Here is a 120,108-nt window from a genome sequence, read left to right as displayed (position 1 = left end):
CCCTGGAAGTGCCCAAGGCCAGGTAGTTCCACCTGGGACAGTGGAAGGTGTCCCTGCCCATGGCAGGGGTGGAATGAGATGGGTTTTACATCCTTTTCAACCCAAATCATTCCATTATTCCATTGTTATAATCCCCCCCAAAGGCAAAATCTCTGCATGAAGAGAGTTCAGACGTCGCTCTTGGCTGGAGCTGAAACCACAGGGCAGTTAATACGGAGTAAATCAGTGTTTTGATCTAATATTCTGCTGATAGTTCTCAAGGCCACCTGTTTATGTTGAATTGTGCTTCACTTTCAGCGGCTCTGACAGCCACTCCTGGCTAAGAGAGAGGCTTTCAGCGCAAGCACAGGTATCTCACTCATGAAATTTAATCACAGATTTCCCTCCAAGACATTTCGGTACGAACAGCCCCGGAGCAGCAAACCACTCCAACACACGAGCAATAACTTGCTCCCTGACGGCTCATTAAAAATGAAGCAGTGCTTAGTTTTATTTCTGCAATAACACATTTTAGCAGACCTCTTATAAAATATACATACAGGTCCAAGCCATGCAAAACCTGGATGGGAGGAGCAGCTGGGGAAGCCAAGCACCACACCACCAGCAAACAAAAACCTCATTTTTGCCCATTAAAGCTTCGTGTGGCCTCTCGGTGCTGGCACATCCGAGCACGGGGCTTGAGTGACAAGGTCTGTGCCACCAGCCCGGCCCCACGCTGTGCCAGCTGAGCAGGTAATTCCACGCTCAGGCTCCCCAGGAGTGGGTGCCTGCGCTGCTCAGAGCCTGCTCTGAATACTAAACTCTTCATTTCCTTGTGATTTTCCCTCTGCCGCTTGTAAATACACAGCAGGAGTGTTCTACAAATACCCGGGAACGTCTCTCCGGTCCCTGTGAAAGCAGAGGTCGCGATCCCTACTTTGCGCAAAGAATTGTGATGCAGAGGGATGAATGAAAACACAAATACCCGCAGATCTGAGGCGCTGACTTCGCAAAAGCTGCTTTTGTGCATCTCAGAGTACAAAGCCCTTCCCTGCTGCTCCTTGACCGCTGCTCACAAGCCGAGGGATATCCCCTCTCCCAGCACAGCCCCGCTTCTCCTGCGTTGCTGCTTCAATGCTGAAGTCATAATGCTCCGCGCTCTTTTTTCCCTTACAGACCCGTAGAATCCTTGAGGCTGGAAAAGACCTCCAAGACCATCAAACCCGACCGTGGCTGCAGTGAAATCCTTCAGCGGTGCCAGGTACCCAGAGCACAGTGGGAGAGCCCTGGAGCCAAAGGCGCAGTGGCCAGGTGAGGCAGCCAGGTGAGGCAGCCAGGCTGCGCTGGCTCCGCGGGCACGCTCACGGCGGAGAGGGGCTTTAACAACCGAGCCCGAGGGGCTGCGACACCTCACAGCCTTGTTCATCACCAGCCCCGCAGGAGAACCCGGACGCCCCACTGTGGGCAGGGAGAGCCACCCATTCCAGCACATCAGAGTGGCCCAGGGCCCTTGTGTGCAGAGCAAAAGCATTTCACGCCCTTCCCGAGTTTTATTTGTGAAGGCAAAAGCATTTCACGCCCGATGCTGCCACCGGTGCATCCTGCTGGTCCCTTTGTGTCCCCCTCACACTCTATTTTGCCTCCAAGGGAGCCAGGGGCTGGCCAGCTGCCAGGATCTCATCCCTCCTGGGTGCAATTCTGCCCAGCTCTGGCCAGCTGTAAACGTTGTGTATCTCATTTGTACAGCCGAGCTCGGGCTGTCTGGCTGATGGCAGGGACAGAGCTGAAAACAAACATTCTTTGTTTTCCTATTTGATAAAAGAAAACATTACCTCTCCGAGATTTACACAGTAGATCAAGCATAAACCTGAATTATCTCCCTCCTCTCTTTCTCCAGGGAGCAGATAATAGGTGGATGTATCCATCCCTCTGCTCTGTTCCGCGTCGCCCAGCTTGGCAGCGTTTCAGTTGCTATTAAACCACGCTCACCCCCTGACATTTAAAGGGCTGTTGTTTGATTGCTGTCACGGTCCTGTACGTGGATCCTTCAACCGGTTCCCTCCTCCTCTTCCCACCAGTGATGGATTTTCTCGTTGATTCCAGAGTAATTTGGTTTCCTCATGCTGCACTCCAGCAGAATGCTTTCGCTGTCAGACGTGGGGTTTGGTGCTTGCCCACGGTGCCACATCGTACCTGAGCAGCTCCAGCCAAATTGGAGCTGCCCTGGCTTTCAGCAGCGTTAGGAAAACTGAGCAGCACATGGATCTGGGAGCCTGGTGCTGCCGGGGTGGGATCCTCCTGCCTTCGGGGTCACTGCTGCGCTGTGGGATGTGTCAGACTCCCAGTGGGGGCATCGGCTTCCACAGCTGATCCATTGCCCCCACGTGGAATATCCCATGGGATGGGCGGACACTGGCTCCATGGTGAGGAGCACCTGGTGCCTGAGGGCAGGGAGTGGAGCCTTTCTGCCTCTTTGGGAGCAAATCGTGGGATGCACCATCAGCTCGAGGGTTTGCAGCTCCTCCATCGGGGGAGAACGCACAGAGCAGAGTGTTTGCTGCCGCCAGAGCTTTCCCAGATGATCTGCAAAGGATCATCTGATGCATTTCAGTGCATCAAGTGCTTAAAATCCCTTTGGGCCTCTCTGAGCCCTCCTCTTGGCAAGATCAGAAAGGTGAGGGTGGCACCCAGCTCTGCCAGTTGTGCCAGAAATTCTTGTGGAGTTCAACAGGTAAAACCAGGCAAATTTACCAGAGAGATTGAAACCAAGCTGAGCCCTTGGCCCGTGTATGTTTGTACTCTGGGTACCTCTGATGTGAAAAGCTGCCTCTGTACATGCTCCTGGCCTGCTCCCATCACACAAATTCCTGCTTCTCCCAGGGTTGCTCACACTGAGGGTCTTCAGAGAATCATGGAATTGTTAAGCTTGGAAGAGACCTCTAAGATCACTGAGTCCAACTATTAACCCAACACCTCTATGTTCGCCCCTGAAACATGTCCTCAAGTGCCACACCCACGCACCTTTTAATCCCTCCAGGGATGGTGACTCCCCTCCATCCTGGGCAGTTTGTTCCAGGACTTGACAACCCTTTCAGTGAAGAAATTTTTTGTAACAGCCAATCTAAACCTCCCCTGGTGCAGCTTGAGGCCATTTCCTCTCCTCCTGTCCCTGTTCCCTGCGAGCAGAGCCCGACCCTCCCGGCTGCCCCCTCCTGTCAGGGACTTGTGCAGAGCCACAAGGTCCCCCCTGAGCCTCCTTTGCTCCAGGCTGAGCCTCCCCAGCTCCCTCTCATAAGACTCGTGGTTGCAGACCCTTCCCCAGCTCCATTGGCCCTCTCTGGACACACTCCAGCCCCTCAATGTCCTTTCTGTAGGGATCATCTTGTGGTGTCCCTGGTTCCTAGCAACCATCGATGTGCTCCAGTTCCTGCTGCCTTGGAAATGGGCTGTGAGCTACCCTGGCCCTTCTCACACGTGGAAAAGGCCTCCAGCAGAGACCAAAAGGCAGGCATCCCCCTTGGGGAAAGAGTGCCATGGCTGGTCACGTCACCTGGACACCTGAGCCCAAGGCACTCGGACAGGACACGTCCCTCCCGCCACGGTGACGAGCTGAAAGCTCAGGGATCTCTGCCTTCGCCTGAAAAACAAAGTGAAAATTCCCTGCTCCACAGAGCTGTTGTATCTGGAATTACTCCCATCAGCATCTCCTCTATCCCCAGTTCCCTGCTGCAGAGAAGGTTGAAGAGGTTTGTGTACGTACTCATTTTGTTATTCAAACACGCTTGTGGACCAAACCCAGCTGTGCTGGGGAAAGATGTTTTCTCTCTCAGGCACTTGTCACAGTCCCCAGCTGGAGGTTCCTCTTCCATCAGCCTGCCAGCTGGGCAGTTTGTGTGCATGAACCAGTGGAGCCAGCTGGGCTGGTGTCCTCCACTCTGAAGATGACAAATCTGAGAGCTGGTGACCTGCTGAGGAGCGCTGCAGTGGCCAGGCGTGTGCTGATTGCAGCACGGCCACACTGCTGCCTCCCACCTACCAGGGGCTTTTTTTTTTGAAGAATAACTCCTTGTGGCAACATTTCTTCCAGATCCAGTTCTGTATGGCTGTGCTCCCCTCACATTAGCTGTGCCAGCTGTGATTTGTCCTCTCCACAAGCCAGCAGCAGGCACGGTGTCATGGAGCTGGACGAACTTCTGAGGCACAGACCAGCTGTGCCCACCCTGAGCTCCTCTCTGCTGCCAGGCACATGAATTCACACCTGCCTAGCAGCATCCTCAGGCCTCTCCACAGAGCTGGAATACACCAATACACCCTGGAGCAGGCTGGGGAGTCCTCCCCAAACCAGCAAACCTGCAAGGGCAGCACCATCCGTGCCACAGCAGGATCTCTGAGGAGACATCTCCCGGCCTCTCAGCACCAGCAGCCACTCAGCTGCTCCTCCCATGACACCTGTGGGATGGGGACAGCTCTGGGCTGGCAGTGAGGTGTTCAGTGTGTCTGCACTTCGGGGTAAATATCCATTTCCAACCACAGCAGACCCCGAGCAGGAGGAAGGCTGGACAGGGCAGAGGTGGCTCAGTAAAGGACCACGGCAGTCTCTTCTATTCTGTGCTCAGGTAGCCACACTCTGAAACACTCCAAAGCACTTGGGAGCTCCCTGTACCCTTCAGAGTGAGGCCAGGGCACAGCCAGAGCTGAAATTATCCCAAGGAAATGCCTCTGTGTTTATCCTGGGGATCAGCACTGAGGTGGTTTGCTCTGACACCCTCTTGTTCCACCAAAGCCACATCCCTAAAGGTCCTGCAGCCCCAGCCAGGCATTGACACCACTCACAGAGCCCCCACACCCCGGCTGCCTCCCCACCACCCCAAAATCTGCTTAACAGGGCCACAGATGCACAGGAGATGCTTCCAACACAGACGTCAGGGATGAGTTGGTGCCCTTAGCAATCTCCTCCTGCTGCATTCCTATAGAGTGCAGCCAATTTGCATAATAAACATGAGCTATAAATGTCAAAATCGGCCACATCCATATCTTATTTTCACTTCAGACTCTGAGTGCATCTTTTTGACTCTAACTTGCCTTTGCAAATAGTTGCAGCCTGGCACTCTGTGGCTGCTGCCTTCCTAGATCCGTGGGGCTGGGCTCCCAGAGCCCAGCATCCAACTTCCTTAGGCCAGCCCAGAGCTCCTGCCTTCCCTGCAGATGCAATTTTAGTGACTCTGACAAAAATGTTGAGCCAGGAGACAGAGCTGTACAGCAGCCTGGGGAGGTGGATGGCCTCTTCTGCATGCCAGGAGGGAAACTGAGGCAGAACCAGCCGGGGATCTGGCTCTCCACGGCAGATCCACGATGCAGATCTGGGTCCCCAGTGCCACCCTTGTGCCACCTTGCTTTGCACCATTTCTTGCCAAGTGTCACTAGCATGGAAACACATGGATGGCGTTCTCACAGGTGCAGGGTGAAGAGAGACGGCTTCAAATCCTGGCACCTTCCAGACTTGCCCGTGCACTCCATTCCTCCTCCTGCTGAGCTGTGGGTAAATGTGGACGCTAAAAGGCAGGAGCAGAGGAATTTTCCAGCTGCTGAAGCATTTTGTGAAGTTCTTCTTTCTCATGCTTTAGCTGAGAAACAGTGAAAGACGGTTTTGTAAACTAATTCTCCATCTCTGCACCTGGGTTTGTTTTCCAGCCTTGTTTTGGTACTCTGGAAAAAAATAGTTTGAATGGGTGTTAGAGAACCTCAGCCAATCCCTCCAGGGGGTGGCTGGTCAAGCGACCAATCATACCATGCTCTCTCACGTACAAAGATATATAACCTAGCTTGTAAATAATAGAACAATTCCTTTTCTCCTTGGATTTGGATTGTGTCGTTTCTCGCCAGCTCTCGGTAGAACAACGACAGGTAAACCCCATACAAATCCTGTATAAACCCACCTGCTGCTCTCTGGGACGGCCTCACTGCCTGCATCCCACGGCTCCTGCGGGACACACCGGAGCCTTGTACCTAAATGTTCCCAGCTCCCTCCAGCGCCGCTCTTCATTCCACTCTTCAAATGCAAATGAGGATTTGCAGGAAACCATTTGATTCACGGGTTCATCCTTTATTTTGGCAGATAGCATCAGTTAAACGCCTGCTTATTTCTGCTTTCTGAGAACAATATAAACCACTTAAGTACACATGCAAGATAGACCGAGCCCTAAGTGCTTATGAGCTGTCTGATTTACCGAGGTGTCTTTATCTTTGCCGAGTATCTCGCGAAGTCATTTATTATTTAGCAGTAAATTAAAGTAGAGGGTCTGTGATTTTCAACAACAGAAATTAATATCCCAGCGCTCCTTTGTACCATATATATCTATAATTTACAGCACTGGAACCGGCCAGGCAGCGCTGCAAGACCTCCCTTGTTACCTGCTGATCACTGCTGAGTGGCAGGAATAAGAAATGGACTGGCAGGAGAGACACTCCAACAGGAAAGGGTAGTTTTAAATTAAAAGTCCAGTTTTTGTGGCTCTCAAGAGGCCCCCTTTGCTTCCCACTGACCTCCTGCACACATCACTTATGGATAATGTAGTGAACAGGCAGGATTCTCACCTTGAGACAGCTGAGTTTTAACCTCACTGGTTCTGTGCTTGGAGAATAAGAATAATAATAATGGTGATAGTAGAAGTAGCAATAAATAATGATAATGATAACAATAATAATGATAATAATGCAGTACCTGCAAGCCTCAGTAACACATGCTGTGGTGTGATTTTCCCACCTGTTTGCAGTGGAGGGGTGGTACAGAACCAGAATTCCAGAATATCAATTCCTGAATAGGCAGGGTTGGAAGGACCCTCTGGAAATCAGCCAGCCCAGCCCTGCTGCCAAGGCAGGGTCCCCTGGAGCAGGGGACATGGAAGCACATCCAGGTGTGGGTTTGGAATGTCCCCAGCGTGTGAGACTCCACGCCCTCCCTGGGCAGCTGTTCCAGGGCTCTCCTACCCTCCATGGAGAGCAGTTCTTCCTCATGTTGTGGTGGCACTTCTTGTGTTTCAGTTCATGGCCTTTGCTCCTCATCCTGTCACTGGGCACCACTGAATAGAATCTCGCACCATCCTCTGCACCATCCCTGGCAGAGCTGGAGCAAGAATGGCTATCCAGAAACACAAGTGACAGCAAGGACAGAGCTCTTCCTTCCGGGCTCCATGGACTCATAAAGCCCGTGGGTGACTTTAGGAACAAGGCTGGGGGTGTCACATAGGAGAACAACACATCCCTGGAGCTCCCACCCCTTCCTCTGGGTCTGTGCCAGCTCGACACCAGCAGCCTGGTGCCAGGTTCAAGAGCAATAACATGGCCAGAAGGTTTTATGGGCTGTGTCGGGCTCTGGCTGACACAAAGCAGCCAATAATTTATAGCAGTCTCATGTACTACGAAGGCAAAACATGTCCCTCTTGGATGGAGCTCTGCGAGGCGGAGGGTTAAATCAGCTCCAGCAGGGAGCAAAGATGAGAAAAGCAGCAAAAAGACCCAAAATGTTCTACTTGGATTCTCGAGAAGGAGGAGAGAGAAGGGGCCCTGCAAATGCCCTCCTGGTGGGGGTTGTGTGGGCTGGCCTGAGCAGGCTCTGGGGCTGTGCTGGGGTTTCTGAGCCCTGCCAGGACAGCCACCGCCAACATCTCCTTCAGCACCTTTTGTCCGTGCCCACATGAGCCCCCCGTCCTCCTGGAGCCCACCTGGGCTGCAGAACAAGGAGGTTTTGTCCACCAGAGCTGTGCCCCAGGAGCCCTGGGTGGTGGTGATGCCTTTTCCTGGTCTTAAAATCAAGAGTCATACACGGTTAGAAGGGGAAAAGGGATTTTACCTCGGTATTTATTTTCAGGATCCTTAGGTGCACACGTCCAGGTCATATGCACCCCAATGCACCCCGCCGAGTCTGTGTGTGTCCCCCCCCAGCATCGGGTATAACATTATAGGTGTTACTAATTAGCAGATCTATCAAAAGTTCCCTAATGAGAGGCTCAAGTGAGCCCCCCTCCCCAAGGAGCCTTCCCCTGGATGGTTCTATCTTGGTTTACAGAATGTGTTCTGGAGAGGACCTTGGGCTCTGGGGCACACTGATCCCTAACTACGAAGCTTCTAAAATGTTGAGTCTCTCAGCTTGACAAACAAGTCCAAGAATGTAGGCAAAAAGCACTAGGAATACAGAAGTTGTAAAAAGGTATAACGGGTATAAAAGAAAAGGCAAAAATCTTCATGGCATCAGTGGCAGGGGTGCAGTCACCAGGCACTCCTGATTCCTGCCTGGAAAGGAGGCACTGCCACAGCGCAGTCCTCAGGTCTGGCACAGGGTTTGTGCTTTTGGCCAGCAAATCCATCTTCTGGCATAATCCCAGGAAACTCTGCGCTACCTTAGATGCTGCCAGCAGGAACAGCACCCGTGGGCCCTGTGGATGCTCCCTCCAAGCACCACCCCAACCCACACAGAGCAGCACAACCCAACCCCCCCAGCACCTACAGAGGTGTTTCACTGGACCAGTGACCGACGTTTCCTCACACCAGGACCAGGGCCACTCTTGCCATGATGCTCTGTGGTGTTCTGCCCCAAGGACCGGGCTCCCTGGCCTGCTGATCCCTCATTTCCACCACGGTCCCCCAGGCTGGATCACTCCCATATTATATATGTGCCCTTCAATTTCCCAGCTAAATTAAGAGAGTCGTTTGTCTCGCAGCCAACCAAATAAAAACATGGAAATGCATCAGGAAACTCAGCCTGTAACAAGCCACGCTTTCCCTCTCTCTTCTTCTCAATGTGGAGAAATTTCCAAGGAGAAACCATGGCAGCGTTATTTGTCTTTGTTTCTGGGAAGAAAAGCAAGCTGATTAAAAGCAAACATAAAGCAAGGGCTGTGGAGTCCCAGAGGTTTCCTTGCAGGAGTTCAAAGGAAAATAAACGAATAAAAAACTGGAAGCATTAGAGCAAGACACTTAAGCTTTGAAGGCCATATCAGTTATGGATGAATTAAAACACACAATAATTAGCACTGAAAGCTACAATACCTGAGGAGATGGGGAAAAATTGGTTTCTTCACGCTTATCCAGCCCTTCCAGGGATGCTCCTGCCAGGATGGGTTTATGGGCCAGGCTCTGTGTTGTCACTGGCAGTGTCTGCACGTGGAGGCTGAGCTGCTCCAGCTGGGAGAAGGGTTATCACCGGGAAACACGCTGCTGCCTGCGTGCCTTGGGATTGCAGCCCGCCCTGGGAGCCCTGCCCGGAGCAGGGATGGGACAGCAGCCTCTGTGCTTCCCCCAGGAACCCTGCCAATCCCCGGGATGATGGGACCTGGAGGTGGAGATAAGGATGGAGGATAAAACTCCTCCAGGAGCCTTGGGAGGCCCCTGAAGTTTATCTGCTCGGTGTCTGCCAGCTGGAGATTACAGGCTTTTATTTTCCTCTTTCCAGTGGCAAGAGAAAAAAACAGTAAACAGGAAAAAAGCCCATCCTGCATGCAAAGCATGATGCTCAAATAAATACCACGGCTGTGTTATCCCATTAAAAAAGCATTTAGCTTGGAGCTTTGAACACCTTGAGCCGCAGGATGCCGGGTTCTGGCTGGGGTGGGCAAGAGGGATCGGCGCTTGCCAGCTGCTCTTGGCTCCTCCTTCCTTGGCAAACCATTTCCTCCTGGGGCAGAACTTATTTAACAGAGCCACTCTGGGCGGCCACAGACCTGCCCAGGAGTTAATTCGCTTGAAAATCAACAAAATAGATTAGGTACCCCTGTGGATCAGGGGTCCTGAGCTGGGAATTCTCCAAGAGTTCCACCTTTCCCTTTGCAGTCGGGTCAGGCTCCCCTTGCTGTTCCCCTCCACCACGGAGCTGGGAACGGAGCTTTTGAGCTGCTAATTCCCCCGTCCTGCTCCTGCAGAAAAGGGATGGCTGGACCATTGTGCCCTGATGGTCCTCCGAGGGCAGCGAATCGACGCAATCTCCAGCAGATGAATGGGGAGGAAGCGCTTCCCTGTGCACACACACAACACCGGGGCAGCGATAAGGAAAAAAAACCCAGGGAGATCCCTATCAAATAATGTGTTCCTGTACGAGCGATTGTGAGGCTGTGCCGGGCTCCGTGGCACTTCGGGAGGGAAATTCAGAACAGTGGAGATTACAAGGAGCATAAAATTCTCTTTGCGCTGCAACAAAGTTAATCACGTTGCATTTTTTTTTTTGGAGGAGGAGGTAAAATGAGGCAGCGAGGGCCAGCTCCAGCCCTTCCGCCCGTGTGGCTGCTGAGGGTGGGTTGCACTGGTGGCTGCACCAGCTCAGGTTTTACACACTGGGTTTGCAGGTGCATCCCGTGTCCTTGGTGGGGTGACAAGACCAGGGGACGTGTCACCCACCTCCATCGAGAGAAACCCCCCTCTGTGGAGCCCCTCCACCCTCAGCATCCCCAGCTCTTCACAGGCCCCTCTCCTGCTACTTCTTCTTCTTCTTCTTTATTTCCCCCTCCCCCATTTTACATCTTTTATCTCAGTTCGAGCAGATCAAAGCTGACCCACCCTGCCAAAATTTTCATTCCTTTAGATGGCAATGATGTGAGAAACCCTCGTGACTGATGCCTCCAGCAGCACGTTCCAAACCCTCCCTTGCTCGGCCGTGCTCCCACTGCTGAGGAGCTGGGAAAAGGGCAGCACAGCAGGCAAACTGCAGCCAGCAAGGATCTGCTGTGACATTAAAAAAGCTCTGGACCAACTGTTTTCGTCCTGGACCATGCATTTAAAAAGCTTTTTCACCCTGGAATATTGAAGCCGCCTGCTGAGCTCCTCGGATTAGCAGACATCCTTCGCACGAGGGAGGTCGTGGCTTCTCCTCCCATCCTTTCCTCCTCATCTTAGGAGCATGGGAGCCCGCAGGAAAGGCTGATCCCTCCTCGTGGCCTCAGCTCTGAGCGCCCTCGCTGCCACTAGATGTCAGCGGAGACTGGAGCCGGCTTGGGAAGGGCTGATCCTGGAGTCTGTGCTGGGAAGGAAAGGAGGGTCCTTGGATATGGGCATCGCGCTGTACCCCTCCCTGCAGCGCTCGGGGACACCTCGTGTGACCCGCCACCTCCGGGCACTGCTTCGGAGGTCTCCCCCACAGGGCCAGAGAAGGGTTCAGGAGTCCCGACTCTCCATCCCTGGCACTGAGCAGGGAGCATCCTTCATCCGAGCAGGCGACTGCTCCTGGTTAGGCGATAAACGGGGTGTGAGAGCAGCAAGGGAAAGAAATCGTGCCCTTTCTTTGAAGGGTGTGCTACACGCACCTTGTTGGTGTGCAAGGGGACCATCCTGTGGCGTGGAGAGTGCTGTGGGGTCAGCTGTGCCCCGAGCCTGAGCTCTGCACTGTCCCCAAAATCCTGTCACCAGCAAGAATGCATTGGCCATTTAACCTCCCCCTAAAACCACCCACCCCTTCCCACACCAACTCTTTAACATCCCCCTAAAATCCTCACAGCCTGCCAGATCCTTTGCTTTCCTTTGCTTTCCTTTGCTTTCCTTTGCTTTCCTTCGCTTTCCTTTGCTTTCCTTTGCACCAGGTTTTGCCCCACACATGAAGGATTATTTTGGCTTTTTCCCATGGGATGAGACACGTCACAGCACCGAGCCAGGCTGGGATGCTCCAGGGCACAGGGCAGCCCCCATCCCGACCCCTCCAAGCTGAACCTGCATCCTCCTTCTCCACCAGGACCTTTGCTGCTGCCCCCAGCTGCAGCATCCACACAGGACCAGCTCCCCTCTCCAGCAGGCTGGGCTCGCTCACAGCACTGTCATGGAACAAATAAACTGCAAACGCCTTATTTTCATGGAAAATGAGGAATGGGGATGTTACCAAGCGGAGCGATTTGATTTTGTGCTCGCTGAATTAGGACACATCAGTGGCAATCTCCCGATGAGAAGCAGTTTCCCACCACCAGTGGACGAATATTTAGGCAGAGTTTGAAGTAATTCCCCAGCTTCCCCCAGCAAAAACACTTCAAGATCACCTTTTCCCAGCAAATATCCCCTGCAATTTCCATTTTCTAGTAAAAAAAAAAAAGTGCTTTGCATCAAATTCTCAAGTATTTCTAGTTGTGGGCTGAAGGTTCACAGATACTAAATGGTACGGGAGGGTAAAACTCCCATTCTCCTCCCAAAGGGGCTCCCTTTGTCCTCCCTGTTTCCAGTTCTGACACCCATCCCTCAAATACAAAAAGTTCCATTTCCATTTCCGTTTCTGTTCTTCCAAATCTGTTCCAAGACTCAGAGGGCTACGGAAGAGCAGCCACTGTTGTGCAGGGCCCACACCCTGAAATCCCCCTGAAAGCCCACACTGATTAGAAGATTTCCATTTCTTTGAGGTTATTTTTCGATTCTGGTCCAGTTTGAGTTTTATTTTTCAGTTTGATTTTCATTTTTTTATGGTTTATTGGCTGAAGAGGTTCTTACAGATAAAGGTTGCCTTGCACCCACTGGGGGTGGATGGAGAGAGGTTTGCTGGGCTGGAAGGACCTGTTGCCAACCGAGGGCAGAGTGAGGTGGGATTTCTGCTGTATTTCCCAGGATTTTAGGCAGCATGTGCATGGATGGGGGTGCTGGTGGCTCTACACTCTGGGCTGCCACGGAAAAACCAGCCCAGAGCAGCTGTGCCATGGAAAAACCAGCCCAGAGCAGCTCTGCCACATCCACACCCAGGCCTGGAGATGCTCACAGAGATGCTCACAGAGATGCTGTAAATCCTGAGTGGGGTTTGAGGTGTATTAACCCCTCCCAAGATGCTTTTGGAGCCACAGGGGCAGGAGGAGGCTTTGAGAGACACATTTGGCCATTTGGCTGACACATTTCAGGGTGGCCCCGTGGCAGAGGGGACAGAGCGAGGCCACCCCTGAGCCCCCTGCCAGAGCCACCAGAGCAGCCCTGCCGTGGCTGCCTGAAGAATGCAAAAAGCACCAGGAATAACAGCTCCATCCTCAGCAGCTCCTGCAGCCCTGCTCCAGGCTCCAATCCCACCCATGACTGGGAAGGACTGATAAAAACCCAGCCACCATCCCAGAATCCGGAGCCTGGGAGGGCCGGGGGCTGCCTCGGAGTTCCCAGCCAGCAGGAAAACAGCTATTAGGCTTTTTGAAGCCTTCTGAAGAGAATTAAAAGGGAATTAAGTTGCTCACTTCAGCTTAGTCAGTACAAATAAACCTTCAGCTGTTGGATTAGCAATGCCAGAGCAGGAGCAGTCGCTGCTGGAATTTCTTTCTTTCCATTTTTTCCCTTTTTTTTATTCCTTTTTGATTTCATTCTTGTCATTTAGGGCAACAGAGTGTCAAACCAGGCTGGATTTTCTGCAAGCAGGAGCTGCCTTTGCAGCCACGGTGCTATTGCTGTCATCCCTCATGGAAATAAAGGAAGAAGCAAAACCAACCAAACTAAAACCTTAATCCCAATTCACACCTGTGCATTTCACCCCCACAAGAATGCAATGCAGATCTCATTTTTCATCTCATGTTGGACAGTACCTGGGAAATAAATGAGCAGTTTGCTCTGCACAGCTGAAATCCAGAGCAGGGCTGGCACAAAGGCAGCCAGGGTGGTCCAACCCTTCCCTGGATAACTGAATAAATGTGAGGAACACTGATTTCTTCAGGTACATGACAGGCCTCAGTTTCCCTTACTGCAAAATCCCACTGCTGTTTTCTTCAGTGCATGGGTGCACAGAATCATTTAGGTTGGAAAAGACTTTTAAAATCAAGTGCAACCATTAACCCAGCACTGCATGACTGGATATCAGCTTGTAAATCTGCTTCTTTATATAAATACAGATATATAGCTATAGATATATAGAAATATAGAAGTATAGATATATAGAAATACAGATATATATATAAATATGTATAGATAGATATATATAGATATATAGATATATAGATATAAATACAGATATTTAATCATGGAAGCAGAGAATCATTTTGGTTGGGAAGGACCTTTAAGATCATTGAGTGCAACTGTTAACCCAGCACTGCAGGATTGGTATCAGCCTGCAAATCTGCCTATTTTATTTATATAAGAATGTATATAATTATGGAAGCACAGAAATGTTAAGGTTGGGAAGGACCTTTAAGATGATCATCGAGTCCAACTGCTAATCCAGCACTGCAGGATTGGGTACCAGCCTGCAGAGCTGTCTCTGTGTCTATGTCTGCACACACACACATAAATGCTATTTATAGTGGCAAAGATGGGAATTTCTGGCTGAGGTGCAGGACAGACCCACTCAGCAGGGGTCACAGCATTGCAGCCTGGAGCTGCACGTCCTGAGTTAAACCCAAGCAGGAGGCAGGACAAACAGCCAGGAAAGTGTCTGGTTTGAGGCTGAAGTGGGTGCTGGATCCGAGTGGGATCCGGTGAGTCCCAGGGTTTTCCATCACTCCACCCAGACTGGGTGCAGATGCTTCATTTGGGCTCTCTCCATGCGCAGTCAGCAAAGTGCTGGACACCAGCTGGGGCCACTTAAGCTGGGCTTTTGTGGTTTCCCTGAGCAGGATTTTAAGCAGAGCCCCGAGCCCCACCAGCCCGTGGTGCTGGTCAGGTTTATCCACCTCCAGTCGTCTCCCAGCAGGATCCAGCTTCACCATGGAGCCAAAACCCACACCCAAAACAGAACTGCTGACACTCAGCTCCCACTCCCTGCTGCTGGATGGGGACCTGGGCCTAAACTCAGTCTGTGTGGGGTGAAGAGATGGGTTGTTGGGACAGGGAAATATCCACATGTCCGAATATCCTGGCTGAGCAATGCCCTGCAAGACAGATCCTCCCAAGGGTGGAGACGGAGCTCAGGGAGCTTGTACACACCAGGGTGGGCTTTTGGGTGGTCTCAGGAAGACCCCTGGCTGCTATTCCAGAGCAGAGGGAGCTCACCAGGGAGTGCCAGCCCTGGTGGGGTTTGCAGGGAGGGAGCTGCAGGTTCCATACCTGGTGAGAGTGAGGAGCCCACACACCAGAGACCCTCCCTGCCTCAGAATCAGCAAGAATACCGGGCACAGCTGAGCAAATACCATCCCCACATGCAGTTATAAATTGGGTAAACTCCATCTTTTGCTGTTTGCAGAGCTCTTTCAGGGCAGGCTCAGCAGCTGGGAGGTTATTCCTCCTCACCCAGCTGCTCTGGGAGCACCCTGCTTGTGGGTGCTGCAAGATGTGTGGGGACCTTGCTGCACCAGGAGCCCAAGGAATGAAGGATTCCCTTGACCCTGAAGCTGCATCCTGCTGCCCCCAGCATCCCAGCTCCCCCAGTCCTTTTCCCATTCCCTTTCCCTATTCCAGACACTTCCAGTGCTGCTCCCTGCTAATGTCCCTGTTTGCTCAGGATGTTTTCCCAAGCACCAGCTCAAAGGAGAGGTTCAAAGGCAGCTGGAGCAAACACATTTCAAAGGTTCAGGGAAACATTTACAGCCCTGAGCATTTGCTCTGGGTGCAGCACCCAGTACAGGCCCTGCCTGTGCTCTGAGGCACCCTCCTGCTCTTCTCTGTGCCCCCAAAAAGATGAACAGTAGGCTGAGAGCTGGATGGACCAGAGAAAAAAACCCTACAAAAGGTTCCTGAGGCAGGTTAAAACCCTCTGGCACAGGTTAGACTGGACACTGGCACTGCCTGAAAGCCCCACAGCACCTCAGAACTTGTAGGGGAAGGTTTTCCTGACTGTGAGGGGACGCTGGACAGTGGGAGAGTCAAGAGCAATGCTCAGATGAAGCAGGAAAGGAGGGAGATGCTGAGATTCGCTCTCCAGAAAGGTCCCACACACGGCACAATGAGGCACAGAAAATGATGGGCACAGATCAGTGCTCCCAGCCTGATCCTGGGCCCTGAAATCATTTCACAGAATTGTTTGGGCTTCAAAAGAGCTCCAAGATCATTGAGCCCAACCTTTGCCTGATCTACACGCTGTCAGCCAGACCACACCACTATGTGCCTTGTCCAGTTGTTTCTTGAACACCTCCAGGGATGGTGAATGCATCACCTCCCTGGGCAGCCCTTTCCAATGCCTGACCACGTTTTCCATGAAAAAACTCTTCCTGACAATCAACCTGAACCATTGTCCCCATGGTAAACAAAACCATTTGCTGTTAGCACTGAGCTGCTTGAGCTGAGGCCTGAGCTATCAAACCATGCTCCTCTTGCAGAGCCTGGAGAGGAGGAGAAGGATCAGGAATTTCAACCCCAGCTTGCCCAGGGAGAGGGCTGGGAGTGGGTGAGGGTGGCAGAGCAAAGGGGAGAGACAGATCCCACTTGGAACATCTTTGCTGCACCAAAAAGTGCTGGGATTGCTGCGAGTAACACCCAGGGAAGTGTTAAAATGGGGTTAAAAATTTCCCCCACTGGCGCCTGGGGCTGGCATCACTCTGGATCGAGGCAGGGACTCACTGGCTGCAGCAGGAGTGTCACCCCAGGGCTTTAGCAGAGGGATTCCCACCAGGGAGAAGAGCATTCACCCAGTGCTGACCTCTTACCAAGTCTTTACACATCCCTTATTTTCCAAACTTTTGCTTTCTCGAGCGTGGACAACGCTCAGCCCCTCCACGCCGCTACCGCAGGGGGAGGATGTGTCACACACCTGGGGACAAACCCCGGAGCTGCCACTTTCTGCAACCCAAGAAGGAGCTGGCCTTGCCTCACTCCTGCACCCCAGGGTAAAACACCATCCAACACTCCCCAAAACCAGTGGGAACTGAGCTGCCAAAACAGGAGTGAAGGAGCAGCAGCTCCTTCAAGGAAAGGCTTTGCTGCTGCTTCCGAGCTGCCAAGCCCCGGTGCCTCTCCCTCTGATGCTATTCAGCCTGACAATGTCTTTTCCATTAAATTCCCTGACTTTCCAGGCCCTGCACTGCCTGGCATGTAATACTCAGGCTGTTAACGGGATGTTTCATCCCTGCCTTCCCCTCCTGCCCCTCTGGGCAATAGTGAGGTCTACGTGTGCTCCTTCCCTGTCTGGATCCTCCAGCCAGCCAGAGTCAGGATGGGAGCAGCAGGGCCCTCATGGGGGCTCAGAAGTACCTTGGGTTTCTTTGAGGGTGGCCAGAGACCAAAACTGCTTTGTACGAGCCCTCTGGGATGGGTGGTGCAGGAAAAAGGGCAAAACATGTCTGGGGAAGGTCCTGTCCGTGTGGGTTCAGCTGCCCCAGGGACACCCCCTGAGTGGGTTCTGTCTTTGCCTTGGCTTTGTGTGCAGGGAAAGCAAAGCACAAGCTGGCTGTGCCTTCAGACACATTTCCATTGCTGCTGGGGCCAAGGGGAGCATGCAAATCCTGTGGGATATCTGGGCACGAGCCTTGTCCCTGCAGAGCCCAGAGCATTCCCCACTCTCCTCCCAGGCTGGAGAAATCCAGCTCAGTAACTCCTGCGACAGCACCCACAGGCTCTGGCTCAGGGGTTTGTCTAGACAAGATGTGCTGGGACACAAAGTGGACAAAGGGACAGTGGCAGATGGGGCAGGGAACACGTCAGGCAGTGTGGGGCCAGCTTGTTCCTCACAGGAACCCGCTCGGTTTGGGAGCCTCCCCTCCGTGTTCCCAGCGAATGCACAGGCACAGCTGCAGAGCTGCCTGACAAGTGATGAATTTGGCCCTGGCCTAAAAATGTCAGTTGATGTTCTCCTTCCCCATGACAAACGTGCTGGGGTTTGATGGTAATCAAACTGGGGGCAGCAGCTCCAAACACAGGCACAGCAACCAAACTGTCCAACAAAATGTTAACCCTTGATCATCCTCTCTTTCAATAGATCATTTATGCTTTTTCAAGACAGAGGAAATAGAAATTCCTTCATTTCAAGCAGCAACCGTGTGGCCCAGGCCTGTGATGAGGCAGAGGCAGCTCAGAAGCACTGGGGAGGGGGGGCAGGGCTGGAAAACCTGGAGCAAGAAGTACCCAAGCCCTCTGGAGCACCAACCTGCTGCCCCAGCCCGGAGCTGGTGCACAGAATCACTGGGGTGAGCCTCGTCCTGCTAATGAAATAATTGAACATGATTGCCTGCCCTACTCGGATCACGGCCAATATCCATCGCAGAAACCTCATCCACCAGGAGATTTATTTGTTAACGAGGGAGGGAAAATAAGAGCTCGGATCTGCTGCCAAAAATGGCCCTGGAGCTCGTGGGGGTGTGCATGGAGTGAGCCAGGAGCAGAGGGCACTGGGACCAGTCCTGGGAGGCTCAGGCTCCTGCTGGACTGGGGCTGATGGTTTGTTCTGGGCTGATGCAGCACTGAGGGTTTAAAAGAGGCTGTATGGGCAATTCTCCAGCTCTGATTAATGGGGTTTGCTCCCTGCACCCTCATTACCTGACCAGGGGGAACAGCTCAGCCACTCCTAAGGAAAAACAATGAGCAAGCAGAAGAGAAAAATGCCTGTAATAGACCTTTGCTAATAAAATCCATGACAAGGATAATAAATGAACCTTTCCTCGGCTGTCCCAGAAACCATCCCTTGCTCTAAAGCACCAGTGAATTTTTTCTCTTTTCCAACACTGAGAAGGTTCAGTGGCCTGGCACAGCAGGATTTCTTCCCAGCTCGGAGCAAAGCATCTGAATCTGATCTCAGGGACCAGATCCTCATGAAGGGTGGAAATCCGTGAGCAGCTGCCACTCCTCACTGGGACATCCAGGCTGAAAATAAACTGGTTTGAGGGATTTAGAGTGTGTTTTCGTGTTGCATCCTCTGGACCCCAGATATTTTAGGTTTTGATATTGTGTATTAATTCTTCCTGGATGTTATCAAGGTAACCAGTGAGCTGAGATCCAGAAGGCCATCCCACATCCCTGGGCTGCAGGGGGAAAATCCCTGTTCATACACAAACAAAATGAAAACCACGAGTTTTGTTTGTATATGAGCAAAATCTTAAGTTTCAGTCCCTGAACATTGGGCAAAACCTGGATTTGCTGGAGGTATGGGCCAGCATCCCAGAGATGTCATTCTTGGGGCTCCTGGAATGGGCCACAAACCCCCCCAGACAGCAAACCCCCTGAGTCTGCCATGCATTAATCAAGATATACAGGATATTTCCATGGAAGTCAACCAGCTCATCAACAATCTGCAGAGGGAGCAAGGGCCAAACACCCTCAATAACCACAGCAAACTCCTCTCACCAGCTCTGGTTCCTCCACATCCCCTGTTCCACAAGCACCCCAGGCTTTGTCCCTGTCACCCCTCCTCCAGCCCCAGCATGGTCTAGGCCACAGCACAGAGATCACTAAACAGGTTTGAAAAATCAAACCAGACCTTTCCCTTTCTCAGAGCACAGGCAGCTCCACAGGAGAATCCATCCGGACCCTGCAGCCGTGTGTGCCCAGCTCTCCTCCTCCCCCGTCACTGGTAAAGCTGAGACCAAAGGCAAAACCTGCCCAGGACCATTTTCCCCCTCTTATTTTCCACTTCCACATTTTTGCCCAGCCCTTCTCTCTGGCAATGTGCTCCCACCCAACCGAAGTTGGAGGATCAGAGCATTTAAACCCATTTTCATAGCATACATTTAACTGGACAGGTTTTGCTTTAAACTCAAGTACCCTCCTGGGGATCCATCACCAAAATCCATCCACTTGCCATTTGTTGCTAATGGGAGGGAAGATGAGTTTTGAATAATTAAAAAGTGGCTCCTCTCTGCCTGCTGCTGGACAGAGCACAGGATGTGCTGCTGCTCTGCCCCTGCTCCAGGATCCCAGCACCTCTGGTAACCCTGCAAGCCTCCTAAACTATTTACCAATCCTGCAACCTCCTTGAATATTTACTGAGGCTCCTCTAAACTCTTTAGGAACCCTGCAAAACCCCAAACTATTTCTAGAAACACAAAATGTGCCAGGGTTTCACCGCCCTCATCATAAATAAATTTCTTCCTTGCATCTAGTCTGAATCAACCCTCTTTTAGTTTAAAACCATCATCCCTGTTCCATCACTATATGCATCACACTGAGCACCAGATGAAACCAGAAGTAAACCAAAAAAATCACGTTAAGAAAGGAGCCTGGAAACGGATGTTTTCCAGCTTGAAGCTCTTCCACTCCCTAGTCTGGAGCTGCTCCACCTCCGGAGGGCTGGGCTGCCCAGGCATGTTGGATGGCACTCGCTTTCCTCACAAGGGCAGGGGGAAAAGTGATGACAAATTCCTCCAGTTAATTAAAAAGCCCCACTTCAACAACACAGCAGAGCTTTTGAACTAATTTAGGAGCGTTTATTCATTTTGTCCCGGCACAATCTCTGTGGAAATGTAAAATTCAGCTCCTGTATGATTTTCTCTTTGCATTGACTGGAAGGAGAAAGAACGAATAGATTCTGCTAAATTAATTATCAGCATTGATTTCTTGTCCTTTTTATATTTTTATCCCAAGACAGAGCTCTCAGTAACTTTGAAGAATCTCTAGCATTCGGGCTTGGAAAATTGATCTAGCAGTTTCTGTGAAGCAGCATTTCCAAGCTCCCCTTCCTCAAAATACACTCTAAATGTTAATTTGCATGCTCGAAAGGAACCAGGTGATTTGTCATTATATTTGCCTCCTCTCCCAGACGTAGCTACTCGTTCCCTTCTTAATTGATTTTCATATTTAGATTCAGTTCTAGGGAAAGTAATTCGGGGACTGAATCGGGGAGAGAATTAATAGCTGACAACAAATGGGAACTTGGATGGGACTTCATTAGGGCCATCCGAGCGCCCAGACTGGGCCTCTCTTCCTCCAGCACTTTCATTTTCGTCATCTGTTATAAATCATTACGGTGAAAAATAGCTACAGAATAGAGGCTCCTCACTGCTGCTGCAAAGCTGAGGCGAGAGCTGCCAGATAAGGGGGAAGAATTTGCAAACATTTGTTGGAATAAAAGGCCTGGAGGGTCCTTCCTGGCTCCATCCGCTGTTTCTGGTGGCAGGTCAGGTGTGCAGGACCAGGGGATCCCTGCAGCCAGACCCAAAGCCCATGGGGATCATCCCACGTGTGATGTGTGTCCCCAGCCAGGCATCACCCTGGCATGTGTCCTTATCTCCAGCTGCACCAGGAGCTGATAGGGAGGGGAGAGGAGGCCAGGGAGCTGCCAGGACTTTCACAGAAGAGATCCCATGGCCCAGAGGCACCCGGGGGAGTGCAGCCACAAGAAGCAGCATGGAAATCTCCTGGGATAATGGCATCCCAGCCCTTTTACAGCCGGCACCCACAGCCTGCAGCTCCCTTTGCCCACAGAGGACGCACAGCAGTGCTCGTGTCCCCTCCCTTCCTGGGGACCTCGAAGCCAATGGGATGCTCGTGGTGGCCAAATTCCTGTGAATTTTGGCTGGGAAAAGCCTGAAGCCCAAGAGCCCCTGGTGCAGCCGAGCCCTTGGGACTGCTCTGAGTATCCCAGGGCAGCTCCACAGGGGTGCCACAGCCCAGGAAAGGCTTTGGCAGCCTCACCCATTGCAGAGCTCTCCTTAGCATTACTTGATAGCCAGGAGGGTACCAGGCAGGGCAGCAGAGCTCCAGCTGATAGGAATCAGCAAAGCAGCAGAAGTTCCCTGGCTCGATCAGCTCAGGGAGCTGCATCTCCACTCCACTTACACTTTTAGCACCTGAACTTTTAAAAAACAAAAAACATCCCCAAACCAACCCATCTTTTAAGGAAGAGCTGTTTTTCTCTACCAGTGAATTTCATTTTAGGGCTGGTCCAACCCTGGCTGACTGGAGAAAGTTTCATCCTCTCTTCTAAACACAGTTAGTTCTTTTATAAATTAACTTACACACTGTCACAGTACATTACCTCACCTTGGAATATTTTTATTCTGAACTTGCCATGGCTGGTGAATGGAACAACACTTGGATTTTCTCTGGGGGTGTTTTACCCATAATGTAACCTATTAAAATACAGCTGACTGCAGAAGAAACAGCATTTCTTCAACAGGGCCCGGGTCACCCAGAGAAACCCAGATAATGAAGAATGTCTTATGGCAAAACTGTTAAATCAGCAGCTCTTGTATGGACCGGCTCTGGCTCTGGGATTTCCTGTAATCACTGGAAATTGCCAGGCAAGGTGCCATGGACCACCAGCTGGCTGGAAAGCAGGGGGCCCCAGGAGGGGAATGGCACGAAGCCACCTCGAGGGGTGACAACTCGGCTGAGCCCTGACAGTGACGATGTCCCTGCCCACCTGCTGCAGCCAGGGAGCTGTACCTGCTCTGGTGGCTGCTGTGATTTATTCCAGCATTTTATCCCTGGCTGGGAAATGCTGTTTGTTTACAGCAGGGGCCACGAGGCAGAGCAGGACGGGTTCACTTCTGTGCGTGTTTGCTTTGCCCTGTATGCCTGAGCCATGAGCACGGCCCTCGGGTCTTCCCATGTTTCCAGAGACGCATTCCCCCGTTCCCAGAGGCAGAAGTGTGCCAGGGACAGCAGTGGCTCCAGCTGAAGGCACCGGGATGCCTCCAGCAGCACCAGACTCCTCGGGAATGTGAGGCTGGGGAAAACCCTGGATGGGGTGGGGGGGAGGAGAGCCCTTCACCCTGCACTGCTCAGGAGCAGCACCTGCCTTTGGTCTCCTCCCTCCCTCAAAACAGAAAGGAGATGAAAACCCCTTCTTTTACCCTTTCCCTCCCTTTTACAGCTCTCAGAGGCAGGGAGGGGCCATTAACCCTTCCCACCCAGAGACCCTCCCCTGTAGCCCGGTTACCCTCCAGGCTGGTGCTTCCATGTCGCTCCCACCCCATTTCTTCCCTTTCCAGCCCCCCATCGCTTCCCAGGGTGTTGTTTGGCTGCTGCGGGCAGTGACGAGGACAAGCAGGTGGCAAATAGAGTCATTTTCTGGAGCAAGGTTACCCGTGGAATGAGCATCAGAGGAAAAAACGGAGCTGTGCGAAGGACCAGGGAGTTGTGAGGGATGTGATGGGCAGGGAGGGAAGGACCAACATCCCTCGGGTGGAAGAGAAGCAGCCCGGGGTCACCCCATCCCGCCAGCAGGATGCCACCCAGCAGGCAAACTGCCCTGTGTCCGGGGTCTGGGCTGACACCCTGGTGACACCCAGGGATGCTGCTGGCACGGCTGGGTCACGCCAAGGTGCCACTTGAGTGCCGTGCCTCAGTTTCCCAGCTCGTCCCCCCGCGGCTGCTCCGCGCTGTCACAGCCTCGGCGGTGACTTGTCACACGCCCAAAGCACAGCGAGAATCTCTGCTGAGGGATGTAAATCCAAGCCAAACTCTTCCTCGCCGTGTCTCCTGGGGAGAGCAGACGGGGATGAGCTCCGGCAGCAGAGTCCCGGCCGCAGGGAGGGCAGAGCCGGCTCCCGGTCCGGAGCATCCCGATTTCCCCCGTGGCCCGGCTGGGAGGGTCCAGGGGGCCGCAGGCACGGGCTGTGCTCGCTCTTTAGCCAGCCTGAAAAATTCCTCCTCCGGTGCTTTCCTGCACCGCCCGCAGCCGAGCTGGGGTGGGAGGCGGCCGGAGGGGTGGTCGGAGGTGCCAGGCTGGGGGGAGGAAAGAGGGCAGCTGCCCCAAGGATTTCATGGAATTTTCCCCTGCGTTCGTCCCGCTCATGCCAGAGCCAGCACGGCCCCTGAAGCTTCTTCCCCCCTGCCCTGGCAAGGCTTGGCTTGAACCACTCCAGACCCCATCCAAAACTTTGCCTGGTACTGATCGTCTCTGCCGACAGCTCCCTGGGACCATTCCTCCCATCTTTAATAAACACTTCCTTTTCCTCCAGTGGCAAACCTGCCCGGAATCCCCAGAGCCCGGAGGCAGGAGCTCCCGGGACAGGGCAGTGCCAGGGAGTGGGGCAGCAGCCTCTGCTTCCCAAATCCCTTCTTAATTATGAACGATGAACACTCGAAAATCTGACCCGAGGTGGCTGTTGTTGAGTCATCCTCTCTTTAATTGCTTGCAAATATTGCACTGTCTCACAGTGTGGGCTGTAAATTACCAGCAAATAAAGTGTGGAAGCTGTTTTACAGCTAATATATTGTTTCTTGGGAAAGTTTGGGATTAAATGGATCTTCCTGCTGAGCTAACAGCCCCTTTCCCTGGGAGTTCGGCTGTGTGAGTGCTGGGATGGGGATTGCTGACCTCCTGCTGGACCTTGCCTGCCCCTTGCAGGTAGGAAGAGCCATAGGGGGTGGGAAAACAAAACCTGGAGGCATCCAGTCCATCTGGTGTGACAGTGCTGGTGCCGCTCGCTGAGCGCCTCAGGGGTGCCAAACACTATTTATCAATATTTGCCAATACCCCCTAAGGTGAGTCTTTCTGAAGATTTCGACATGAGGGTTCATTAAGTGACTTCAAGTGAAAAAAGAAAAAAAAAATAATAAAAGCTGCTGCTCAGCAGTGCAGATTTCCCCAGAGGCTTCTGTTATTATCGTCTTCCCAGTTATGAGTGATTTATTCTTAACATTCCTGGCTTGGCATACACTGCAAATCACTGCTCCCGTTGTGAATCCATTCCAACTCTCCTGGGATGAGGGGACACAGCCACAACAGGTGCCAGCATCCCTCTGCCTTCCTGGCAGTCCCCAGGGCTTGGGCTGTCCCTCTGCTCCCCACAAGCCCAGGGCATCACCCCTTGCTGTTGTCTATTAAGCCCAAGTCCTGGGGGATTAAAAATTATGGCAGGAATTTTTGAGATGTTGATGGAATTTGGAGGTTTCTGCTTTGGGGTGGGGAAGCCTTTGGGGCAGCTTGGCTGGTGCCATGTGGATCATCACGTCCACAGCTGCTGGTGACCCAAGTCAGGCAGGATTCCTGCCAGCAGCCAGCCCTGCCAGGAAAATCTCCAGGAAAAGACTGTTGGAATTGCCCCCAGATTTAACCTCATTTATTAATTCCCATCTCTGCACTCTGAGGGCATCTGTCCATCACCAAAATGCATCTGACCGTCACCAAAATATATCTTAAATATATTCCCACCTCTGGACTCCAAGGACATCTGTCCATCACTGAAATGTTCCTGCCCCAGGGGAAGGTGGTGGGAATTGTTTGGGAATCTGAGGAAAGGGGATGAAAAGCAGAAAACTGCAACCACCTCTCTGGAGAGGAGCAGGGCACCTTCCAAAAGAGATGGTGGCCAAGCAAAGGAAGGAAAAGGTGCCTCCCTTCCATGCCTTGAGCTGCTGGTTTCTTTTCCAGGCACAGGATCAGATGAATTACAGAGGGGCTCAAGGCTGAGCAGCTGAAGCAGGAAAGTCCCAGCAAGGATTTGGCCCTGGCACAGGAGGTGACAGCTCAGAGCTGCAGCAGGATCTCCAGTCACATTAAAATGACAAATTTCTGAGCACAAAGCGATGACTTGGATGTGCCTTGTGTATGACTAACAGAAAATTGGATTTCCCGTTGTTTCTAGATCATTCTCATAGTCGCCCTGGAAGGAAATGGAAGGAATTCCTTGAAGCAAAGTGTCCCTTCCCAAGAAATCAAGCTTATTTCAGGGGTTTATAACTTCCTGTTGGCCATCAGAAAACAGGAGGCAAAACCCACAGCAGCCTCTATCGAACACCCCCCAAGCCACTGCGTCCCTCTGGATATCTGAGAAAGGCAAATTAAGAGTTAAGGATCACTACATCTTTTTTCCCAACCTTCCTCCATAACTCCACAATGAAGGGTAATTAATCAGTGAAGGCTCTTGCTCTGCGAACTAAAATTAGCTTTTTTCCTCTCTTTCAGTGTGTGCAACCTGCAAATTCTCAGCGATCCCAGGGGGCTGCTGCTGGGAATGGATCCTGGGTGGGTGTTGGGCAGGGGTCAGTCCTCCAGGCCCTTCCACAGCAGCTCGTGGCACAAAGGAGGGTTTTTCAGGATCAGCCAGTGAGTTTTGCTACATTTCAGCTCCAAGTGCTCCACAACTCCTTGAAAGGAGGTCGTGGATGAGTGAAGTCAGTCTCTTCTCCCATGTAACAAGCACTAGGACAAGAGGAAATGGCTCCAAGTTGCACCAGGGAAGGTTTATTTCGATATTAGGAACAATTTCTTCATGGAAAGGGTTGTCAGGCATTGGAACAGGCTGCCCAGGGCTGTGGTGGGATCACCATCCCTGCAAGAGCTCAAAAAATGTACAGTTGTGATGCTGAGGGACCTGGGTTAGCGGTGAGCTGGCAGTGCTGGGTTAATGGTTGGCCTCAATGGGTTTAGAGGTCTTTTCCAACCTTATCAATTCAGTGATTCCACCCTGAGCACCACCCTGAGGCAGAAGGGAGGAGAAGTGTCCATGGTCTGTCAGTCAGTCCTGCATCGCTGATGCCTTTGAAAAGTCCTGCACATTCCCCCTCCTCCCCATTGGCTTCAGACACCTCCACCCGGGACTGCAAAGGGAAACCACAGCTCCTGAGACACACAGAGGGATAAATTGGGGGTGTGTTCATATCAAGGATGCTGGATGCAGAGGCTGTGGTTGTTTTCTGGGGGTGCCCAGTCGGGCTGTTCCTCACCCAGCATCTCCTGCAGAGCAGTTCCCTCACCGGGCACCCACACCAGTGCTTGGAAAACATGACCCATCCCTCAGGAAAAGCCTGGTGCAGTCAGCAAGCCATTTCCTCCAGCAGAAATACCTGGAAGAGAGTAAAAGAAGTGGAGAGGAAGGAAGCTGTAAAGCAGAGGAAGCTGTGAGGCATTCCCAACCTCGGCACGGCGACGCTCAGGAGCTGGAAAGGCATAAAAGAGTATCTGGTCTTTGTTCGCTCCTGGAGCCACAGTGCTGGCAAAGAGGAGCAAGAACAATAAAAATTCCACCCATCCTAGGTTTTCCTGGATGAGTGTTGAGGCATTTTTCTGTAAGAACGCTGGAAATAATAACAGAAAACATTTTTGTTGTCTCCAGGGAGGACGATGAACATAAAGTGGGTTTTCCTGGCTGGCTTGTGCTGGCAGCTGGCAGCACAAGGAGCTGCCACCCTAATTCCAAGAGCCACCTTGAAGAAAAACTGGAAGGAAATGTGTCCTTCCCTCCTTCACTCTCTCCTTCAGCTGATTTTTTGTTTCTCTTTCTGGCTGTGCTGCAGAGTAATGAACGTGGGTGATTTGCCATCAGATAAATTGCATGCCATTAGCTGCCTGTTTAGAGACCATATTTCCTCTTTGTGATGAGAGCTCAGTATCTTCCCAATGAGTTATTACTTGGAGATCTTCTAGACCTGGACTGTAAGTACCAAGCAATTACAGCGCCGTAATTCCAGGGCGTAATTCCAGGGCTGCTCGCCTCCCTGCTACACAGAGTCTCTTAAGCCTCCTCGGGTGGACTGGAGGAAGCTTTTCCAGGTTTAAAAGAATGGCTTAATGGCAGCTGTTTTCAGCAGCTCCCTTTTCCCTTCTCCTTTCCCATCCCCTGCCCAGCGATGCTCAGTGAGCTCCAGGGTTGCACTTTGCAATAGGAGTGTGTTGGAAATCACGAGAAAGTGGCCAAAATTTTGTGCCTACACACAAACTAAACTCTGGTGCTGCTGTCCCACCCTGCCCAAGCTCCCCTGGAGGGCTGGCACAGCCAAATATCGCAGCCCAGGATCTCCACGGATGCAGCCCTTCACTGCCCTGCTCCCAGCAGTGCTGGCTGCCAGCTCCAAAGCCTTGGGCAGACACCTTCCTGCTCAGGGCCGCCTTCCCTGTTTGCACAGCAGAAAGAAAGCCCTTTCTTCCCTTTAGGAAAAGCTCTTTGCCCTGGGACATGAGTCCAGAGCCACATTTGCATCTTTAATAGAAGCCATTATCGAGCTCCAAGCTCCCAGTCCAGGCAAGAGCTTGGGGTGGTGGAACCTTCCCAAACCCTGCTGGGAGCAGAGTCAGGAGCAGGGCCTGGCTGTGGCAGCAGCCCTGAGCACCAGCTCCCAGCAAACAGCCTCACTGGTGGATGATGGATAATATTAATTAAGGAAGAACATTCCTGATGAGCAATGAAACACCAGAGTAACGTCAGAGGGATGAATGGACAGATGGGTGGAGAGCACCACAAACCCCTGATTCACCACAGCTTCCCTTTCAGTAAAAATTGTAAAAATGAGCTAAGCAGGAAACTTCCTGATTTTCTCTCTTTTTTAATTTTTAACAGCTCTTCTCACTCCTGACATCACTGCACCATCAGGCCTTGGAAACTCTCCCGACACACTCCCAAAGGCATCATGTCCCTGACAGGCTTGGTGGGGTAACCCCAGCTCTTCTTGGCTGGGGATCTGCTTGTTTCAATCAAAATTGTTCTTTTATTTCCTATACTTTAACCCCAGGTAAAGGACCCCATCCTTACAGATAAACCAGGTCCAGATTTGTCTATTTCCCTTCTCCAGAAAGAAAAAAAAAAAAAAGAGAGGATTATTCTTTGCAACGAATTCTTTTTTTGAATGATCAAGCAACAGCACAAACCTACAGGAGATATTTCAGCCTCCCAAACTGCTGACGTTGAAATGTATCCAGGAGACCATACTGTGAGTATTTTAAATACATCAAATAATCCTCGCTTTGCAAAGCCAGATTTTTCTGTCCCAGGCCCCAGGCAGGTGGAGTTCAAGTGAGTTTCGATGGAGCATTAATAGTGTGTTAATGAAGCCTCCCCACCGCTGGAAATCTTCAAAGGCACTCTTGTTTTTGAACTGTAATTGTCCACTGAGAAATGACAAAACAAACAGCAATTACACTGGAAAAGGGTTTTTTAAAAAATTATGCCAGTAGGACTGGGGCTCATAAAGCAGCATTAGTGATATATACACACGAAACTGCTGCCAGTTGCTGGAGAACTGGAAGCACAGAAGTGCCTTGTTTTCCTGTTTTCCTCCTCTTGCCTTTTCTCATTATGAAATTTTTGCAGCGGGAGCGATGCCCAGGGATGGAGGCAGATGGTGCCTCTGCAGCCAGCCCCACGAGGAGCTCCCAAAACATCCCCAGCTTGCGATGGGGAGCCGGGCTGGTCCTCTGGCACGGCAGGAATTGCATCCCTGGAAGTGCCAAATAATTCCTCGCCCCCCGGAGTGCCCAACGGGGCCATGGCAGCATCAGCCACCACAGGATGTGCCCTGAAACAGCCTCTCCAAGAAGGAGAGATCTCCCCCGCCCTGGGGGCGTTTTTATTGGCACGATGCACATAATGCGTCACCTTTGTTAGGATGGCCCTGGCCCTGTTTATGTGCAATCCGTGGAATTCTTTTCCTTGAGATAACAACCCCCGCCCCCCCTGCCCCGGGTCTGCTGGGCACAAAACTGCTGATAACAGCACAGGGCCATTTATTTTGTGTGGGATTGTTGCAGTGAGAAGCCCGAGCAGGCAGTAGTGGGCAATTACTGTCGGCTCTGACCTGTAAATGGGGAAAAATTCCCCTTCCTGGCAAGGAGAACGAGAAGTTATGGACTGGACTCGGTGCTGTGGCGAGGCAAATAATAATAATTCTCTGTGCCTGGAAAGATTGGGGGCTGAAGTGCTCCCTGCCTGCTCTGCCACAGCTTTTCACCTTCATTTTTGGAGTGTTCCCTGTTTCAGAGTGGTTTCTCTTTACCTGAAATACACTTTTTTTAAAATTAAAAATTGAGGTTATTGTTGAGATGTACCCTCCTGTAATTCAAGCAGCTTGTATAAAACCACCAGGCAGCACACGGGTGCTGTCAGCTCTGTAAAGAAGCTCTAAAACCAAGGAAGTTTTAGTGGCTGAAGGGGTGGATCCAGCACCTCCCAGGATCCCTACCCTCCGAAACTGCAATCAAAATAAATTCCTTCTGCATTAACATTTCCCAGTAATTTAGTCATTGCAAACCCCAGGAATCTGGGATGAGGAAAAGTGGAAAAGCTCCTTTGCTTTTTCCTGCCTGCGAATAAATCCTAAGTATTATAATAATTTTAAACCCATAAAGAATATGAAAAGTAGAAACAAAGCACTCAGCTCCCTCCTGGTGGATAGTGCTCATCTCGCCTAGGAAATCAGCTTTAAATGCATGCTCAGATAAGCTAATTTTTTCATCTGTGGCTAGCACATTTTAAATAGTTTTATTTAACTAACAAAAACCTTTTTTGATACTGTTTTTTGGGCATCTTAAATTGTAAACCAATTTCCATCCAAATAGACCACAGCACACGGTGTGAGTCCAAAATTAATAATCATCTCATAAAGAAGAAATGCACCATTCCCTATATTATAACACAACAAAATGCAGACACAAAGAATTGCTGTAAATATACATTAAGCTACATAATTGCTCAAGTAACCTCCCACATTCAAAGTGTTTTCTTCTGTTTAGCAAAACAGAGGAGTTTTAGAAGAATCAAACCTGCAGGTTGTTGGTTACCAATAAAGAATCAAGTTATGGGAATAAATAAAACACACAAATGAGAAACAAGATTAAAAGCTGGTAATTTAAAGCAAGCTTTCTGCTTTGCTCATTCAAATCAGCATTAAAATAGGTGGCTGAAGTAAATCATCTCTGAATTTACAGCTTTAAACTCCTTCCACCCCAGGGAAAGCTTGGGAAGGGGGAGAAGCAGCCCTGGCACGCTGAGGGATGCAGCTGCAAGTGGTGGGACAGTGGCAGGGGACCTCAGGATGGTGCTGAACTCTCGTGGATTAAGAAACCTAAATAATAAGAGCCTAGAATGGATTAAAAAATCCAAATGACAAGAGCCCAAAGCTGCCTGGGGTCACTCAATCCTCCCCAGCCCCAGCTCCATCCAACACCACATGCTTGGAGAGGCCCTTGTCCCACAGTTGCTCTTGACTGCCAGGGTCAAGGAGAGAAAGCTGGGATTTGGGGAGAGCCAGGGGTGCAGAAAAGCAGCAGACTCATGGCTGGTGCTCCATTTTGCTGCACATCCCGTCATGTTCAGGCACTGATGGGTGGCCCAGGGCCCTGGAGTGGGGAGACGGGAGCCTGGCCTCCTGCAGTCACCGAATCCATCCCTTCCCGAGTTTTCTATGGGTAGGACATGCAAGTTTTGTAGGAAAATGTTAACAGGGATCCTCCCGAGGACCACCACAGCATCCCACAAGCAGGATGAGGCAAGAAGGGGCAGCAGTTGCGTGCCAGCTGCACGGCAGTGTCCCAGCTGGAAATGCATCCCTCCTGGATGGGAGATGGATCCACCTTCCTGCTGCCATCGCTGGTAGGATGCTGTGGGGAGGCCAGGGATGCACTGGGATCACAAAGCCCCATGGAATCACCCATGCCAGGACCCCCCAACACCTGGATTTGCCACTTCCTGTGGGTCTCCCACAGGATCCCTCCATGCCAGGCTCCCATGGTCCTCCCCACCACTCTTGAGGAAGAGGAGTCCCTTTGGAGTGGAGGGAGAGAAATCTGAAGAGAGGATTGGGGATTCCAGCAGGACCTGGGGCAGCACAGAGGTCGTGCAGGGTCGTGGTGGGGCACCTCCCCACTGGCTATGGCAACAGCCTGGGAAGACACTCAGGAAAAAATACAATTCCTTCCTGGCATCTCTGGCTTTGACTCACTTCCAGAGCACAGCCCCGCTCCCCAGCAAGCCAGAGCATCTTTCTTTCCTATGAAACAGAGAAGCTCAGCAAAATGTAGCAATAATGTGTTGTTTTCTATTCCACTGCTCAGCGAGGAGCCTCTGGGGATGGCAGGGAAGGAAAGGGACCTCAAAATAGCGGCAGACGCTCTGTGCAGTTGGAGAAGCTCTCTGGAGCACAGAAATCCCGAAATAGAGCAAACATTCCCCTTCCCTATTCCTGTTCCAAGAAAAGGGCTCGGGTGAGAGCAGTGTGAGGTGCCCTATGTTTTTGTTTGTTTGGGAACAGCTCCGAGCACCTGCTGGGAAGAGGCAGAGGGCTTGGGAGGGACATCTCCCACCGTCAGCCAGCGGAGAGACCCCAGGGCCTCCCTGATCACTTGGGAAATGGGGACTCTTCAGCTGCCCCTCCCACATGTGGCACAGCCTCCTGTCTTGGCATGGATTGCTGCATCCAAGCAGGGCTTTGGCAGATGCTGAGTGTGGGGGAGAAACAATCTCTGAGCAAGTCACCCGGGCTGGAGAGAGAAATCCTAACAACACCACTATGTCCTCTGGGAGAGACACCCACATTCCCATAGCCAGGCTGGCTCTGGGAGCTGAGCATCTGCTGGGTTAACGCTGGGACACGAGGATCTCAGAGGTCTTTTTCAACCTCAGTGATTCCATGGCTGGCACAGGACTGCTCCAGCCCCTCCCTGCTTGGGGACAGCCAAGGGACAGGCCCACCCATCCCCACAGGGGTCACGGTGTGCCCCAGGCTCTGTGCTGACCCCAGGGCACAGGGGAGGCAGGGCCGGTCTCCAGGCCCCATTTGAAGCCTGGTGCCTGCAGTGGGACCACACAGATCTGTGCCTGCCCTGTCCCCTCCATCTGTCCCCTGCCACGGTTCCAAAAGGAGACCTTGAGCTTCATCCCTTCTCCTCATCATCCTCCTGGCCAAGGAAAGAGAGGAGATGCCTCCAGCCAGCACAGGGAAAGGTGCCCTGTAGCTGGGGCTGTGAGTGGGACAACAGAAGGACAAGGAGACTCTAATTCCTTCTGCTGGAGCATCCAAGCAGAGATTTGGTGTCTGGGAGGGGTCAGAGGCCCCTTTGCACCTCCCCAGGAGGGAGCAGAGCCCACAGCCGGGTCCCTGCCCGAGGAGCCAGCAGCGGGGAGGAGCCACTGCAGCTTTTGGTGCCTGCCTGAATTGGACTCTGGCCACGTCCCAGCTCAGTCATTTCCAAGTTCTTCCCATCGCCTTCTTAAACCAAACTGGGCAGCAGCTGAACGCGGCAGCACCGGCACCAGCTGCCCCAGGTCCCAGATGAGCCTTGTTTGCTGTATGAGGCACCAGCTCAAGGCTTTCTTTGTCTTGCCAAGAACAAGTGCTGAGGCAAAGCACGGGCCTTGTGCTGCCAAGAGGTACAAATTGGCACCTTTCAGCCACCCTCAAAATAACCCAAACTTGTGTGGCGTAACAAGGTGATTAAATCAGCACGAGGAATTCTGCTGCTCGAGGCCAACAGAACACAGTGACGAGTTCCAAATCTCAGCTCAATTAGGGGAAGGACAGAAAGGGTTTTGGGGAGAGGGACATCTACATGTGCTTCCCAGAGCTCACTGTGCCATGCCAGCAGTGCCAGGCTGGGGCAAGCAGGGGGTCTGCATTTACCCACAGCTCCAAGGACTGGGAAAACACAAAGATTGCCTAATATGCCTGATTCCACCCAATTTCACCCCCCCCAACTCTTTAGGGGGTGTGAGGACATTGCTGCCATGGGTCAGTGACCTGCCACCCCCTCCCACACCGACTTGCCCACATGTTCTCCTGCTGCCACACTCCTGCAGTAGAAACTGGGTGTGTTAAAGCTGCTGTTAACACAGACAGGATGGGCTCTGTGAGCAAAGAACGTTTTGGCTGAGAGTTTTTGCTTCTGCTTCACCAGGCAGGGGAAAAAAAGCCAGGAAGATGCTGCACAGCACATGGGTCTGGCATGAAAGGGAGGGAATTTGCCAGGATGGTGGGAAGCACCCACACAGCATCCCAGGCTGGAGCAGGAGAGCAGCTCCACACCACAGTGCAGGAGAAGACCAGCCAAGTGTGAACATGTGGGTGAGAGCTCCAGAATCCAACCTGCTCCCAACACCAGCTGAGATCCCAGGGGATGTCCCAGACTCCCCAGCCCTGCACTGCTTGGAGAGACCTTCAGGACCTGCAGGGCTCTCCCTCAGACCATCTGCCTCCATCCCCCTGTGCAGACACGTCCAGCAGGTTCTCGATGACCTTCACGGGGTTGTCTGTGCTTGGCCAGCTCTTGTTTCTGATGATTTGGTGCCTCTCTGGTTCCTGCCATGCAAATGGAGGGATGGTAAATCTTTGGCCAGCAGTAATTCACAGCCAGACAGCGCCGGGACTGAATATAACAAAGGGGTTTGAAATCCAATAGTCCCTAAACACTTTCAGGTGCTGCCTTTGCCTTTCTATCTTCAGGCTTCAGGGACAAATAATTCCTTACAATCTGTGTTCCCGGCTCCTCTCGCCTGAAGTGCGGAGAAGGATTTCACTCAGGTCTAGCACAACGCACGGCCATTCGTCATAAAATTATTTTCATTCATTTATCTCCATTCTGCCTTTTCAAGTCCTTTCCTCGCATGCTACTTCGGCCAAATTCCCAATTCCCTGAATTTATTATCACTATAAAATGGTTGCCTGCTCCACAGCATGACCTAGACACGCACCCCACTGCGATGCTTTAAAGGCCTTCGTCTGTTCCTATGGCAACTGGAAAGGGAGGCAAGCACTGCAGCCAGCACTGGGATGGATCCTGCATGGATGCTGCCATCCCTTCCCGGCTGCCAGGAGGCCACAACAACACGGGGGGATAGGCAGTGCTGGAGCAAACAGGGCAGGAGCACGTTCTCCTGGTGTTTTCTCTCCCCTGCTCACCTCGTAGCAGCTCTGCTGTGTCCACACACGGCCAGGAGGATGTGGCAGTGCTGGAGGGAGCTCAGCTTGTCCAGAAGGGCACAGGTTGAAGCTGGGATGGGATGGAGATCCAGGCACAGGGACCTGGCAGCCCATGGTGACATCCAGCTGTGGCCCTGTTGGGCTGGTCACTCTGATGTCCACTCTGTTTGTCCTCTAAGTGAAACACCTCCCACAAACCCACTCCCTCCAAACCAGGCAGCTCTGCCCCAGAAAGCTGCAAATCCTACTGCCTTCAACCTGTTGATAGGCACTGAGGCCTTTCCTTTCATTTACTGATGTTATTCTCTTTTAATTCTTTATTAATCAATTCCCACATCAGCCACTCCACCAGTTTGCCCGGCATCGAAATGGAGCTGACAGGCCTGTAATTATCCAGGTCGTCTCATTTATCCTTTTTAAACATTGGCAGAGATCTCACCTGGGAAATCAGCGGAGCAGATTCAGTTCTTGCTTTTGACACAGACACGATTTTGTTTTTCCTCCTGTGATGGGTCCCAGCCCTCAAGCTGGGGATCCTGTGGGAGCTGCCAAACCAGCACTTTGCATACTGCCATAGGCACCATCTCTGTCTTCTGCAGCATCCCAGCTTTCATTTAAAACTGGGAAAACAGCAGGGAAAGGCTCCCCATCCTCTCTGCAGCACACGGACTGGTCCCTGCTACTCACAGAGCACGAGCTGAGCTCCAGGGAAGGCAGCTCCCAGCTGTCACCACATTACACAGAGTATTTCCTGAGCATCCCCTGCTCTGGGAAAGCTCAGGATGCTTTCCCACATTTCCCACTTCGAAAAAAGCTATTAAAAGATAAATCAAACTTTTTAAAGTGGGGCAAATTGGGTTATTTCTTTCTGGAAATAAGCCAAGGGGGGCTACATTTTTCCTTACCCTGGGTGGTCCTGACCTGATGTCCCCACATGTGGCTCAGGGTGACAGCACACAGGAGCATCCCCACTGCTGGCCATGGCTGCGGGCTCAGCCCCAAGGGGAAGGTGATGGGCAGGACCCCCCTGTGCCCCCTTCCCTCTGAGGGCAGTGACATTGGGACCAGGAGCCATCCCACAAGGGTTCACAGCTGCTGAGATTTCCCTGGTCAATCCTGCCCAGGTCCATCAAAATCCTGTGAAGCTGCAACAGCCTCTGAGAAAATGAGTAAAAGAGCATTTGCAGGCAGCAAACATCCATGCTAGGCTCCTGCAGCAGGTAACTTACAGCACCTATAAATCCATGTGCTGCATCTTCTGAGGCCAGGCTGCTTTTAACACCCATCAAAAGACACTGGAAAAATCAGAAGGAGATGGAGAAAAGAGGTAATCCTCTGGAGACGAGCCCTGGCTGCGTGCAGGGGAGGCAGCATGTTCACACACCCCCGTTGCCTCTGATCCGGCTCCTCTTTGCTTCCAATTTTACACTTCGGAAGGATGCTGCTTATTCAGGCAGAGCCTTCAGCAACTGGCCCAGCCCCTGGGCTCCTGCTGCAGATGGTGCAAAGCACTGGAGAGAAGGTTGGGAAAAGCTTCCCCTGTGTTGGCAGCCGTGCGGTCGTGACACGCTGGCAGCAGAGAGGGGCAGAAAAGCCTCTGCTCGCTGCCATCTGGCAGCCAGAGCTTGGGGAGCCAGGCTGGAGGTGAAGGGGAAAAGAGTTTCTCTGTTTACTCACTTGTAGGGAGGAGGAGGAGGTTAAACTGGGAGCAAGAGCCCATTTGCCAGCCTGGCAGAGAGCACTGAGCCACACTGGTGACCTCTGCTCAGCCCTGCCAGAGCTGCTGCCTGAGGGCAGGGGAAAATGCAGGGTTCTTTGGTGCTGGGATGCACTGGGAGCGAGAGCAGGCGTCACCAGACTCCAGCCAATGTTTGTCAAACCCCCTCTGGGAAGCAGCTTTATACCGAAGGATTTGTGTGGGATTGCTGCTCAGCAGCGGAAGGGTTTGTTCTGAGCAGGGAGATACCAGGGGATGAGGAAACACGGCATTTTAAAGCCCAGGGCTGCCCGGGGCTCCCTGGCATTTCCCTCTTGCTGCTGCTTTGTAATCCTGGTTTGTGCTTCCCAGCCGCCCAGCAGGTCCCAAAAGCACGGAGCCAAAGGGCAGCCGGGTGTGTGGAGGAGGTGATCCCTCTGCGAGGATGCTCTGCAGGGACTGCTCAGCACTGCTGCAAGGAGGGAGGGAGGCAGCAGCAAACCCCACAGCATTGTTTTCCAGCCAGGAAAGCTTGGAAAAGGCAACAGGCTCCAAGGAAGCGTCTGTGTGCAAGGGCTGCTGCGCGACCCTCGCACAGGAAGCTCAGCGCTGCTCCAAGGAGGCTGGAATTTGGGTCAAGGAGGGGATTGAGCCAACTGCCTGCCTTCCCCCACCTGAAGGCAGGTTTGGAGGGTCCTTGGGCACGGGGTGGGATCCTTGTTCCAGGGGAGCTTGGGGGACATCACGGGGATGGTCCCACACGGGTGTGCAGAGCCCACAGCGAGCTGGCAGGTGAGTGGCACCACTGCACAGTGACAAGTCCCACCAAGATTTCTGAACGTGACATTCCTGCCCACGTTCAGGCTGCTTCATTTTTCACCTCTCCTGGCTCTGAGCTGCTTTCCAAATGATCTTGGGGTCTCCTCTCCCTGTTTACTGCCTTCCCTGTCCCTTCACCACGGCGATGGGGTGCTCTCTCTCCAGCAGCACGGGGAGATGGCTGGAGGCAGCACGGACACCAGAGGTGAAGGAAGCCCACCAGGATCCTCCTCAGCAGAGCCCTTGGCAGGGGAGGGAGTGCAGGAGCACAGCCCAGCCAGAGCAGCTCCACCAGTGCCACAATCCAAGCTCCCACTGCAGTTTGGAGGACACCCCGGACACAGCGAGGACAAACACCAAACGCTCTGAGCGTGGCAGCCAGCACCTCCACAGGCCCCTAACCCCAGCACAACAAACCCCATCACACCACACAGAGGGAGCCCACTGCTGCATGAAAGGCCCTTAAAAAGCTTTGTTCAATACCTGTGTGGTAGTTTAAAAGCCTGGCATCGATTCTCTTTGCACATCCCTCCCCGACCTCCCAAACCCCCCCGCGCCGGGATCCCTTTGTGTGGCAGCAGTTTATGTAACACACTCAGTGCATCCAAACTGTGCACAGGCACTTCCAGAAAGCCCTTCTGAGCACACCTAAAGCTGCTTGCTCACCAGATGGGAGATACGGGGCACAAACCACTCACAGGGGTATTACAGCTGCGCGTGCTCTTTGCTCGCAGGCCTTGGCACTACCCAGAAAAGTTCCCAGGGATTCAGGAGTGCCGAGGATTTAATAGCTGCAGGGATGGAGCTGTGAAAAATAAATGGGCTTTGTTTGGTAGCTTCCTGCCACTTGTGGGAAACAAAAGTGGTTTCAAACACCACGGCTTTTAAAGCTGGGTATTTTTAAAAGGAAGAAGTGAAGGAGATTTCCAGCTGACATTAGAGCGGCAAGATAAGCTTGGGAAGTGCTGGGAAAGGAGATGGAGGCTTTGGAAATGCCTTCTTCCCTCCCACAGCAGCAGTGGGACAGACTGAAAGAGCCTTCAGCCTCACAGGGTTTGCATCACACAGCTCTGTGCCGGCCTTGGGTGGGATGTGACCCCCATTAATGTCACCTCTCCGAGGTGCCAGGGGTTTGTGCAGGAGCACAAAAGATTTTGGGAAGGAGCAGAGGTGTGTGTGTGTGGGGTGAGAATCACCCTGCTCACCTCACACTGAGGTTTGGGGTGGGATGAAGGGCCTCAACCCCCAGCAGGCAGCTGCTCACCTGTGGAAATACAGCCCAGCAGCTGGAGGAGGCATTTCCCCTATTTACAGCAACTTCCTGGGACCCCAGGTCAGAACTGAAAGTGGTTGCTTTTTGAGAAGCTATTTAGACCTCTACAGAGGAATACACAGCACCTCCATAAATTCCAGCAATGTCGAGGGCAGCAAGATCAGAGAATATGTCCTGACCACGAATCCATCAATCTCTTCAGGAAAGAGTCAATTTTTATGTGCTCGTGGCTGTGGGGATTACTGTTGACCTTGTGCGATCATAAATAGAAGGCACTTTTGGCACAGTCCCTGCTTTCATCTGGCTCCTCTTTCTCTTCCTCTCTCTCTCCACCTCCCCATTTTTGGAAGGTAACTGCCTACTTTGCACCTGCCTACAGCAACCTCCTTTGGAAACGTCCATGCATCTTCATCTGCTAAAGGCAGGATCACATTAGAGAATCACAGAGTGGTTTGGGTTGGAAGGGAGCCTAAAGCTCATCTCATTCCACCCCCTGCCATGGGCAGGGACACCTCCCACTATGCCAGGTTGCTCCAAGCCCTGTCCAACCTGGCCTTGGACACTTCCAGGGATCCAGGGGCAGCCCCAGCTTCTCTGGGCAACCTGTGCCAGGGCCTCCCCACCCTCACAGGGAAGAATTCCTTCCCAATATCGCATCTAACCCTGCCCTGTGGCAGTGAAGCCATTCCCCTTGTCCTGTCACTCCATGTCACTGTCAAAAATCCCCTTGATGCTCCTGGGCTCCATCTCCATCAGGGAACACAGTGCTTGGATTCACACGAGCAGGACACGGCCGAGGTGGGTGAGTGGGGCACAGAGCAGCCTGGACATGCCCCCAAACCATCACCGTGCTCATTTACACCTTCCCACAGATGCACAGCCCCGGGCCAAGCTGGGCTGTTCAGCTGGGAGCTGTCGGAATCGTTTCCACAGCTCTCCCCTCCTCCCTCCAGCCCCCACAGCTGCAGGAGCCCGGGATGATCAGCCACATCCATTCACAATCATCATTAACTCATGGAAATTGGGTGAGCCAAGGCAGTGGGCAGCACAGGTCCCTCAGCCCGTGGCTGGGGGCACAGAGCCAGCCAGCTCTGCTTGTTCTCTGGAGACTCAGCCCAGGGCTGCCTTTTCCTTCTTCTCCAGCACCCAACCAATTAACTGAATAAACGAGGAAGCAGCAATTAATCCGGCCTCTCCATCGGCCTGCTAACCAGCTTCTCCCAAATGGAAGCTCACAGCCCTCCCTGCTACTCCAGGCAGCTCCAGAGAACAAGACCACCAATAACTTTTCATCCTCTGCTCATCTCCACTCACACCCCACATCAGCCTGAGCTTCCCAAAAACCAAGGACAGGCTCTTCCACAGGCAGCTGGCGCAGGGCATTGGTGCCAGAGGCAGCTGTGACCTGGGGTTTTCCGTTCTTGCCACACATGAGGGCACTCTGCAGCTTGTCCCCAGAGCATTTCACCTCGTTCCTGGAAGCATTCCACCAGCTTTCAGCTCCGGGATGAGCCATGAGGCTGGATCCTGTTTCCCACAAAGCATCACACACTTACGGATCCCGCAGGAATGAGGTGAGGCACAGGTTCTGTGAAACTACTGAGGGGAAAAAAATAAAAAAATATATATTTTACAGACCCATCTCCTGCACAGGCAGGCAGGTCTTTGAAAGCTGGAGTGCCTTGTAAAATCTGGGTCAGTTTTGTGAGATTATTTTGAAGGAGTGGAAAATCATTCTGACAACATCAAACTACCCCATTTTGGCTTTTTTTTTTTTTTCCCTCTGAATAAAGTGCCTTGGAATGACTTTTAGTTCTTTATAATCTAGTGAAGTTAAATCAAAGTTAGACCCGAATAAAATGTCCCAAATGATTGGTGACAGAGCTGTGAACTCTCTCTGTGGAGCTGGCGGGGAGCAGCTGGGTCTCTCACCCAGGCCAGCACTGCCACAACTCATTAAGTGAGACAGTTAAATCACCCCTTCCCTCACCCCTGCTCCTCCTTTAAGCCCAATTCCCTTCTCTTTCCAGGCCAGCAGACACCACCCCGAGAAACAGAGACCAGGGAGTTCTGTTCCCATCTGGGAACCACTGATGCCCTGGTTATGGGATGGGAACGAGAAAATATTTGCATTATGGAAGAGCAGCACCCTCAGCACGGGGAGGACGCTGCTTACACCCTGTCCTTAGCAGGAAGCGCTGCCCTGTGCCCCGAGGGATGATCCTGCTGCCCCACCACAGGCAGAAGCCCCCCACATTCCCAGCACATGCCAAAGCCACCATCCCACGTGCTGAGACCCGCTTGGGGACATGAATCTGTGTGACAGCAGCATCGCAGCGTGAGCACCCTGGGCATCACCAAGGATTCTCTGCTTCAGTGGAGATCCCACCTGGACCAGCACCATCTCCTCCCCTTACCCACCACCCCTCCTCCAGGAGAGCCTGACCCCGTTCACTGCTGTGACCTCCCCTAAACGCAGCCTGAGCAGAGCAAGGTGAGGCTCTGAGCAGAGCGGTGGCAAGGGGGATAACAAGGCCACCCCATGGGCACGGGATCACCCCAGATTCCTCGGGGTGGGCAGGGGACCACCACAGATCCTTCAGCATGGGTAGGGGATCACCCCAGATTCCTCGGGGTGGGCACGGGATCACCCCAGGCCCCTCGGCATGGGCAGGGGATCACCCCAGGCCCCTCGGGGTGGGCAGGGGATCACCCCAGGCCCCTCGGGGTGGGCAGGGGATCACCCCAGGCCCCTCATGGTGGGCAGGGGATCACCCCAGACCCCTCGGGGTGGGCAGGGGACCACCCCAGGCCCCTCGGTGTGGGCAGGGGATCACCACAAGCCCCTCAGGGGCTGCAGCTGCCCCATCTCTGTGAGGCCCTGCTCCTGCAGAGAGGGTCCCCACCCCACGGTGCTGCCAGGGCCACCCCCTCCAGCCCCCTCCCCGCACAGCACATCAGGCTCTGCGCTGTGAGGACAGCAAACAGAGCAGGTGATAGTTTCATTTCCCTTGCAAATGAGCCCCCGTTCCTTCCCCATCCCCAGCACCTCATCAGCAGAGCCATCATCCCCACCCCACTCCCTTCAACTCATCCCCAGCCCTGACAGAGCCATTTCCATCTCACGAGGAGCTCTCGCTGTCTTCTCCCCATCTCATTGCAGGCAGGTTTGCTTCCCAGAGAAGTTATTACTGTTAACCATTAATATTTACAACCTGCTTTTCCAGCAGACATGATTCCCTGAGTCATCATCCAACGCCAGCTCCTGAAGTCCATCACATGGCTTAGGATGGGACAATGCAAAAGGTGCCTTATATGGCAAAGGGGCTTTGTGGATGTGGGGAAAGGGCTGAGGTCTGAGATGTGGGTGCGAGGAACTGGAAAACCTCACCAGGTGCCATCCCAGCACAAGGGCCCCCCAAATCCCCACCACTCCTCACAGGGAGTATTTTATCCCTATTTCCCCATCCCTTGCCTTCCTGCTATCCCAGGCAGGGTGGGGGTCCAAAATCAGCCAGCCCGAACCCACAAGCTGTGCCAGGCTCCAGCTGTTTTGCTGCATTTCAGCAGCGCTGGGAGCTTTCCTGGTCTCCACAGACCATTCCCCAGCACAGCTGCTCTGAACTACACCGTGCTGGAGCAGAGTAATTAAAAGTAAGCCTGAAACCTTCCCAGGGGACTCAGAGCAAAACCCAGGCTGCAGAAAACAAGGACTGGGAGCTCCTGAGTCCCCTCCTGGTCAGGAGATGGGTGCAGGCACTGGATGGGGGTCACAAGGGGCAACCACAGAGCGATGCCACCTTCTGAGGTGTCACTTGCCCCGGGATCCCCACTGTGGTTAATGCACAGACCCAGTGGCATCAATTCAGATCCCAGCAGCCACTGACCTCCCAGAGAGCCGGGATCCTGCACTGCCTTGGCTGGAAATCCTGCAGGGAAGAGAGAAGGAGACATTTAGGGGAAAATTCCTTCTGCCCCCCAGAGCTCTCCTTACCCTGGCCCAGTCCAGCCAAGCCCACTAGTGCCCCCCCACACCTCTGCCCTGGATTTTTAAGGCACTGGGGAGCCCTGGCACAGCAGAGATGGGCTCCATCCTGCCCCCAGCCCTCCTCCCTGCAAAGCAGATGGGGAACAGGAAAAGCCAAGACAGCCAGCAGGATCCAGCCCCACTTTCTTTAATTTCTGTTGAATAATTAAACCCTGGGAAGTTAATACTTTCTGCTTAAAAAACACCAATTTCAGTGTTTGTAATTACTGTTTTATTGAAGCATTAAAAATTAAAGGGCATCCTGAGGTTACAGTGAACATGAGAGCTGTGTTCAGCCCCAGCAAGGGCAAGCTGAGCTCTTAGGTACCAGCCCAGCACTGGGGGGGCACAGCTCTTCAATGTTCCCCTCAAACTGGGGGTCTGAGCCACAAGCCCTGCCCAGCCCAGGCTGCCTCCCTGAGGAGGGGACCCCTGAGAGCCCCCAAACCATCACCCCTGTTGCTGTGAACACCACTCGACCCTCCCCACAGAGCACAGGGGTGGGGATATCAACTCACAGAGGAGCCTCAGGCCCCCCAACACCCCTGCAGCCAGGGACACCCCAGAGCTCCCCACCTGCAGCAGCACAGCCCAAATCTCACCTCCAAAAACACTTTATAGGCTCCAGGTGCTCCCACCCTCCCTGCACCACGGAATGGGCTCCCTGGAGCCAGGCTGGCCCCAGAATACTGTGTCCAGACCCCCGGGAATAGGGAACAAGGACAGAAAGGTGCTTTCAGTACCCAGCTGTGAGGAAACCTCCTCTCCTCCCCTAAGTCTCATGAGCTCCCATCCCTTTGCCATCAATTCATCCCATCCCACGTGGAGATATTCTTGGGATTTGCAGCCAGAGCATCTGCTGGCCCTGCAGGGCATTTCTGGGGTGGGAGGATGCCCTGATGGGCAGCAGTTCCCCCACCCCAGAGCAGGGGGACACGGCCAGAGCTGTGTCTGATGAGGCAGGGGCACAGCAGAAAATAAAGGGCTGGAAATGCCAGTGAGTGTTTCCATGCCCATGGAACAGGGGAGTGGGCAGGCTGGAGAATCACCAGCCCTGGGGAGGTGCTCAACACCTGCACGTGGAGGGTCCCTCTGCCAGCTGCTGGCAGGGAGGTGCTGCTGGATGTGGGGAAAAGTGGGGAGGGGACACAGAGCTGCTTCTCCTGTGCTGGGGGTGTTGGGCAGGTGACCCTCAGACCCCACCACCCCACGTGTGCCAGCCAGGGCTGTGCCAGGAGCAGAGCTGGAAGGGCCAGAGGCATCCTGGAGTGTTGGAAAGTGCGTGGCACAGGGAGCATGGCCTGTGGGAAGGGTGACAAAAGCCACCTCGGTCCCTGCTGAGGACACCTCCCTCTTGAAAAGGAGAGGCTGAGGCCGGGGGTGACGTGGCCTCTCCTGTTTTCGCAAAGTCCTATTTCAGGAAACAAAACAAACACAGAACCCAAACAGGAGATGCTTCACTGGTTCTGGGTGGGGAGGAAGAGCAGTTCAGTGCTGCTCCCATCACCTCAGTGCTGCCAAGCCAAGAGGATCCCCCATCCCTCCTGCCTCTCCTGCCGACCCTCATCCCAGTCCTGCTCTTCGTGTAACTCCTCTTGGGAGATGCCTCGTGCTGCAATTCCACCCTCGGCTGCCTCAGTGCTCCTGTGCAGTTCACAGGTCCGGCTGAGAGCCCAGAAATATCCAGCAGCTCTTTCCCTACCACTTTACTCCAGTTTGGGCTGCTCTGTTCCCCAGTTTGGGGACTTGTTACTCCAGTTTGGCCCCTGTTAACCCGTGTGGGGAATGCAGTGGGGCTCAGCCCTGCTCTGGAGCACCCAACTGTCTCAGCCATCCCATGCCACATGGATCACCATCCCCACCACCCAGGGACTGGCAGGATGCCCCCATGAACTCCCAAACTGGTTTCCATGGCAGTCAGTTTCCAACTCTCTCATCAGTCTCCACGGCAATAACTCTTCTCGCTCCCCACCCAGGGTGGTGGGGCACTGCCAGGGGTTCCCCCAGCAGCTCCCCCAGTTTCCCCCAGCACCTCAGCCCTGAAAGCAAACCAGTACAACCAGTGCTGCTCACTCCACCTGCACAGAGCCTGTCGAGCAGTCGGATGAGGCACAACCTTCCTGCAAACTCCATGAGAATCCCATTTCCCTCCCTCTGCCCACCCCTCACCCCCATCCCTGCTGGTTTCCCACTGCTGTCTGCTGTGCTGGGGCTGCCTGGCAGGTACTTGGCGCTCTCCCAAGCTGAGGGCTGCAAACCATCCCCGTGGTAGCAGAAGGAGACAAGCTTTGTAAAAGTGACGCACGGCAGATGCAGATTAATTTTATTTTACAGTCCTGCTGAGGCTTTTGAGTGAGTCACCGATACGGGACTAAAAATACCACCAGGGGCCTCGAGTTTTTATTTTTCCTGTTCAACAACACTTACAACAAAAACACACAGCCAAAATAGCAGCTACAAAACCGGCTGAGCCCCTGGTGGGCGATGAAGGAGCTGGGGGTGGGCAGGTGAGAAGGCTCTGCCTGTACCAGGGTGGCTGGAGGAGGAGGAGGAGGAAGAGGAGAAGGAGGAGAATCACCCTTCCTCTGCAGCAGAACAGCCTTCCTAGGAAGATAACCCCGGGATCTGTGGTGCACAGGTTCCCTGCAGCTTTGAATAAAGCTGAGCCGAATGTAAGGAGCATAATCGTGCATTTTTCTGTGCTGCTGAATATTGGCAGTGTGATTTTGTCAGTGAATTTGTCCTTTCTGGGATATTTAATGGAGCTTTGTCTGACTGCTTTGATGCATCCAGGACACCGGGCATCCAAGATTCCCATCTGGGAAGCCAGCCTTTGGGGAGAAGCCTCTGCAGGAGTTTACCTTTCAGCCTCCTGGCCAGTTTTCAATAGGGCACTGGCAGCATCTTTCCCAGTGCCCAGGGAGGATCCAGGCAGGTGTGGGAATTACATATCCCAGGGCCCTGGAAGGAAATTCCCCAAGGTAACAGCCAAGGTGTGCTGGGATGCTCCTGCAGGAGCTTCATGAGCAGGAGAGGGGTGCAGGGAATAGGTTTAGGGGTTTTGCTGGCTGGGCTTTAAGAGAGCAGGAGTGGAGCAAGGAGGGTTTGGAGCCAATCCTCAGCTGCCCCTGGGATCCAAGGGGTCCAGAGTTGTGATCCAGAGCGAAGCAGGAGGAAAGGGCTGCTCCATATCCCTGCTGAGGCCCACCTGGAACTGCTTGGTTAAGGTGCCCAGAAAAAGAAGGACAAGCAGATGTTTTCAGTCAGGCTCTTTGCAGCATAAAGCAGCAGTGGGGAAGTCCAGGAAATGTCCCTGCACTTTGGTTTGCTGGTAGGAACCTGCTCAAACAGGAGCACGAGCAGCCGAATTCGCAGAGTCCTTGGGAAAGTGGTGACGATGCAATTCAGTCAGGGGGGTCACTGAGTCACCGTGGTGTCCCCTCACCTGTGCCCCAGCCTGGGGAGCAGCAGGTCGAGGGGCCCAGACCCAACCCCATCTCCCCAGGGGATGCCCGGGTGGCAGCTTGTCCTGGGTTGCAGTGTATTCCATTACCATCCTCATGAGCTGTTGAAATCAGGAGGGGCAGTGTTTCCTTGCCTCCTCCCCCCAGACTATCTTGCTGTTAATGGCCCATCATTGTCCTGCCCCATGACTCACAGATAACTCCCTCCGGACCATCTTCTGTTAATGAGCCCAATCAACACTTGGCCTCATGACTCATTACCCCATTGTGAGATGCTCCACCCAGAGGGAGGAACCAAGCATCCCATCCTGGATATAATCTGAGATTCTGAACACCAGAGAGAACCCTTTCCACTGGATTTCCAGAGGACAGGAGCTACACAGCCACCAATGGGCCCTCTGAGGAAGAGCAGACCCTTTTTCTACAGGATCACCGCTTCAGAGGACTGCTACCACCACCCTGCCTAACAAGGACTCAGGTTGTATCTCGACTCTGTCAGTTTGAACCAGTGTTTTCTTTTAGTTTTTTCCCTTTTCTTTAATTTCCCCATTAAATTGTTGTTCTGACTTGGTGCCTCCCACTGGTTTGTTTTCAAACTAGTACACAGCTCTGGTGTCACAGACATGTCACTGCACATCCTCCCCTTTAAAATGCAGTTAAGACAGACAGCACAGTTGTGGCTTGGGGAGAAAGATGATTAACCATTGCGACCCCAATTACAGCTCCTAATTGGGATTAGTCTGGTGAGTTAATTAAGTGTGGAAATCTGTTGCCTCCCACTTTTCTTTTATGAACTTCTTGGTCCTAAGGCCAGTGCCAGCCTGGCCACACCCGGGCACAGCTGGAAGGGCAGGGGACAGGCACTGCTGTGTGGTGACACAGAGACTGTGGTGCCACTGCTGGTGACAGCCAGACGGGCTCCACTTTAGCACCCAGCCACTGCCACCGTCTGACCCAATGCAGAGATGGCAAAGGGTGGGGACAGGGAGCTCAAAGCCAAACGTGAGTGAGCCTTTGCAGAGGGACAGGAATGTCACAAGAGCCTGGGGACAGCAGCAGCCAAGGCACATCCTTCTTGCTGATGCACCGAGGGTCTGGTGGCTGAGGTACCTTGCAGGTAAACCTGGTGGAACATCCTCCTTTGTTTCCAAGGCAAACCATGCAAGGAGATCCTGGCGTGCCAGTCTTGGTGAGAGCGAAGGACGTGGGGCAAACCACACCCAGGGGCTCAGTGGGCAGCAAAAGGATAGGATTGGGAGTGCCAGGAAAGGGAGAAGCAGCAGTGCCAGTGCCCAGGCTCTGTGCAGCAGCCGGGGGTGCCTTTCCCTGAGGAAAGGGTTACTGGAAGGGTACAGACAGGATCTCCCCACCCACAGCTTCTGCAGGAGAAGGACATGGGTGGTTCCAGTGGGTCCAGAGGAGGCCACGGAGATGCTCCAAGGGCTGGAGCCCCTCTGCTCTGGAACCAGGCTGGGAGAGCTGGGGGTGTTCACCTGGAGAGGAGAAGGCTCCAGGGAGAGCTCAGAGCCCCTTGCAGTGCCTGAAGGGAGCTGATAAGAAAGATGGGGACAGACTTTTTAGCAGGGGCTGTTGTGGTAAGACAAGGGGTGATGGTTTTAAACTAAACCAGGGTCATTTCAGACTGGATATAAGGAAGAAATTATTTATGGTGAGGGTGGTGAGGCCCTGGCACAGGTTGCCCAGAGAAGCTGTGGCTGCCCCATCCCTGAAAGTGCCCAAGGCCAGGCTGGATGGGGCTTGGAGCAACCTGGGACAGTGGAAGGTGTCCCTGCCCATGGCAGGGGGCTGGAATGAGATGAGCTTTAAAGGTCCCTTCCAACCCAAGCCATTCCATGATTCCCATCTCTCCCAGCACCGTCCAGGCCCACTGTGCTCCCCATTCCATGTAGGGATCATGCCCCGCTCCCACTGCTGCGCACAGCCAGGCAGCTGGAGAGCTGCTGGAGCTCCCTGTTATTTTCCTCATCACTCTCCTGAAAATTAATTAATTCAATTAATTCATTAAATAAACACTCCTCCACGCTCGGTGGCGCTGAGCCAGCTGTGCACGGTGTCAAACTGCAAGAACACCACCCATTCCCAGGCTGACTTTCCAGGTCCCAGTCCCTGTGACAGCAAACTGGGGGAATTTGGGAAAGAATCGGGGCTGGAGAGTGAGGGGTTGCAATGCACCGTTTGGCAAAAAGCTGCACACAAAGCTCTGGAGTGGCTGCATTTCCATGCAGGTTGCGAAGTCTTCCCTTATTTCTTAGTGATGCTGTCAGATGCTTTGAATCCTCAGATGAAAGGCACTAAATTAGGACAGATCATTATTTCCTGTTTTCTGGTTTATATTTAGAGAGAAGCTGATACCTCTGGCAGCTCGCTCTAACACTAAAAGAAACTTCTCTCCTGTTTCTAACTGGTCTCTACTGGGACCTGCGTTCCAGAGGGTGAAAGGTGGTGGGAGCCCTCTGAGAGACAGAGAGGAGATGGGCTGAGCACCCACCAGCCCCTTTCCTCTGGCATTCCAAAGCCAGCAGCAGTTGGGAATGGGCACTTCATTCATCTGGTTTTGTCCTCCTGATGCCCTTTGCAGGCAGCCGTGGCAGCTGTGCCAAGGGGCCCTGGCTGGAGGCCAAACCCCACAGAGTCACCAAATCCCTCCAAAACATTCCCCTCTCTCCCCATCGTCCCCAATTTTACTTTTCCCCCCTTTCCAGAGCAATGCTGAGGGTGGGTCCTGGCTCAGCTCCCACACCCCCTGGGCTGGGGGATGTCCCATCCTGTGCCCTCCTCAGGCGATGGCAGGAGAAGCTGCTCCCTCAGCACTTCTGCTCTGGTCTGGGGATGGCTCTTGGTATTTCTCTGCTTGCCTCGGGGAATGATATTGAACGGGCCTTATCTCTCCCGAGAAAATATCGATCCCGAGTTTTAATGGCTTTCCACTAACGAGCCGCAATGAGTGTCACTGGGCACCACTGCTGGAGCTGATAAAGACAGCAGTGCTCAGCCCCACAGCTCTGAAAAGGGGTTTCGCCCCCAATCCAAATCCCTTCTGCGAAATAAAATAAAATAAAGAATGAAAAAAGAAAGAAAAAAAGGCAGAAGATTTTGCTGCTCTTTTCACCCGGTAAGTCTGAGGACAGATTTTCAGTTTGTTCACTTTCTTTGCAGCTCTGGATTTGCCACAGGGAGGGAGAGATGAGGGAAGGGGACGGGAGATTAAATGCACTCGTTTATTTTGGGACAGTCATCCTAAAGGGGGAAAAATAATATTAAAAAAGAAGGAAAAAAGTAGGAAAAAAACCTGGCATCAGGGAGACAGGACTCAATTAAAGCAAGCCCTTGAAATACATGAGGCAGCAGTGCCGAGCACAGGTCCATCAGCCATCCCTGTCAGGCGGCCCCGGCTCCCGGCGGCTGTGTGGCAGCAAGATCCATCACCTGGGGAAATAACCGCGGTGCTTACATCTTCAGCAGCTCCTTGATCTACTGATAAACCCGTTAGGGGAAATAAATGGGTTTCTCCTGCCCGGACTGTCCACATCAGGGATGCGATTTGCCATTTTATCCAGCCGCTGATAAGCGGAGGATCAGGAGGGAAAAGCTATTTTCACGGTTTGCTAATAAAGCCCCAGATAAGAGCAGAGCAAGCACCACGAGCTCCCCGGGCTGGGATTTACAGCCCTGATCGCTGCTCTGGGCTGGCTCCGCAGGACAGGGAGCTGCTGCAGGGAGAGGCGATGGGATGCTGTGAGGGGACACCGGGGCAGGGACCGCCCACCCTCTCTCCACAGCCCCCCACTGCACCAGCAGGGGAAGGGTTTGATGCCATCAACATTAAAAACGGGGAGAAAAAAAAAGCCCCAACCAACTCCAGGAAGAAAGTTCCGAGTGGAATTACTTAGAAGAAAAGTGAGGCGCAGAAACATAAATCGCCCCTGGCTTCATTTCTAGGTAAGGAAAATGGATTTCCAGAACAATATCATTCTTTTAACACGCCTGTCCTGGTTTCACAGCTGCCAGAAAACAGGTTAGGAAAAACATCCAAGGCATTCCAGGAGGCTCTGCTGGCTGCACACCACCAGAGATGCCATCAAAAGGAGCGACCCCCACCCCGAGGGGACCCCAGGGGCTCCCCAGCACCCACTGTGGCCGTTAAACAAACTGTCCCAGCAGCAGCACCGGGAGCTGCAGCTGACAGCTCCTCATTTCATTTTTGTTTCGGTTTGTCCCTAGTTTTGACACCTTTTCCCCCTCCCAGCTGGGGATTTATTCTTTGCAATTAGCTGTGGGAATTAGCTATGGCAGTGGCTCTGCTTCCCTTCAAATCTCTTCCACGCTCCTGCTCAATAAACTGTGATTTTGATGTTCATATCCTCAGATCTCCCTTCCAAATGGAAATGTGTCCTGGCCAGGGAGACCAGGCTGGAGACCTGCTCGGGAAAGAGCTTGGGAAGGCAGTGGGATGCTCCAGTGATCATCAGGCACAGCCAAGGCAGAGAGAAGCATTTCCAGGTGACAAAGCCCCTTCTCTTCTACACCAGCTCCTCCAGGAGCTGCTGCCGACCCAGCAGCTCCCTTCCTTGGTGCCACCTCCACATCAGGATGCCACTATGCCCCTGGCACACACACCCCCCACATAACAAACATTTTGGTGCCAACTCTGCACCCAAATCTGATGTCAACACCCAGCACTGGCATTCCCAAAACACCCCAGCCCCCCAGCTCACCCCAACATGGGGTTTTACAGACCAAGGCACCCCAGCACCCACACTCTGGTCCCTGTTACATCCAGCATCCAGGGGAGATGCTCCACCACCAACAGGCCGAAGGAGAAGCTCTTCCCCAGGCAGCCCCTGAGCAGGACTCAGTGCCCGCTGATGGGGCAGAGACATGACAGGCAATAGCTGAGCCTCACTCAGCCCCATCACCCAAATTTACAGGCTGACTCGAGATCCAGCAAGGTTCCAGACAGATCATTATTTCCCATGACAGCGGCGAAGGTGAGCCAGCCACCTTTTATTTCAGCCTGGAGGAAAACGCTTCTGCCCCGGGCTAATTGGGGCTCTCTGCGGTGGGAGGCAGCGCTGGGCTGCTGAAAGGTGAAGGCTATTTTAAAAGCAGCTGAGCAGAAACGGTGGAAAAAGCTGCCCAGGGAGCTGATGTGTAGCAAGTGCTGCCTCACGAGGCATCCTGAGCCTCTTGGTCTTTAAAACTTGCTTAGACCTCCTATAAAATCCAGTTTTATTTGGTCTTTACAACCCTGGGAAGCGAATTGCTGGTGGTTCCTGCTGGCAGACCCCCTGTGCCTCTCCCAGGCCGACTCCTGCCCACCCAGCACTGGCAGGAGTCTGTGCCAGGGGATGCTTTGAGGCTGAGATGAAAGGTGTTGTGGAGAGGTGTTGCTGCTCAGCTCTGCAAAAGAGAGGCTTGTGCTGCTTTTATTTAGACACACGCTGGCTGCAAGACACAAAAATTACTTAATCAATCCTTCCCCTCGGCTGGCGTCACAGGCAGGATGGAGGCTGCCCACGCAGTTTGGAGCTGAAGATGATAAATTGCTCTGGGATAACGGCAGCATCTCCGGCTCATCCAGGGCAGGATGTGGCCAGGCCCACATGGGGGGGTGCCCAGAGGACACAGCACCCTGTGGTGTCCCAGGGACACAGCAGGGATGTGGTGAGGGCAGCTGGGCTCTGCCTGATGCTGCAGCACATCTGAAGGAATGGGATTTTCTCCCAAAACCTGGCACAGGGAGGACAGGCTGGAGGTGCCAGGGGGTGTGGCAGAGCTCCAGTGACCTCATGCACTCATCCTGTGAGGGCAGCTGGGCTCTGCCTGATGCTGCAGCACATCTGAAGGAATGGGATTTTCTCCCAAAACCTGGCACAGGGAGGACAGGCTGGAGGTGCCAGGGGGTGTGGCAGAGCTCCAGTGACCTCATGCACTCATCCTGCTACTGCTCTCCATCAGTCACCGTGAGTCAGAGCGACAATTCCGCCAGGGATCCCGCAGTGACAGCGCCAGGCCAGGCTGCCACCCCACCAGCCTCCCTCGCCATCCAGGCCAGGAGCAATTCCATGCAGGAAAGGGCTGAGAAGGAGTTTCCAGCCCCTGACTTTCCAGCCACATGTTTTATGGCATGCAGGAATCTCCCTATTCCTCTTTCCGAACAGCAGGAGGGCTGAACACCAACCTTACAGCAACACCTTGTCCTGGTGAGCAACCCTACAAAAACGAACCAGGTCACTCCAGCCAGCACCAACCCAGCCAGGGGATGTGCCAGGAGGGGAAACACCAGCAGTGGGGGGAAAACACCCCCAAAACAAGAGGAACAGCACTAAGGAAAGTTGAAGAAGCGAAGTTCTATGGAAGATGATTGCTTGGAGCTCTCCTCTTGCTGGGCTGGCAACATCTGGGGCACACCGAGTCAGGATGTGGCTCTTCAGCTGCTCTGCCCTCGGTCAGCGCTCGCCAGGAATTCCTTTTGGGTGCTGCAGCCCATCCTCCCCTCTGCCCACTCACCTGCATCCCGAGCAGCCCCTGTGCCCTCACCACCGCCTCCAACCATCCCTGGGGAGATGTTCAGCTCCGTGCATGGCCCAGCAGGGTGAAGAGCAGCCTGAAGGCTGGGGGGATCACTTTGGGCACCTCTGCCCTGCCCAGGGACCAGCAGCCTTCCCAGGAGCCCGCCCCAGCCCCTTCTCAGGCTGTTCAGCCCACACTGGCTCTTCCTGGGGGTACCAGGGGTGCAGTCCCCAGTGTGTCCATCTAACCCAGCCACTCTCCTCGTGCTTTGTTCTCCCCCGGCTCACCCAGGACAGGCACCAGCATCACCCCTGTCCCCTCCAGTGCATTTCCACCCAAGAACTCCCACAGAAGGGCTGGGTGTGGGTTCCCCTTTAATTTACCACTTGTCAGGGGGAGAGTTAAAAAAAAAAACTCAATAAATAAAACAACTTAGGATGCTTGAAGAAGATGAAAACCCTGAAACTGCAGTCTGCTGGTGGCTTGTCCCATTGCCAGAGGAGGGGAAGGGTGTCCCCAGCCCCCCTCTCCCCACCACCCCATCCCAGTGCCACCAGGTCCAGGTGGGTTCGGATGCGGTCGGACGATGCTCCTCGGGAAGAAAATGACTCCAAAGTTCAGGACACGGTCATTCACGGCTGGCTGGTGGATGAAACAACCCCCAGAGTCTGACAGCCCCGGCTCACCCACCGGGAGGGACCTGTCCCAGCTCCTCGGCTGCCGCAGAGTTCTGAGGAGAAGCCGCTCGGTGCCCGTGTCACAAACGCGGTGGGGACTCCCCTGTCACAAGCAGTCCCTGCACAGAGCCACCTGTCCGTGGCGGAAGTCGCGGCAGGGGCAGAGGCGCCGGTACTTGGTGTTGTAGCCGGCGCAGCTGAAGAGCAGCGGCTCCTTCTGGAGGTAGCACTCGTGGACGTTCTCGGCCACCGCGGGGTACAGATGGTTCATCTCATACTCGGTGCTGTCGCAGGCGATGCTGAGCCTGGGAGCCAAGGAAAAGCTGCGTCAGGTCAGGTGAGAGGGATGCCAGGGGGGTCACTGAAGGGTTTTTGTCCTTTTTGGGGAGGTTCTTTTGCTAAAAGTGGGGACAGATCTTTGGTGATCTACGTTTGCCACCCCTTGGCTACACGTGGGTGCTCAGCCCAACACACCGTGCAGGAAGCGGCGACCCTGGCAACTCAACCCCACAGCCCAGAGATTGCCCAAACCCACAGATGGCTCAGCATCACCCACAAAACCCCACCCAAATTTTAGGAGTTGGACTCATTGATCCTTGGGGGTCCCTTCCAACTCAGGATGTTCAATGGCTCTTTTACAGCCCCGTGCTGACCAGAAGCTCTGACCACTCTCCATGGGCACCTCCCACTGCAGACAACATTCCCTGGAAGGGACAGGGGATCAGTGAATGCCCACATGCTCCCTGTTAGCTGGGATTAGCCAGAAAACTGGGGTGGGCATCAGCAAAAGCCCCGAGGAGCAGCAGAAATGCCCAGTGTGGGTTTTAACATCCCTCTCCTCCCAGCCGGAATAGCAGCCCTGGCATCGCCCTCCCACCAACCCTTCTCAAGTGACGAGTCCCTGAGCCAGCTCGCTTTAAGGTCTGGAGGAGGACAGGCAGGGGGAAAGAGTGAAATCCAAGCCCCAGCTCTAATTTATCATATAAAAATGTCAGCGGGACGCGCGGCGCCTGCCTGACCAGCGCGACAGCACCGGCAACGCTCGCATTTTAATTGCCCACAGAGCAGCACGGAGCCCGGTGGCAGATTTATACTCTATTAAAACTTCACCAGTGTGTGCTCAAAATGCCGTTTTATAGAGAGAGACATTAAAAAGGACAGACAGGGAGAGAGTGTGCGGGAGGTGGAGAGGAATGGGATGGGAGAGAGGCAGAACCGTGCCTGGAAACGCTGCTGTTGCCTGCTGAAGTGCCCACTGCCATGGGCATGCAGGGTCATCAGTGGGATTTTGGCAGGGGGGACAGGAGGAAAATGGGTGCTGGGGATGGGGGGAGCAAAGGGAACATCATCTGGCTGGTGGCCCCCCATAACCTCACTGAGAAGGCCCCAACTCACTGGAGAAACACCTCCTCCTTGTTGAGGAACCTGAAGAAGGTGGGCTCGCAGACCAGCCCGTGCCGCCGGCACGTCTCCGTGCACGTGTGCTGGGGCTCCGACACCCACACCTGCAGCGACGCCACCGGGGGCCACGCCTGGGGCACCCGCCCGGCGCTGGGAGACCACACCAGGTGGGTGGCATTGGGGGACAGGGCCAGCAGGCTTGGAGGGCTTTGCATAGCAGGACTCTTGGTCTTGGGAGATGGAAGAAGAGATGACGTGGTGCAGAAATCCTGGTGGGAGAGGAGATAACGGGTCAGTGCCCTGAGATGTTAACAGTGGGGAAGGGAGGTTGCTGGTGAGACACTTGGGATGATGAGTTTGCTCATCAGGTTGAGGTCACCTGCATGCATAGATGGCATCTCCTGCTGTGGGGGATGAACCTCTTCTTCCCTCACCTCTTCTTCTCCCAGTGCTGCCTTATTCTCTGCAGCAGAAAGGCCTTGACCCAGCCCCAGCACCCCCAGGTGTCCTCCACCAACCCCCAGCACCTCTGGTCCACGACAAACCTCCCCCAGCCCCATCTCCTGGTGCTCCCTGTGATCAGGGCACTGGCTGCACAATGCCCATGGGAGAGCAGGGAGGTTCCCCAGGGAGAGGAAGGAAAGTTGGCCACGAGGACAGAGATGGTTCCCCAGGGAGGACAGGGATTCTCCCCAACCTGGTGCTGAATGTAGGCGTGGATCCGCTCCAGCATCCCCTCGCAGGTGTACTCGTAAGGCAGGTAAGGGTCCACCTGTGGAGGGCAAGAGCAGAGCACAGGCAGCAGGTGGGAACAGCTTTGCCCTGCCCCTGAGGCAGCAGCACCTTGGGCATGGCTCTCCCACCCACCAAAGCCCATGGCCCACTAAAGCAAGCAGGGAAGAAAAAAAAACCTCGCAGGCCATGAAGTGATAGAAGAAGAGAGAGGAGTACTTTGGGTTTGACCTGTTGGTGAAAATGAAGCCACACTGTCCCACTTTAGTCCCCCTTTCCTCCACTTTCAGTAAGTTATAAAATCAAATCAGTTTTCATCCAATAGGTCACTTCAAATTAAGGCATGAACTGTTCCAGCCTGAGAAACTCTCCGCAGCTGTGGGCAAGGGAGGAGCAACCTTAAAGTACAGGGGAGGAGGTAGAACTGGAAAAGATGCCAAGCTAAACCAGAGCAAGAGCATCTTAGTGCTGCCCCAGGCCTGGTCTGGCATCCTCTGTTGCCCAGACCTCAGCACAGCTCTGCCCACTCGGAGAGGAAGGTCCAGGCTCCGACCCACACAACTGGCCAGTGGAAAGGGCAGGGCTGGGGCTGGCTGTGCACAATAGAGGGGAAAATATCTCCGTTTTCCCACTGCCATGCCGAGGGTTTGCTGCCCAGCACAGGTGGCTTGGATGGGGTGGAAGCCATCGTCTCTGCCAGCCCCAAGGGCTGGGGCAGGGAGGCAGGAGCTGGGTGGGCACTGGGACGGAGCAAACACTGGTGATGGATGTCAGCGCTGTCACTGCACCTCCATGTCCAGAACTGCTCTCTACAGAGTCGGCAGTGCTCAAACCATGGGATATTTTCAGCGTGGGTTACAAAATGCTCCTGGTCTCCAGGAGGCTCTGCTTGCCCTCACTTCCCGACACCTCCCAGTTCTGGGAGTCACCTCAGGTCCTGGCATGGCAAACCTCCTCCTCTGCACTGTGGCTCAGCAGTGTCCCCACATGAGCTGGCACATGTGGTGGCACAGGTTTCAGGGCAGGCAGGAGAAGGCAGCCAGGCTCTCTGCCCTCAGCAGGACCAGTGCCTGACCATTGCCCCCAGGTCTGCAGTGATTTTCCCCGTGGGAAGAGCACTGCCACAAGGGCTGTGCCTGATGTCCCCCTTCCCTCTGGAACAAATTAATTTTTAAGGAACTTTCTGCCCTGGGAAGACATACTTTTCCACAGCCCCTTATTTTTCCAGAGAGATGTTCCATGAGGTGCAGGAGGTGGGTGCATGGAAGGGGCCAGTCCTGGGACCCCCTTTTACCCTGTGTATCTCTGCAGAGCTTTATTCAGAAAGATTTTAAGCAAAACCACCCAAAGATAATTAATCCAGAAAACACTGCTGCTTCTATTTTCTGAGCTCTGCACTTCCAAAATAGCCATTTCCTTTTGAAGTACCTGTCAAAACCAAGCTCAAAGGCTCAGTCTGCTGAGAACCCTCTAAGCATCTCCCTGCCATAAATATCCCACCTGAGATCTCAGGCAGGCTGGAAATCACAGCTGCTCCATTTAATTACAGATGTGCACGCTAATCAGGGCTGACACAGTGACAGGCACCGATCCTGCCTCTGAATTCCTGATGGGCTCTCAGCTAACTGGGGCAGAGTCCTCACAAAGCAAAATTGCCCATCTCAGTTGTGCAGAGCCAGGTTGGGTGCTGGGGCTGCCTGGCACCAGTTTGGGGGAGACAAACCACCCCTTGCTCAGCATCACCAGTGCTCAGTCTCATCTCACCACTGCTTTCACGGGGGGCTTTTCCCAGCACCCCCTTTCGCCAGACATAGTGCAGTCATAATTCCAGAAACAACCTCATCCCCCAAAACGCTGCAGCACATCACACAAAACCTCCTTGTGCCTGCACCTGTGTCCAGAGGTGATGCTCCAGGTGCAATCCCACCTCTCCACAGGCTCCCAGGGGCCTTGTGGGACCCATGGGCATCAGGAGTGGGCTGGAGCCCACTGCAGCCCCTGCTCCTGCAGTTCCTCTCTCTCAGGGGGTCCCCCAAAGACTCTCACTATCCGCTGCTCCCCTCTCCAGAGAATCGTTAGGATTCAGCTCGTGCACTCAGGACTGAGAAAATGCCAATTTCGAGAAGATAATTGTTTAATTAAAATCTGACAGGCTCGGCCTCTTCTCCACAGCTTCGTCCTTAATGGCACTCCTCACGTCGGGAGCTCAGGATGTCCCCAGAGCTCTGGGAGGGAGGAGGAAAAGGAGGAGGGGGGTTCTGAGGTGGGGATCACTGCATCCCACTGCAGAATGATGCATGGGATGGCATGGGAGGGAATGGAGGGGTTGGTAAGATGGACTTTGCCATCCTTTCCCCAGGTGGGGAACACAGAGCCAGAGCCTGGCAGCCCCAGTGCTCTCTCCATCAGCCCAACAGGGAGTTACTGGTGTCCCACGGGGCTGTCACCACGAGAGCTCTGGGTTTAGAGTCTCCAGCTGGAAGGGAGTCCTAAGTCTCCTTCATTCAAAAGGAAAAGAAATCGGGGAGAAAAAAACCTGAACGTCATCAGACAAATAAGTAGAAAAATAATGCAATTCTGTGCTGGCACATAACAGCAGGCTGGAACATTTTAACCAGCTATTTTCACTGTGATGTTTAATGTGCCGCTCTTTCAGGCATAGTCTGAAATGTATAATTTTCCATTATAGTCCCATATGTTTGACTTTAATATAATGAAGCCTTCTCCCTTCACTACGCCAGAATATTGGGTCTATTAAATTGCTTCTGTGAGGACTGGTTTTGACAATGGGAAAAGCTGAAGGCCCAGAAAATGGTGGTGCTTGCAAGCCTCTCTCCTTCTCTGGTCTCTAACCCCTGGATAACAGATGGAATCCATCACTGGGACAAAGCCTCCAGCATCACCTTTCCCAGGGGGACACCACTTGTCTCTCTGCCCCCTGTCCCCGTGCCCAGATTTGATCTCTGGGGTAGAGGGGTTTGGTGCTTCCCTGTTTTTAATTTTCCTTATAAATAGGTCAGGGATGCAAACCACCAGGGAAACCCAGAACCGCTCTGAGTGAGATGAATGGCAGGGACACAGCCTGCCAAAAACCTTCCCCAGCAGCTGGAGGGTGACCTGGAACAGGTGCCACCTCTGAAAGGACAAGAGAAGGGAGCACAAGGGCTGCTCTTGGGGGAAAAAACACAGATTGCAAACCCAAGCCACGTCCCAGGCATGATTCAGCTCTGCCTCCAGAAGGAAGAAGTTTCTTTCAGGCAGAACTAGGTTGGGAGGGATGCCGGCTGCATCCCAACTGCTCTCTCTGCACAAAGCCAGCAGCCAGCCCTGAACTTGGGGAGCTCTGCCAGCCCAGCAGAAGCTGTGGGATGGCACAGCCTGCCCCCAGCTGCAGCCCTGGGTGTCAGCAGGAGAAACTGGGGTGCTGCAGTGACACTGAAATATTGCTGACAATCAGCAAATCCCCCCCAGACCAAAGCAGGGCGAGCTTGTTGTCAGCTCGACCACACCAGAATTACTGCCAGGTTTATGGACCAGCTCCCAAATCCCCAGACATGCTCCCAGCATCGTGGTTCCCAGTCCCTGGTCCCCAGCACAGCTTCCACCTGATGGCAGACCCAGTTTTCCCACAGCATCCCATATCCCCCAAAATGTCTCACTGAGTTCTGGCCTAGAAGATGCAAAACATCTGCGGGATATGTGATTTTTCTGTCATACAACAACAAAAAAAAATCCCTAAATAAAATCGATTTCAGGTCAGTTTTCAATTTTCAATGTTTTCACCCATCAAGGAGGGGGAAAGTGCTGTGTTTCACGTTCAGTCTGTCTGAGTTGGTGAAGCAAAGGGAAATGCATCATTTCAGATCCAGCATTCCTTTCAATAAATTGGCAGGGTATTTCCAAACAAAGGCAGGCAGATGGGAAACAAAACCATGGTATTTCATTCCAGTAATTTTGAAATGAAATGTTTTGACAGAAAAAAAATAAATTGATGGTGGTTACTCTGAAACACAGACAAATTTATTAGATATTCCAATAACAGAACACCCCATTTTGCCTTCAGGGGAAAAATATAAAAGGAATCAGTAAAATAATTTCTCCAAACTCCAGTAACTGGCTGGGAAGAGGAACACTAAATTGCCCAGCTACCATCTTTCTGCTGCTCCTCCTGCTAATGTCCTTGTTTTCAGTTCCTGCTGTAACAAACAGTATTTTAAAGACAAGATACCCAGGGACTCCTGGAGCCAAAGCCCATAATAAGGCTTTTAAACCTGTAAGGTAGGTCAATTTTTAGGTTTAATTGCCTTGACAGCATCTCTAATAAAGCAGACCTTTCTATTTAAAAGATAAAAAGCTGGGGGAGGCGGGGGAAGAGGCTGCTGTAAGTTATTCACACTCACTCCCTGCTCTGCTCTGGGAGGATTTATACAATGTCTGTAAACCCCCAGAGAGGTGAGTTGTGGATTAACTCCTCGGTGGGAAGGAATCCCTCCTCTCCAGAGCGACCCCGTGTCGCAATGCAAATGGGGCCTCAGTGACTGGAGCTGTTCATCTAAGGCAAACTTAGGGCTTCCAGCAGCTGAGGGTAATTCCAGAGGCTGGGATGTTTTGTCGGAGAGGACCACGGGGTGGGGATCCTGATCCCAGAGTGGGAATGCGGAGAAGAGCTGAGACAGGAGCTTGGTTTGGGGCAAAACGGGGGTGGGCACAGCAGCAGCACACTCCAGTGAGTGCCCAGTTCTGGATACCAGCTCCTCCTGCCCAGTGCCCATCACACCACCAAACCCTTCCCTAAAGTCCTTTTCAGTTCTTTAATTTTTAACCAGACCATTAAGCACAAAAATGACCTGGTGCACATCCAGTCAACACTGCAGCAGCACAACACAGCTGCCCAGGAACCAGCACAGCCCTTTCCCCATCCTCTATCTCACCATTCTTTAATTATTTTAGCAGCACAGCAGCACCAGGCTCCACTATTTTCCTTCTTCTCTTGTGGAAAAACTGAAAATCTCCTTCCCTCTCCCAAAACAGCTCCCAGCCTCACGCCCACAGCAATTCCTTCACTTCAGGGCTGTCTCCAGCCCAGATGGTGGAGGGTCAAGCTCTGACAGCTGGCCTGGCAGCACAGCAGCAGGGATGTCATTATTTTTAATTTCATTCTAATCGAGATACGGGAATGAATGTGCAAAACAACAACTGTTTTCCTAAGTCGGGTTTGATCAGTCTTTACAAGTTCACAGAGAAAATGAGAGTGAGGTGAAGAGCTGCAGTGATCACCCTCGAGGAGGTGAGACCCAGGGTTATGGCATGGCCACAGCACCTGAATCAGGTCCCCAGACTGTCACAGGCACCCACCTCTGCAACTCCTAATGCAGGGAAAAGCAAGGACGACCCTTCTCTGACCAGCACCACACCTTTCCCCCCAAATCCCACCCAGCACCATGAACCCTGAGCCCCCACAGCCCCAGGCAGAGCCCAGGTTCCACAGCACACCCCTGTCCTCTAGAGAGGATGGCTCATCCCAGGCGAAGCAAATTGCCAGCAAAATGGCTATCAGCACTTTCCTTCCCTCCAGGAAAACTGACTTTAATAATCTGGACAACTTGAAAGGCTCCTGCCACCGGGCAGGAGGTAAATATTCATGAGGAGCACTTCCAGAGCGAGCACAGCAGGAGTGCTGCCTTCCCCGGGGTTCTCCCCTTCCTTACATCCCTCGCAGAGGCAGCTCCTGAAGTTATTCCTATCGATTGGCTCCATCCAAAGGTAACGATCAGTGAAATGGGGGAAAGGCAGGCGCAGAGGGCTGTGGCTCTCTGGGTTTATCTCTGTATCACACCAGCTCCCAGAACTGCTCTGCATCTCCAGCAACCTCAGCCTCCTGCTCCCAAACCTTATCTGCCTTATCCCAGCCTCCCCTCGCTCCAGGGATTCCCAGGGGATCCCTCTAAGGCACAGCTCTGCCCTGGGGAAACACCTACAATGCTCTGTGCCAAAGCACGCGTGTCCCTGGGGGAAAAAATCCAAAGCAGAATGGAGGAAGGAAAAGAAATTAATGTCTGAAAAGGAGAGCCAGGCTCCAACACCTGCTGCTGCTGCTTGTCCAAACCCAGCAGCGGGGAGGTCACCCCAAAACTGCTCCAAGCTGTACCTGTGTCCTCATGATGGTTTTGATGGCAGCTTCGAACACCTCGGAGTTGTTGTAGTCAACAGTCCACACGTGGGGCTTCCCAATGAAGTCTTCAGCATATGGGTGTTGGGAGGACACCTGAAACACAGCGGGGCCAGCTGGATTTTGCAATCCCTGCTGGAATGCTCACAGCTGGATGGCAGAGAGGAGCAGCAGCCTCACAGACACAGTGGGGTTTGACCCACTGCAATAGGCAGTGCTGGAAAAAGGTTTCCTCTGGACCCAGCTGCTCCCCAGCCTCAGGATGATGTGCTAGAATTCCCAACAACACTGAATTCCTTTTGCAGCCCGGAGCGTCTCCATCTCTGTGACATGGGTACAATTTAACCTTGACCTGAGCCTTTCTGTGGGTCTGGAGGGCAAAAATGCACCAAAGCAGGAAAGGTGCGTGAAGGCACCACATTGCCCAGGTTTGCCATCTCTAGGAACAAGGCAGGGACAAAATTCAATGCCACTGAAGGCTGGGAAAGCCTGGCACTGGGAGAAAGCAGTGTTGGAAGCTGCATCTCCTGATGCCACAGGCAGCCCCCACACTGATGCTCCACAAGTACTGACATCCTGGCTTTTCCCTGGGCTACCCACACAGGTGATTTTTGGGGATCTACCTCTTTTGTTTTCAGCCCTGATCTCCTCCGGGAAGGGAAGACAGAGGGTGCTGAGCAGAGGAGGTGTTTTGGGGGCACCACAAAAACATCACAGAGGGGCCTGAACGCCTGCCAGCTGGAGGAGAAGAGCTGAGTGTTTTATCCTCCTCGTTGCTGTCCTTCCTCATTTCTCTCCCGGCAGATTGATCACCTCTTTCCCCTCCGGCACATAAACACCCTGAGGCATTTCACAACCCTCGCCCCCGGCTGCCACCCGGCTCCAGGCTGAAGTACAGCCACAGCCCCACCAGAATGGGTGCTAACACCTAATTCGGGGGGTGCATGGGGCAGACAGGGGGGGCACGACAGCCCAGTCCAGCTGCACAGTCCCCCAGCTCGCTCCCTGCTCAGCAAGGGAGCCTTGCACCGCATTATCCACTTTATTAATAATAAAAGAGGCAATTTTCTCGAGCCTTTAACTTTTAAAGAGTTCCTGCTCTACTTAGATTGAATTCCCAGCGATGGGCAAGCCTGGGAGGGGTTTCATAGCCCTGCCACACTGTGCAGGGTCCCAGTGTCCCTCTGGGTGGACAAAGGGGTGAGCAGGGCAGCATCGCTCCGGGTTGGGAGCAGAGTGTGCAGGGGATGTGGATTTGGGCTGGTGGGGAAGGAGCTTGGGGTGCAGCAGAAGGCTCCTGCACCACCTTCTCCTTGGAAACCCCAAACCTACAGCAGAGCCCCTTGCATCCAAGCAAATCTCCCAGCTGCAGATATCCACTGAGGAAACCTTGCATGAAAATAAAAGTAACCTCAGCACAGCAGCTGCTCTTCCCCAGGCCGGCCCAAGCCCTGGTGCACAGAGGGGTGGCCCCATGCGGCCCCCACACCACACTTGCCTCTCTGGATGTGGGCTTCCCGCGGAAGAACTCGTGGTTGAGGGAGCTGTGGGGAGGGTTGAACCGCGCCTGCAGGAAAACGCAGCCGTTGGCGATGGCCTCCAGCGGGGCCGGGCCCTCGTAGGGGAACCCAAAGCCAATGAAGAGCTGCAAGGCAGAAACCCAGTGCTGGTGAGTGGTTTTTTTCCCTGCAGGGAAACCTCCCAGACAACCCACCAGCATCCCCTCTGTGCTGCTCTGCTCCCGCACACCGAGCCTTTGCTGCGGTTCGACAAACAGTGCTCAAAATTCCCCCTGTTCCACAGCTCACAGCCCACTTTGCAGGGCCATGGGGTGTCCAGGAGCTGCAGGTTCCCTCCTGGTGCTTACAGCCATCACACTGGCCCTGTGTGGAGCAACATTGCTTTGCCAAAGCTGTTTAGGCTGGTAAATCAGGAATATTTCCCCCAGGCAGCAGGGATGTGCCCACACGCTCCAAGAATCCCGTTTATTTTTATCACAGCTGTAAGGTGAAAAAAAAAAAACCAACCCCACCCCACTTAGCAATAAATGAATTCATGAGGAAACTTTGTGCTCTGCTTGCGGACAGCGTGCAAGGAGAAACTCATCAGGCACATCTTGGTGTGAAATGTGCTCTGCTCGGTTCCTGCCTAATTATCCCAGCTGAGAGGCTCGTGGTTCATTATCCCAGCTGGGAGTAGCACAGGTAACGGGGGATGGGGTCCTGGGGTGCCCTCACCCACCTTTGCCTTCCTCAGCAGCTGCTGGAACTCGTGCTGGGGCAGCAGCCCGTGGTTCTTCACGAACGCCGGCACCTCGGGTGGCCTCTGTGTCTCATAATAAACCGTGCCGTGGATCTCCATGTACTTGTTGAGGATGGCCAGGAACTTCTCCTTGCCCTGGGGAGGAAGGCAGAGGTGTGAACTGCACTAAAAGATGGGCCTGACCTCCCCGCCATGGTTATGGAGGGGGGATTTAATTCTCAAACTGCTGTCCCAGAGCACCTGCAGACCCACAGCAGTGCAAAATCCCCACCCTCCCCTCCTCATTCCCTGGAAACATATCCTGGACTGCCCCAGGCTCCTGGAGAGCCTGGATGGCTGCAGGATCCATCACTCTGATCATCAAGTTCCTGCCTTCCCTGTCCCCTCCAAGGGCAACTTCGCCTCTGGAGCTGCTGAATTAAAGGGTTCAGAGGAAAGTCTGCAAAGACCAGAGCTTGCTAATAGCCTCTTATTCCAAGTAACAAGTTCCAAGGATTTTCTCATTCAGATTTAATCCTGTTTCACTACCTGGAAAATGAAAAGGGTCATCAATTTTCGTCTCTTGGAGGCTTCCCTCCTTTTGCTCCAAAGCAGCCTTTCATTTTAACAATTTCTCTGCTGCAGATTTTTTTTGGCTTGAAAAAACCACAGAGGGCCCTTCCTTTGGATGCTGGATTTTCCAGTGCTGCAACAGCCCCAAAAGAGCAAAGACCAGGGGGAATAAGGAGTTATAAATGGGGAATTTGAGAAAACTCTGTTTGTTGCTTAAAGCCTCCTCAAATGCTGTATTTCTGCCCTCAGCCATGGAGCCCGAGACTTCTCGAAGGCTTTCCCAGCTTATTAAAACTTCAGCTCCTATTGTGAGCCAGAGGCAAGAAGTTCTGAGGGGTAGGAAATGAGAAATAAAGGGAAGGGAGGTTTAATGAAATGTTTCTAAATGTCAAAAACACCCTGCTCTGGAGAGGGTGTTTGGTCCAAGGCTGGTAAATAAGCACCTGGCTCCAGAAGACGGAGGTGTTCTTTGCATTTCTAGACCTCAAATTCACTCAAAATAAAGAAAAACCTCTCTATTCCCATTTTTATTCCATGGGGTGCCACAAGATGGGAAGCAAAGGCCAGGCAGTCCGGCCTCAAGGAACCAGCAGGGCCCAGCCCCAGCCTCTCCACCCAGGAATAAATGACCCCAAATACGCAGTTTGGGGAAAACTGATGTTGTTTGTGAGTTCTGACTCAGAACAGCAAACGCCTGTAGCACTCAGGGTGGAGGGAAATGTCCGTTCTGAGGTTTTAATTCTCTTTAGTGCCTTGCCAAACTACCCTAACCAAGCTTCAAGGAAACTTCTGGATAAGAAAGGGCAAGGGAATGGCAGAAAAATAAGACAAGATGTTACAGTTCTCCTAAAATGAGATCTAGTGGGTTTCAGTAGAGCTTTTAGGGAGCCCCCCAGCCAGGGGGGATTTGCTCCCAGACCTGGGGAGTGATGGAAAACCCACAAACACCAGCAAAGAGGGAATGCCGTGGCTGGGTCCTGGCTCACTACAAGCACCCCTGCTGATTAGCAGCTGCTAATCACAAAAGCTGGGAAGGGGGGGAGGTACAGCCCCCATTGCATCAACCCACATCAACCCCTGCAGCTTCAGAGGACCAAGCCCACATCAAGGCAAAGTCAACTCTGACAAAAACCTTTTCTCTCCTGAGAAGAGGCGCAGAGGCAAAGCCCAGCAGCAGCTGGTGTGGTACAGTACCTGCAACTGGAGCAGCCCCAGGCGGTGCACAGAGGGAAAAATAGAAATAAATCAACAGACAATGAGAATTAGCTCCTTTTTACAGCCCTGGAAGGAAAAGCAGCTTGCTAGCTCTGGATAAGACAGGGGGAGCACACACAGCCCCTCTGGAGATGCAGGGGGATGTTTTGGGTGTTTGGGGGGGCTGTCCCCATGCAGTGACCCACCCCTCTCCCCCAGGTGTTCCAGGCTCAGGGGGCACTTTTCACAGAGTGCTTGAAAGCAGAGATAAACTATCCCCATCATAATGCAGCAATCACTGCAATTAATTAACGGCAATCATTGTAATTAATTACATAAAATCATCGATACGAAATCCTCAGCCTCAGAGCCTGCTGGGAGGGAGCATCACCCAGAGCAAGGAGCAGGCAGTGGTGTCCCACCGGCCTCTCCCTGTTTGCTCACAGGCTCTGGATGTGTCACATCACTCCCCCAGGAACGTGCCAAGGATGGTCCTCCACAAACACACCCAGATCCGCACCTCAGCAGCTCAGGGTAGGAGCCAGAGGCTGGGGCTGCCTGCCAGCTGCGCCTCTGCCCGCCCCAGCAGCCCGAGGACACCCACCTTCCAGATGCTGGCCTCCTTGCCGTACACCACGGCCATGCTGCTCACTTTGCTGGCCTTGATGAGCTGCCTCTCGGTCTGGTTGAGCTCTTCCGACACGAAGCCCATGAAGGAGTTGTCAGGGGTGTGAGCTGTGGGCACCAAGGGGAGGAGAGACGTGGCTGGACAGAAGTTTTTTGGGATGTCCCCAGGGCTGGGCATAGAGCCCGAGATGAGCCCAGCTCCAGAGCCTCGCTGGAGCGTGGAGGAAAATGGAGCTTGAGTCCCTATCCAGGCAGCTCACACAATCCAGGCTTCAGAACCCACTTGAGCAGCTCTTCACAGAGTGAGGTGTATTTAAGGCTGCCAGAGGGGGTTTATCCAGCCAGGAAAAAGGAACACTTGAGTCACCCAGCAGCCAGCGGGACACTGGGCTCCTTTCAGACACGCACATCTCCCGTCCATGCCGCAGGCAAATCCCAATCCCTGAGCTGCTCTCACCTTCAGAATCCCAGCTGAAATCAAACCAGCCTCTGCAACCAAAACCACCCAGCTGGAAGCTGCTGGCTGTGCCCTGACTGTGCTGGACCAGGGGAAGGAGCCTGGTGTCTCTCCCTGGATCATTCTGTGGCCCAGCAGGAGCTCCCTGTGGGCAGGGGAAGCAGGAGCAGAGCCGGGGAGGACGACACTGCCCGAGCATCACCTCGTGGAGGATCTCAGAGCCCCAGCACCACCCTGGCAGGTCTCAGAACCACCCTGGCAGGTCCCCACTTACGGAACATGGTCATGAACTGGGCGGGCTGCAGGTTCCAGTAGCCCCAGTTGGTGCGGTAGCCGCGCAGCGTGGCGTACTCCTCGTGGTTGTAGGCCGGCTCTGTCCCAAACGTGTCGATGACCCGGACACGGCACCTGCGGAGCAGACACCACCTCCTGAGGACATCTGCTGTCTCCAGGAGCCTTGTGCCCCGTCTGCACCCCAAGCAGAGGGTGCAGGGGCATCCCAAGGAGCCCTTCCCAACACTGCTCCCTCCTTGCAGGACAACTTCCCCTTGCAGGACCCTCAGCTTCCTGACAGCTGTGAGAATGATGAACCTCCCCGAGGCTTATTAATGCTTTTCCCAATATCCCGGGAATGCTGAGGCAGGCACTACCAGCACAAGGCTGAGGAGAGAAGAGGAACAACAAGCAAGGGAAGAGCAAAACAAGCTGAATGCAAGAGCAAATGCATTTATAATAAAAGCAATAACGCAGCTTGTCATTTTTCTCTCTAATAAAATTGTGTAGGATAGTGGAAGAGATGGGAAAAAACATAATAAATAGCAGGTCTATCAGCACTAAATTAAACCGCAGGTTTTCCTGGCTGGTGATGTACCAGGGGACAATGACATTTGTCTTGATGCTCAAGGAGCCAGGGACAGGGCTCCTTACAAACTCCCAAGGCTCACACTCCCCTCCGTGGTGTGCCCACCCCTGGCTGCAGGAGTGGAATGGAAGCACACACACAGCGCAGGCACACGCAGGGTTTGGGCTTTCCCCAAGTCACTCTCTTCTAATGAGGTTTTACCCTAAATACATGAGCCTCAGAATGCCTCGTGCCAGCAGGGGACACGGCAAGGCACCAGCCAGGCAAAAATCAAAGGTAAAATCAAAGGGTCTGGCTTTTTGGATTGGTCATTAGCATTAGTCTTCGCTTGCTAATTAATGAAACGGAAAACAAGAGCGGGCAGTGCCTTTGCTTACCTGTATTTCTTAAAGGAGAGCCCCATGTGCTGCTTCATCTGCTGGAGGCCGTGGTAGTCGGTGTAAATCAGGTCGAAAGGCAGGGGACTGGTCAAGGGGCAGTTCCCCCGTCCTGGAGGCACCCCTAAGTGACTGGGGAGAAGCGGGAGGGATCAGCCCCCAGCACCACCAAAGCCCCGCAGCACAAACACTCCTTTCCCTGCTGGGCATCGAGCAGGAGCCATCAAACAGCTCCTCTTTGGTGGAGGGGGAGGCAGATGGTTCTGCTTCGCCCCGGTTTTTATTTCCCAAAATCTTTCCAAAGATCTGGAGAGTCCTGGTGCCTCCCCATCTTTGCACCTGCTCCAGCTGGGTTCCTGCTCCTCCCACATGGACTGTGAGGCACAGCATTACCCCAGCCAGAGCTCACCAGCATCCCAGTCACCACACGGCCTCCCCTGGACCTCTCTTGTTGAAGACACCAGATTTCGTTTACTTTCACTGCAGTCACACCAGTGACAGACTTGTAAAGCCACACCTTTCCTCTCCTCTCTGCCTGCAAGGCTCCCAGCTGAGCCTAAAGCTTGCTGTTCCCAGCTCCATATCCCTCCCAGCACACCCTGGAATGTTTCTCTTATTCCAGTCCTGACCCACCATATCCCAGAGCACTCTCAGCTTCTCCTTGACTCTGCTGGCACTGTCTGTCGCTGCATGTTGGGCACATTTCATTCATATTTTTCACTTTCAGTCCCGCTTATGAAATAATCCCATAAAACGGGGGCAGCAGGGCCCTGGGTCTCACTCAGGGGGTTTCCAGTCAGTTCCTTACAAACAGCCACACTCAGCCCCTCTTCCCTCCTCCCGTGGATAAAATGTGTTATGAAAATCCAGATAAACTCGACTGACTGCAATCTCTTTATCAAGACCATCAGTTACCTCGCTGCCAGGGTGAGATGTGATTAATCCAGCAAGATACCGGGCTGGCAAACCTGTGGTGTGTCTCCTTCCATTTCCAGTTACCTCTGTGAACTGATGAATCCCTCTCTCCAAAGCTGTTCCACCAAGTGTACCACTGATGTCAGCCTGACAGCCCATCTGCTCGTCTGGACCATGTTTCCTCCTCAGAAAAAAAACCCTGTGACACCTTCCAGCTTCAGCAGGTTTCTCAAAAATCCATGTTGCTTGTACTTGTGATTTCCCAGAGCCAATTCGCTCACAGGCTGATTCACTCCTCAGTTTTAATGCTCTTGCATTTTGTTTTTCCTCCTAAAGATGACAATTCCTCATCCTCATAACTCCACTCACACCCAAAAACCAACAGCATCCTCATGGAAAACCAAACTGCTGAGCTGATTTGGTCCACCCAGGCTGTCTCACTCCCACCATGCAGTTGTCCCATTTTGTTCTCAGTCCTTCCAACAGGGCTGAGGAATTCCTGTTTTATTTCACAAGTCTGAGCTCAGACTCTGTGAAATCTCACCCTTAGTTCCTGCCTGCCAGGACGTCTGTCTTTGTTTTCTTCTGGGCTCTTCACTTACTCTGAGCCCCTGTTTGGAGATGGGAATTTATCCCAGCTGTGCCTGTAGGTATTTTCTTTTCTTTAAGGAATAGAAGTTCTGGTCAGGTTTTGCACTCCCAGGCTTTGAATGTTTCCCTCTCTGTGACCTCTCTTACTGGTTCTCTTAATTTCACTGCATTTTCCCTTCTTGAGAGTCCCCTTTCCAGCCCTACCTGGGGTTTATCTGTTGCTCAGCTGAAGCTTGAATGGACCCACATCCCCAGGGCCCATCCCCTGAGGAGCACTTCTGTGAGGTCCTCACCCCTTGCCGAGCCCTTCAGCATTTCCTCTATCAATCCCATGGCTGTTTCCAGAGGAAATCAATGCCTTTCCCATCCAGGGACACAATTATCAGAAGTATTTGCTCTCCAGTCTCTCACAGACATCAGAAGGGGCCACACAAAGCCAGAAATTTGTTGGATGTAAGATACGATAAAGGGCTCTTGGTCTGCTCCTGGCCACAGCTCCCTCTTCTTCTGAACCTGACCAGCTGGAAGATGCCCCTGCTCATTGCAGGGGTTTGGACCAGAAGACCTTTAAAAGGTCCCTCTGAACTCAGACTTTTCTATGATTCTGACGTGATCCCAAGTCCTTGAATGCTGAGCACCAAGGTCCTTCTTCCAGCCCCATCCCAACCTGACACCGGGGAAGGGTCACCCCAAACTCCTGACCATGACAGGGACTCCACAAAATGTGTAAATGTGGAACAACCTCGCTGGCCAAAGCCAGGAAAAGCAGAGAATTTCAATTTTAGACGAAGGGCTGCTTTTGCAGCTGCTTCATTGCTCTTGTCACAAGGAATCTCAGCATCAGCTCAGGGCAGCCTGGCCGGGGATGCCGCAGGGGGAACAAGTTGCAGTTTTGTCACTTTTATGCACAATTTTACACGACAGGACTGATTGAGAAGATGGCAGGAATAGAAAGGCTCTCACCTCCCACAGCCACCTCGGTACAATAAACAGGGCACCAAGGAGACTCAACCTCCTGGAAGGCTGAAGGGGAATTTTTAAACCAGGATTTTGTAGAGGTGGAATCTCTAAACATCACATTCACTCACACAGTGCTGCTTTTTCCTCAGACACCAGCCAAACAGTGATTTACACCAACCTGCACTGTGGTGGAACCAACCCATAAACCTTGTATTTAACTAAAAATCCCCAAACCATTACACTGTGCTTGCAGCACACGCCGTCCTCTAGCTGGTACGTGTCACACAAGCCACTGCACTACAAAGTAATCTGTAATTTAAGGAAGCCCTAACCAAGCTTGACGAGGGGCTGCAGGAGGCAGCAATTAGTGTAACTCACACTGAAGCCTCCAAAAACCTTCTCACCAAGTGGAGAGAGCAGGTCTGAGTCTCCCAGCTCCCGTCAGCACCGCAATCTGCCACACATCCCCTCTCCAGGTGCTCAGGACTTGCCACATCCATTTATACTCCCTGTGCCATGGCTGCATGGCTGGAATAGCTCTGAGAGCAGGAGCAGTGGCTTTGAGCAGAACATCTCTTCATTTACCCCCCTTATCCTCCCTAAACACTTTATAACCACTGATTTTATTATTCCACTCATGCAAATCCAGCCTGCACCTCTTGGATGGGGGGTTGGGGGGGGGAATTTTTTTTTTTATTCCTCCTTATTTAAACATTCTTTATTCAGGCTTTCATCATTTGCCAGTTAAGTCAACTAATTTTCTACTAAACCCAATTTCACTCATGGTTGGAGTGCAATTTCCCTGATTTTTCCTCATGCCATGTACTATTAATGGCGCTTGAAATTACGCAAATAAAATTGATGAGCGCAAACGCCGCCTTCGCCGCCAGCACAGCCCAAGGATCTGCTGTGGAATCACCCCCTCCCAGCTCCTGGGGGAACCTCCCAGACCAGAGCAGCCACCGGTGGTGACCAGCTCAGCACCTCTGGCTGGTGATCCAGGGGCTCACTCCATCCCACATCCCGGATCAGAGCATCGCCTGAGCCCTCGCTCCTCTCTGGGAGGGAGCAGCCGAAGCGGCTCCAATCCAAGTGGATGCCGAGCTCGCCTCTCCGCCAGCTGCCTCCACCAGCTGTGCCTACTCCAGAATAAATCTCCAGCAGCTTCTTGTCCTGCTATTTTCCTCTTAGAGGTACTTTAATCAGCCAGGGGACCGTCCCCTCCCCGGGCGTGGTGCAGGCGCTCTGGAGTCAGATGACTGCGGGGTTATCTTTACATCCCATTGACCTATTTACAAATTAACCCAGTGTTTCTCTCCACGTTATCACTCCTGGTGCTGAGAAGCCCGGCACTAAATGGATCCCGTGGGCATCTCCTGGAAGCTTGGGCCAATATTCTGTATTATATTTAATTGCATCTTCTCTGCCCGCATCTGCTGCCATCAGCAAGGCTGAGAACAGAGCAGAGCTCCTGTCCTCGCTACTCCCTCACCCTCTCCAAGTCTGCAAGAGCCCAGCAGGCACAGGGATGTTGTTATCCAGGGATGAAAGGTGCCAGAGCCAGCTCCCAGGGGTCTGTGACAACCCCATCACAATCAACAAGTGCAAATCTAAGCCCAGGACATGAACATCCTACTGCCTGCCCTCTGCTCCCAGCTCTTCCCCCTGCTGGAACGAACACTCACTAGAAATGAGGATTTCCAAGCAATTTCAGCATGATTTTTAAGCCACCTGCAATGGTTTCACTTTCACAAGGTGCGCCTGGCCCACCATTGATCTTGTATGACACAGCCCTACTCATCCAGGGGGGAAGTTCAGCAATCCATTTATTTATTTCCAAGACCCAGAGGTGCACAGGAGGGTGCCAGAACAAACAATTCTTTCTGGTCACAGATTCAGCAAATAGTGAAGAAACTTCCCAGGAAAGGAGAAATAAATACTTGGATTCCTTCAGGGAGCAGCAGAAACTGAGCACTCACATGGGACAGAAGGGCTGTTCTCCTGCTGCCCCAGCTGCTCCAGCAGCTCCAAAAAAGGGAAGAAATTCTTCCCTGTGAGGGTGGTGAGACCCTGGCAGAGGCTGCCCAGAGAAGCTGTGGCTGCCCCATCCCTGGGAGTGTCCAAGGCCAGGTTGGACTCGAGTACCGGGAGCACCCGATGTTCATTAAAGGCTGAAGGTTCCTCCTCACCAGTGCAGAGCTGACCAGTCCCACAGCCTTTCCATGCAGCTCCATCAGGATCACACAGAACCGGCCACTTCTGGCTGTTTCCACAAGCAGTTCCTGTCTCTCCCACACAACAGCAGGACTGGTTTTGCCAGCTGGCGAGGGGAGTGAAGCCAGAGCCTGGGCATGGCACAGGTTTTCATGTGAACAGATGCAAGACGGAAAGATGGCTTTTATCTGCCAGGAGATAATTAGAAATGTGCTTTCTGGACATTGTGTTTCCATCTGAACAGCCCTTTTTGCAGCCTGAGCACACCTCGGTGAGTGTGGAAAGGGCAGGGAAATTGCAGCTCTCGCTGCACTCCCAGGCACTGAGAGGAGAGTGGGGGCAGTGGGAGCAGAGCCTCGTCCCACCACAGCTCCGAGGTTCCGCCCCAGCACAGGGAGGGTGGCTCAGCACCCAAACCTCACGCTGGCCACAGCAGGGAAAGGGCTGCCAGCATGGGATCCAGGCACGTGCTTCAAATCCAGCGCTTTGCCAGCACTGGAATTAAGAGTCCAGAACTTGACACAGGAGCAATTAAGCTCCGGGAACGCTTTGAAAGCCCTGACCCCATGAGGCATCAAATCCCATTTTCTTCGACTTTCTGTCCTGCTTTATGAGCAGTTAATTTCGAGGGGACAATTGCAAAAATCACCTTTCAGTGTCCCCAAGATTGATGGTGCCCAGCAACTCACAGCTCTGCGGCCCCTTCTCCCCCAGTCTCTCCCTCAGCCCCAGAAAAGCAGCTGGACCTGCCAACATGGCCACTCCCATGGCTTAAGGATGAGGGTAGGAGCTGGATCTTCCAGGAGTGCCCATTGTGCTGCTTCTCCTGGGGAAAAAGGCTGAGAGGATCCTTCCTGCCTCACCCCAGGGCACAGATGCTCCAGAGGAAAAGCCTGGGTTTATTAAAGCTTTTTTTGCCGGCACAGCCATTGCTCCAAAGTGCTGCTTGTAATTTTCCAGCATCTACTCATGAGCTGCCTCATTAACAACCCAGCTCAGAGCTTTCAGGCACTTCCCACTCCTCCCCTAGCAAGCAAGCAACAACACCAACTCTGGCCTGGATTCTCACCTCCCTGAAAGCACTTTTGGCCTACCAACACAGCACAAGGGGTCTTCAGCAAGAATCAAGTGTTGGCGTTCAGATTTGGGATGTTTCTTCCCTCCCCGCTTCAAGACAAGGCTCAAAAAGCTGCTGGCTGCCCACCCAGCACAAATCTCGGAGAGAAAACAGCTCCTGGCTCCCTGCTCCAGCTCGGCAGTTTGTTTTCTTTCTGGGAAGATGCACATAGAAACACGGAATGGTTTGGGTTGGAAGGGAGCTGATAACCCTGTGTTTCACCCCTTGCCTCTCCAGAGGCACCAGAAGCAGCTCACAAATTCACTGGGAGTTCAAAGGAGAACAAACACCTGCACTTAGTTCAACTACAGGAGAAAAAATAGCCCCTGGTAAGACTCGGCAGTGGAACTCACAGATCTTTGAAGTCTATAGTGGGTAAAAGATAACCCAAATAAACTGGCCCTGGAAAACCAGGGCTGAGCTCCACGGCTGTGATCTTAGACCTCACAGGGACATTTGGGCAGGGCTGAGCTGAGCCAGGGGTGAAGCCTGCAGATTCCCAGAGCTCCTAATCTTTGTTCCAGATTAGCACTGGTCCCTAAACCAGAGGAAGAACCATTTGACACCCCTGCCCCTCACTGCTGGGCAGGGAGGGCTGCCCAGCACACACGGTCACACTCCCAACCTGTTGTCACCGCCAGCTCTCCATCACCAGCTTTTTTGACCAGGGTGTCACTTCTCCTCCTTCATTTTCCTGATCCTCAACACTCCAGACCCAATCCAGACCACCTCCAAGCACTGCTGCATTGCAATCAATACAGATGCTAATCATGAACAGCTCTCAGATAACCACTGGCTGAAGTGTATGCAGACAAATCTTCCAGTGATCCCTTGCCAGTGATCAATATGCACAGAAAAATCAGCTCAGAAATGTGAAGAGACAAAAAAAACAAACCAGGACAGAGGTTAATCTGTGCTGAATAATTTATGCGCTCCAGCGAAGGCCTTGCTGGACAGGAGCAGCTACAACTCCCAGCCATGAAAGGAGCAGGGGTTGCCAAAGAAAAACACACAAGGATGGATTCAACGTTTCACACTGCTGGAGCAAAATATCCCCAAACCCACCCCCCACTGGTGCCTGTCCTGCTGCAAGGTCAGCAAGAAACGCCCAGGATGGGAGAGGACAAATTCAGGCCCAGTCTAGAGAGAGGCAAAGCTTTGCTACTTCAGGAGGGTGCAGGGGGCAGGAGGGATAAGGAATCAGAGTGCCTGGGCTGCCCCTTCCCCAGTGACACAGATTCAGCTTTGCTGCATCCCTGCAGCCCAGCTCCAGCCCTTTGTGCATCCCTGGCTCTCTGAACTCCTGCCCAAAGGTGGCTACACATAAAACCCCCTCCAGGCTTTAAGGAAGAGCCCGAGATCAAATATTAGCACAACTGAGGACTAATTACACATGTTCTGCTAAGCCTCCCACTTGCTCGTGGTGAGGCAAAAGCTTTTCCCAGCACTCCTTAGAGCCTCCAGCCCAGCAGCAGGGATGCTGCTGAGAGATCTGCAGGACTGCTGGCACCACTCGGTCCTCCCCTGGGGCAGAACCTCTGCCCCCCTTGGGACACCCACATGAACCCATCTCTTGATGGGCTGCAGGAGGGTGCCAGTGGTGACCCTCCCAGCGCTGGGCTTGGTCTCCAAAGGGACAGAGGCGACACGGCTCCAGCCCCAGGTCCTGCCTCTGCTCGCCCCAGCCCATCAATATGAAAGTGAGCTCTCAATGTGGTGTCCAGCATTTAAAAGGATTCCAAAGCCAGGCAGAGGACACATGCTCGGGGAGGTGGGGATGGTTTCTGGGACACAGAGAAGGGCAAGATGTGCAGCCCCAGCCCGGCTCGCTCGCTTCCCATCTCAGCTATGAGGGGGAAGAGAAGAGCTGCCGTTCCCAGGCATCCCAAGGGCCACATCCAAATCCACGTCAGAAGAGGTGTTCTCATCACTGCAAGTGGGGTGTAAGCTCCCAGGCTTCTGGGAAAGGGGGAATCCTACAGGGAGCAGGGCAGCTGTCACCTGAGTCACTCGCAGAGAGAAACGGGTGCAGCAAAACCACCCCTTGAGACTCCGACAGCTCCTTCCCCTCCCTAAACCACCACCACGAGGTTCGTCATTGAAAAACACAAACAAGAGCCACACAACAACAACAACAACACAACCCTGCCAGCCATTAATTCCTTTCATCCTTCGGTACACGGGTATTATTTAGCGCGTCATTCCCGCCTCTTTGAGAGGATGCTGCCTCTTGCATTAGGACCAGGATGATTTTTTTGAGCTAATTAGTTAGGAGCTAATTCTGTTCATTAATTCTGAATGCTGCAGGGGCTGGGCTGGAGGTTTTTTGTTGTTTTTCTCCAGGATTGTTGGGTTTTTTCACTCCCTTTTCAGCATGGCTCATTATGTGGCCGATGCTGGTTTAGCATCTCCCAAAGCCTGCCCAGTCCCCAAGGCAGCTTCAGGCGCTTCTTGATTTATAACCCATCTAATTTGCAATTTCCCTGGTACTTGCCCTCCACTCGGGATGTCTCAAAGGAGGTGAGCAAAGCTTATGAGGTGACAGAAGGCAGCAGTGTCAGCCCAGTAATAACAGAACTGCATCAGCAGAGAGGAACAGGGCACACTGTTAGCTTCTCCCTCTTACTCTTCCCATCTAATATTGGTCCCTCTTGGACACTCTCACCCTGTGTTGCCCCATATCCCATGGCAGAGAGAGCCCATCCCTCTGTGGGAAGTGCCTCCAGCAGCAGCAAATCCCCCCACAGGTCCGCAAGTCGCTCCCAGCACCTCTTGAGGAAGGACAACTTGGGGGCCACCACCCCCTGCAAGAGATGCAGGTTCCACTTTGGCAGCCCCTCAGCTGCTTGCCTTGTGGTGGAGGAGGGAGGAAGAGAAAGAGGAAGAGGAAGAGGAAGAGGAAGAGGAAGAGGAAGAGGAAGAGGAAGAGGAAGGAGGCAGGCACAGTTTCTGCTCAAACAACACCAGCAAAGCCCCAGGGGTAGGGTGCAGCCATGCAGAGTGGGAAGAGCCAGCGACCTGCAGGACACCTGCATCCTGCAGCCATGTGGCCACCAGCCCAGCAGAGAGCATCCCTGGGCAATGGGGTGGGAAAGGGAGCTTTCCTGTGGCCAGCTCCAGGCAGGTGACAGGGGACAGGTGATGCATCTGCTCAGATCCAGCGCCGGGGCCACAGGGCGCATGTCCACATCAGCCCCATGCAAAGCATCACTTTTCCCCAGTCCTTCCCACTGTCCTGGGACGTAGAAGGGATGAGATCTCTCCTAGGCATGATGCTCGTGGTACAGTACAGCACCAGCACTGTCTGAGACGCAGGTGGGCAAAGAGCCACCCCCAGCCTTTTCAGACCTCGTGCCTTCACCCAAGACCTCGATGCAACCCAGCACCCACCTCTGCAGCTCCTTCAGGGAGACCGTGACCCTCAGGCTGTGTCCCAGCACGAAGAGGGCAGCCAGGATGTCAGCCCACTGCACCATCTCACCCAGGGGGCCTCCCTTCAGCACCCGTGGGCTGAAAACGTCCCCCGACTCCTCCGTCAGGAAGCCAATATGGATCAAGATCTGCAGGGACAAGCAGAGGGGTCAGCACTAGGGAAAGGGACAATTTGGGTTTTCCAGCCCAGAATGACTTATGGTCCGTGATTCCCTCCAGCTCCTTTGCAGGCTGTAATTATTCATGGAGCTCAGTCGGGTGTGCAGACAAAAGATCTATGTCCAGTTAGCACAGAGCCAGTGGTCAGAGCTTGGCAGCTCCCTTTGACTGCCACTCTGTGTCCCAGGCTCGTGTTCTCCATGTCCATCCCAGTCTGAACCACAGACTAGAGCTGGATTTCCCAGCACACAGGGGCCAAAGGAGAAGGCACCACAGAAATACCAACAGGAGGGCCAGGAACCTCAGCTTATCCTCAGAGGAGACCTGTCAGACTCCAATGGCAGCTGGACACCATCTCCACCCACCAGCACCCGTCTCCAAAATCCACCCCCATTGTTCAGCAACACCAGTCCTGCCACATCCCAAATGCCTGTGGACTCATATCCATGGACAACAGACCGCCCCTGCAGACCCATGTGCTTCCATAAATGAATTTTCCTCCCGGCTCGCTCCCATCCCAGCTGTCCCCACTCCCCGTGTCCCCAAGGGCTCATCTCCCCCGTGTGTTCCCTGAGAACCCCCCGTACGTGTTTCTGGTCCCTGTGCCGCCCCGCCAGCTTCTGCTCGAGGCGCCGCGCCGCCCGCAGCCACTGCTGGGCCAGGTGCCGGATCCTCTTCTTCATGAAGCTCAGGGACTCCTTGCCCGTGCCGATGAGCTCCAGCAGGCGAGCCAGGTCCCTCCGGAAAGCTGCCTAGGGAAGGAGCACGCTCTGCACAGTGAGTGTAGGGAAAGCGGGCGCCAGAGGCACCCCTGGGCTGCCCCGCAGCCTGGGCGAGGTTTGTCCATCTCAGCAGAGGTGCTCTGAGCCCTTCGCGCTCCCCCGGAGCCGTCACAGCTCCTCCACTTCGTGCCCCAAATCCCAGAGGCCCCACTGCACCCAGAGCATCTCATGAGAACCCGGATTCCTCAGCAGAGGAAAGGCACGGACATGCTGGAGTGGGTCCAGAGGAGGCCACAAAAATGATCAGAGGGTGAAGCATCTCTGCTGTGGAGACAGGCTGAGGGAGCTGGGGGTGTTCAGCCTGGACAAGAGAAGGCTCCAGAGAGATCTTCTTGCAGGCTTTCAATACTTACAGGGGCTTATAAAAAGACAGGCCCAGACTTTTTAGCAGGGCCTGTTGCAACAGGACAAGGAGTGACGCCTTAAACTAAAAGAGAGTTGATACAGACAGGATATAAAGAAGAAACTTTTCATGGTGAGGGTGATAAAACACTGGCACAAGTTGCAAAGAGACGTGGTGGATGCTCCATCCCTTGAAACATTCAAGGCCAGGTTGGGCAGGGCTTGGAACACCCTGTTCTACTGGAAGGCGTCCCTGCCCATAAAGATCCCTTCCAACCCCAACCATCCTGTGGTTCCATGAAAACCAGAGAGGCATCACGGCCCTGCTGACACTGGATGTTTATTTCTGGCAGCCTTGATGCCGATGCCTTTCCCCAAGCCCCTGGCCCAGCAGAAGCCAGGCTGGGCCCACCTTACCTGTGCCCGGGGCGGCACCGGCGGCGAGGGCACTGCCACCGTCCGGTTTCGCCAGGGCAGGGGCGGGCAGAACCACTCGACCTCGCTGAGGTAGATGAGGAAGGAGCACTCGGTGCCGTCCACTCCAAAAAACGCATAGCAGGGGTCAGAGGTCCAGCGGGCCCTCATCCACTGCAAGGGGCAAAGAAACACGTGGGGCTCATGGGGGAGACGTGACCGCCCTCCCAGCTGTCCCTGCTATGGAAAATCTCTGTTCTCCACCCCCTTTCTCTGTCTGGGAGATAAAAATGAAGTGCAGAGGGTGAAGAAAGGGCTGCAAACCCAGCCCCAGTGCCACGGGGCTGATGTTCACCCACTCTGCCTCCCACTCAGTGCCTCCAGGGGATGTGGGGCAGAGGAAGAGCCAGGAGGGTTTGCTGGGGGCTCCCTGAGTTTCTGGCACTGGTTCCAGCCTTCCCTGGGGGCACAGCCATAAATCCCCAGGAAATGATGCACCACAGGGATTTCTTCTGGCTGGCTTTGCTGGGGAGCTGCTGATCTCATCGCCCCTGGAGCAGCAGGGCAGGGAGACAGATTTGCCAGCAGTCCCCAGGGATGATTTCACATGGAGGAGAATAACCAGGGACCAGAGCAACGATTTATCATCCCCCACTAGGGCTCTTGCCAGCCTCTTCCTAATTCAACTACAAAAACAAATCTGCTCAGGGACAGGTTGCTGTGCCCAATCTGTAAAGCACAGCCATCACCAGGAGGGGAGATGGGATTACAGCCTTCCACAATTGCATTACATCCTGAATTTACTCAAATCGTGGAAGGAAAGGGTAGCTAACACCCATGGAAGAGAAAAATCCAGCCCCTCCATATCATTTTCTTACACCCTTCAACATCTGTTCAGGGAGACTCGGCCCTGCAGAAGCCTGAGCTTGAAGCAGGTTGGGAAGAGGAGGGAAAAGGGTGATGCTTTTAATTAGCTGATGTAAATAAGCTCTCTGACAAAGCCATCATGCTCTGGGCCAAGTGCCAGGCAGCATTCCAGTGTAAAGAGCAGGCTGGGTCAGGCAGGACATCCGATTTGAGATGGAGGTCCTGGCCACCTGAACGAGGTGCTGCTCTGGGCAGTGCTGGGCTTATTCCCCGGGCACCAGGGAATGTTCGACATGACAGAGCTTCCTCCTCACTGTGCTTCTGGCATTAAACACACAAACTGCAGGCAGGGTGGTCTCACAGCTGATTCTGTGGCTTCAATGCTTTGTACCACTCCAGCTAAAGGTACATTGGGGGTGGGTATTACTGGGGAAAGAGTCCCGTTTCTGTAGCACAGGCTGCCAGAGAAGGTTGGACATCTCCCTCGTGTTTTCTCCTCACAGTACAGTCCTGCTTTGCTTTCCACACCTTTGGCTCTGCTCCTCCTCCTTCAAGGGGCTGCACCTTTCCAATATTAACATTTTATTTTGGAAAACATCCCCTGACCCCATTGCCCTTCCCAGTTTAACCCCCAGGGTCACTGCTCAGGGCCGTTCCCTTCCCTTCCCTTCCCTTCCCTTCCCTTCCCTTCCCTTCCCTTCCCTTCCCTTCCCTTCCCAGCAGCTTCCATCCCAGGTGGAGACCCTCTCCCAGACAGGGAACCCCAACTCACCTCCACCTTCCCTGCACAGTCGGGGTACTTGGGGTCCCTGGGCACCTCACACTGATCCCTCCTGCCTTCCATCACTGCAGAGAGACAATTTGGGCATGGAGAGAGCTGGGACATGACAGTGGAGCATCTAGAAATGCTGGGATGGGATGGGATGGGATGGGATGGGATGGGATGGGATGGGATGGGATGGGATGGGGCTGGCAGCCCCCAAGCATGTTCACTGGTGCCACAGCTGGGCTGGCAGACAGCCCCATCCCACTGGATAGAGCAGGACATCAAGACATGAAGCATCTTCAGCATCCTTCCCAAATCAGGGAGGAAACAGAGGAAGCCACCCTGCTTCAATGCCAGGAATGTTCCCCTTCCCTGAATCTCAGCAGGTCGGTTTCCAGCACTTCCCTGTGCCCTCTGCCTGGTCCAGACCCCAAGTCCCACCTATCCCCACTCCTGTCAGCAGGCTGCAGGATCTAGGGAAATACTTGACAGCCTTTATGCTGTAAACTTGCAAGAAAAACTGTCCTGCTGAGCTGCTGGAAGAAGACTCAGCCCCCAAAGTGAGTTCCAGAATAAGCCACAAAGTGGCTAAAAAGGCAACAGGATCTTTTCTCCCTCTGTGATTGGGTCAATAAAAGCCACCACCCCTCCTCTAAGCCCTCCTTTGCCCATGACTGAAAAGCATGAGGTGCAAGAGGCAATGGAAGGATCTTCTGCCTAAACCCCAAGGACCACGCAGCCATGTGGAGAAACATCTGGAGAGCCCAGCGGCACTCCCAGCAGTGCCACAGTGGGATGGGAATGCCTCTCCTGGTGCTGAATCCCAGCCCCTGTGCATTTGGATCCAAACCACCAAATTTTTCTACCCAGGTGCTTCTGCTGGCACTGCTCCTCACCTTTAATTTTGCATTTAATTCCCTGGCATCCATTCCTGACAGCCATTCAGATTTGTTACCACTCGTCCCCCTGGCAGGCACAAGTTTTCCAAGGAAGCCAGCCTCAGACCAGCAATCCATTCCCAGCATTTTTACCAAATTTTTCATGGTTGGATGTGTGTTTGGAGCATGGGGACCCCCAAGGACACTCACCTTTCCCATTCAGGAGGCTGTTCCGGAGAATCTGATCCACTTTTATTGCAATGTCCGACACGTTCTGAGCTATGGCCTGGATCCTCTCCATCAACCCAGCTGCTGGCTGGAACCTGGGAAAGAAACCAAATTAACCCTGAGAACTTGGTGTCTCCCAGTGGTGACACTCAGAGGTGCTCCGAGCGAAATCCATGCCCTTGGAAGCTGCCAGCAGGTTGAACTTAGCTCCAGGATGAAACATGGGAGCACCTGGTGCAGCATTTAACAGGCAAAGAAGCCGCTGCCTTCCAGGAGGTTTGATTGAAAACCTATTTAAATCAGTATTTATACCTCTTCTGCCATTTTCTGCAGTGTGCTGATAAACACGGATCCACCTGTGCATTTTATGCAGGGAAATATTAAATAGTCTGGCAAAAAAAAAAAGTTTTTTCTTATTTCAGACGTGCTGTGTTCGAAAATCCTCTGCTGTGATTATTGGCCTTGAGGTGCACATAGGAAGCTGTGCTGGGGAGAAAAAACAAAGGAGAAAAAGAATAAAAATACAGGAAAAAGAAGGTAAACCCAAGGAGGGAGGGGGGAGCTTGTGGGCTTGGAGCAGAGTGATGAAAAGCACACAGGACACGTGGATGTCCTGAGCCAGCCCATCCACCGAAGATGGGGATCAGCTTCTCCTCCCGAGTAACAAGTGATAGGACAAGACAAAACAGCTTCAAGTTGCACCTGAGGAGGTTTAGATTGGATATCAGGAAAAAATTCTTCACTGAAAGCGAGGCCAGGCATTGGAACAGCATGCCCAGGGAAGCGGCGGAATCACCATCTCTGGAAGTATCCCAAAAACATGCAGATGTGGTTCTTAGGGACATGGTTTAGTGATGGGCTTGGCAGTGCTGGGTTAATGGTTGGACTCCATGATATCAGAGGTGTTTTCCAACCTCAGTGATTCTGAGATTCAGCTGAGTGGATTTCCAGGACCCCAACAAGGAGCAGCAGTGAGGGCTGTGCAGGGACAGGGAGCTGGGGCAGCATCGAGAGCACGGCAGGAGCCGGGGCTGAGCTGGGGATTGCAGCCCCAGCAAAGCCCACAGGCACCTTCCCACCAAGGCTTGAGGTCAGATCCCACCAGCTTGGGTAGCTGCATGTGCTTGCATGGAATCAAACCTGGAATCAACACTGTCCTGGGTGAACAGCCCCATTAACCTCAGCCAAGGAACACGTTGTGTGCACGGGGAAACAGAGCCCTGTAAAGAGGCCGGGTGTCCATTAAAACCTGGTGTCACCTGGAAAAGGGCAAAGACAACTCCATCCATCAGCAGTGGTGCCCTGCCAGGCTTGACAAGGAGCAAGCCCTCCCCCTCCAACACCTCTGCTGCCACTTCCACCACAAACAGCCACCACATCTGGATGAGTTATCCCAGTAAATAACTTCCCCTTCTGCAGCGTTCGGGTCGTAAGTTTTCCCTCCCGCTGCCGCCGAGGTCGTTAGGATACAAGGGAATGTCACACGCAGTGAGCAAAACCAAAAGGGCTACCTTGAATGCTCGTGGCACAAAAAATACGTGCTGATGTCAGGTCCTTCGTGGTGAAGTTTTATGTTTGTTCTCCAGCAGATCAGTGAACCCGAAGGCTGGGATTTAAAGTACCTCTGTCCTCAAGGCTAAAAAAATCCTGGTTTTATGAACCGACACTGCTTCAGTTGTTGATTTAAAGTCCATTTGCCAGCAGCGAGCAGCCCACATTTTTCCTTCTGGCATGGTTTACAACCATCAATATTCAGGCTGCAAATCTCCACAGGGAGCCACTGATCTTGGGCTTTTAAGAAATAATAATTAAATGCAGAGGACACCGTTGCCCCCGAGTCACTTCCAACCTTTGCAGAGAATAAACCCCAGGTATCCTGCTGTAACTGCTGCAGCAGGGAGGCTGCTCGTGAGGCCCTGGGAAAACATGGGCACAAAAATAACCTGAGATAAGCTCAGCTTGTCAGCATGGTTCTGAGTAGATAAAATTGTCCTGGTCTGAAAGCTTGAAAACCCCCATTTCTGCAACCCTTTTTCCACCAGCAAGCAGCCATCAGACCCTACAGGTGATGAAGAGGCACTCAGTAAATACGTGGGTGGGCAATTTAGGAGGAAACATCACATGGATGCAGTGAATTTAGACCCAGTGAGCCCAAACTCCTGTTTTCAACAGCAAAAGGATGTGGGCTTGATGAAGATGCTCCCCAGGTTTCTCCATCACTCATGGCAAGGAGAGAGGATGACCACAGCCATTGCTCTCACTCTTCAGAGCACTTAGATTACCCCACAGTCTGGCTTCTGCCTCTTCCCAGAAGCTATCCCAATCCTCACTCGCTCCCAAACACCCAAGGAACTGGGTGAGCCTCAAAAATCAGCAGAAACCTCAGGCCCCACCTTCTCACTGATGACCTCCAGACCTCAGCTCAGCCAGAGCTGAGCACTGGGCAGCCACGAAAACACTCTAACAAAAACCAGGATCGTTATCCTAAATAAATGGCTTTCTTCCAGCTCAGCCTGAGTCCTGCCAGGCGGCCACAGTGCTGGTGGCAGAGCTGGCCCAGGCTCTGTGCCAGCTTGCCCAGCTCTTGTGAAGCTACAACTGCTCCCCAAACAAAGAGATTTCACCTCAAAGCCCTTAGATAGAAAATGTATTTCTGAGCATCACACTCCAGTCCTCCAAACAAGCCATGAGCATCACAAGGCTTTCCCCAAAACCCAGAGGATTACCGGACAGTGACACTAAAAATGCCCACTGTGACTCTTGGAACATATGAAAGGAGAGGGAGAAAGGTGGAAAAGCCCCTTCAAAACACAGAACCAGGCTCAGACCTCCCATGCTCCTCACCCTTGCACACCCTTGTGACTCTGAGCAAGGGATTTGATGCCTGAGGGGAAGAGCCACGCTCCCAAGCTGAGAGCACTGACAGGTCCCAGTGTTTGTATCTGCTGGGTAACAAGGCCATCACTGGAGCAGCAAACTTCATGTAAGGCATTAAGGGGGTGACAAGCAGGTTAAACATAAGTTACATCAGCTATCAGCACAGCGATTTGTCACCCAGGAAGGAGACAGGAAAATAAGGCATTTAAAGGAAAATCTCCAATGGGTAAAGGTTCTGTGTGCCTCGTAGGAGTTCGATGCCTTGTTCCCACTGACTGGAGACACCAGCCAGGACAAGGTAAGAGGTTTATTCTGCTCAAAGATAGCTCAGCAGAGCAGGAATATCCCACCAGATGCTTGTATCCAAGCCAGGATGCCAGCACAGCCCCTGTCAGCCCAGCGGGAAAAAAATCTCCTTTCTTCCAGCACCACCACTAGCCAGGGAGCAGCTTTTTGCCTTTTCCCTTCTTGCTTTTTAAATTTTTCCATAGCGACACTCTAAATGCCACCAAAATGTGCTGGCACTGCGCCAGCTATTGAAACTGCACTAAATTGCCACGGCTTTTCTAGAACAATTTTTTCCCTGGGACCTTAAAACCGTTTACTACAGCAAATACAGTACTTTTACTCCTGACCATCAATATTGATTTCGTCTTTATTATTTTCAGATTTATATTTCCCCGTGTTGATTAAGATTCAGATCACACCGTGCCTTATAATGCTCTGTATACAGTATTCATCTCCTTTCAAAAACTGCTATTAAGATGTATCTTTCCCCACTGACAGATCATTTGCCATAGAATATAGCCGGAGGGTGGGTTTTCTGTCACTTTTTTATGCATTAATTTGGTTCCCTTCACTTTGCTCTTGTCCCCAACTCGGCAGCACCAGCTCGGATTCAGCCTGTTTATCCCTTTACAAGCCACTGTATTTTTATTGCCTTTTATACAAGTGGCATTATGAAAAGATGAATCTCTTTCTCTTTGCATGTTGTCTTCATAATACAAGCCCTAAACATATTTGCTTGCTCATCCGGTATTTCTTGCTATTAACTGGTGAAAGCCATAGCTTTGGGAAGACCAATACAGATGGAGAAAAGCAGATGTTCTGAAGATAATACCTCAACAAATTCAGCATTTGCACAGAGCAGTTTACCAAAGGATTTCCACTCGCTCACTCCAGTCTGTGCTGCCATTTGCCTCTTTAAATATTTTTTAAGTTTTTGCTTAAAAACCCAAAGCAGAGCAGAAAGCAGCAGGGAGGATGCCCAAGGCTGGTGCTCCTTCCCTGCTCTGGGGACACAAATCACATCCAGCCCCACAACAGCCTCAGTCTCCAGGACAAGGAGCTGAAATCCCACAGGCAGCACTGACAGCCAAGGGAAAAGGATCTTTCCTGTCCTCCTGGTTCCTGCTACAGCTTGAGAGGTGTTGCCCATTAAAACAGCTGGGATATCTCCAGGAGAAATCAGCCCCAAGGGCTTCTCCAGCAGGTCACCCTGAGGGCTCAGGCTGCTCTTCCCATCCATCCATCTGTCCCTTCATCCCCAGCCCCTCCAATGGAAAGCGCTCAGAGCCACCCAACTCTGTGAAGTCATGAACTCGGTGGCTGGAAAGCTGTGGGGTCCCAGGGATGTGAGGAAAATCCCTCCTCCAAGTGCTGGATAACTAAATAAAGTCATTTAAATATCCAAGAAGATGGAGAAATTAAAAGCTTTGCTCCACTAATGTAAGAGAACACAAGTAAAACTCATCAATGCTGGAGATAAAACATTTTTGGGAGATCCATGCGCTTGTGTGAATCTCCACATCCTCTCTGAGCTGGCTTGTATCTGAAAATCCAGGAGCCAGGGCTGCCCATGTGGGAGAGGGCAGGACACAGACACAGGGGGGTTACTGGGTGGCTGGTACTCACCCTAAAATTTATGTCACAGTCCCCTGACATCGATGACCCCAAAACAGGAGGTGTAGCATGAGAGGCAGCAGTGGCCGGGGCAGGTGCCGTGCTCAGGAGGCTCAGCAGTGCAGTTTATATTTATTGGCCTTGTAATCCTGGATTTAATCCTCATTGCTCCAGTGCTGTTCCCTGAGCTTGGATGAGCTGCCTTGCCTTGGATTGAGCTGCTGGCCCAAGATGTGGGGGGGCAGCACACCTGGTGCTGTGATGAGCTCCATGTCCTGCTCCACTTGGGAAAGGCTCCGACCCCCAGCGAGCAGAGCAAAAGCCCAAAGTTCTGGTTATGATCAGCTTGGTAGAAATTTAGAGCAGCATTAGAGGGGAAAAAAGTGCAAGGACTGAGGCACAGGGCTCGCTGCTTTGCTCCCCCATGGCGAGGGCTCTGCCAGGTGACTCAGATGCTCGGTGCCTTTCCTGACATCAAACAAGGAAAGGGATGTGGCACCTGGCTTTGCACATGTGAGAAGGCCCATACCACTGAGAAATGGGTTTATTCTTCACAGGCAGCTCCTGCCAGTCAACTGGATGAAAAATTACAATTACATACAAATATTTTTTACCATTTCAGAGGATAGCGTTTGCTCCCAGTGCAATTTCTGGGGTCTCTGTACATCCCAATGCTTTCCACCTCAGGGTGAGACAAACAGCTCTGTCTCCCCTCCACGAACACCTGAGTAAAGACCTGAGTTCACTCTGGCCATGTTTGTGCTCACCGGGAATTCCCCCTGGGAAAACATCCCGGAGAACACGATGGGAGCGTTCCTTGGAAACTCTTTTGAAGCAAATACCAGATGATGCATGGGCAGAGCCCTGATTGAACTGCTCCAACACCAAGTTACATAATAAATCACATAATAAATACAGGAGCATTTAACTCCCTAAAGTACTTCCATTTGTTTTCATTTCAGTTGATTGTGGGTGATATTTCTCACACACAAATTCTTTTCTAAGAGACCCTGAGCTAACCCAAAGCCCACAGCTGCACACCCCAGGAGAGGACACTGACATTTCAGTGAGCTGCCAATAAACTTCACGAAAAAAAGGATGAAAATCAGCTTTCCAACCAAACCCTGTAGCTCACCAGCACAGCCAGCAAAGTGTAACCAACACCATTAATTAAAATATTTTATCAATGCTATAAAGTGCTTTGAGATCCTCCCCAAGCAAAACACAAAGCTGAAGCCACAAGCCCAAAAACCTTCATTTTCCTTCTGAACTGGGCTGAGCCACACGCCCAGGCAGCTGTGGGTTTATTTATGGTAACATGAAGGATCATGAAAAGGAGGGTTATGGGATCACCACTTTGTTGGGGCATAAATCAGATATATTTATCTACAGGCTTGAGTAGTCTGATGCAGGCTGGGAGAAACCACCTTCAGTGAGCTGGGAAAGCATTGCCAGCCTCACAGTCTTGACTGAGAGGGACCTGCCTAAAAGTGAGACCAAACCCACCAGTTTTGATCATAATCCTCGGGGCAAAATAGAGTCCTCACCTCTCATTTCCTTTGCCAGCTGTGGGTTTGCTCGCAGCTGGTCCAAAATCATGGAATTTGAGGGAGGGTTAACAGGATCTGATTTTCCTTGTAGGGTAAAGCAGACCCACAGGCTGGGTAAAAGCAGCCCCACATCACCAGCGCCCCAGCACTGCCCCTGTACAGCCCCCCAAGGCAAAACCAATCACGGCACAAAAACATCAGTGACTGCACTTGGCCTCCAGGTGCTCCTTCACCAAGAAGCCTCATTTGCCAGCCCTGTGATAAAGCAGTTCCCAGTGTGTCGATGCTTTGGCGTGGAAATAAAATAAAAAATAAAATCAAATCAATAAAATCAATAAAAAATAAATCAAGCTAAACAAAATCAACAGAAAGCAAAGCCTATCGCAGAACTAGGTTCAGCAAATTGAGCGGGAGGTGCTGGGGGAGGTACAAGCCTGGGAGCAGGAGGGGAGGGTGTGACTGACCTGGGCATACCTTGGCACCTGTCCTAGCACCACGCTGGTAGTGCCCAGCACCATTTGGCTGTGAGGCTCTTCCACGAGGCCACATGCCCTCTGGAAATGTGGGATACATGGATGGACCCCTGCTCACCTTCTAACAGTACACAGCCACCTCCCTGCTCTGCCTTAGAGAGAAAAGCAATTTATCTCAGCTGCCCAGGTGTGAATTCCCCTGGCATTTATGTCCTCTCCTGACTTCAGTGGGAACCCCAGACCCACAGGGACTCCCTGTGCTGTCCTCATCCCCTCCAAGTAACACTGAAATCATCCAGGGCCAGGCTGGAGACACCCTCAGGAGCTGGCAAGAAACAACTCAGCACCTCTGCCAGGATGGAACAGGCTGTGGGACCTGTGAGGAAGGCGAGTGCTGGGGAGGAAGGCTCCTGTCTCCTGATGCACCCCTGCTCCTTCAGCCAAGCTCAGCTCAGCAGAACCAACACCCAGCAAAGCCAGGCTGGATCACAGGCTGGGTCTTACCTTCCCTGGGCTGCCCTGAACAGCTTTCACACCCTGCAGCTCCCCCTCCCCTTTCTGCAGCCCCCACTGAGCCCCTCAGTTTGCCGAGGAGATGGGGAGGCAACACACAGAGGGGTCCAAGACTGCTCCAGGCTCACCTGGGTAGCAGGAGACCACAGCATCTGGCAGGGATTTCGCTACAGCCAGCTCACCAGTGGCAACAATTCAGGAATTAATAGAGCCAGGCTGGCAGGATGCAGGAACATCATCCATTTAGTGTCATATTGCGAGACTTTTAATTACTGGGGGAATATGGAGTCATGTAATGATTACAAGAACAAATACTTAAAGTGTGTGGAAATTAACTGAGCCTTGGCAGTAATTAAGCTTGAAGATTAATCAGTCGTTAGCAAATAGCACCCTTTGCAGGCTAACCACCGTGTGGAGGAGAGGGATGACCAGGGATGCCAGAGCTGCAGACCCCAGCCTTCCCCTTTGCCGTGTCGCTGTGGGATGAGGTGGGCAGGGGCAGCCCAGCTCCTGGAAAAGGGATTCTCCAATCCCCAGCACTGCTGGGTTATGGTGCTGGCTTGGGTCAGCCACTTCAGACCCCCTCCTCCCCTCTCTCCCTAGCACTTCCCAGCCAGAGATCAACTCTTCCCCTGCAAACTAATATTTCCCTTGCCCAGTAAACAGCTCTCCAGGAGGCTTCCATAAGTACTCCTAATTTCCTTCCCCTCTGATGATTTACGAGGGTTGCATTCAATTAACAGCCGTATTGATTTTGCTGCAGCTGACTGGCAGGCTGCTCGCCCTCGTTAGGGAATCCATCCTTCCCTTCCCAGCACGGGCAGGGTGCAGGCAGGATGCAGGCAGCAGGGAGCCCAGGCAGGGCTGGAGAAGGGATCCAGCAACACCTGGGGCTCACCGGTGCAGCCTGTGTCCTTATCCCAGCATGACGTCCCACAAAACCTTCGGGCAGCTCTTCTAAGGGGAAGAAAATTGGACATTTGGGACATTTGGGTTTTCCAAGAGTTTTATCTAAAGCATTGCAAGAGGCTGCTGGGCTACAAATGGAGGCACCTGTGGAGTATTCAATCAGACAACCCCTGTGGAGCAAGAAAGATTTTGGAGCGAGGTTCATCTTGGAAAGCTTGGGAGGCTTTCCAAGGCAGGCCAGTAATTCCCCCCTGTATATTCAGACTTCTCCTTGCACTTTCCAAGGGGTAAAGCTACCCCAACCCTCTGCTCGAGCGGTACAGTGCTCACAGGTTATCTCATAAAGCCCAGCAAAGCCTTCACCTCCTTCCTCTCAGCTGGGGCTCTGCAAAACCCAGCCTTGCTGATTCCATTGAGATCCAGCCTTCAGCAGGAGAGCACTTTGTGAAAACAAGAATTAATCCACTTTTAGGCAACTGGAACTGCAAAGTCCATGCTGGCGGCTGTGCTGAGCGGGAAGGAGACGAAGGCAGCAGCCGTGCCAAGCAGGGACGCTTTGAAGACTAAAATCCCTTTGAAATTAGCACCCTTTAATTGTATTATCTTTCCCTGACAGCCTCAAGTCGGTCACTGGTGATCAAAGAGGCAGAGACAGGGAGGGAAGGAGAAAAACCCTTGGTGGAATCCCAGGATCCTAACGAGGAACAGCACTCCGTGGGGCTGATCCGGGTCCAGGAGATATTGCTGGGTCCTGGAGCAGTTGGGGGTGCCCAATCCCACCTCAGCACAGGGGTCCCCAGGACTGCAGCTGGTTACCTTCAAAGTGACAGGGACCTCAGCACCCACACTCCGCAGGGTCTCAGCCCAGCTGCGTTGGGATTCCCCCGGGATGCTCTGCTCAGCTCCAGACAGCACCCAAAGCTGCGGGGTCAGCACAGAGCCAGGCTCTGCTCAGAGCAGGGTGGCTCTGTACCCTTCCAGCTGCCTCATGCACCCCTCAGAGGGCCGGGACAAGCCAAGAAAGGGCACCCTGGATGAGGGAGCACACGTGGCAGCAGACACAGGGCCACTCAAACCTGCTGAGACCCAGAACAGCTGTAACGCTTCCAACACATCCCCTCTGGCCACAGACCTCAGCCAGACCCAGGGCTGGAAGGAAGGGAGCACTCGGGGAATGCTCCCCAAGTGTTGGCAAGGGCTGCCAGTGCTTCGTTAGGGACTGTCACAGCAAAATGCCACCCTCAAGAAACTCCCCCATGGTGGCTGCTTCACCTGGATATGCTCTGCCCCACGACCAGAAACGGATCTTCAGTGGCCAGGTGAGAGCAAGGAGAGGAGACAGATGGGTTTGGAGGCAGAATCAAGTGAAGAGAATTGATTTTCCTTTAGGGGTGATTTATAAGGAGCAAAAGGTGATAAACTAGTTGCCCCTGACTTTCTGCTTCTGAACATTAAGATGTCTGTAATCTCAACCACTCAGGCCCATCTGAGCACACACACAAAACCCAAGGCTGTTTTGATGTGGGTGCATCAGCTCCCATCCTCTCTGGTCTCTCCAAGAGATGGCCCCAAAGTCATCACTCACACAGCAGATCTGGAACACCAAATCCCCGTCTGCAGCCATTGCTGCCAGCCCACAGAAACACTTTAAAGTTTATCTCTTGGCTGCTAGTGTAGAGAAACTACCATCACCTGCAATTACTGGTTCTTTTAACACAAGACTGGCCAAGAAAGTCATTAAATGTGAGCAAGCACCTTCCAGTGGCCAGCTGTAATAGTCCTGTCCACTCCTCTCTGGGATTATTGGTAGTCTCATTCGCTTGGGTACCAGCCAGCTTCGGAACGACAAAATCCCCAGCACCTGCCATTGCTGAGGCAAATTATATTTTCTCAGTACTGGAAATGATGCTACATAAAAGGCAGGACCACGCATTCCACGGCTGCCTGTGCAGCTCTAACTCAGGTGTGCAGGTACCGTGGCAGAGCTCAGCCTTTAATTACAGGCTCGCTTACTCTGTTTTCCATTATAGGCGCAAAAGAGGCTCGATGGAAAGCGAGGGAGAGGGATGGAAATGCTGGTGGGAACAGAGAAAAGCACAGCGATGGCAGGAGGCGGAGGTGGGAATGCTGTGTGGGAGCCAGCAGGATGCACCACAGCTCCTGTGCTGTCAGCACGGAACAGGGCAGGGGTGACCCCTGCACGTCACATCCCTGCCATCCACCTCTCATGTGTCACCCGAGGCTCCACCTGAGCAAAATCCACATTGGCATCTTTTCCCCATTGCCAGGTTAGTCCCTAGTGCTGCCCCTTTGCTTTTCCATCTCTGCCCCCCCAGCACCGGTTACCGTTTGTGCAGGTCTTGGCCTGACACTCAAATTAGTGCCAATGAATGTTTAAAGGCTCCCAGAGCACAGGGAAGTGTCTCTTTAGTGAATCAGGTGGGAAGGTCTGATGGCATCTCTCATGCTGCCAGCTGAGATGTACATCACGGGGAGCCAGGGCATCATTTTAAGCCCTTCTGCACATTTAAGCCTTGCTCTACTCCAAGGCTAAGCACATCAGCCCTGGATTCCAAACAACCACCAGCTCCACTGCTACCCAAGGAGTACAGGCACAAAGCCTGTCCTGAGCTCAGGGAGCACATCCCACACACCAGGTGCTGCTCCAGGCCTCGGCAAGTCCCACCTCCGGCTGCACCACAACACAGCACTGCAGGCACTCCCACACCTCCACACTCGCAGCTGGGACTGCTGCTGCAGGAAATCATGAAATACCCCAAGCTGGAAGGGACCCATAAGAATCACTGAGTCCAAATCCTGGCCCTGCACAGAGCAGCCCCAAAAATCACACAGTGTGCCTGAGAGCGCAGTGCAAACGCTTCTTGAACTCTGACAAGTTTGGGGCTGTGACCACTACTGCTAAAAATCACAGTCAGTTCAGAAATCCCAAAAGAAAAGGTTCCAGAAATGGCAAATGAGACTAAACAAGATCTCCCCAAGCCCCATGTCCCATTGGGCCCCACCACCCCCACAGAGCAGCTCAGCACCTTGGGCTGTTCTGCTCCTGCAAAGCCCCCACGCCCAGCGCTGCTCCACGGGGTCTGACTGACCTGTCCAGAGGGAATCGTGCTTCATCCCCTCTGTGGAACTCAGTGCTGTTCTCCAGCCTGGCCAGGATGTCCATCCTCTTCATCAGCATCTCCAGCATGTCGCTCATCCTGCGCAGCACCCCTCGGGACTCCAGCGCGCCCATCACTGCGGCACAGAGAGCAGGTGAGACCCGGCCACGGCTGGCACTGACAGACCCCACCCATGGAACCCCCTGCCCACGGCCCCAGCCCCACATCTGCCCAGTGGTCCTGTGCTCCCCAGCCCCACGGGTGGGCTCGGTGGGGTATGGGCCATCTCAGTGCCCTGCTGTCCCCAATGTCCCCGCCCCGGCTCTGCCATCGTCCTGCCTGAGCAGGGTAAATCCCTGCCTGTGCCCAAATCCAGCTGGGCTCCTCCAGCTCGGGATAGCCAGTGGTTAGCCCTGGATCCAGCCCCCTCCCCTGGCTCTCCAGCCATGAACTCCTGACTTATCCACCTGATCCAGCCTGTCCTGTGGGCTTATGGAAAACTGATTTTATTCCCAAGCACCAACCAAACAGCCTTTCATTTGGCACTTTCTATTTTTCACTCTCCAGCGCCCACCTAGGCCAGCATCCTGCCTTTGACAGCAGCCTGCAGGGGACGCTTAAGGAAGAACAGGGGAAACTGAGCAAAGAGGTGGTCCTCCCCCAACACATCCTCCCAGCAGCACCGGATTTTCCTGTTACAGAGAAGAATTCATTTTCTGCCCGTATCTGCAATGAGGTGGGTGGCCCAGCACTGGAAATAGCTCTGTCTCAAGCGCTGCGTCTCAGAGAAACCCTGCAGCAAGGAAGGCCCCCAGTTCCCAGCCCTATTTAACACTGTTTCCTATGGGTTTGCATGGCACTGACCTGCTGCCACATGGAAAGCACAGGGGGATCCAGGAGCTCCTGGCTCCCGGCTTGATTTGCCATCGAGCGACAGGCAGCCTGAGCCCAGAGCCAGGGAATGGAAAATAAAGCTCCTGTTTCATCTCAGCTCGGCTCATTTCACGTTGGTAATAACTTAATCAGTGCATAATCCCCTGAACCTCTCCCGTTTAGCTTATCTCCACCGTTCCACTCACATGTGCTTTCCAAGAGGCAGCACATCTTTAATGTAGGGAGCAGCAGGGGCCAGGGAGGCGGCGCTGGGAAGGCGAGCGGCTGCCAGACCCCTGGGTGGCTATCAGGTGGCTATCAGGTGGCTATCAGGCGGCTATCAGGACTTAGGGACACCTCATGCCCCTCCAAACAGATGCAAAACCAGTCTCACAAAGCCAGAGGGACGTTGGGATCCCCTACCCTGGCACAGCCCCCTGCAGCCAGCCCAGCCAGGGCGGTGGGATGGATCAGGGTATTCCAATGGCATTGTGTGCCAAGGACAGCCCTGGCATGGGCTTCTCCTCACCACAGGGGCACGTGAAACAGCACAGAGGCTCAGTGTGGATGGCTTGGGTGTTCAGGTGAGAGCAGGGTATGGCCGGGGTGGGATCAGGGGCACCGTGACAGCTCCTGCTGCTGCAGAGCTGCAGCCCCGGCCCCATCCACGCTCCCCCAGGAATTCCCCCACTACTCAGCCACAGCTCCCAGCGGCTGGGAGGGCTGCTTCCCAGGGAAGGCTGCTTCCCAGGGAGGGCTGCTTCCCAGGGAGGGCTGCACTGGCACTGCAGCTGAACTGGAGGCTCCAGCCTCTCACACTCCTCTGCCAGGTTCTCAACCCGGCGGGCGCTGGGATGACATCGGATCACTGCAGCTCTGTCGGAGGCACGGCACACGAACACAGGGTTATGAGCCCTCCAAGAAGCTGACACTGGGCCAGCCAGACCTTGCCAAGGGCTGCCTTCCACGCTTGGCTGAGATTATCAGCAGCACATTATTTTTCCTGACGCTATCTAACAAAACAGAAGAAACATTGAGAGCAAAAGCAATCGCTCAAAAAAAAAGGACAAACCACCATTCATGGAGATTGAAACCGGGCTCTTCCCCAAACACTCCCTCAGTTCCACGGCAAGAAGTCAGTGACTTCTGCTTGAATCAGTGGGTGCCCGAGGTCCTGTGCAGCCTCAGGTCTCCTTGGGTGGGTTTGGGAATGCAAGAGCCACCTGTGCCCATCCCACCAGGAAGGTCACCTTGTCCCCTGGGTGCTATAAAAGTCACAGCCTGTGCCACTGGAGAGCAGCAGCACTAATGAGCCTGCAATTAAAAGATCCTATGGGGGTAAAGAAGTGGAATCTTGAACCCTGGAGCTCCATTTTGACAGGGGCTGCACCAAACACAGCTGAGCAAATCAAGAGAAGGCACAGCCAAGGGAAATAGAACAGCTCTGAGATGGGCTTAAATCAGAAAATCCACTTCAGTTATTTACCCACAGCCTGAGCCCATCCCAGTGGCGTCCCTCTGACAGCTGGGCTGTGTTCATGTGTTGCAGCCCCCAGCACCCTCTGTCCACCCCAGGACTGACCACCCCCCTAATGGGGATTTCTACTCAGAATTTGCTCCTGTTCTGACATCCCAGCATGCGCAGCAGGGCAGAGCTGAGACCCTGAACGCAGTTTTTGAGTGAGACAGTGATTACCGATCCCTCTTGGATGCTCCTGTGCCACAGTGGGTCAGGCTGGAGGTCAGGAAAGGGACCTGAGCCAACCCCTACAGCTGGCCACAAAGGCTCAAACCACAACCACCAGATTCCCACGGGTGGAGTCCATCCTGGCCTGGGGATTTGGATCCCAGCTTGCTTGGGGGGTCAGGTTGTGTCGGTTTGCTGGGAAGACACAAGGATGGTGCCTGGGAAGGCAGTGGAGACGGAGATTTCCTGGCAGCCCAGGCCAGGATGCCTGCTCCGAGTCCTCACCACAGAAGCACAGTGGACAAGACAGCTCTGCTCCCAAGCCACTAATGAGGGGTGAGGATATTCCCACCAGGCCACAAATCCATTTCCCTCTGCATCCCAGAGAAGCCAGCAGCAAGTGAAGCCACAAGCTCCAGCTCTGCACCCCACCACTTGGCCCTCCAACATTCCCACTGTCTTCCCTGAATTTCCCTGAGATGTCCCCTCCTGTCACTGCCACCACCCAATTCCCAGCTGGTTTTAAGCCATTCCAGGATGCTTTCCAACAGCAAAGCTCTGAGCCAACAATGAGCCAAGATATTCCTTCTCAAACAAAGAAATAATTAAAAAAAAAAAAAAAAATCCCAAATACTACATAAAAATAGTAATAAAAAACCCAAAATCCCAGCTTTCCCTGCGTTATCTTTTGGGGCACCCCTCCAGAAAGCAGAGCTGAGGCAGGACACATCTCCCCCCGGCCCTCCCCTGGCACTCGGAGATGAAGTCAAAGCTCTTCCACATCAACACCTCTCTCTTTCTGTTCCTGGTCTTTGTCATTGTTGTTGTTGTTGTTTTTCCAGCAGCTTAAGGAAGCTAACAACGACCTGACATTTTTGGCAATGATTATTACATCTCTTGGAAAGTGTGTCTCATTAAAACCAAAAGAAAGGAGGAAAAGTGCTGAAGTGACTCTTTTAAAATGCAAGAGCCAGGATTAATTTGTTAACCTGAAATGGAGACTCAGACACCCACCCAGGGCTGCTCAGCTGCCTGAGCCAGGCACGGGGATCCAGAGGATGGAGAAGATCCTGGCCAGGACCTCAGGCTTGTCCCTGAAGCCAGTGATGAAGATCCCCAAGGAGACTTTACCCACAGCACTGCAGGCAGCCAGGATAAACCCAACCCCACCTCAACAGCACAAAAGCCCAGTAAAACAGTCCTGAAAAATAAAACAGCGCTGAAAACCATTTTCTTTAAAAAAAAACAAAGCCACCAAGCTGCTAATTACAAAGGAAAAATATTTTAATTTCCCCTGATAACCAGCAATGATGGGACAGCAAACACAAGTAAACCCGATCGACAGATTAATTGGAGTTTGTTAAAGTATGACAGGGTTTTGACAGCTTTCCTGAGTGGCAGCCATGCTTTCCAGGCAATCACTGAACTGACAGAGGTTTTCATAGCAGCACTAGGAAATAATGATTGCAATCAATCATATCTTACCGGATTTCATGAGACATGCTGGTAAACACAGCAGAGGGAGGAGAATTATTTATGGGCCTTCTGAAGAGCACACAGCTAAGTAATTGGATAAAATCAGGGGAGAAAAGGAAAGCATCCCCTCAGGGTGATGTCTTGTGGAAGAAGGAATAGCTTCTCTGTGAAACCAGCGGAATAGTCACCAGCCAATATGCTCAAATCTGGATGGGTCGAAACCCAAGGGAATTCACTAATGATGCACTCGTCTTCAAAACACCTCCTCGGAGTGAAAGCAGCCGTGAGCAGGCGTCACCTCCTGCCAGGACCTGCCACTGGAACCTCCAGGAATGGGAGCCAGGATGAGCACTCAGGGGAGTGTTGCTGTGTGTGCCAAGCTGAATTCAAGGGTGAAGTTCAGTGGAACTCAATGATCCTCGTGGATCCCTCCCAGTTCAGGATATTCTGTATTTCTACGATTCTCTGACCGTGCAGGAGTGGAGAGCAGCTGAGAAAGGAGCAGCTCTAGTGCAGGGGACACCTGGATGGGCAGCTCAGCACAGGGTTGGGACCAGTGGGGATGATGTGAAGTGAAGTGGTGCTGGCAAAGCCCAGGTTGTGCCACAGGGGAAGGAGCAGACAGGAAAGAGTTTCCTTGTGTTTTCCATGTTTTGGGATCCTGAGCATCCTCCACCACTGCTCACACTGGGAGCCCTCTCCATCCAGCACTGCCCAAGCACGGATGGAGTGTGGAGGATGTCACCCTGTCACACAGGCTCTGGGGTGCCTGGGCTGAGGTTTTCAAAAGGCGTTAAACCCCTCAGGAAAATAAAAATAACACTTTGGGGCATGTCCCCTTGTGCTGGTTTCAGCTGGGGTAGAGTTAATTTTCTTCCCAGTGGCTGTGTTTTGGAATTGTGCTGAGCACAGGGTTGATTTTACAGAGATGTTTTTGTTATTGCTGAGCAGGGCTCACACAGAGCCTCTGCTGCTTTTCACTCTGCCAGGCTGGTGAGGAAGCTGGGGGTGCTTGGGAGGTGGCACAGCCAGGACAGGGAACCCAGACTGACCAAAGGGATATTCCAGACCCCATGACATCATGGTGAGGGTATAAAGTGGGGGAAGAAGGAGGAAGGTGGGTTTTGGCATCGGTCAGTGGGTGGTGAGCAATTGCACTGTGCATCACCTGTTTGTTTCCTTTTTGTTATCATTATAATTTACCATTATTATTGTATTTTACTTTCTTTTCAATGAATAAACTTTTCTTATCTCAACATACAAGCTTTACTCCCATCCTCCTCCCCACTCCACAGGGATGGGGGAGGAGGAGGGTTGACAGAGTGGCTTTGTGGTGCTTAATTTCCCTTTGGGTTTAAACCACAACATCCCTTTAGCCACTTGGAGTGACTCAAACCTCCCTGCTGGCAGCTCCCTGTCCCTGGGTTACCCAGCCGCATCCTGCTCAGGGAGTCTCACACTGCTCAGCAACAGCTTCGTGCTGAGAAGATGGGGGAAAAAAACCCACATTTCCACCCAAACCCAAGTGATTTCAAGTGCAGAAAAAGCCTCCCTTGCCCATCACTGTGGGGACACCAAGGCACAGCCTCAGCCCACATCTCCACAGACCCGTGTGAACAGCATCAAAGCATCTCCCTGGCATTTAAAATGCAGTCCCACACTGTATTCCCGATATCCATAACCTGGCTGGTTGGCTGTTGGTTCCCTCCCTTGTCAGACACGTCGCAGCCCTGCCTGGCCATCCCACAACAGCTCCAGCACACGCAGGGGGTTTGCTCAGAGATAGTGAGATATTGCTTATGTCCATTGAAAATACCAGCTGAATTAATTTCAATCTGGAGCATCATTTGCTTTGGTTTTCTCCTTTAAAGGACAACTCCAGGCTACTTAAACCCCTTCAAAAGGGCAGCACAATCTTGGAAGATTTATTGCAGAGGAAACTGGAGGATCTCCAGTGGGGTTCAGGTAGACCCAGACTCCACTGCCCATCTCCTCGGGGGTAGTACTGATGTCTTGAGAGGCCACCTAGAAACAGAGACTAGACAGGAGTAAGGGAATAAAGGTAGGTGTTTATTTGAAAGGCCTTCAAAGGTACCCCTGGGGAGCCAGAGGCCACTGGCCAGATGGACCCCAAGATGGACAACAGGTCACGAATTCTTCACACTTTTATAGGTTTGGTTCATTTGCATATCAGGGTTAATTCTCCAATTAAAGCTTCAGGTTAATGATGTAATTTCCCCTCAGCTTGCCCCCTTCTCAGAGGCTTTTGGTTTATACTTTTTGGGCCTAGGATGGTCTGAGTGTCCTTGAAGAGCAGGTCTGGAGAGGCTTTGTTATGTCTGCCTGGCACGAGAGAGCAGAAATTAACAGGCTACAAGAAACTCAGAGTTACACACTGGGTAGTGCAGGATTTGAAAAATACAAAAGTTAAAACCTAAGGCATCAGTACCCAGAGCTGTCCTGGGCATCCCATCCTCCCACGAGGAAATTCCCAGGGAGCAAAGCCCCAGCCTTTCGATTGTCTGCCCCTCTGATGTTCCTCTATTTACTTGCACTATCGATTTTGATTCAAGCAGATTAAAAGACCAAAGAGCCAACTAGCCAAGGACTAACTCTGACACATAATCCATCGCAATCACAGTCCAGAGACCCAGCGCTAGCTGCAAACAAGAAAGCCCAAGGCCAGGCTCAGGCTGGCAGCAATGGCCACCTCCTGTCTCCATCCCTTTGGGGAAGCTGCTCCAGGGATGGACAAGGTCCCACGGGGTGGCTGCACCCCTTAAGGGCACCCATTTCCCAGCATGGGCTCCCAGCCAGTTACTGCTGCCAGCAAACCCACCCACATCTGCCACTAAACCGCCCCAGATGTATTAATTTAAGTCACACAGAGAAAATACGGACCTGCTTAGCCAGTGCCCCAGGGGCAGAGCACCGGGGGCCACACAGGGAGCTGCCACACAGCTGGAGGTGCCCATGGAGCAGCTCAGGGGCTGCTGGTGAAGTGGATGCTCCATCGATCTGCTGCTGGAGCGCTGGGAGCGCCGGCAGCAAAGCGGCTCCCTGGTAATCAGCCAAACTAAGCAGCCTTAAGTCACTGGCTGGTAAAGTCGATTATGTCCCACCTGCCTGCTATCACCTACTCCTGGATTTAGCCACCGCCTCGTGTGCTGCTGTGTAAATGTGCAGCCTCAAGGGTGTTTTCCCTCGCTCCCTCTGCGTCGGACTGGCAGGACCGTCTGTGTCCTGCAGGGCTGGTTCAAACTCTGCCAGGCAGGACCTGGCCCAGGTGCAGCCGTGTGATTGCAGCAATTGCAGCCTTTCCTGGGCTCAGGGACCCCCTCCTGCTCTCCTGCAGCCCCCCCAGAGCAGCAGCGCCTGGGGTCGATGGCAGCGGGGGGAAGCGATGTGCTGCGGGAGATCCCTGCTGAGAGCCGGACCCGGCTGCGCCGCGCTGCCCAAAGCAGCACCAGCAGGTGCGAAATAACCCCGTTCAGCCCCAGAAATCTCTCCTGGAGGCCTCACGCCACCCCTCCGGCCAGGCACTGCTCTGCCCATTGTTGGGGTCCCTCCCCCGCCGTGTAGCCCTGGGAGAGGGGCCCTGAGGGCACAGACACGGGGCTTCCCTGCCCCTGCTCAGCCTCGTTCCCATGGGTTGGTTTGTGTTCCCTGCGCGGGCAGAAGGACCCTTGGTCCCGTGACTGGAACAGTTCCTCCGCTGAGCCCCGGCCATGTGGCTGGAGAAATAAACATCTCTGAAACATCTAGCAAGAATCTGTCTGTCCATATATATTTCCTTTCCACGGGACTCCTGGTTTGATATATGCGTGTTGCAGGATCCCCACTGCAACAAATGGTGGAGATTTGTGAGCAGAACGATCCCCGATCCCTAAGCGACTGATTTGTGTGAGTAAACCCTGGAAACTTTGGATTCCTCTTCTTGGTTTTGCTTTGCTATTCCATATCTAAACTATGGAGGAACAGTGGGAAGACTCTTGGCTCTCCGAGCCGCATATGGATATTTATCTTAAACTTAAAACAATTCTTGAACAACGATTTGTAAATTTTAGCTTGATTCAAGCTCAAAAAGAACTGAAACACTTCCTGGCATGGTTGTTTAAGAACTTTTTCTATGTTTCTTGGGATTTAATTCTTACCAAGGGCTTTTGGAAAACCGTTTGGACACAGTTAATACTAGAGTCAAAATATATGCCGATGGAAGAATATTTTCGTGAATATTATTTAGTTACCGAGACGGTTGAGCAATGTCAGCTGTGTCCTGGCGAAGGGAAGCCTGGCGCAGGGACCGTGCGGCCCAGGCCACGTGCACCGAGCGCTCTGCGAGCAGCAGCGAGGCAGTTCCCGCGCGCGGGCGGAGCCAAGCGAGCCGCAGTGTCGGCGGCGGAGCGAGGCGTGGTGGGAGCGGCGGGACCCGGCAGTGTCTGCCCGGCCCTGCGCAGCGCGTGGTGGAGCGAGCCCCGTGAACGCCCGACCGAGAGGGGTGGCGCGCAGGCGGCGGCGGGCGGCAGCGGCGGTGGAACGGAGCCGCGCCGAACCGAAACACGCGCTGGAGCAGGGCGCGGGGGGGTCGTCGCTCGGGGGCCCGGCCGAGACGTGGGTGCAGCGCCCGGCATCGGCAGCGAAGCTGCGACCAGAGGAGGCGACGCAGGGAGAACTGAGCGGCGCGGCCCGGCCCGGCCCGCGCAGCCCCGAACGCGACCCCGGGAAGAGCGCGCAGGCACCAGCAGCCCCGACAATTCCAACACGGGAGCGACCGAAGGAGAGAGCAAAGACGCAGCGAGACAGAAAACAGCAGCCACTCGGAAAAAGGAAAAGGTCATAGAAACTAAGATCTTAGGGATAGTAAAATGGTATAATGTTAAGCAAAATTATGGTTTTATAACAAGGTGTGACAACCAGCAAGACATATTCGTGCATAGAACTGCTATTAAAAAGAATAACCCTGAAAAATGCATCCCAAGCTTGGGAGATGGAGAGGTGGTGCAATTCAAAATTACACAAGGGAGAAAAGGGTTACAAGCATCGCAGGTCACTGGGCCTGATGGTGTTCCTGTAAAAGGCAGTATATATGCTAAAAACCGTAGTCATGTTAGACAATATCTCCATTGTAAGCCCCCCCTACAGTCTCCCTTTCCTAATCCCACCTTTCCTTTTTACCCTATGTCCTATTACCCCCAGTGTATTCCCAATCCGTTTTTTCATCCATGGTTTCCCTCACAAAACCATGCTTTTGCCAATTGTTTCCCCAAAAATCCCTTTCCAATGCCGAGTGGGGGATGAAAAGGGGAAGGGAAGAAGTTAAACCCTCTCCTGCCTCAGTTTCCCCACAAAGCATGCTCAGAGAATTCTGTCTCCCTTCTGTCAGCCCTAAGATGTTCCAGAGAATCTGTTTGGACATTTAAAGACTCAGGAGGGTGGCTTGTTTTGTTCTGAAACTGTTCTTGTTATGTTTATCCAGTTGTTTTCATTCTCCTTTTATTAAAATAAAACGGGTGAGGTGTTGGGGTCCCTCCCCTGCCGTGTAGCCCTGGGAGAGGGGCCCTGAGGGCACAGACACGGGGCTTCCCTGCCCCTGCTCAGCCTCGTTCCCATTGGTTGGTTTGTGTTCCCTGCGCGGGCAGAAGGACCCTTGGGCCCGTGACTGGAACAGTTCCTGGGCAGAGCTCCGGCCATGTGGATGGAGAAATAAACATCTCTCTGAAACAGCTATCAAGAATCTGTCTGTCCGTATATATTTCCTTTCCACGGGACTCCTGGTTTGATATATGCGTGTTGCAGGATCCCCACTGCAACAGCCCATCTCGCTCCCAGACTGTCACGGCAAAGCCACATCCTTGGGACCCATCGCCAGCGGCTTCGGGAGCAACGAGCCGCATCTCTGCTTCCCTCCCGCAGCCGCTGTCCCGGCACGCTGCAGGTTCTCCCGCGGGCATGAGGCCCCAGGAGGGTTCCAGGAGGAGGCTGGTTAGAGGAAACCATCCCGAGGTGTCCCTGTCCCAGCCCCGCTGGCTCTGGGGTCTCGTTCCTCCCTCCTTCAGCTGCAGGAGCCCGAGCTGAGCCCGCAGAAGAGGGTCCTGATGATGCTTTTCTACCCAACCAGCTCCCCCTGTCCCTCCGACCCCGAAGGAAACCCTATAGGAGCAGCCTGCAGCTCCACCCCAACACATCCGCTCCCTATTTCCATACAAATAAGAAAAGGCAGGAAAATGAACAATACAAACATTCACACTCCCAGGCAGGAGCGTTTCATTGCTGCAAGGGAGAGCACAGGGCTCTTCCCCCCCAACTTTTATTACTTCTTACCCTGCCACACACACACACACCAGAGCCCTGATGGCCCCTCTGGGATATGGGGACAGTCCCACAGGTCCTGCCACGAGCCATCACTGCAGGTAAAAGGAGCTGGATCATCTCCTCTCCCCCACAGCCCCTGGAGATGGGCTGGGGGAGTTGGGAAGCTGGGGAAGAAGAGATGAATACACAAAACCTCAACACAAGCTGGAGTTCAGCTTTTATTTATTTTAATATATTTTTTAACCCATCTTTCTTCCTCCTTCTCATCCCCCTTTCACTTTTTCTTTTGAAAAAGCAGCAGCAGGGAGTTTTTCCGTTGCTTCTCTATTGCCAGCCAACACTATTTCAAATTGCATTTTAAGCTGTTCTGCAGCGCTTCAAACACCTCACACTGCAGGAGAGGCTTCCAAATTACAAGATTAACATCGATTTGAAAGTGCTTCCTAAAACACAGGGGCTCCAGCACAGGGATGGATCAAGGGCAGCAATGCCTAGAGGACACCAGAGCTCCTGGGGCATGGCTGGACCCCACACTGGGGTGGATGCTGTCAGTACTGGGGGCAGCTGAGACACCCAGTTCCAGGTGAAAAGCAGCACACACAGGTCCCACAGGACAGGGACAGCCCCAGAGTGACTCCACAGACCCACGAGCCAGGGACCAACCATCATTTGGGTTCTCGATGTTTACGAGAGGCATCTCTCCAAGGGCACCAGCATTTAACTCGGCTGGCTCTTCTCCTGATGGCCCCTGCTGCTCATACAGGGAGAATTGTGCAATCAGGAGCCAGTGCCCCAGGGATTGCAGGAGAGGAAGGATTGCACCCTGCACTTGCACAGCCCAAAACCAGCCCATGGAAGGCTCCAGGAGGCTCAGCACCCCCATCACTCCCCTCCAGCTCTGCACATCCAGCACTCGAGCACACAGCCACGCTTACAGCTGCCCCAGAAGGTTCAGCTTCAGAAACAGCAGAACTCACTCATTTAACATTTCTAAAACGATCACCCTTTCTCCTTCAGCCAAATAGATCGGCCAAACAGTGCTGGGCATCCTGCCACTCTGCTTCCAGGGGCACATAAATCATCCCCTTCCTCCAAACTCATCAATCTCCAGCAAGCCCACGGGCCGGATCCTGCTGGCAGCAGTGGAGCCAAAAGCAGGACCCAGAGCTGGGGGGCATTGGCAGAGCTGCAGGATGAGCCTCAGCTAATCTCTGCTCGAGCTGAACCGAGCCCTGCTCTCTCGTTTAAGCCAGAGAAACAAATAAATCAATGGGAAAACCCAGCTCTTACAGAGGCTGCTATGGTTCCCACTGTGCTAGTTTTATTTTCTGAAGTACCTGCTGCCTCCCGGGCTCAGGATGAATTTTGATTTAGGAGTGAAAAGGGGTAATAAAAGCATAAAGAGCCATTAACATTCCTCCTGGCCATGGTGGGGTGTTGGCTCATCACGAGTTGATGGAAATGCCATTTGACTTCCTTATGAGCTATAGAAAATCAATTAATTGATTTAATCATTCCCTGGGTGTCCCTGCTTATGGAGATAACAGAGTGCCAGGGCAGCAGGATGCTGCTCCTGCCTCCTCTGACACAGGGGCAGCAGGGAAGGGGCCAGCACACCTCCCTGCTCCGAGGTCCTCACCACTGCTGCCCCAGTTGAAGATGTGTGAATTGACACTTCCAATTTTCCAATTTAGTGGCATAATCTTTTCTTCTCTTTAAGCCTGCAGGCATTCAATTCTGGGCAGCAATTACATCAAGCAGACATTTCTTCAGGAAGAGACATTTTCCCAGGGTGGATTAAGCCTTAACCACTACAACAGCAGCCCTGAGACTGTTTTTTACCCCTCTGTGCCCTAAAAAGCACCAATCTGCATTTGGCTCCCCCAGCACACGCACACAAAAGTGGGCAGGACCCCCCCCAGTGTCACGTAGAACCCCAGGGATGCCTTTATTTTCCTTATTTCAACAGCTCTCATTTCCCTGCCTGCAACACCAGTTTAATGAGGGCAGTAAAGTTTTACACTTCCACTTTAAACTCCCTTTCCACAAGCGGGTTGAGGATGGGAGCACAGTGCACGTAACGATGGCTGCAGAGCGCGGGGCTGAAGTGGGGACACCAGCAGAAACAGGAGAGGCCACACTTCCTCCACCCAGGCAGAACAATGGTCTGCTCCCAAAAAACTGCAGATTAAGGACACCCCTGTGTTGGCCATGGAGGTGCAACCCCAGCACAGTGGAGCTGATGGCACTTACGGGTGTTGTGTCACCTGCTTCAAAGAGCCCTTGGGGCAGCTGAGGATCCAGCAGGAGCTGGCAAAAGGCAATGTTTGGGGCAGAAACCCTGTGTCTGGGCTCTACCTGGGTTTGGTGGCTCCACTACCTCCTCTCACCCCACCAATGCTTGCACAAGGAAGGAGGAGAACGGTAGGAGCTGCTGGATCTCAGCATTTCCAGGTGAGTCCAAGAGCCAACCCCGCTGCTCCAGGAAAGATCAAAAGCCCATCAGGTCCCAGCAAAGCTCCTCACCAAGGAGATGCTCCCAGCACCAGCCAGCTCCACTTGGCACCAACCAGACAACTTCTTACAGCATCAGCTGGCTGCTCCAGCCTCCGAGGATTCATGGAGTGGCTTTGGATGGGATGGATAAGAGAGGCTGGAAGTGAGCCCCAAGCACTGAAGAGCTGCCCAGCACGCTCCTCCACATGGCTTCCCCTTGGCTGGCACCCACAGGCTCCGGGAGAGTCTAATCCAGCTCTGGATGCAGCAGCAGGAAGATAAAGCACTGGGGACGTGCAGGATCTGCAGGTCCCAGCCGGTGCTGAGGAGGTGACAGCACACACTGACCCACACCTGGCACCGGGGAAAACCGCCTGGATAACAACCCCACAGGCAGTGCAGGAAGAGGGGACGGGAGAGGGGAACCTCCTGTCTTCTGAGGGAGTTTTACATAAGTGAACTGTGGATTCAGACCCTGAGAAGAGTCTCATTCCTCCTCCTGGAGCAGCATCCCGGGCCCTGCCGGCGAGACACGCTCCAGCATCCGCTGATCCCGACAAGCTGCTTACAAGCGCTGCAGTTACCCAGGGCTGCTCAGCAGACAACATCAAAACATGACACCAGCAGCCCGGGAGAGGGTCATAACTCACTCAGGAAGAAACTGGGAATAATTAGCACTGACTTTGCCGAGCAGAGCCCGCCCGGCTCCCTCCCTCCCTCCCCTGCCCGTGCCCCCCGTCACTGTCACTTGCTCACACAACTGGTTCTCCTGTCGCCTCTGCTGAGCATTAAAGGCAGCAAGATAAATTTATAACTCACATGACTTCTTGAAAGCAAAGGGAACACGACATCCCTGGAACCACGAGTCTGTGTGCTGTGTCTCAAGGAGGCTGCAGTCCAGGCCCTCGCTCACGGGTGCTCTCTGCAGCCAGAGCAGGTAAGAAAAGGGTTTCCCAAAGCCACAAAGAAACTTTTGGGTATTCTCCCCAACCCAAGCTCCTGTCAGAAGGACTGTGTGCTCTGCCCAGAAGCGGATTGGGATCTGTCACAAGTGGCAGCGACCGAAGTTTGCAAATGGGTCCTGAAATTACTGTTCCCGAGAGAGAGGGAGGGTGAACACATCTGTGTTTTACTTTAAAGCTCCCTTGGGCTGAGCAGCATCTCAGTGCAGCCAGGACAGAGCTGAACCATGCTGTGCCCTCCTCTGCTGTCATCCCTCACAAGGAGAGAGAGCACACACTGGGTCAGGATCATGGTCCAGACCTGCTCCTCCTCCTCCTCCCCTCCCAGCACAGCTGACTGCGAGGGGGGATGACAGAGTTACCCAAGCTCACTCTGATCGTTAGCAAATCCGAGCTTGACCTTTCTGCATCCTCTGTGAGAGCAAATGGTGATGTTACCTGGCCACGCTAACCCAGCTGGGATGCTGCTGGAACAGAAGGAAAAGCAGCAGAGCCAGGAGCAGGAGCAAAGGACCCCTCTGAGGAGATCGTGTAGGTTCTCACATTTCTATTTGGCCTCTCTGCTCCACTCCTCAGGGAGCAATCCAAGGCATTGAAATAACACAAGATCCCTTTGCTTCACAGTGCTGTGGCTCTGAAATGGTGAAGATGCCCTACAAAACCCCGAGCAACCTTCAGCATTATCATCTGCAGCACAGTTCCCACCCCTCCACAACATCCCTGCTCTGGAGAGAAACAGAAGCCACAAATACCAAAGCTTACAGCTGTGCTGCACAGCCCTAAACATCTCCCTCTCTCCTCTTCTGTGTTCACTGATGGAAGAAATCACTTTAAGCAGGTGAGACTCCAGGAGCTGGAGCAAGTGACAGCAGCAAGAGAGGCAGAACACTCCAGGAGCTGGAATACTGAGGGGTTTTGAGGAGAACAGGGCAGGATTCCTGCTGGGTGATGTTAAACACCATCTCCAGCACAACATGCCTTGGCTGTTGGCTCTGGATCTCTCCTGAGAGTCCCGTAGCCCAGCGTGGCAAACCAGAGCCATTCTGACGCCACAAGGAAGCCCCAGTGTTCTTTCCCCATGGTCTGCATGTGGCACAAAACACCCCAAGCCAGCAAGGGGAGGCTTCCTTAAAAGACTTTCTCCATAACTTTTCCACATTTATTTTTATTCCCTCCAAAATGAATGTAAATGACCAAATCCCAGAGGTTTTTGCAGCAGAAGCTGTTCTCTGGTGACCTGCAATCCTGCTGTGTCTGCAGGCACTGGTGCACTGCCCACCTCCAGACAGATTCCAGGTCCAGTTACCATTGCCCAGCTCCAATATCCCAGTGGTGTAGGACTGGGAAAACCTCTGTTCTAGCCCACAAGCTCCTTATCAGCCCATCAGGGTCCATATCATGGAGCCCTGAGGAGACCAGACCCCAAAACACATCTCAGCAACCTAGGACAAGGTGCAACAGCCTTCCAGAGGCTGAGCTTCACCCCTGCTTGCTTCTGTTTTCCAGCTTGTGCTCTAAAATCAGCTCTCTCCCACCCTTGTCCTTCCTTCATCCCACTTCCCACCGATCCTGCTCCCAAAGTGGCGGAGGAAACACAACACAGGAGCCCAATTGTGGTCAGCCACAGGAAACCAGCTGGAGATGCTGCTGGGAACTCGTTTTGGGGTGGGAAAAGGCAGGTGCTGAGCTCTCCAGCTGAGCAGCAGGAAACACTCGAAAATGGGTTGGGAAGACAGTCATGGGAATAGCAAACACACAGCTCCAGCCGCTCAGCAAACCCCCACTTCCCAAGGGCAGCAGGACTCAAGGACCTCAGCACCAGAACTGCTGCTGCAGCAGTGACCCCCAGGCACAGAGGTACCTGTGAATCACTCCAAACCCTTCTACCAAAGTCCCAGCAAGGTCAGCTGAAATCAAATCAGAGCCCTCTTGCAAGAACCAGCAGCCCAGCAGGAGGGCAGAGCTCAGCTCCAGCCGTTTCGGGGTATCAGGACCTGTCCTACACATCCCCTGCATTTGCAGCAAATTCCTCCAGCACCTCATACCCAGCCCTGCAGGAATCAACAGCAAGAGGAATCCAAAGGCTTTTGATTCTTTGAACCAGCTACAGCAGTTGCAGGCAACATTCCAGCCACATCTAATCGCGTTTTAACACTTAATAACCTATTTTCCCCCGCTAATCCCCTGCAGCAGCAAGTTCCACCAGCGGGGTGTACATCCCACCAAATCCAGCCTGGGGCACAGCCACGGGCTGAGGGACCACTGCCAAATCCCTCCCAGCAGCATGATGACAGAATTTGGTGCTTTTTCAGCATCAGCCTCCTGCCCCCTGACTCTGGCCGTAAAACAACAGCAAGAAAGATGCTTGGGGGGGAAAAAAAAAATCACCAAACATATTAAATTCTAAATAAGAGAAGAGGGCACAGAAAACTCAATCTCTTGAGCCTAGAGCCCTTCCCAAAGCATCTCCCACATTCAAAATTTATAGACTTCTCTGTTCCTTTTTTTAATCTACATCTTTGTTTGCAGAACAAATTCTCTCAGTGGCCATTTCAAAACAAAGGAACCTTTGTCTGTGTTTACTTGACAGAAGAGGATTAGGATAAAATAACTTGCATTTCAGAAGGGGGTTTTTTATTTATTGTTAAGATGCAAAGCCTCTGCTGCAGCGAATCACGAAGCAGAGAATCCATCTGAGGAATGATTTCTGGCACACACCGAGAAACTTGGCTTTTGGAGAGAACCTCCGAGAAAGGTATTCACATACAAAAATCGAATTTAAAATGGGATTAACTTCTGGACTGTGACATTATCCATCTCTCCTTTTCATGCTCCTGCCTCACATCTGTGTTTATTTTGGTTATGACCGGCTGCTCGCACAGTTCAGGAGCCGAGAAAGCTCTGGGCAGGGCTGGGACATTTTCATGTCTCCCTTTGAACTGCAATAGCTGAGGCTCAAGGCTGGGCTGGGCAGGTCACTCAGGGAGAAACAGGAACAGCCCCAGCCTAAACTGGACCAGGGACTGTGAACTTCAGCATCCATCCACAACCCAAAGGATTTTTTGGATGCAGATGATTTTGAAGCAAATGATTTTTTGACATCCCCCAGCTCTCTGCAGCCACCCCAGCCCCGCAGGCCCTGAAGTGCATGGGCAGCTTCCCCTGCACAGCGGAGCCTGGCAGGACATGTGGGAACAAGGAGCAGCACAAAGAGCCACAAAAGCTGGGATCAGCCCCAGGAAGGACTGCAGGAGCTGACACTCACTCACCACAAGCCCACCCCAATAAATACTCCAGCTCCACTGTAGAGCAGCCCACGCCAGAAGCACACGGAGGAGGATGTTGGCAGCTTCCCTGCAACATCCATCAATTAATGAATAATGCTCCAAAGGGCACCTCCAGGCGTCCAGGTGGAGCAGGCAACAGCAGCAGGGACCAGGCTCCTTCCCCACCAAGGAGCCCATTCCTGGGAAACTCTCAGGCCTGGGCATGGCAAACCTGAGGCCACACACCCAGGAACTCCTCCCAAGCCACTGGCCATGAACCTGCCCAGGTTTGTGCAGATTCCCACCCCTCCTCACACCAAGAGCTCACCAGCTCAGCACAATTAAGCTGCTCCTCCGAGCTCGCCTCCAGCCCAGCACTGTGTGCTCGACAGCAACCGTAACCGCCAGGAACATTTCCTGGCTTTCCCTGGGATCCAGAACACGTGTTAATTAAATGCCAGTTTGTTATTCAAACAGACCTTTGGAGACTTCACAGCGCTAAAAAGCAGCACATCCATTCCTGCTCCCACCCTCCCCACTTCCACCTTCATTCCACGCTCCTCCACGCGAGCTCCGCATCCCCTCAGCCAGGAGAGACCTCCTGCGTCCCCTCCTCAGCCTCCTGCTCCAAAAAACAGACGGGGTCAGAGCTGCCCACAGCCTCACATCAGCCAGGTGTGCTCCCAAAGTCTGCAGGGATGGAGTTTCCCCACCTCTGCAGAGGCTGTGACTCCCCATGTCCCAGAGCACATGGGAGGCTGCCCAGGATGCATCATCCTTCCTGCTTTTTTCCATGGGGTGGGATAATTCATTTTTCCAGCCATCAGAGCTTCCCCTGACAGCCCCAGCCTTCCACAGGTGACAGAGGGAGGTCTGCAGTGACACTGGCCAGCTCCTGGCTTGGACATTCCCTGAGGCCTCGGTCCCGCTCTGCTTTGGGGGTTCCTCACACCTGGGAACAGCTACATCACCCTGGGGCACAGCCAGTCCCTACAAAGCAGCGTGACAGGAAAGGCTGAACCCCAAAAGCCTGAACCAGGTGTTAAAGAGTGAGAAAAAGCCTCTCAGGCTGTGCCTGCCAAGCTTTGGGGACAAAGAACAGAACCTCCCCCCAGTTCATTATCTTCCTCCAGAGACAGGAGAGAGGATGCTTTGTGTTTAAAACCAGTGCATGAGGCCATGAATGAAGCTCATCTTCCCCAAAAAGAAGCACAGCAACAGCCAAATGTGCAGCAATTCATCTGGAAGCAATAGTTTGTTTGGCAGAGCCACTGAATATAGGAAAAAAAATTTGGATTTGCATTGAATTTTTGAGCTTTCTAACAAAGCAGGACTTGCCTTACCCAGTTAGACAGCTAAGAGACTAAAACTTTGAAAAAATAGATGATCTAGGTCATAATTTACTTCTTTTCTTCTTTAAATGAGACCAGCCAGGCATTACCAGAAGCAGCATTCAACCTGCACCACCTCAGAGCAAAGCAGCATCTCTCCCAACCAGCAAGGCCAGTGCTCACAGCCCTCAGCAGATCCAAAGAGTATCAGGCAGGAGGGTGAACCCTTTTACACACCTTGATTTAATCACCTGAACCCCTAAGCATAGAGGATTTGAGGTGTGAGGGCCTGAAAAAGGAGATTTGTTTTGATCCAGCTCCAGGGCTGTGCTGACACTGCTCCAAATAAACGAGACAGGCAAGGATGGAGTCAGTGAATTCAGAGATCTGGGTTGAACTGATGACAAGGATAAGGATGGGAAAAGCCACTCCAAGGCATCCAGAAAGGGGCCAAAGAGCTGAGGAATGGTCTTTTTGCCATTATTTCACCCCAATTTTAGAGCCCTCTGGGTTGACACCAGGTGCTTCTGCAGGTTTCTGGAAACCTTTGCTGCTCTTTGCAGCACAACCTGTGCCATGTCTCAGCTGGTCCTACAGTTCATAGGTCTCTCTTTGCCTTTCTTTCAGTTCTCTACAGATTTTCAGGGGCACTGGGGCTCCTCTGGGACAGAGGGCAGCTGTGACAGTGACACCTTTAATTTCAAACTCAGCAATCTTTTCAGAACCTGTCTCCTCAAAAGCCAGGTCTGGAGAAGGTTTGGGGAAGGCAGTGGTTTGGGGGCTTATGCCCATTCTCCTCGCGCTGCTTCTTGTCCCAAGAAGGAAGAAATCCCCTAAAACCAGACTTCACTCAGCAGCCATGCTGGGATGTGTGCTTGGCTTGAGGACAGGAGCACAAAACACACCCTCCCCAGGGGACACGTACCCTGAGCAAGTGCAGAAACACTGAAAGCACTGACCCTGCCTCCAGGCTGAGGTCACCAGGAAAACACCAGCCCTTGGAAAAGGGGTTAATGGAGCTGGTGATGGGAGCAAGTGTGGGAGCAGAGGGGGAGGAACATCAGCCACCGTGTGCACCACCCATAGGGAGAGCACAAATCCAGCTGCCACGGGCTGCAAATCCAACTCTTGGAAAGTCAACTAAGCAACTAAACACCATGCAGCTTCTGGAAACCACCACTTTATCCCTCTCCTTCTGTAGGGAAGCAGCTGGCACTGCTTTCAGCACCACAAGGAAAGGATTTAATGCCCCAAAATCACATCCTGGGTGAGGCTGTGGAGCTCAGATCCTCCCATGGTTTTGGCACAGAGAAGAAGAGGACCATGGTGGCCTGACCAAGCCCATCTCACCCTGCTCAGGGGAGCTCAAGTTGACTGGAATCTCAGAGGAAAAGTCAGGGGAAGCTCAATCCATGGCAGCAGAGTCCTCCCAGAGCAAGGGCAGGACATGACTGTCCCACCACTGAAGTGTCTCCTGAGCTGACTTCATGTCTCACCAAAAGAGGTGTTAAATGCAACAGAACACACGCTTGCTAAAAATTAGAATCTTTCTCTTCTACATTTCAGCACCTGCATAAAACCACAAAGGCCTTTTATTTTCCCTTCCCTGAGGAACAATTTCCACTCTTTGCAGACCAAAACTGCTCAAACCCACCGAGACCTCCAAGCACCTGAGCCGAATCCTCCACACGTCAGACCAGTGGCAGCCCACACAACCCACACCAGTGCCAGCTGAGGCTCTGATCCCGCTGCCTCCCCATCCCTCTGCTGCAAGCCAGGGCCAGAACCTCCCCCCCAGCATTCATCCCCACCGTGTCACACCTCTGTGTGTGAGCACAGCCACGTTTGAGCCACATGGCAAAGTGACCCATGCCACGGCAAGAGAGGCCAACAGGACCCTGAGCCATCCTGATAACCCCAAAAAGGGCCAGGAGGGAGCTGTGGGAATGGAAGATCCAAGCACCATCCTCCTGCATGCCTGGCACTCATCAGCTCAGCTGGACCGTGCACGTGGGGGTCACGGAGCAGCAGGTGGGACCGGCCGGACACGGAGCCGCGCTCACCTTCGGTGCGGATGGTGAAGGGGGAGTCCCCCAGGCGCTTGGCTGAGAACTGCCCTCCCAGCGATGTCATCAGGAAGCACAGCGTGAAAAATCCAATGCCCAGCACGAAAATCCTGCGGGAGAGAAAACAGAGCTGGAGCAAGGTGTGGTGAGGAGCCAGCTCTTCCCTCCTGGGGCAGCCCCACCACCCCTGGGGTGGGTAATCCCTTTGCACAGCAGCAAGTGGCACTTTGGGTTTGGGTGTCTGGGACAATCCCAGCTTTCCAACTGCTCCATCCCCACCCAGCCCTGGCAGGGAGCATCTGTGCAGCCCCAGCCCCACCAGCACCTCACCCCAGCCATGGCCAGACCCACGTGCGCTTCACAGAGAGCCCCAGGACGCTTCTGCCCAAACCCTGGCACTGAGCAGGGGGGTTTTGCCCAAGAACCCCCTCTGAAATCCCTGCTCCAATGGGCAGGACTTGAGGAATCCTGCCCTGCCCTCCAGGGGGAGTGGAGGATTTGCATCTTCAGTGGGGAAGCTGAGCCAGACCACAGCTGCCCGTAAGATGCTCCACCACGACAATAAACAATACCTGTACTCCTCTGGGAGAGAGGAGCAAAGAGAGACCTTTACCTTCCCTTCCTCCCAAAGGATCTAAAAAAAGCCCTTTTATTTTTTTTAAGAAAGCCTTTTGTTCTGCTGTAACCAGGCCACCAGCATTGTCATGGTGTCACCAGCCCCGTGCGTGGCCTGGGGCCATCCCATCCCTGCTTTGCCCACCCGGGCTGGCAGGGAAGCAGTTCCCACGGGGACAAGCCGGGCAGGATGTCATCTGCACGTCACCTCCAGCGAGGGACAGGAGCTCCCAGCACTGCTCCTGCTCAGGCCAAATTCAGGCCAGCCACTCTTTAGGGGGTGGAAAGGCTGAAGGGAAGAGCTCTGTGCCAGCCTGGTTGTTGTGCACCAGGGAGTGCAAAGCAGAGAGCTCTGTGCCAAGGGATGGGTGCCTGGCCTCCTTCCACTGCTCAGAGACGCTGCCATCGTCCCCGAGACTCCGTGCAGGGGCAGCATCCTCCAGCAGGCACACGGGAAAAGCCCTGGCACAGCCACTGCCAGGTGTGGGTGTGACAGCTCCCAGAGCAGCAGCCTGATCTCAGCCACCAAACGCAGGGGAAATCTCGAGGAGGAGAAAGAGAAAAGACAGCCCCCAGCCAGCTTTGTGAAACAACAGGCTTGTCTCACCACAGATGAATCCTGTGTGGGACAGGGAGCTGAGGAAGCCCTCAGGGGTGCCCGCTGGCATCGCTGCCTCTCAGCAGCCCTGAGCCAAAGGGAAGCAAACCACAGAGGACAGGAGCCTCCAACTCCCCTTTACGAGCTCACAGCATCCTCCACAGGGCTCGGGAGCTGCACACAGACACAGCACAGCCACCCAGGCTGTTCCAGGTGCACAGGAGCCCACAGCTCTCCACCTAAGCATTCCTACACAGCTAAAAGGCAGAGGAGTAGGAACCAGCCCTTAACTCTGGGCTGCAACACACCAGCACTGCAATTATGTGCTGCTGCAAAGGGCCAACAAATAAAGTGACCTGCTTCAAAGCCCTCGTTAGCAACTGGAGATGTTGTGGAGAGCTCAAGTACCGGGTCAAGCAGCTCAAGAAGGGCTGGGCTTCCCCAGGGAGATCGAGAGGAGGAGCTCCCAGGGCAGCTCCCTACTGTCCCAGCACGGCATGGCCAGGCTTTCCTTGCCTGGACAGGCTCCTGGACAAAACATGGCACTTGCAGGGGATCCCACGAGCTCCCTGCCTCCATCCAGCCAGCTCTGACGCTGCTGTCACACAGTCAGCACACACCTGAGCCCCAAGAGCCAGGGCAGCCTCTCTCTCAGCAGCACCCAGCTCAAGAACAAAGGGTTTCCTCTGCCTGCTCTGAGGAGAATCAGCCTGGCTCACAGCAGACAGGCCCCTAACTCCTGTCCATCCCCATGGAGCAGCCCTGCCCCAACCCTCAGGGGCACCTGGCCATGGGCTCTGGACAAGCAGCACAGCACAGCCTCCCATCCCCTTCTCACCTCCCACCTAATCAGGGGGAAAAGCAACACCCTGGGCTTGTCAGCACTAACGAGCTCTGCCAGCTCAGCACAGCACAAACACTGCCTGACAGCCAGGCCAGGAGAGCAGATCCACCTGAGAGAGCTGATTTACCCGGGAGAGCTGATCCACCTGGGAAAGGGGATGCTCAAGTGCATCACTAAAACTGCCTGACATCCCTGTGCAGGTGTGGACCAGCTGAGGTTCCTTTAATTTCCCAATGAGCCACCCCTGGAGGGGTGGAAAGCAGTTCCAAGATACATAAAGCACTGTGTGCTCACTGATCCAGACTCCCATCCCTAAAGGCCTGGCTACAGGCAGGGCTGGTGAGCTCCACAAGCAGCAACCAGTGGAGCAGAGCCACCCTCTCCCCAGTAGATGCTGCTGAACCATGGAGCTGTGGAATCTGCACACAGAGATGATACAAACCTCAGCCCCCATCCCAAAGCAGACCTGGGAGAAGGGTTTTCAGAGAGCTGTGGTCCAGCTCCAGCAGAGAGGTGATTGTGGAGGCAGCAGAGCATCCCTGATGCTGCAAAGAAACGTGGTGTCCCATAAATAGCTTGGAGAGGGGGTGATTTGGGGACATTAGTGCACTGCCATTATCACAGCCTGTACCCAGCGTGGTGCTGGGGCTGGGAAGAGCTCTCAGGAACACACTGGAGGGGGTTGCTGCACCCAGCTTGGCTTTGGAGGGCTGAATTTGTCCTTAGGGAACTCTGTGCTTCCCTGGCAGGGAGGACAACAGCAGGGTGGAGAGGAAAGAAGCTGAAGGGGGTCAAAGCCCAGCCAAGTCCTGCACCCCAGGGTCCCTCCTGGGAGCACATCCTGGTACAAACCCCACCCACAGCCCTGTCCTGGTACCCCCCTCCCCCAAGGGGCACTTTAACAAAGCTTTACCTGGATAAATACTCAGATCTGGTCCTGCTCTCACACCTCCTATTGACAGTATCTTTATCATCATGCAAGACATTGTTGATGCTTTTTACTCTTCGTAATTATAGTCTGTCAAGGAGGGATCGTTAAACACCGAGCAGAAAGAAAAAGGGGAAGGGAAGAAAAAGATACAAAGGTGATCTGTGCTCTACCATCTCCCTAGGAAACTAAACCTTTTTCATTTTGACTGGATTACAGAGAGAGTAGGGGAGATGCAAGATGCTTTTTTCCAAAAAAAAAAAAAAAAAAAAGGAATCGGAGCCTAACTGGAATTGCTGTCCCTGGGAGATGAGTGCATCCAGCCCAGAGCAGTGCTCCAGGGAGCAGGAAGGGTGCAGGGCCCCCTCTCAGCCTGAGGACCCCATCTCTTTCACTTTTGCTGATGTTCTCCAGGTGAATAAAAATGCCTGGCCCAGCCTCAGCTGAGTGGAAACTCCTTGTACAGAAAACAAATACCACAAAGTAGGTAAAATGCACCAGATCCCAGATGGTCCAAATGCACTGAGTCCTCACCCCCAAAATCCAGTCTAACTCCCTGAAGACTATGGAGTTCCAACGACCAAATAACATCTATCCTTCATGCTGGCTTTGCCTGTCACGCAGTGTCAGGTTTAATTCATTGCTCAGGCACAGTTCTGGTGCCAAGTCCCTCTCCACATCCTCCCCAAACTGAAATGGTCACAGTTCAGGGTTCTGGCTCAGTGCCCACAAGAGAAGAAAGCAAAATTCCTCAAGTCTTAAATGAAAATTGGAGGTGATGTCCCAGTCATGGAGGATTTTGGCCCACGGAACTGAAAGCTGGATGTGACCAGGAGGGTCTGAGTGCTGAGCTGGGATGTGGCGGGGGGAGGGAGGCCAGCAGCACCCAGCAGGAGGGGACTGTGACACTGGGTCTGTGGCAGCAGTTCTGTGCTCACAGTGCCACATCACCCCGCTGGGACCCACGGGGAGAATATTATGAGGGTGCCTGGGGAAACCAAGGGTTACAGAGTCGGGTAACATCTTGTATCAGAGAAGTTTTCAACTCCCAAATGCTGAACCACCATTCCCACCAGCAGAAGTCAGGTTAATAAACGACCCCTCTCCCTCAAACCTTTTTTGCTTGGAGCCTGACAGGGTCATGGTGCTGTCAAAGTGATGCTCAGCCATGGGCATTGCCCTCCATGCAGGGGACCAGGGTGAACTCTCTTACTGACCACTGCGACATCCCATGGAAAGCCTGGCTTTGGCTTCCAGCTGGCAAATGGAGCTACAGAGCCAAGAGCTGGGCGAGCTGGACCAGGGCTGCTCGGTGAATTCCATCAAATGAGACACCCTTTGCTGCTGAGATGAAGTCAGAGCCACCCTTGGACATTCCTGTGTTTTCCACACTGATCTGCTCCCTCTCCCCTTCCCTTCCTGCAGGAGCTCTCCCAGCTCAGGGCTCTGCATTGCTTTGCTAAGTGTGTCTGGAAGGTGGTTAATGAAATGTTTTGGTGCACAGGATCAGGTTTCCTGTGTGCTGTTTGCCGATGGCACCGCTGCCCCGAGCCTACATCACAAAGGGGATTGCACCACAGGATTCCCTGGAGCAGCCAAGCTTTGCTCAGCCAGCAGCAAGGAACCCATTTACAGGACCCATCCCGACTGCCAAGATCTTCTCCCACTCCTGGAAGTTATCCCTGACCCACATCAGCTGTGGGGTGCTGATTTTAGGGGAGCAGAGCAGATTTGCACCAGATTATGGCTGGAGCTGGGCAGTGCCAACACTCGCCCATGCTGGGCTGGGAGCAAGGTGACACAGGACTGTGACATGGAGGGTCACACTCAGCGTGACAGCAGCATAGAGGAGGTGCAGGGGTTCTGGACATTGTGGCACAGCTAGGAGAGGGTCTTGGGAATTTCTCCTCTTGCACAGGGAAAGCCTGACTGTTAGCAACAAGGTAACCCCAGTGGTTCTGGTCTGTACTGGTTTGAGAGCAGAAGCCAGCCCAGGACACACGGACAGGGCAGTGCAGGTGCCCTACACTGCTATGGACACCAGGGACTCTCCAGGCATCACAAACCTCTCATCCACACACATCCTCAACCTTGCTGGGACTTTGTGATCACCCTGAAATGCACTCCCCGTGCTTCCCCACCCTGATCCCAGGTCACTGCTGAAAATCGGGTTCCCCTGCTCCAGGAGTGATGCCCAGGGCACAGGGATGCTCAAGCCAGTCGCTTCCTCTCTATGGAATTCAAACGCAGTTAAGAAAGCAAACAGCCAGGCAAAGAGCATTCCCCGGGGCGAGTGTGCCCTTTGCGTGTCTCTCACAGTCACTCCCTGCCCCACCTGGAGCAAGCCTGAGCTGTGGGAACGCTCACGCCTCTGCCACCACTTTGTGACATTCCCTTGGCCAAGTTCCCCGGTCCCAGGGCGGTGCCGCGGGGTCCAGCGGCAGGAATCCCTCCAGGCAAGCAGAGCCAAGCAGCTCCCGAGGAGAGGCAGAAACCTTTCCACACCTGGGCGCAAGCGAGCGGCGCAAGCACAGCCTGTCCTCCCTCGCAGCGCCGGGCGGCAGCCTGGGCAAGGCAAAAAGGCAGCGAGCAGATAGATCCCTCCGGTGATCCCAAACCTCCAAACACAGCGGGGAGCGCTGGAAACCGCTGGGCTGGGCTCACCCCGCCTTGAGCTTCACCCCCGGCACGTTCCCCTCTATCTCTAAGGGGTTTTGGTGCCTCTCCCCATTGAAAAACCAAGCAACTACCGACACCTCCCCTGTGTCTCAAGCCCGGGAGCAACCCAAGAACATCTCCAGTGAAGCAAAGAAGCCGGAGAGCAAGGGCTGGAGAGGGGAAGCAAAGGTATGGAAGCAAAAATGGGGAGTTCCAACACGGGGAATAAAGCAATGGGTGGGTACGGGTGTGCTGGAGCCGTAGGGGTTCAGGTTTGGACATCCACCCCGGCCCCACCGCTGGTTCAGGGTGGGTTTCAAAGTCCCCAGCTGCACCAGCAGGTTTAAACCAGAGGAACCGAATCCCCGCCGAGTACCAGCATCTCCGAGGACGGTACTAAAAAAGCCAGCGTTGAACAGCCCCGCGATAACCCCAGAGATACCGGCGGTGGGGCGAACCGGGAGCCGGCAGCCAGCGAGAGCCGCACGACCCGCACGCTGCCCCGCGGGCAGACCCGCCCGGATCCCTGACACCCTCAGCTGGGCTCAATCCGCACACGCACAGCCCCGCAGGCTCACACAGAGCCCGGCCAGCCGCAGCCCCCCGCACCCAACGCGCTCCGCCGGCCGCTCCCCACCCGCAGGAGCCGGGAAAGGCGGCAGCGGCCAGGAGGAAACACCAACTTTACCTAAAGGGTCTCAAGGTGACGAGGCATCTTCTGACCATTATCTTGCCATCCGCGTTGACTGTGATCATCGTTCAAAGTTGCGGGCAGGGGGCGGCCCCGCACCCCCCCCAGAGGCAGCGAGGGCGGCAGCGAGCGGGGCTCAGCGGGCGGGGCGCGGGGCTGCGCGGGGGCGCATGGCGGGGGCAGTGGGGGGACACGTCCCCTCAGCCCTACCCCTGCCCCTGCCCGTGCCCGCTGCCGGCCGAGCCCATGGCCGGGCCCCCCTCGGCTCCGCTCCGCTCCGCGCACCCCGCGCTGCGGCTCCGCTCCGCCCCGCACCGCCCGCACCGCCCCGCGGAGCCTCCGCCGCGCTCCGCCGCGCTCCGCGTGCCATCTAGCGGCAACCCGGCCCCGCGGAGGAGGCGGCGGGACAGGGGGGTAAGGGAGATGGGCGTGCGGCAGCCCCCCGAGGAGAGGGGATGGCGTTTTGGGGGGAGGATGGCCGGGTTTGGGAGGAGAGGGCGGCAGCATCCCCGCGCAGGTGACAGCCCCCGGCGTGGGGACCTCGGGAGGCAGGGATGGCCCTCCGGCGAGGGCTGTCAAACCAGCAATGCCACCGAGCACCGTGCCCAGGAGCTGTTTGATTTGGGAGGTTTTAGGAGCAGGGCGAACCTCCCTTGCGGGGAAAGGCGGGTCTGGATTCCCTGACAGCACCAGGCTGCAGCTTTGCGGCCCCATCACCCTGTTTTCTCCCTGGGAGGCACAGTCACGGCCCACGATGTGGCTTCCCAAAGTTCCCGGGTATCCGTGGGTGCTGCCAAGAGGATCAGGGCGGTGTCCTTGGGAAGACAAAGAAGGAGCCG

General features: G+C 53.3%; 1 protein-coding gene across 2 annotated transcripts; it reads right to left on the bottom strand.

Moving 5' to 3' along the window:
* Positions 1-51,045: 51,045 nt before the first annotated feature.
* Positions 51,046-119,503, bottom strand: MGAT5B (alpha-1,6-mannosylglycoprotein 6-beta-N-acetylglucosaminyltransferase B). 2 transcript variants are annotated; one of them, XM_032129064.1, is made up of 19 exons: positions 119,267-119,503; positions 112,933-113,045; positions 92,458-92,602; positions 81,106-81,218; positions 80,024-80,097; positions 78,388-78,558; positions 77,434-77,598; positions 76,646-76,815; positions 67,459-67,590; positions 66,494-66,627; positions 65,740-65,870; positions 65,136-65,141; positions 63,369-63,524; positions 62,626-62,772; positions 61,107-61,223; positions 54,924-54,998; positions 54,221-54,495; positions 51,560-53,130; positions 51,046-51,421 (listed from the first exon to the last, which is right to left on the bottom strand). In XM_032129064.1, exons 1-18 carry the CDS (start codon positions 119,332-119,334, stop codon positions 52,932-52,934), a joined length of 2,391 nt encoding a protein of 796 aa, XP_031984955.1. In that variant the 5' UTR covers positions 119,335-119,503; the 3' UTR covers positions 51,046-51,421; positions 51,560-52,931. The 2 variants fall into 2 exon arrangements, with proteins under 2 accessions (XP_031984955.1, XP_031984956.1); XM_032129065.1 differs by lacking the exons at positions 51,046-51,421; positions 65,136-65,141 and having other exon boundaries at positions 52,505-53,130.
* Between the last annotated feature and the right edge of the window lie 605 nt (positions 119,504-120,108).

The sequence above is a fragment of the Corvus moneduloides genome, chromosome 19 (assembly GCF_009650955.1).
Source record: "Corvus moneduloides isolate bCorMon1 chromosome 19, bCorMon1.pri, whole genome shotgun sequence".
In the NCBI taxonomy this organism is placed as follows: Eukaryota; Metazoa; Chordata; class Aves; order Passeriformes; family Corvidae; genus Corvus; species Corvus moneduloides.
Note: the sequence above shows the minus strand (reverse complement) of the source record. Positions and strands in the feature narration are given on the sequence as shown.

Bases quoted from the DNA above. Each gene is read 5' to 3' on its own strand.
- MGAT5B (XM_032129064.1), bottom strand. From the start codon at position 119,334: ATGATCACAGTCAACGCGGATGGCAAGATAATGGTCAGAAGATGCCTC. The intron at 77,599-78,387 runs GTAAGGTGGGCC...CTCCTTCCCTAG, and splicing joins CGGTGCCGCCCCGGGCACAG to GCAGCTTTCCGGAGGGACCT. The intron at 53,131-54,220 runs GTGAGTTGGGGC...CTTGGCTCCCAG, and splicing joins AAGGAGGAGGTGTTTCTCCA to GCTCAGCATCGCCTGCGACA.